This window comes from Arvicanthis niloticus, chromosome 6 (assembly GCF_011762505.2).
Source record: "Arvicanthis niloticus isolate mArvNil1 chromosome 6, mArvNil1.pat.X, whole genome shotgun sequence".
NCBI lineage: Eukaryota > Metazoa > Chordata > Mammalia > Rodentia > Muridae > Arvicanthis > Arvicanthis niloticus.
Window position 1 is genome coordinate 11,255,750 of NC_047663.1, and position 125,999 is coordinate 11,381,748.

At 38.2% G+C, this 125,999-nt stretch overlaps 1 long non-coding RNA gene across 15 annotated transcripts; it reads left to right on the forward strand.

The window, feature by feature from the left end:
- The first annotated feature begins 61,159 nt into the window (after positions 1-61,159).
- On the forward strand, positions 61,160-121,654 carry LOC143442623 (uncharacterized). 15 transcript variants are annotated; one of them, XR_013110940.1, is made up of 11 exons: positions 61,160-61,379; positions 66,798-66,950; positions 67,526-67,788; positions 89,076-89,223; positions 90,534-90,661; positions 91,451-91,676; positions 100,677-100,728; positions 103,318-103,526; positions 103,886-103,954; positions 109,616-109,633; positions 110,817-112,728. It is a non-coding gene; the product is annotated as an uncharacterized LOC143442623 (long non-coding RNA). The 15 variants fall into 15 exon arrangements; XR_013110944.1 differs by having other exon boundaries at positions 103,378-103,526; XR_013110941.1 differs by having other exon boundaries at positions 91,460-91,676.
- Positions 121,655-125,999: the final 4,345 nt, after the last annotated feature.

Below are 125,999 nucleotides of genomic sequence, written 5' to 3' on the forward strand. Positions count from 1 at the left end.
TTTAATGAACTCAATTGAATAGAAAACTCATTGTAGATAATTAGGCAATTAAAATTCTTTTCTTATTTTTTGCATTTCTTTTTAATGTTTATCTTCTTAAAAAAAATAAGCAACTAGTTTAGAAACTATGCACCATAAATAAAATTGTCTCCAAGAATCTGATCCATATCTCACTTCTCTGTCATTAGCAAGTTACTGTGACTTCAGCCACGTGAAATGGATTCTCCCATCCTTCTTTCTTCATGGGAGCTCTCCTTATAAAGTGATTTAATTCTTACTGCTGCACAGAAATGAACTGATGATTTAGTGTCATTGACTGAAAAAGCAAGAAAAATGTTCCCATCAAGGGAAGCTTTAATCTTAGTGCATGAATAAAGATGTGGATAAAAACTGCATTCACCTTTCTGAAAATTAGTTTTAGTTTCTATTCTTTCCAATTCAGTTACGCCAGAAGAGGGTTTAATGGATAAAGATTAGTCAGGGAGACGGCTCAGGCATTAAGGTACTTGTACAAGCATGTGAACCTGAGGTTAGTCCCACAGAACCCAGATAAGTAACTAGGAATAGTAATAGATACCTGTAACACAGCAACTAAGGAGGCAGGAAGAAGTGGAGCTCTCAAGCTTACTAGTCCAATAAATGAACCTCAGTCTCATTGAGCAACCTTGCTTCAAAAAAAATGATTTAGAAAAAAAGGAAGTGTATTTTGTTTCCCTTCTCGGTGAGATTCAAGCATCCTCCCTTAAGTCTTCTGGTTACTTAGCTTCTTTGGGAATATGGATTGTAGCATGGTTATCCTGTACTTTATGGAAAATGTACACTTATAAGTGAGTACATATCGTATGTGTTTCTGGGTCTAGGTTACATTATTAAGATGATATTTTCTGTAGGAAGCCGCGGTTAGCGGTGATACATTCCGCCATAGCAAGATGGCGCTGACATCCCGTGTCTCCCACTAGTAAACAACTGACTGCGCAGGTGCAAAAGGCAAAAAGCGTGCCAAAGTCACTGCCCATCCCGGGGCATATTATGGGTAATGAGTGAACAGCCAATCAGAAGTGAACATGTCACTCTAGGGTGTATTTAAGCAGTGCCTTTTCCGGGCTTTCCGTCTTTCCGCTTCTGCTTATACAAGAAGTAAAGCCTCACTGTAGTAACCACCCGAACACTGCCTCACATGTCTTTTTCACAGGCGAAGGGGACACAGAGGGGCTCGGAACAATTTTCTAGTTCCATCCATTTGCCTGAAATTTTCATAATATCCTTGTTTTTAATACCTGAGTAGTATTCCACTCTACAAATGCACCACATTTTCTTTATCTATCAGGATGGTTCAAGTGTGGGTAGAAGAGGGAGAGAACTGGGATTGGGGGTGGGCATCTCTGCATGAACCAGAAACCTAAGACAATGGAAACTTCCAGGAACCTATGAGGGTGACCCTAGCTAAGACACCTAGCAGTAGGAAATATGGAACCTGAAATGGTTACCTCCTGTAACCAGCTGTGACTTCCAAGGGAGAGATACACACACCAATCCAGCCACAAAACCTTAGACCCACACTCCATCCTGCTAACTTTATTCTGTTCAAGGATAAAGATGGAGCAGAAATTGAGGGAGTAGTCAATCAATGGTTAGTCCAACTTGAGACCATGAGAGCAAACCCACCCCTGACACTATTAATAATATTCCCCTATACTTGCAGACAGGAACCTAGCATAACAGTCCTCTCCTCTGAGAGGCTTCACCCAGCAGCTGATGAAAACAGACACAGAACTTCACAACCAAACATTAGTTAAACCTCAGGAGCTTAGGGAATCTTGTAGATGAAGAGGGATATAGACTAAAGGAGCCATATGGTTCAAGGATAATACAAGAAAACCTTCAGAGTAAACTAACCTAGACCATGGAGGCTTACAGAGACTTGAACCACCAACCAAAGACCTAGGTCCCCTATACATATGTAACAAGTGTGCAGTTTGAACTACATGTAGGATCCATAACAACTAGAGCAGGTGATGTCTCCACTCTATTGCCTGGCTTGGGATCCTTTTCCTATCAATGAGATGCCTTGTCTAGTCTCAATAGGAGACAATGCACCTAGTCCTACTACAACTTGATATGTCAAGGTGGGTGGATATCCATGGAAGCTCTCTCTCTCTCTCTCTCTCTCTCTCTCTCTTTCTCTCTCTGGAGAAAGAGAGGGGTGAGAGGGGAAGAAGAGGGGAAGAAGAGGGGAAGAAGAGGGGAAGAGGGGAGGTCATTATAGAGGAGGGAGGGAAGTTGTGATCAGGATGTAAATTAAATGAATAAATTAGTTTTAAAAGAAAGAAAGAAAACTAAGAAAGACTTCCAAGGTCAACTTCTGGATCTCACCCCCTTTGTCCTCTCTCGCCCTCTCTCTCTTTCTCTTCCTCTCCTTCTTTTTCTCTCCCTCTCCCTCTCTCTCAACACACACGCGCACGCGCGCACGCACACACACACACACACACACACACACACACACACATACACACACACACCAAGGATCTATGAGTACTGAAGAAAGAATGCTAACTAGAAAATAAGGAGCAAAGAAAGAAGTCTGATCTATATACTACTGTGGTTCTTTGAATAAGAATGTCCCCTAGAGGCTCCTGTACTTGAACACTTGTTCCCTAGTTGGTGGTGATCTTTGGGGAGGTTATGGAACTGTTATAAGGTGCAGCCTTACTGGAGGAAATACATCACTGGTGGTGGCCTTTGAGGGCTTAAGCCCTACTATTTTGAATTCACTTTCACTTTCTTCATGCAAATGGAGATATCATCTCTCAGCTTTTTACTTGCTGACTTGATTTATCCACTTTATGGACTCCCCTTCTGGAAACTTCCATCTAAATAAAACATTCTTTCTATATGCTGCTTTTGGTCTCAGCTTTCATCATAGTAACAGAATAATAATTGCTACAACTACCTGGTACCAATGACTCTGAGAACATACTTATAGGATTGTTTTCACAGTTACTCACAATGTATTAAAACCTCAAAGTATATTTCAAGATTTACTTCACATATGGGAAACAGTAGGATGGAAACTACAGTCAGGTGAGTTCTCCACACTTTGTACACAGGCCATGTATGACCAGAGAGAGATGCATGATAGCTTTTGTTTTCTTCCTGTCCCTGTTTTTAGGGAATGCTGCCAGGATCCCATTATTTTTCTGGAGGTGAGCTAATAAAGAGCTGTGTACTCCAGATGACGTGTTATATAGCTTCAGTCTCTTGTGTATGACTAAATACTGTAGTGCCCTGAAAGGGCCAAACAGTCAGGAGTATACAGTGTCTTCCCTGTGCTGTGTGTTCTGACCTCTTAAGAGTGATGTAATAATAATAATAATAATAATAATAATAATAATAATAATAATAATAATAATAACAACAACAACAACAGATGTATAAAAACTTCATCATCACTATGTTAAAATAATTATTGATTCCAGAGTCTGGGTATATTTACTATCCACAAAACAATACCTTTCTGGTATGTATTAAAAAATTAAGATTTTTTTTTTCCAGAAAGAAAAGTATCTGAAATTGGCCAGTTGTTTGAAGCTTACATAAAAGTCAGTCATGGAAAGAGAGAGAGTCATCTAAGCATTCAGTTGTCTTTCTCCCCCTTCTTTTCTTTGTAAATCTTTTCCCAGTGAATGAACTTCCTAGAAAAAGAGAAAGAAAAGCATGGGTTTGCCACTCCAGAGCTCCACTTGGCACACACTCCTCAAAAAGCAGGTCATTTGTCTCAAACTGTTTTCAGCTACCACGGCAGCTGACCTCATGTTCTCACTGTGATATGAACCAGCAGACACCTAGAGCTGTTAGATTTGCATTTTAAATTTTTCTTCTTTATTCTCACATCAAATTGATGGACTCATAAAAATTTTAAGTGATTGTCACTTATTGCATGTGCAGAGCAATGACTCAGAGCAAGACAACACATGAATCAGAGGAACTACCAGGGCAGAGTTCCTCTTCAATTTTATAATTATTTTTAAAAAGGAGTTCTGTACACCTTATTCCATCCCAGATTCTGATGAGTTTCACCAAGTTCATAGACTTAATTTAAACCTAAAAAAGTATGTGATCATTTAACTTTCAAATATTTTTTGCAGATCTGTCAGAAAACTAATTTTCACCCATCTTCATCTAGTTAAAAAAAATACATCTTGATAAGAATATCTATTGTTGCCCTTGCCCTGGGTACTTTGGCACCATGTCAGAGAAAATACAAGTCTTAGAATATTGGCTCAGTGGGTAAAGTAGTTACAGCCCTGCAAGCCTAAGAGACCAAGGTCAGAGTCCACATAGAATCTGATCAGTCATGGCAAATGGTCTGTAATCTCAGCACATAGTAGGCAGTGACATGGGATCCCTGAAGCCAGTTGGAACTATCTGGAATTAGTAAACTTTATGTTCAGTGAGAGATCCAACCTCAATAAGGAAAGACTGTTCAACAAAGACTTCCAATATCAACTATCATATATCAAATCAATATCAAATTCCAATATCAAATATATATATATATATATATATATATATATATATATATATTTGATATATCAATTCCAATATGAAATAGACATGGTAGTGAATGGACATGCCACACATAGAACACGCACCTGGAAACACATAGATGCACATGTCTGTGAACATACACACACATGAAAAATATAAGAAGAGATTTTTTTTTCTATTCTAAATTTAAAATTACAGAATAAGAAGCATGCTATTCTCCAAATTCTCTACCAAAGTAGAGTGAGCTGTACTCTAATGTCCATGACATGGACCAAATGAAAACTGAAGGTGTTTAACTGGAATGATAAATATCCTATCCTCCCCATTTTAGTGTACAAGTCAGATGGTTGGCCACAATTCCAAGCAACTCACTTGCTTATGATACATTTAAATGGACATGACTGATGTTCTTATTGAAATCTGTTTCCAAATAGACTCAGGCACTTCACATGGCATGGCCTGGAACTGTCTTTAGATTTCTGACTACGGACAGTCACTATCCACCTACATACGGAAACCTTAATTTTATACCAGAGTCTTTGTTAGTGTGTCTTTGGCAATTGCACAGAGATATTTTCAAAAGCATGGTGAGCTGATCGTTGAGGACGCAGCCTAATTCTGGCTGTGCTGCCTTGGAAGGGCATTTGAAACTGGCCTCAAAGCAGCAAGCAGAAGTGGCTTGATCAGTCTTCAATTTCATGGACAACATTCATAGCTGAAATCAGAGTCACTTCATTTTTCATGCCGAGGATCAGGTTGAAATAAATATTCTTTGTGGACTTGAACATTTGTATATTGTTCTATCTTACCTCGAGATATTTTTCAAATACTTAACTATATCAATTTTTATTTATTTTGTATGATTGTTGGTTATGCTATTGCTTTTGTGCCAGTCCAGTTCATGTAATATATTTCTCTCTGAAATGCTTTACCTTTGTAACAATAATAGGTAAGAAAAAGTGTCACCGTTCCTATACATACATTATATCTATCCATATATATATATATAATATATATAAATATATATTAGGGAGGGAACAGAAGAGGAAAACTACAACTATATTATAGTCTCAAGAAATAATAAAATATTTTATCACTAATAAATTAAAGTAATTTATTTCAAAGCACAGGATATTAACATATGTAGCTACTTAAGAATGGTTTCCCATAAAATTTAGCTAAAATCACATTGCATTTAGATTATACTTGAAACATACTTGCATCTAGAGTCTCCAATTGATATGAAAACAGAAGGACACTAATACTGACAGGGGTGGCTGTTCCTGGTTGTTAACTTGATTACAACCAGAATTAATTAAAACCCAAACAACTGGTCACAATTGTGAGAGATTTTTCTTAATTGGATCATTTGAGGTAGGGAGACCCACCCTAAATAAGGTCTACACTCTCTGAGGGCAGCCACTTAAAGGATATTTTAAAAGGACATGAAAGAAAGAACTTTAATTTTTTGCCTGCTTGTCTTCCCTCTTGTTGACAAGCTCATTTCTTCACTGGTATGAGAGGCTACCTCTTCATGACTACAATGTATACTGAGGACCAGCGAAGACATCTAGCCTTGTGGACTGAACAACTACTAAAATCTTGGGCTTTCCATTGGGAGACATCCATTGTTGGACTATCTAGACCACAATCTGTAAGTCACAGTAATATATATATATATATATATATATATATATATATATATATATATTCTATCAATTCTGTTTCTCTAGGGAACCCTGACTAACATAATGACTCTCAATATTGCTTACTCCTTTAACAACAGATGAACTTCTTTTATTCAGAAACACACACAGGTGCAATATATTCAACACAATTCAAACACACGTTGTTGATACTCTTGCATAGTTCCAAGTTCTATTGGATGACCCATTGCCTTGTTGGAAGGGGATCATAGCAAGTGGCATGGCAGAGTCTGAGCTGACAAATGAATGGTAGATAGGATCACCATTGTAATACATTTTATAGGCATATGAAATTCTCAACGAATAGATAAAAATATATTGAAAAAAAAAAACCACCATTAAAACCAGTTCTCTTCTGTTGCACATGCTCTAAAAACATGAATTTGAGAATACCTGTTTGCCATTTTGAAGATAATGTACCATGTTTCCAAATGAAGGTGCAAGAGCTGCTTTGTGCCCTCAGATTTATTATCTGCATCCTCAACAAAACAGTCTTTATAAGTACAAGACCTGGTAAAAGGGATTTCCTATTTCCAGTGCCTCTTGCTGCCTGATTGCTTTAGAGAAACATTTGCTCATTCTTACACGATCACGCTAAGATTGTATAGTGTAGCCACGACTCTATTCATCTTGTTCTCTGGATTCCTATAGCCCATTTAAGGAGATAATTGTAATGTTCAATCATCCCACACCTTGTGATGAAACCTTCTCTCACACTAACTAGGTGCAGACAGAATGTTAGAAGACTCTCTCATGCTTTTAAACCCACTTCCACTTGACCCATGCCACAGATGTTACCCTCTGAGTTCCATATCCATAAAGGACATGTTTCCTATATAACTTGAATATTTCCTGTAATCCCCATTCTTTGGTATACATGGAATGAATACAGAAGGTGATCTAAGAAAAGATAGGTCATTCACTTAAAGGATATTTTAATGTCCCCAAGTCATTTAGCATCACACACACACACACACACACACACACACACACACACACACACCTCTTAGTTTTTTTTAAAGAATTGTACACCAGGGTGTGTAGAAGAGATTCTCTTGGGTTTTATACTACTGCTATCACCATCACTTAGGTTTAAAGAAAAATGCAATAGTTGACAATGAGGGAAAAGGCCATGGGTTTAATGCCAAGGTCAGTGGCAAGTTTTGTTCTAGTCATCTGGCACAATGTTCTTACTGCTGCTTCTTACAGATCACACCATCCATTAATTGGAAATGTCTATCCTCTTCCAGGAATCATCTGTACTCAGAAACATTTTCTTTCCTAGTCTTCTGTGGTTTCCCTTAGTGTTATAGATACTGGTACTGTGCTATAATCTACTTTTATTAGGGTCAAAGTCATATACTGAGCATCTTCAACCATTTTAATATTACACAATAGATGTTATTTCATTTTATTAAGATTTTAGATTATAAACTTTGATGCTGGAAAAATGTCTCAGAAGTTTAGAGCACCTGTTGCTCTTGAAGATGTGAGTTTGATTCCAAGCTCCCATATGGTAGTTCACAACCATTAAAAGTTCCAGGGAAAATGACCTCCTCTTCTTCATCCTCAGGTACCAGACATGCACATGCAGTGCATACACACACAGAGAGAAAATACCCACATATTAAATAAACAAGTAATAAATTTGGGGGCAAAAGTGAAACCTTGTTAGACATTAAGTTTGAATAGGAGGTTTGAAAAGTATTCTTGATTTTTTTAAAAAAGAATTTACACAAGGATTAAATACTAGTCAAAATTTTATAAAATATAAAAGAATCAAAAACAATTTATAATGGATAGGATTAAAACATAGCCCCCAAAGGTATATTTTGATCCAAGGCATCTTTGAGTGTACCATACTGCATAGGAATGGAGACTCTGCAGGTTCAATCAAATGGAGGATTATAAAACTTGAAGTTGCCTTTGATTAGAATGAATCCAATGTGATCCCAAGAATCCACATAAGAGGGAGGCAGGAAAGTCAAAAACAGAGGCTCTGAATGGGCTGAGAGGTTGGCCGAGAATCACTGAAGGCAAAGAAAGGACGGCAAGGTCAGGAGTGTAGCTAGATCCATAAGCTGGGCCAAGGAGGGACAGAGACAACAGGTCCTCCCCCTTGACATTTTAGGAAAAAAAAAATAGTCTTTGTGCATACTCCGATGACAGCTCAAAATTCCATTTCTTTCATCAAACTTCTAAACAATAAGATAAGTTGAATTGGTTTAAGCCATGGATTTTATGCTGGTTTAAGACATAAAATAATCAGAGCTGAATACTTATTGTATTGAATTTTCTTTTTTTCTGTTTTCTTTGTGTTACTATTGTTTTCTCATTTTTTTTTTTGTAGTTTAGCTAACCTAGTGATAAGAAAGCACATAAATAAAACCCATGGCATAATATTTGCTGACGTCTTTCTCTTTGGGTTTTTATTTTTATGAAGTAAAACAAATCTCTTTAAAAATATCTTTAAAAATTTATAGGGATCATAACACAAGACTCATAACTGAAGTGACTACATGAAACAGAGACTTCTCCAAGTAAATCATCTCCACTATTAACTTACAGAAGATTAGACACTTGTATAAGAACATGCACAGGCTGTTGGCTACTTATTCTCCTACTGAGTTCCCTTTGAAAATGCTGTAAGGCAAGACAGGGAATGGGCTACACATGGCTTCCTTTAGATGAATGGATCCCTAAATTTTAATTTGTTGGTAGCAGTGGCTTAGTGGTAACATCTTATTCAAGACATACTGGATATAGTCAACTGAAACAGATTTTAAAAATCTAAAATATAATGTACATATCATCTTTACCACAAAAGGGCACTCAGTGTGACAATACGAGTCATTACTGAAGGACTGGAAGGTTTGAAGAGCAGCAGGCATGCAGACATTAAATGCCTATAAACAGGCAATGCAAATGTTCTCCTGTCAGCTATTTTTTCAAGGACACTTACTTGTGGTGTTCTGTTTGCTTGGCCTGTGCTGCATTGGGAAAGTAATTAGAAGCCATGGATCCTTCTTTAAGATTCACTGCGGATTTTATTCTGAGACAGAAGCTGCTGACCCCTGTGGTTAAATTAGGGAAAACCTGAAACTGAGGAGGAGGGCAATCCTGTAGGAGGAGCAGCAGTCTCAATTAATCTGGATCCCTGAGATCTCTCAGACACTGGACCAACTTAGAGTTCTTTAAGTTGTATGCTTGGATTCTCTCTCTCAGCATATAACTCACTTGGTTATTTTAATAGACATACACAAATAGACACCATGGATAAGGCAACTTTTGGAAGAAAATGTTCAATGGGGAGTTACTGTTTTAGATGGTAAGTCCATAACTATTATGTCAGGGATCATGGCACCAGGCGGGGGTGGGGGGGTGGGGAACTGGAGTAGTTGCTGAGGTTTTATCTGTTGAGACAACCATGTAGTAAAGAGACAGAGAGTTATCTTGGAATGGCATGAGCTTTTGAAACCTCAAAGGTCATCCTCCCCAGTTACATATCTTCTCCAAACAAGATCATACTTTCTAATCATTTCCACACAGTTTTACCAAACACAGCATTCAGATATATGACCCAATGGGGGGGGATAATTTTTATTCCAACAACCACAATATTAAAAAGAAAATACATAACTTTAAGAGGGATATGTTCTGGGCTATGTAAAGCTAGATGTGAAGGTTGCCATTTGATACAAGCTAGGTATATTGTATTCAGGTATGAAGTTTCCCAAAAGTAAAACATTCAAAATGAAAAACTTTAATACATTTTAACTTTTGATCTATAGTTATGCACAGTTTTGGGATAACGAATGATACTCTGACATATACACACCGTGAAGAAATATCTGATCACCTATGACACTTGAAATCTCCTCATAAGGATTTTAAGTCCTTGTTACAAGCTAATTTGAGATAAAATCTGTTTAAACCTTAATTAACTGTTTTGCTAAAGGACATTAAGTTTTGTTCAACTGCATTTAGAGCAGTGGTTCTCAACTTTCTGGATGCTGTGACCCTTTGATACAGTTCCACATGTTCTGGTGACTCCCCCAACCATAAAATTATTTTCATTGCTACTTCACAGCTGTAATTTTCCTATTGTTATGAATCATAATGTAAATATTTGGCATGCAAGATACATGATATGGAACCCCTGTGAAAGTGTCATTTGACCTTCAAAAAGGTTGAGAGCCGTGGACTTTTAAAAACAGACAAGACAAATATAACTAAGCTTAATGATGAAAGGGATTTTATGCAGGAAAACTAGAGGAATATCTTAGCCCCATTGAACAAACTAATGTCTCATATTTTTCCCAGACAAGACAGGTCTATAGTTTGGGACATTTTGTAATCATAATTAACTGAAGATAACCCACAGATCAAGGCTGAGAATTCTGTGAACCAATGAGCAAGTTGTCATATCTAAAATTTCTATGAGCCTTTCAGCAGAGCCTCCAAGGATGCTCTAGGGACTGATTTCCTTCAGGTGAGATTGGTAATGGCCAAAAAGAGAGAGGATCGGGTGTCTGGGGATGGATTTCAGAGCCAATGAAGGCAAACACGTATGAGATGCGATTAACAACCTTGGCAGTAACCTAGTGCAATTCTGTTTAAACTTGAGATTTATCTTCCTTTTTCTTTGCTTCAATTGTTGGTATTGGAATAGAGATGAAGGAAATGTAAATTGAGGATCTAGAGGGCAGATAGGAAGATCCAGGATTAATGGTTTCCATGGTTAAAGGGAAGAACCATTTGAAGTAAAATGATTGACTCAGCATCAGCCTTAGAATGACTGACACTGGAGTTAGAAACTAAATTACTCAGGATGTGGTACTGGAATGGCTTGGATCAGAATTATACAGAAGCAATTTTATACACTCAGGTACACAGGAAACACACTGAGGTTTCATGATGATAACCACTAAAAAGTGAGCAAAAAGTGAACACAGGACACACAGTTGGCTGGTTACCAGTGAGCATGAAAAATTAGGAAGACAGACTATTAAAATTATCACACAGAATAACTAAACAGAGCATGGTTTAGGAAACACAAGAATTCATAGGTGTATGAGAATCTGTCTTCTTTGTTTACTTATAATCTGGCTACTAATAAGGATCTCTGAGTTGACTGGGGTTTATGAAACATAATGAATTTCAAGTTATATGCTCTCAGTTCACATTCCAGCTTGCCGTTCCTTGATTATACTGTCTTATCATATCAGTTGGGAAATTCTAGTGACAATTAGTTATTAGTTCAAGCAAATCTTTCCGTGAGGTCTTTGTGAGTTCCCAAAATAAGACATACAAAGGAATAATAATGATATTCATTCTATTCCTGCATTTCTAATTAGTAATACATCATTATGTATAAAATCTGTTTAACCCCACAGAAACATGTATGCCAAAATACAATTTTATTTACCTTTGCTAAAAATTAATCTAACAGAAATTCCAGGAACCACAAGGCAATGAAAATTTTGTACGTGGAAATCTTTGTATATGATTAAGGTGACCCTTACCCCATAGGATAATTGGAGATCATTGGAGGCGTTTTATGCTAAATATGCTAAAAATCTAATAAAGACATTCCCCTTTCTCAGCAGCTCAGATATGAACCCTGTGACTTCTGAAGCTCTATGTAAGAGCTGATGGGCTGGCTGCCTGAGAGTCTCTCTAAATGATTATCTGTGGTGGAGCTTCAGAAATAACAGCTATATTCTCCAGAAAGCCATTGATTTGCCAAGTCTTACCCTCAAGAGCTACCCACTTCACTTAACAAGATTCTCCTAATGGAAAAGGAACAAATATTCTAGTCATTTATCAGCAGCTATTTGCTTAAATGCCATCCCTGGCAAGCATCTACCATTTGCTGTTCTGTGTACTAACTCAAATTGTGATGTTCTTTTCCCCATGTTCTATGTCCCTAGTCATGGGCATTTTGAATAGAACTATAACTCCCTATGTCTTTCCTTTACATCTGCCAGCCAACACATTTTTTTGTGGGTCTTATGTGTGTGTGGGTTTTTTTTTTGTTTTTTTGTTTTTGTTTTTGTTTTTGTTTTGTTTTTTTTTTTTTGATTACTTAATGAAGAAGGAAAGATTGACATTGTAAGTCTACAGTATAAAATCAGAGAATTCAGAAGCTGAGATCACAGACAGAGCATCTTTGGATAAATTATAACGATGCCAACATTAACTCTAATTGACAACAGAGGCTTTATGTGCTTTATTACAGATGATATGTGATACGGTGTATGTGCCTGCTTAAATTAACAGATTCCAAGAATACATTGAAGCAAGAGGAGATAAGAGCACCCACCATGAACAGGTACAGTAACTCACTCAAAAATCTTGGCAGTGAGCAAGCTGTGACTTAAGTGCAGGCATTTGGAGTCCAGAGTAAATATTTAGCTACTTCATGCATTTCCCATTCCTAATTGGAATTACTTAGAATTTATCCAAAAGCCGAATGCTCTCTTCCTTGTTGGTATAATTTGGCAGCTGAGCAGCTGGGTCTCCAGGAGATGATGAGTCTTCTTAATCCAGAAATTAAATCAGGGGCTTTCCAAGCTGAGTAATGTTCTGTGCTGCTAACATAAGCAGCGTGGTCACAGTATGCACATGCTGTTGGTCTATGTCTCATAGCCTAGATTTGTGAAAGAAGGAATGAGAGAGAGGAGAGATGGGGGGGAGAGAAGAGGGAGGAGGAGGGGGAAGTGAGCAGAGAGAGGAGAAGGGAGGGAGGGAGAGAGGGATGGAGGGAGAGAGAGGAAAGAAGGAGAGAATTACAGAGAGAGGAAAGAAGGAGAGAGGGAGAGGGAGAGGGAGAGGGAGAGGGAGAGGGAGAGGGAGAGGGAGAGGGAGAGGGAGAGGGAGAGGGAGAGGGAGAGGGAGAGGGAGAGGGAGAGGGAGAGGGAGAGGGAGAGGGAGAGGGAGAGGGAGAGGGAGAGGGAGAGGGAGAGGGAGAGGGAGAGGGAGAGGGAGAGGGAGAGGGAGAGGGAGGGAGCACTAAGGAAGATTTTTTGTTGTAAGGGTAATACATTACACCAAGAAAATACTACTTGAATTAAGTTCCCCCTGCCCCGAAAAACATGCTCACTAGTGGAAAATGAACTGTTAGTTGGCATGTATTGTTGTATTGTTGTTTTTGCTGTTGTTGTTGTTTTATTCCTGGGGTTGAAGTTAACTCCTCTCATCTAGAATGAAAAGAGAAGTCTGATAAGTCTTAGTCTTGGTCAAAGTAAAGACAAAACTTAGTTGATGAATGTTGACCTGACCCTTCCTCCACCTTCAGTCCACTGGGGTTTGGTGTCATCATTGTTGGGAAAACATTTTTCCAATCTTGGTGGGGTGTTTTTTTGTTTGCTTTTTGTTTTGTTTTTATTTGAATCACTGCCACTGACATAATCATGGTCTTCTTTCTCTTCCTTCCTTCCTTCCTTCCTTCCTTCCTCCCTCCCTCCCTCCCTCCCTCCCTCCCTCCCTTCCTTCCTTCCTTCCTTCCTTCTTTCCTTTGTTTCTTTATCCCTTTGTTTCTTTCTTCTTTCTTTTTTCCTTCTTTCCTTCTTTTTTGTTTGCAAGTATTTTGTTCAGTTGTATACCTTGTTTTAAGGTCATGATAATCCTGCTGGGTCTCAACTTAGAAAGGTGGGGCAGAATTATTAAGAGATTTGTTCAACTTTACATCCTTGCAAAGTAGCAGAACTAGAGTTTGATTTCATTTCTCCTTATTGCCACAGTTCTGGACGTAACATGAGGTAACATGAGGTAACAATGAGGTAGAGACGTTGATTTGGAGTCAAAGGTTCTAGACTTCAGTGTCAAATCTGGTATGCCTTTCTTTAGACAGGAAACATCTTGGAAAGCATCTGACTCCCACATCCACACACAGTGACCTATGCCCCTTTTCTCATAGATTGATTTCTATGCATGATAGAGCTTGCTTACATGGACCCTCTGCTAATTAATAATGATGGTTAGATACTCATAGTTCCAATTTACACCAAATAAAATTTAAAGTTCAGAGTCTCATTGTATCTCATTGAAAAGAATACTGGTTTAGCAAATGAAGATATGTGAAGAAAAATAATCTAGAAAGGAAGTGACTAAGAGTCCAGAATTGCTTTGTATCCTTCATTCAGTGTGACTGAATAAGACATGGATAAGTGTAAATGTTTGATAAGAGACAGAGCAAGCAAGTTGGGTTTTATTTGTAAGTAAAGACATTTACAAAAACAGAATGTTTTACACATGTTATACTCATATGACGATTATTTCCTATTTTTGAGTATGTTATAAAGAATAGCATAGAAGGAAATGTGCATATCAGCAGAACAATAATCAAATTGCTTCTCTATGGGAAGTCTGAACTGATGAGCTAAAGAGATGGTAATGAAACATTGGGCAGATGTGAAAGAGAAAGGAGGTGGCACTATATGTATTCTGTAGGCAGGGTTTCTGGTTTTAAGTAAGTGAAGGGGGAAAAGAGACATCTTGAGCATGTATAACCAAAATGGGAAAGCAGAATACAATGGCAATGTTGATCATCTATTGTAAAGAAATGAGCAGTTGAATATGGAGATCCAATGAGAAGTGGAATCTCTGCTCCCAGAGAAGATGACAAGCCAAAGGGGCCTTTGCCCACCTGACCTTGATGGCATAAGGTAGGGAGGAACTTCCAAGCTCCCAAATGACTGATGAACCAAGACAGACAACTTGGTACATTCTAGTACCTCTGTATTATGGTATTAGAAAAGGATGATTTTGGTAGCGTTTATAGGAAGGGAAGAGGATGTCCCATGGGCTGGCATGATGTCACAGTGGGTAAGAGTGAATGCTTCCAAGCCTCATGACCCGAGTTTGATCCCCAGCATCCATATGACATGAGAAGAACTGACTTGTCCAAAGTGTCCTCACACATTATGCCATGTGTGCACACATATACTCAAATTTATTTAACTAAATATATACAAAACAGAAAAGTCCTGATTATAAAGATTCATTAGGCAAAAGTTATTTGACAAATACACACACACACACAACATATAAAATATACATAAATGCACACAACACTGAAATGAAGATTACAGGCAAGACATAATCAATGACAACATAGCAACTAAACTTTAGTACTGAGGCTACCACTGTCAATATCCTTATATTTCAGTCTTTCTTAATAAAGGCTATTTTGCATGTGCACAGGCTGCCAGAAATGCCTTTCCTGCCTTGATACCTTTGTTTGTCCCCATGAATAATTTTCTTTATAACTGTTTTGGCATTGTTCACCCCATAATTTCTCTCATCATCATCACATTTTGCTTCTAGAAACATATTTTCAAGTGCTTGGCTGTGTAATAATTGCTCCATGTGGACGCTGCCAGCCCTTGCTTGTGAGCAGAGCTGCTGAGCCTGAAAGCTACTGACTCTAATATTTTTAATGCCTCTTGGAATCACACCAGCATTAACCATTTATAAAATACCAACCGCAGTGCGATATGTAGAAATGGGATTGTGTCTCACGTTTGCCAAAACAACAGGCCTTTCTGAGATCATTTTTCTTTATTTGGTTCTGGGAGAATACAATGTGGAGACCTGTGATCAGCTGCCAAAGGCAGGCTAGCATTGTTGTGGTTTTTCCCCCTGAAATGATTTTATTATATTGAACATTTGCCTCTGAACACAGTGTTCTAGCATCTGATACGCGAATCAGTGCGTTTCAAGATTGTGACCCTTTGCTCTGTTCTAGCTTGCAGTGTTAATCATGTAATAGTTACTAATATTTAATGAGGAAACTTAAAAGTTTTTCCCTGAGAAAGCAAAACATGAATCTAGCTTTCATCTGGAAGATGCAAAATAAAAATGAATAAGGTTTAATCCAAAAATCAAGTTACTCCCATCCTGGAAAAAACGTGTTCTACCATAGGGCGTGTCATAATTACGTTAGTCACATTTCTGTTGCTATAATAAAACACCCCAACCTCCTCCCCCAACAAAAAATTTCTGTTAAGAGAGAGAGGGCCTATTTCAGTTTGGAATTTCAGAGGAGGTATAGTCTTTCATGGTAAGAAATGCATGATTGGGAGAGAATGAGGCCAGTTTGGCAGTCAGGAAGCAGGTTGATAACATTTCATTTTTATACAGGAAGGAGATTGTAAAAAAAAAAAAAAAAAAAAAAAAAACCCAGGAAGTAAGGCAAGGCTGTAAACCCTAAAGCCCTCCTCCAGTCACAAACTTCCTCCAAATCTCTTTATTCAAATTCTCCGCAAATGAGCAGAATCAAATAATAGTTCCTTGAAGAAGAACTTGAATCCAATTTCCACAGACAGCTATATGATTTCATGATGAGAAACATAAAAAAAGGAAATTTTAGACACAGGAAAAGTTTGGAAGTGTGAAAATGCAAATTGTTTCTTGTTAAATGTATTTGTTTCATGTATTGTTAAGTGACTTTTCTTGAGGAAGCATAAACAAATAACCCCTTTGCCATAGGTAGATCCTCAACAAAAGACCAAAGGAAGTTCTATATAAGTTGACAATAGTGAAGCAAGAGCTAACGTGGGAAAGTATGGTTGATGGTTATTTACAGAAACATAAATAAATCAAATGCAGGTGCATCATGGAATGGATGGGAACCCAGAAAGGCTGCATCCCTCGACTGCCATACAGGAATTGCAGACGATTCAGCAGGCTGGAGAGTCTCCTCTCCTTAGCAATTATTGCTTCTTACATAATTTGCGGTAAGGTCTTATGAATATTTTTGGTTTCAGTCACTTCCTAGGACTTCTGAGGTGTTGTCATTTTTTTAATTGTGTGTGTGTGTATCTGTGTCTGTGTGTTTTCCTATGTCTGTATCTGCTTCTATGTGTACTCAAACATCTCAACAAATCACACATGTGAAGGTCAGAACACAATTTGCAAGATTCAATGTTCTCTTTCCATCATGTGTGTCTCAGGGACAAAACTCATACAATCAAACTTGGTGGTAAGAGTCTTTTCTTTATCTTCCAGCAAGACTCCTGATTATTATTATTATTTTTTGTACTTCCTAAGTCTTGATAAGAAGCCTCTCTCAAGGTGGAGATGTTTCAATTCCGAGGAAAAAGCTACACAACAAATATTGAACATCACAAAATAGAAATGGAATTTTTGCCAGAAGAGTCATAAGAAACTTGAATTCCTTTATTTTAGTTGATCACTAAGAATGAGATAAGAAATTACAGCAATAATGAACTTATTATGTAAACAAAAGGACATTTAAATATGTTTTGCAGAAGAAATGTCTTTCACAAAAAGGATACTGTCCCCTTTACTAGTGTCACAGTGTGTGACTATAATGAATACTGGGAGGAACTATTTGCTTATTCTAAGCCAGTGAACTCACCCTTGAAATTCAGCTTCAAGTTCATAACACCTGTTACTTATTTCAGTCCAAGCCTGGTCAAGTTCATGGCACCAAACTAAGGGAGGGTTTACCTCAGAAGGATTCTTCAAGATTACCCTTCAGATTAAAAACTAGATAAATTCTTTATAAATATGACTATTGGGGAGACTTAAATACTTTGAGTGTCACATAGCCCCATACTCATCAGCTGGCCTGAGTATATTATTAAGTGACTTGCTTTAAATATTATTGGGATGGGTCGGGTCAGGGCAACACAAGGGAACTATGTGGAAGCTCTCCTGATTCTCTTTACCATGTATAATTCCAACAGGAAAACATGATACTGACACCTTGGAAACTATACATAATTCAGGTATGATTATGTGAGATCACAATCCAAAATGAACAAGGCATCATAAGACTGCTTAGATTGAAGAAATGATGCACTCATCAGATTGGACAGAAAGGGACATCATAGAAGTGACCAATATGACAGGATTTCAACATGAAGATATTATTCTAGATTATTTTGTTGATTCACTTCAATTACAGAAGTTCTCCTAATAAGAAAAGTTGGGGATGGGCAAAAAGTGAGTCTCAGTATGAAAGTATGACAAAGATTGCTCATGCAATCTTCCTCTCAGGTATGTAATGGGAGACTTGCAAGCTTATGAGATTTCTAGGTACCTAAGGGGGACCCAACCCAGCCAAGTGACAAATAGTAAATTCAGACTTCATTCTCAAAACTCCGTGAAAATGAAGCCTACTAAGACCTTAATCAATATGAAAAGGGATTTTCCCTAGACCCCATAGGAAGTTGTGGATCTTAATTGAGTGACTCAAGGTTCTAACATAAAAAACTGTAAGATAAGCTTTGCTGCTTTTAGCCACTGAATGTGTTGTTTGTTGTAATAATCTAGAATAATAATAATCACCAAAATGCATGGCGACAAAAAAAGTCAATTGTGTTTTTGAAAGTTCAGAAAGAGAAAGATGTAATTTTTAGGAAGAGCTTCCCTGGAAGGAAGTTTGAACAGGCTTTCAAGTTCTAGGAAAAGTGAAATATGTTTGGGAGCAGACAACATGGCTCACACTGAGGAGATGCCTTTAACCAAAGCTTGTGCTGGGAAAAAGTTGGAATGAAGTCTGGATTAGGAAAATGATTTGGAGGGCTTTGCAAACAAGATGAGAAATTTGAGCTATGAGGGGAAATTCTTATTTCCAGCCACCCTACCAGAGAAGTTCCTCAAGTTTCTCCACCACTCAACCTGAGGTAACACCATGCATCCGGCCAGCATCCCATCTACTTCTTCAGCCATAGCAAACACAATAACCACAAAAATAAGCAGACACATTTAAGAAGAAATTGCTAAATTCCATACCCTTTACAAAGAACTCCACTTATTATCCACACTTACATACTCGGAAAATTCCCCTTTGTAAGTGAGTGGAGGCTTAGAGAGATCTCAGTTTGTACTGAAACGGAGTACTGTTGACAAACACAGTGTTCAGATCCAGTGACACCCAACAGCCATGAGTCATAGGCATTTAACATACTGTCAGCTTTGACAAGCAGACCTCAATTTCACTCTTCTTTCCCTGGAAATATTTATTTTATTAATGTATATATATTATTCATCATCTATAGATACAAATCATGGCTACGAACAGTGACTTAAGTATAACCAATGCTTCAATTATGAAAATAAAAAATAGATTTTCTTTTATTCAATCAACAGAAAGCTCCATACTGACCAAGCATGATTCATCCAAAAATTGTTGGCATTCTGTAGCCAACTGGATACAAAAACATGATTCAAAGATCAAAAAAAAAAACCAAAACAAAACCCTTATGCTTAGTCGCATCTGAGCTTGAAGTTATGCCTGGAATCTTTGCAGCTATAAAGTCTAGATGCCTACAATCTTGTCTGTAGTGAGAAGCAGCTGGTATGCATAGTATGTATTGCGTTCTTAGAGCTAATTTTGTGTTATCATGTTAATTTTGTTTTATACGTTTCCATGCATCATTATGCATGGCAGAAGATAAACCAGAACATGATGTAATTAACGTAGGTACCATTGAAAGCGAAGAGTGAGTGTGTGAGCGAATGAGCCAATACTGATGTTCAGAAGTAAGGTACATCAACTCTGTGTGAAGGTCTCAAAGAAATGCGGGGGTACACGATTCACTGAATTGAAGACTACCAAGTTAAAAAACTACGTGTCAAAGTGTGAACCATCGCAAGATGTTTAATTCAGCACACATAAGTTAGAATCACACATATGAGTGCATCGAACAAAATTAGACTATTTGTAATGGAGGGCAGAAAATCATAACTCATCTTGGAAGAATTTCAAAAAAGCCATGGATCATTGGGATGAGCTTATTTATCACGACAAAAACTAACTTGCAGAAGATAGAAAGGCCACGCCTAATAATAGTCTCTCTTTGAAGCCTTATGAAAGCTGTTACAAGGCATCGTTAATCATCCTTAAAGCTGTTGCTCTTCAAGAAGAATAAATGGATGTTGGCTTTTGTTGATTTTGTTTGCTTAAATTCTATTTAATCTTAACTGTGATTAGATGTATAGAATGTTGAAAGAGCAACCCGCTACCCTCATCTATTTTATTTATTTATTTTTCCTTTGATGCCTATGACACCTGTATGTCCTTTCAGTTAGCTGGATATATAAACTGGTGTATCTGTATATGTAATTATTCACAGGAAGGGGTTCTTACTGCAAAAGCATCATTAAGAGACGATGCATAAGTAATCTATTAAGTAGCCTATAAACAAATGGATGGAATGTATTTTGAAAACAGTTTCTTTTAAAATGTTTTGTGTAAGTAAATGGCAACATTTTGAAGATATATATATATATACATATGTATGTATATATTCTTTTTACAACTCTTTCCAGGTCTTTTCTAACTCCCTATATACCAAAGTCCATGTTCTTTTCCTCTCTTAAAAAATAAAAAACAAATGGAAAAAAACCCACCACCACAACAAACAAAATCAAATACACACACACACACACACACACACACACACACACTAATTGTGTGTTATCCAACTACTCCTGAGCATGAGGTCTGCCCTGAGATGTGGTTGGTACACTCAGTGGACTCCATTGACGAAAATGATTTTTCCTTTCCCAGCAAAATATCTTCTTGAGAAGAAGTGGGACTTTGTGATCACTTCCCTTTCTCCATGATGGCATTTTTGCCTGTCTTGAACTTGTGCCTGTCGTGAAGGAAGCTTGTGTACTTGTGAAAGTCATAGGGCCTGCAAATCAGGCCCAAGAAGAAGCTATGCCCTCAGTGTCTCCTGCTGGTGTGAGTCACACTAACTGAGAAAGTTCAAGGAAGATGTTCGACATGCTGCTTAACATATTTTCAGAGCTTCAGTTTTAAAGGAGGTGGTGAAAGTGATAGGAAAGAAGAAAGAAGAATAGCAGAGATGGAGTAGTGAGTTTGTGCATGTGTGCATGGATGTATGCGTGTCTGTCTGTCTGTCTGTCTGTCTGTCTCTCTCTCTCTCTCTCTCTCTCTCTCTCTCTCTCTCTCTCTCTCTCTGTGTGTGTGTGTGTGTGTGTGTGAGTGTGTGTGTGTGTGTGTGTGTGTGTGTGTGTGTGTGTGTGTGAGCTTTAGGCTTTAGTGCTTATGTGTGTTTTCCTGAGGTTATAGTTACGTTGGGCATTTGCTTTCAGAAGATAGGAATGCGTAGTTGGTTTTAATCCTAATGCACAAAGCCTTTAAAATCTCATTTGCTCATAGGAAATTTGGGATTTAAGACAACTGAAACGCATTTTCACATAGTATATTACAATAATGGAAAGGGAAATATGCAAGTTTTCTACTTCTAATGACTTAGAAGTAGAAAATCAATCTCTTTTTCCTCATAATTCTCAATTTTGCTAAATAGATTGTGGTACATTGTTATTACTCGTTTCTTTTTAGCATTCCACTATTCTTTCTGCTTTCTTTCTCTCTCTCCTCCCCTTCTCTCCTCCTGTTATCAAGATAAGAGAATATATTCTCTAAAATACTTTGCTTCTTTTTCCTAAATTAAATGATGTCTATGTATCTTATTTATGTATATTTTTAACAGAATTGGACTGGGATATATTTCAGTTTTAGAGTCCTTTTTAACAACATCAAGGCCCGGGGTTCAATTTGAAGGACCACAAAAAGTGAACATCAAAAAACGTTAGTATAAAATGCTTCCTCCGATAAGTAGACTACCTGAGAGTTCAAGAAACTCTCAGAAACGAAAATCAAGCAAAAGTGTATTTAAATAGTCTGGCCAAGTTGTGCAGTTTCTGTCATTCTCTTTCTTTACTTTTTAAATATTTTTTACTGGTTACTTTATTTATTGACATTTCAAATGTTATCCCCCTTCCCAGTTAAAACCCCCTATCCTCTCCCCCATCCCCACTACTCCAGAATGTAAGAAAAAAATTAAATCTGAAGATAATACTTTCTCCTCTATCCAGTACTGAGGGCTGATCCCAGTTCTTCATACACACCAGGCATTGCTCTACTCCCCAGTAATTCCTATTTGCCTCTATACTATTTACTTTGAGAAGGGTCTCAGTTAATTACTCTAGTTGATCATGAATTCACTCTGCACCCTGCAGGGACTTTAAGTTTGCGATTTCTCCTCCCTAGCACCTACAGTAGGAAACCGTAGGAAACCTGGTTTACAGGCCTGTTTTTTTTTTTTTTTTTTTCTAAAGCAACTGGTCCCAGGCACACCTATCTCTCCTGTATCCATTGTCAATATTATCACTACTTGTATCTCAACTCATTGGATATCACTAAATGTACTGCTAGATATAAAAAAAAAAAAATAATAGTGAGGGGGTGCTGAGAGAGACGGGAGAGAAACTTGACCTTCTGGCAAGCAGTGGATAGATATGAAAATAGAACCAAGCAGATATATCCAGTTGCTACTGCCTCTCCTCAAAGGACTTCACTAAAGTCAATATCACCTTGGCTCCCATGACAACCCCCTGACAAAGATAAATAGGTGTCAAATATGCATTTGCTCCTAAGACCTCTGGGCATCTGTACCACTCTCAAATGCAAAATTCAGGCTGAGTTAATCTGACATGCCACTTAAAAGACACAGAGTGTGGTCTTGGCAGCCTCCACGGCTACCCTTGCTTCTGTAAGCCTGTCAGCACCCTCTGAAAAGCAGGCTGATAAAATTAAGCAGTTTCTGTTGGCATTTTTGTACCCTGTGAAGCACATATTCTGTTTATATTGCATACATGACTGCAGGATTATAGAAGATCCAGGGGATGTGTATAGTAAAGGCTTTCTGGTGGCAGAATTAGTCTCAATTGTGAAACTTGATTATGCCAGCTGCTAGTAAATTGGAACTTTATCTTCAAAAGACATTTAGACATCCCTTTACCAAATGTGAGCCGCAATGTCAAACTTGCTTTAAAAAAAATGTTCCATCCCTCGGCCCTACCACAAAAATATTTCAAATAAATTTCAGGGCATGAACCAACCCATGTCTGATGGTTAGATTCTTCTACTGAAAGAGGTAACGTCAGCTGTGCAGAGGTAAGTTATCTGAGGCAGAAGTTTCTTTGGAGAGGGTCACTTTTGCTTTTAAAAAAATTAGTGAAACAAAAATGGGAAAAATACTGTAATTAAAACAAAGCCCCCAAGGAATATATGTAAGTGACATGACACTGTTAGTAACAAGAGTTTGCCTTCAAACCACAGTGGCTTTTATCTGTAGGTCTGGTTTATGTCTGCTTTCAAATATGGGGTAGGGAATTCCGGGTCTAGATATATAAAGTTCAGAGAAAAGCCTAACTGTTGAGTAAAGCTCATATCACGTGTCCAACTCTTATTAAAACGCCATTTATATTAATGGATTTCTAGGTAGCTTTGTGTTTATGTATGCTTCACCCTGTGTTGCATAGCACATATTTATAATATGTATTTTGTATTCTAGATGGCGAGTGTGTTCTCCCAGGAAGCAGAAACACTTGAGAAAGGGCAAAAGACAGACTACAAGAAGATAATAGATTCTGAGGAATACCTAGTATAAGGCAGAGGGATTTCTTAAGGTTAAATATTGAACTTTCCCATGCCTCTGAATGTCAGTATATCTCTCTCCAGAAGAGAAAGAAGCCTGAGGGAAAAGAACACAAACTGTGCTTATATTCGAGTAAAATAGAGGTAAAACTACAGAGTGAGTTTATAACCCCTACGGCTGACAGAGCAGACAGCCTGTAAAGTCTCCTTTCCAGCCCCTGCCTTGCCAGTTTAGAAGCTAATCCAGGGTCCCTATAGAATGATCTGAGTCTCTCCCCAGTTCTGCCCTCTCATAGCAAATGTCACAGCAAGGGTCAGATATTTGGGGCTCGGCCTAGCTATTTGGGTTATTGGCCTTGTATGTGAAGCCTGCTGAATCAGTGTTCAGTTGTGTAGGTAATTGTCTGCCGGAGAACGCTGAGGGTTCCTCTCGCCAGGCTGTGGATTGTTGGCTGGGAACGCTCTGGGTTCCTCCAGGCTGGAAGTTAGGCCCGACTGCTGTGGCTCCACGGTTTCTCATGGTGCAGCCTCAACGACAGGAAAAAGTCCTTGGGTTTCCAAAATGGGTTTACTGGCATGATCTGGCTGCACCCCCGTAAAACCCAGGGCAGTCCCGAGTTAAATAGCAGGGAGAGAAGGGGGAGGGACTGGGGAAGAATGCTTAATTGGCTCCACCCTCTGGCATTCAGGTACCTCATTAGTATGTAAATCTCTCTAGGGCCTGAGGCTTGTTAATCACCGCCTTCTACCAGTGCCCTACCCTGGAGGGTGCAGGTTGAATAGAGATTAGTCAAGAGCCTGGGTTCTGGGGGCATGGCTGAACACCCACAACCCAAGAACCAGGATACCCTTCCACCGACACAGTTGTATGGAGGTTAAGTCATCCAGAGGCTGTTCAAAATACCTAGACACTGGCTGTTCAGAATTGGATTTGTTTTCTCCCTTTCTCCAGAAAGTTCTTGTACAGTTACTGTTGATACTGTGTGATGCCGAGTGAATGACACAAAGGCTCCTAAGCACGGGTGGACTGAAGTCTCTACACACTAGGGGTTTGATTTTCCTGCTAAATTCTGTAGGACCAAAAATCTGATTTTTTTCTTTTTCTAAATCTTTCTTGTGAAATTTTTTTTTTCAAAAAGAGATACTGGAGATAATTAAAGTCTTATTCTTGCCCAACTCTTAATCTCATGTCGAAAAAGGAAAAAAAAAATAGCTAAATTGTGGAGAGACTTAGCACAGCCATATCCTCTGTCAGAATTCTGCTGGTGGCCCTGATTTCAGGTCCTTCTTCAAGGGAGGTAAGCAAGGAAATGAGTCGTACCAGCTATGTCTTGTCAGTTCACCTTCGGTCTGGAACCCTGCCTGGCTCTCCCTTTTAACTTTTCTCGGTTGAACTGGAATGAATGGGGCTTCTCCGAAAGCCCATTTTCTAGTGGGGTTCTATTTGAATCTTATTACATTCAGTGCACCCCACCCCCTGCTTCCAGTAACATGAAAAGCAAATGACCTCAGACTGACAGCTTCTGGCTTAAAAGATTTGGGCTCTAAAGAAGAAACTCCCTTGGAAGGCTCCTTGACTTGAAAGGCTGCAGAGCTTCCTTGGATGTATGTTAAGGGCAGGCATTCTCCTGTGAAAACTCAAAATGTTTATATCTTTGCTGAAATCATAAAAACACCTAGCTAGAAAATTTTCCATTAGAAGCTTGCTCCTGCTGCCTCGTTGCAGGAAGAATAAACAGGACCCGAATGCTGTCTTGAGGACAGGAAGTATCTCCTGATGTCAAACATAATAACTAACCTTCTTCCATCTGCATATCAGGTCCCAGGAGGCCCGTGGAGTGCTTCCTACAGAAACTGCTCTTCTCTTCCCACTTCCAAGTTGACTTCTTTCAACAAAACTGATGTGTGGAACATAGGGACAGGATGTATTCAGACTCTGGCCTCTGGGGTACCCTGGTCTACAGGCTGGGCTAGAGGTGGAGAAAACAATGCCATACATGTGCCAAAGGATGGATCTGTTTCCAGATGGTTACTGCTGACAATTCTCTGACTGGAGTTTTCCCAGACAAGACCACTGTCTCCTTTCAACAGTAGCTGCACTCGGGAGAAGGGAGATAAAATTTACTGAGCCTGTTGGTATTTAGTCTAAGGCTCCGCCCCACAGCCCCACAGTTACCTAGCAACAGCCAGGTGTGCCTACTCACTATAAAAGGGGCCATTTGCCCCCTCTTCACTCTGCGCTCTCTTGCTCCTGCTCCCTTCTCTACTCCTCTTGCTCCAGCTCTTTATCTCTTCCTGTTCCTCTACCCCTTCTCTCTCCAAGTGCTCACGGCCAGCCTCTATTCCTCTACTCTCTCACTCTCTGTCTCTCTCTGCCTTTCTGTCTCTACTCCCTCAACTCTCCTCCCCATGCCCTGAATAAACTCTACTCTATACTATGTGTGGCTGGCATACCACAGGGGAGGCATCCCTTCCCCCCACACTATACTGAGCCTTCACCAAACATCTCCCTTCTTCCTTATCTTTTTTATAAAACACAACAAAGCCTACATTAAAAGCCCCGAGTCTTTCTTACTTGTCCTCTAGTGCTGTGGCAGTCTTTGAAGATTCATATGACTCTAATTAGTTCCATTCACATGACACTTACAGCTTTTAATATATTAAAAAAAAAAAAAACATGGTTGGTTTAAAAATAGTAGGTGCCAGGCTGTGGGACTTGTTCAGTGATTAGAGCACTTGCCACATAAGTATAAGGAACTGAATTAGGATCTCTATGTAGGCAGCCAGTCTGTAATCCTAGTACTTATGAGGCAGAGCCAGGGGATTACCAAAGCAAGCTGGCTATTCGGGGTCAACTGAGAGACTCTGCCTTAATGAATAAAATGAGGTTGGATTGAAAATGACATAGACCTCTACCTAGGACCTTCACCCATGCACGCACATAGGTGCATGTGTGCCTCCTCATGTGTCTGAAGACACATAGTGGCAGGTGCCATGGAACTAAGCTGTTGTATTTTATCACTGTGACGATAGTGTCTGAGACCTGAAGGACGAAGTTTCTTCTTGGATAAGTTAGCTCCTCTTTTCTCTGCTTGTTTAAAGAACAGGTTTGCTCATAAAATTGCCAGGATACCTTTGCAGGAGATGAGAAAAGACCCAAGCCAATCTTGGATGGATCAATGGGTAATAAGGTATAGGATTATGTCCCAAAGAGCAGGATGATAGGTGATGAGCTTCACACAGAAAGGTGATCCTTTGGGACCATTGGTCTCAGCTTTGAAACTACTTCCAAAAAAAAAAAAAAAAAGGAAAGAAAGGAAGGAAGGAAGGAAGAAAAAAAGAAAGAAAGAAAGAAAGAAAGAAAGAAAGAAAGAAAGAAAGAAAGAAAGGGAGAGAGAGAGAGAGAGAGAGAGAGAGAGAGAGAGAGAGAGAGAGAAAGAAAGAAAGAAAGAAAGAAAGAAAGAAAGAAAGAAAGAAAGAAAAGATAATTTTAGGTCCCTTCAAATTCCTGAGGCTGAGACTTGGATTCAGATTTGCAATGACAGAGACACTGGAAAGGCAATGGGCAGATGACATGCTGGCAGGATAGAAGGAGGCTGGGGCACAAAGGGGAAGCACCAATGTGGAAGCCAGCCTTGTCATGGTCTGCTGTGGATTCCATGGTGTGTCACAAATTCTCTAGAGCTGATATGACAAAAGCAAGGCAAAGGGCCTCTCATTTATTCACAAAGAGGCAGTAGTTAACTCTGTCATCTCCAGCACAGCCTACTGAGAGGCAGTCTGGGACAGAATTGGCATGCTAACACTAACTATTCAGCTTTCATTTCTTGATTCATCTATGGTTGGGAGAGGGGCTGTGTTATCAGACTGTCTAACTCTTCACTCCTTGGGTTCTGTACTTCTTCTGTCCTGAAATTGCTTGCGCTCATCCAGTTTATCTGTTCAGTTAATTTTCAGCTCTCAGGTTCAGGTTATGGTTTAATCTTAACAAGGATAGGTTTCTCTTCAAACAGTGAGCATCTTGATTTGCTCACAGATCAAAGTGATTGTGTGTGTGTGTGTGTGTGTGTGTGTGTGTGTGTGAGAGAGAGAGAGAGAGAGAGAGAGAGAGAGAGAGAGAGAGGAGAAAGAAATGGAGAGAGAGACAGAGACAGAGACAGAGAGATGGAGAGATGGAGAGAGAGAGAGAGAATAGTTGAATAATACCTTTCAGTCTTTGGTTTCCTGGGTTTTATGGCAACCATTTTTTTTTTGTCCAAAATTGATTCTTTTTTCAAGAAGTCCCATTTTAAGACTTTCATAGAATTCCCAAAAGCAGTTTCTTCCACCCTCAAACAATCCTTCTTGAGAATAAACTTTATAACCAACATTCTGAAAAGCCACTTAGTAATTATAAAATTAATAGTCTACCACCCCTCTCTCAAGCCATTATTTAAACATTTGCACCCCCACCCTCTGTTTGTCTGTTTAGCTTGTTGATATTCTTAAACTTGGTTTTCAGATAAATCTGTGGAATAAATATTCTGGTTAATTCCACAGACAAAGTATCTGAACTTTCTAGTATATAAAGATTATTTTATTGCTTAGCAAATATGCTTCAGTAACAACTGCCAACGTCATTTTCATCTTACTGAAACCAAGGGTGGATATGTTAGTTTTGATGATGTTTTCCTGCTGTTAGTGGTTATTTTAATGTAACTTTAGCATTTTCAAACAGAGTCCTTGGTCTTGTACAAGTCTCTGTCACTCTTCTTCTTCTGAGCCTCACTATTTCTGAGTGATTCCCTTACATCCTATGGAGATGTTCTAGTGAGTTCCCCTACTGTTAGGAACAAATAATGCCAGTTTGCTTCCAGTGCTAGAGCTGATTTGTCCCTCAGCCAAGGGAATAAAAACATGAAGCCTCATCAGCATTTGTTTTTTCCAAAGGTGGAAGAGAATTAAAGCATAAATGGAAAACGGAAGGTATTGAAAAGAAGTCAGAATTGTTTAGCGGATTGTACTGTGAACAAACAGTAGATATAAAACCCCTCTGTTGGGGCCTCCACTTCAGGAGGACAAATCCATCAGAAAGTGACCCTGTCCCTAATATGTAGAAAAATAAGACCGACTCTCTATAATGCATGGCATGTTTTTTTTTTTTTTTTTTTTTTTCCCAGTCAAGAAATAAACTGGATTCCAAATGGTATTTAGAACTAGCATCCTCTCAAGAACTTCTTTACATCTGGGCTCTCATCCTAGTGGTAAAACAACACCTATGCATGTACAAGGCTTTGTACTCTTATCCCCAGAGTGTGTGTGTGTGTGTGTGTGTGTGTGTGTGTGTGTGTGTTAGTGGGGAACAGAATAGGAGAAAGGAAGGCGAAGAAGTGAAGAGTAGGGAAGGGGCGGAATCTCTGAATAACCTAACACATTATAACACAGCTATGTTTCTGGATTAAAATTCCTTATAGAGACTGAAGTACATAATAAGAAAACATTTTGACAGAAACCATTACAGAAAACTGCAGCCAAACAAAAGGCAGTATTCTGGAGCCCAGTCTCAATGGATTCATTTACAAAACACTCTGATATCCAAGGCTCAGGGAACATTCTAGAAGAAGGGGCAGAACGATTGTAAAACCCGAATGATCAGGCATTTTGAGTTCAGACTGTCTCTTACGGATGTCAGAAGCTATACACATAGATTTCCATTAAAATGATCGCCTTAATATGAGCTAAATTAAGACGACAACAATTGATATAATAAAATTAACTAGGTAAAGACCATAAGGCCTGAACCCCATGCAGAGAACTACACTAGTGAAGGAATGTTAAGACTGGAAGAAATAGTATTCTCCAGGAAGGAAAACACCTTTCATGTCGCATCTCTGATGTTTATCATCTCTCTAACAACAGGCCTTGAGAGAATTTCTTTTAGAACCTGAGTTCAGTCCATCGTGGTGTGTTAGGCATGGCAATAGACCAAGGAAACTGTGAGAATATAAACCTGTATCTGTCCATGCCTTGGATGATCAGGAATCAGAGGATACAGGGAAGTATCAGGAACAAATAAAAACACTGTATCTCCCCTAGTGGACCAGCTAGAAACCACCTCCCAAAGATCTCACCTCCCAAAATCATGTAATTCTCTGAGGTCCATCTGTTCAAATATAGAAGCCTATGGAACATTCATATTCAGATCAAAACATGGGGAAATCTTGAAACTTCATTTCTGCCCAACCTAAAACTTGTGTTTCTCAAAAACAATTTTTCCCAACTTCTCAGAAAATTGGCCGAACTTTTTACTTTCGGCCCGATACTCTTTTTCTCACAGTCTCTAATGTAGTTTTTCTGTTTTTGTTATCCATTGCAGACTTTCTCTTTCCATCTCATTTCTTTATGTCTCGTCATCCCACCCATCCTTTTCGAACATTTCCTACATGTTGAATATGCTCATTCTGACTCATGTTTTTTCTCAAGGTTTCTCTGTCTTCAGCAACAGTCTCACTAACCCCTCTCAAATCCTCAAATCTAGCTCCAAACTTCTGAGTGAGACTGAGTCCATATTTTCACTCTGTCAGAACCTAGAAAATATGGTCGGTTGGCTGTTCTATTTTCTAAGAGTTGTAATGGGCATTAAACTGTACCTATCTGTGACTATTGCAAAGAGGTCCTTAGGATCTAATCTGTTGACTGTCAACATCCTTCGTAGAATAGGTAATGGGAAAGAACAGTAGACCCTCTCTTGGCAGTATGGCTATGGTGTCTTGCACCACACAGCAGATCTGCACAACTCTGCTCCAACTGCATATGATCTATTGCTCCTGTGTTTTGGGGAGGTAATAGAGTAATCAAAGGGGGAAGAATAGCAAACAAAGAGACTCCATCTCTACAGCTATGGGGAAGTTTGTCATGTATCCTAGGGAGAGATTTTTGTTGTACAGCTGCCTTTGAGTCCTGTAAGTAACCTCCCATTTGTGCTCTATAACTAAACCAAATTAATTCATTGATTCCCCAAGTTGGATCTTGGTAGAATCCTATCTGGTGTGTCATGGATGCCCTGTCTGGGGTGAGTTTTTGTTGGGGTCCACACTAGCCCCACGTTGGGGCAGCCAAAATAATGTTGTGGACCGCACTAGCCCCATGTTGGGCGCCAAAATAATGTTGGGGCCCAAGCTCGAGTCCCTGTTCGGGTGCCAAAATAATGTTGGGGTCCACACTAGCCCCACGTTGGGGCGGCCAAAATAATGTTGTGGACCGCACTAGTCCCACGTTGGGGTGGCCAAAAAATGTCTCGGCCTGAGCAAAATGTTGAGGCCCGGGCCGACCTACGTTTGGGTGGCCACTGTATCCCGGCCCAAGCTGCCGCTCCGGTCTTTAGGTCCGGGGTTCAGCAAGAGCGAGGGTGACGGCAGATTCTACCTAATGTCTGAGATTCATCTTTGATGATCCCTCTATAGTCTCTGATCTCCGTCTATATTCTCTGATCTCTGGTTCTGTCTTCTATCGTCTCAATTCTGATCTGTTCTATCTCTGCCTTTTATATGTCTCACTTCTAAGCCACGCCTCTAAGTTACACCTTTAATCATGCCCTTAGGTCTTGTCTCTAACTCTGATCTCTATACTTCTAAGTATACTATTAAGTCACACACCTTTAATCTCACACACCTTTAATCTCAAGGTATCTAAACCAAGATTATCTGAGTGTTCTCAGCTGTTGTAGGCTATTGTAATTTAAATCTCATGTCAGGATATATGGCTTAAGATGGCTGCAAAGCTGATAGCCGCTTTCTGCTAAAAGTCGGCCCCCAACAAGTTTTCACATTTCTCCAGATTATTAGCATATTCACCTTCAAAACACTTATTTTCTCTCATTTGAGTTAATGTTATCATTTTATCTTGGCTAATGAGCCAATAATTTTCTCAGCTTCCAAAGTTAGAAGGCAAACTTCATCTAATTCTTAATCAGGGGTGTGGTAGACCAACCAGAAGGCCTATTTTTTTTTTCTTTAAAAACTGGAATTTTCTTCTCCCATAAGCTATTAAATGCCAATGGCTTCTCAACTAGTGGTGGAGTTTTTTGTCCCTTTTCTCCTACCTTTGCTGAGATTTTTGTCTGTCTTGGCTTTGCATGGGTCTTGTAAAAATTACTGTAAGTTGTAAGTTCAACTGCCCTACTGTACCCTAAACAACAATAATACAAAACAAAAGAAAACAACAAAACAAATGAGCCTCCTTGATGGTAACCATCACTCTAACACTCATGTTTCCTTCTTCTCATCTGTGAAGATGCCTGAGCCTGAAGGGTTGTAAAATATACATCCCAGTGAAAGCTGAGAATTTTATGTGTAAGTACTGTGCTTACATCATCCCTACTCATCTCTCTCCTCTCTCCCTCTACCCTTTCCCATGTTCTCATTCCTCTTAAATTCATGCCCTATTCTTTAGATTGGTAAATACATACCTACATGCATATTTATATATACACACACAAACAAATATGCACCCAACCATACATACACACATACACACATATATGTATGGATATATATATATATATATATATATATATATATATATATATCCATACATATACATATATACCAGTTAGGTCCTGATGTATCTCCCTGCAACAGTATTTACTATATATTTAGAGTTTGGGGCTGACCACTTGGGATTAGGCAACATGTATAATACTTCTCTCTAGAGAAGATGGAGTATCTGTCTCCTAATAGTCTGTAAATCTTCACCCTCAAAGTGTTGCCTTGTGGAATTTCTCCACACAAGTTGGCTTGTCAGCTGATGTTGTCATTATTAGGCCTTATTTACCCAACCATATCATTGATATTTCATGGGTGTAGCATCCTTATTATGTCTAGGAGACAATATCTGGCATATTCTGTGACTTTTAAAATCTTTCCCTGACTTCTGAAAAAAAAATCTTTACTAATCCATTTTGAACATTTATTATCTTTTGATTTTCAGAACAAACCTATGATCTCTTTATACTTGTGCTCATAAAACTCTAATTTCATTCATAATATTCATTTATTATTTGCCACTTTATTCAAGAAGACTCAACACACAAACATTCATTATTCCAGCCCCATTATGTGCATGCATTAATGCCTTTATTTGAAAGTGAGGACACACACACATTTTCCTCTCCTACTTCTAAATTAAATTCAATCCAGAAAGTTAAAGCCTTTAAACAATCTGTTGTGGGTGCATACATCAGGACCTTATTGGAATGCAAAACATACAATGTAGTAAGCTATATAAAAGTACATTTGGCTATATAAATGAAGCACATCTCTCTGTATTGAGGTGGGAAAAATACAAAAAAAGAAGTGACATATAACTTAACCATTAAAGGTTGTGATGTGAGAACGGGAAAGATGGCTCAGCAGTTAGGATTGCTTCCTTCTGAGGACCTGAGTTCAGTTGTATTAACTCATGCTGGATGACTCACAGCCATTGGTAACTCCAGCTCCAGGGAATATGATGCCCTCTTCTGACCTCCACAACACTGTACTCATGTGCATATGCACACCTGGAGACACATATACACATAACTTAACAATAATAAAAATAAATCACATTTTTTTAAAAGCCCATGTAATGGTAAAAAAAAAAAAAAAAAAAAAAAAAAAGTAGTTAAACAGGAAGACTGATATGCAAAGACTCGGAGACATCACCACACCCGAATCACCACAGATTCAGTTCAGTGTTTCCTAAATGTTCTTCTGTTCCAACGAGACTAACCGTTTATTCTCTGCCCTTATACGTCTGCATACAAACATCTTGTATGCTCTTAATTCTATTTTATGTTGGTTTTCATTTCCTTATACAAACTTTCACTAGTGGCTTGCTTTTGTATGTTGATAGATTTGGTTTTCAAGTATTGTGAAGCAAGAATAACCTGGTATTTTGGTAGCAGTATTATGTGCACTTTAAGTTATAAGAATCTATATTTGAGGAATGGTCTTTAGTATCAAACCCCTAGACACCATACGCATACATCCTGCATTCAGTTCTTTATCTACTTCCTTGTCCTATATTCACAAATTCTAACATGTTTATAAAATTGACTTTCTGGCTAAGAATGGGGACAACTTAGATGTTATTAACTTCTTGTATGGAAATACAGTCTGCTGTTCTGCTGATGCGCTCTCTTAATTATTCTGCAGTTATCAGTGGTCTTGCAGCCTTGACTACTGTGTGGAGTACTGCAGGGTATTAGTTGTCCAGGCCAGCTGGATAATCAAGTGGGACCCCCAGACCCTGTGGAGAAGACTGAGATACAGGAGAAAATAAAAAAGGCACAGCAAGTCAAGAAATCTGATCAAGCTAGCAAAGATTTTTATTGTTCACACAGGTCATATACTCTGAAAACAGGATATGGGGAGGGATAGGAGAGAAAAGAGGGCTTTGCAGGTGGAGGAAGCTAGCTGCAGCTGTGGGGTCTAACTAATTATACCTGTTGTTCTCACAAAGCCTTGCCATTACCAGGGGTTCTAAAAACATCTATCTAGCAGGATGTTGGCTAAGTCTAAAGATCAGGAGGAAGGGTTACTAAGGTGAGTTGCTATGAGGCCTTGTTTGAAGTTCTGAGAACTGACAAATGAATCATGGACGGTAAGCACACAGAAGAATAGTAGATAAGAGAGCCAAGGGTGAGTGTTTGCCAAGAGTCTTGCCATGGCTTCCTACAATTAGTTTTGTTTGTTTGCCTTTATTTGTTTTAGCATATAGTGACTTTATATCGTGTGATTCATTATTCAGTTAAGATTCACATTTTAAAGGGAGCTTGGCCATTGGTGAATGCATATTTATGTAAATGTGCACATGCTAGTATGTGCATAGCCACATGTATGTGAGAGGTGTAACATATAGATGGGTCTGCATGAGTCTAGCTGACAACTCAGATTTGATGTCACTGGCACACCCTGTTTCAAAGTGGGAACATAAGGTGAAGGGTCCCTGACATCATAACAACCTGGCCACATGATTTGAGGCAGGGTTGAAGAGTGACCCTCTGGTACCTCACCATAAACCTTTATTTATCACTCCTTCACTGTCTCTAGTGAACCAATTCTATCCTCCTTTGAAACAGGATTATGGAATTCCCTTCACTTCTGTGATCCTTGGAGATAAGGTACTTAAATAAAAGAAGATAACACTATATGACATTTTTCAGTGACTGCAATATCCCTTTTTCTGTTTAATGGAATATTTTGCAAAACCACAGTCTGTGTGCAAAGCCCAGAGTGAAGGTATTCTGAGGTTAAAACTACTTTAAAAAGAAAATTGCAAAGGTAGAAACCTATGGGGAAACTCTACTGGAAGCAGAGACCTTGCTCAAAGTTCTAAATGTTGCATGGCATTGCATACCCTCAGTCAGAACAACTGGGCCATCCTTGATGCCACAGTGGACCGACTCTACTGATAGCAGCTTCGAGCAATGAGAGATGGAAACAGCAGCAACAGACTGAGTTCCCCTCTTTCAAACTGTTCGATTTTACTATCATTATTGCAACTTTAAACTAAAATAGAATTATGAACTGCATGTCTCAGGCCATGAATTTGGAAATGAGAGCATTGCTTCAAGTTGGTTCCCTCCTTCTATCACCTGGGGCTCTGCCATCAAACTCAGGGCATTAGACTTGGTGGCAACTATCTGTATTTACTTACCCTTACAGACCTTCTATCTCTTTAAAACTTTAAAAGGAGATTTATTTGTGTTTATTTGTTGTGGAGGTGTGTGCACAGACATGTGTGCATATCACAGCACAAATGTACAGGCGAGATAATAACTTGTGAGGATTCTGACTCTCCTTTTACCACATAGATTCCCCCAGAATCTGCAGGTCATCAGACTTGGACACAATTGCCTTTTCTTTCCTCTCCCCTCTTCCTCCTCCTCTTCCTTTTCTTCCTTTTCTCCTTCCTCCTTTTCTTTTTATAGTCTGCTTGTTAATTATAAGTACCTTGAATACAAAAGTTCCATGGAACCTCATTGTTTGATTCATGAAAGGTTGGACAAGCCAGATTTATTTTTTCCTCTAAATCTTATTGAATTATACCTGGCGTTCTTGTCCCTTTATCTTTTGGGCACATTTCCTAGCATATCTCAATTCCCAAGGAGTCTTTTTTATATTTTCTCTTGTCTTTTCTTCTGTAGAGGTCATTACTTAAGGCCTCAAAAGCGCACAGTTTCTCAACATTATTTCCTCTCTGGTGCACAGCGGTGACGAATGCTTCTTTTAAGTTCTTCCTTTACAAGAAAAGCTGGAAATTGTAAAATATCCTGTGGTCTTTTTTTTTTCCTCCTTCAACAGAAGAAAATATCCTCTCAGAGTAGTAGGAAGTGAACTGCTACACTTTATACAGACACTTATATAAAGCAAAGAAGGGCCAATCAAGAGAAAAACAGTTGTGGAAAACATATGCACAAGACCTGAATAATTTTTGGCACAAGGATGTTGTAATTATTGTTCTTAAGCATAAATATATCTGTGGAAATTATGTGGCAAGGAATACCTTAAATTAAAATATGCAAGTCAAGTGCAGGACATTTCATCAGTTAGCTACTAAACAGTGCCTGACCACACATAGGAACTCCACTTTTCAAGTAAACGGAAAGGTAAAAATTGAGAATCAATAGCCCTATGATATCTTAACCTAAAGAGAAGAGACCTACAATGTATCAAGGACCACAGTTAGCATGGTATGAATGGTTAGAGTTATGAAATCCTAATAGAATGGGGATTGGATCTAAGTTGAGATGAAATAAAGAATTAACCCCAAAGGGAGGAGAGAGGGTTCTATGGAATGCAAGTTTTCAATTTTCACCAGTTCTAGTTAAGAGCACAGCTGCCACAAATGTGCTGTTAGAAAGAAACATTATCTTCACAAAATGAAGGACTTTGGGTGAATTTTCAAGTTTTATTTTTAACATATTGAATATTTTACTTTATTTTGTGTGTGACCCTATGTATGTGTGTATGTGTGCATAATGCATTCAGAGAGTAGAGGACAATGGATAGAGGCAGTTCTCTCTATTGAGTAATTACATTTATTGTGTGTGTGTGTGTGTGTGTGTGTGAGAGAGAGAGAGAGAGAGAGAGAGAGAGAGAGAGAGAGAACGGAGAACAATCACATAGGTTCAGGAATCAGGCTATTGGGCTTGTCAGCAAGTGCTTTTGTTTTCTGAACCAATAAATTTCTTATAATGATGAAACAACTATCCTAATCTGAAACACACCACCCTGGAATCACGGTGGGTCTATTCTTGTTCCCTTTGCAATCCATTTACTCACAAATAAATAGCGTTCATCTTTCACTCCCACCTGCTCACAATTTAATTTGAGCCCCAGTTCTCCTTTCACGCTCATACTACATGATTTGTTTTTGTTTGAGCTATACTTTTCTTCTCTAAATGTCTTTTTAAAACAATCTATTTTTATTAATGCTTAGAAGAGTTTGTATAATGTTTCTTGGTCACACTCATACACCCACTTCTCCCCTCGACTTCTTTCGGCGCTGTGCTCCCTAACACTTGGAGTCTTCTGTCTCTTGCAATGTCTTCATCACCTCTTCTGTCAGTTCCTGAGCACCATGTGCTAGCTAAGTGTCTGTGTCTGTGAGTAAGCAAGTGGACTTTCCTCTGAAATCTTGTTATACTTTTTCCAAGCATACACACATCATCCTAGCATTTCCCTTTGTGAAATTCTTTCTGTCTGTTATGTAGACATTTGCATCCAAACATTCTGTCTACCACTGAAATCCAGTGGCATTTTATTTTCAAGTCTGCTTCATTCCTTTTCAGTTAATGGCACATTGTCTTTCTTGCTCAGTGGTGTTTAGTCACTTATGTATTCTCACAAATATATTGACCTTTTACAGGTAACTATCTTTGTTTGGAATTACCTTAACTTCCCCTTTCTTAATTTCTCAATTTTTGAAAAATTTAAATAATTCTTTGAAAATTACCCAGAATGTTTTATCTGCACCACCTTTACAACTCCTGCTGCATTCAAGCCCTGTCCCTACTGACCCAACTCCGTGTTCTCTTTCAGAAATACATCAAGAACAATTTAACCTACCAATATACTCTTGGGAGTGTAGACTTCCACTGGGGTATGGTTGACTTACCAGAGCCCCACACTTAAAGAAATCTCTGTCTGTCTGTCTGTCTGTCTGTCTGCTGTCTGTTTATCTGTCTGTCTGTCTGTCCATCTGTGTCTCTTTCCCTTCCTCACTCTCTTGCTCCCTATCCCCTCCCTCTCTCCCAGCACATATCCCTATCAACATATCTCTTATAAGTCTGAAGCTAGATGTGACACTTCATGCCCACTTCCACTTGTATATGCTCTGTGTCGGAATCTTGTATGGCTTGAACTTGCACAGTTCTTAGGCCCCCTGTTGTAACCACTGTGAGTTCAAATGTGTAACTGCCTTGTTGAGTCCGGAAAACAGTTCTCTTCAAGTTACCCACCTCCCTATGAACCTTACGGACTTAATGCTTCCTGGGTCCCTGAACCTTGGGAGGAAGGGTGTGATATAGATGTCCCATTTAGAGCTGAACATTCTGCAGTCTCCCATTCTTTACACCTCAATGAGCTGTGGGATGTTTGTGCTAACTTCAATATGGTATAAAAAGAAGCTTCTCTGATGAGGATTAAGAAATGTACTGTACTATGACCATAACAATAAGTCACAAGAAGTCTGTTTAAGAGCATGCATATTTAGCAGAATGTTGACAGGTCTCCTTCAGGACTTAGGACTCGAGTAGTCATAGGTTCTTGGCCCTAGTAATAGTGTCAGGTATGAGACTCATCTTGTATGGGCAAGCCTTAGTGCTAACTGGAAAGTGGTTGGATAGTTTTGAAGTCATATATATGAGAAATCTGTGGGTCTGTAGCCTATGTAACTTTAACCATGTATCTATATTTTAATCATTCAAGGGATCATATATATATATATATATGATATATATATATATATACACATTCTTTCATATATATGTGTGTGTATATATACATATATCTAAATATATATATATATATATATATTCTCAGAAAATGAGTGAGAATTTTGTAGGTTTGTATTTTGCATTGCCTGAGAGCCTATATTTAGCTATTTGTTAGTAAGAGGTGCATTGGTATATCTGATAAAACTTTAAATAAAATCAATTAATTAAAGATGAAATTGATGTATACAATAATTCAGGTACAGTGATTCATTAAGCTGACTTGAGAAGTTTAATAGAAAAATTTCTACTCTGTAATTCCATAATCACAACCTATAACTCTATTGAGTAATTTTATTCATTTCTTAAATAAGCAAAACAAGACTCAGATATAATTGCATAAAAAATTGCTTCTGAGATGGTCTTTCATATGGTTAGGTTCTAGATAGAAGACTTTCTACATACACTGGATACACTGTCTCACAAGAAGCATGTTTTTGAAAACAGAAGTGAAAACTATACAGATTATTTATATTCCTGATTTTTAGAAGATGGCTAGCAAAATACTATTTTTAATTTAACAAGTGATTCATGTCAGTTGAGTATGGAACCTGCATTTTATAGTGTATGAATTAACCAGCTGGAGAAAGCAAGCTCAGAGAGATTGCTGGTTGGATCCTCCACAGCACGAAGTGTCCTAGCTCTGAAATAACGCAACATTGACTCAGCTGTTCCGAAGCAAATTTCTAGAAAACTCTCTGAATGACACACACCAAATTGATTGCTGTTGGAAAATAGCCTTTTTAGGGCTTTATAATTTTAATTTCCTAAAAGGCACTTTTCCCAACAAATGGGTTTTCTCACCCAAAGCAGTAAAACATGGGATTTGTTGGTTTCCAGGGAAACTGAAGAAAAAAAAAAAAGAGGTAGATTTGTTTTGAAATCAAAGCTCTGTCAGAAATTAATACAAAATAGGAAAGATAAGGAAGTCACCATTTAATTAGATTCATTGCTGCACCTCCATTAGATGTTATAATTATAAATTTGTAAGGTTTTGTATGATAATGGCAAAGTCCTTTCATTTTAAATTATTGCCATCAACTTACTTTATATCATATTATTTGATGAGATCTTATTTTAGACTTTATCTTTGAAAACCCATTTTAGATAGGGATTTTCTTTTTGAAGGGTGCCACTTCAAGATCCAGCAATAAAGGAAAGCACTAAAGTGGAGAAACGGACATGATTACCCATCCTGATTTCTGTTTCCACCTACTTGAACTCCAGTCTCTGCCAGTGATGTAGAATTGTCTGAAGCACACTCTGTCGGAAAGACTCATGAAAAAAATAATTGAAGAATAAACTTTCTGCCTAGGCCAACTGGATAAACTACCTCTGTGCTTTTCCATAGCTTGATATTGCCAGGTTGAATGCTTCTTCCTTAAGACAGTAGCCTTGGACCAGATTCTGGAGCAGCAGGGTTTTTGAAATTGATTTATTTTTTCTCTTCCACAGATAGTCACCCTGGCACAGATGGCTTCTTTGAGTGAAAAGCCCAACCTTTTCCATTGTATTTTGCTGCTATAAAATTCTATCAGCTGTAGTCTTAGAGGGTGTATCTAAGCAATGGGTCAGAAACTTACAGTGAGGTTTAATTTGGGCACCTGACGTCTGTAGGATTAGGACTTTCACGATTGCTCTGTATTTCAGCTGTTGAAAAGTTAAACCAATCCCCTCTCCTTTTTATCTCTGTTTCTACCAAAGACTAATATCTTATTGATGTTAATAAGGAAAACACACAACTTAGGAAAACATGGAAAGTCATACCTGTCTCCCTTCCCTAGGCTTCAAAGAAAGTTTTCATTCAGGTATGTCAATGAGTGATGCATACTATTAACATTCCCAATTAGTAAGGAGATTGGGTAGGAACCCCACATCGATTGGAAAAGAAAATATTTCTAAAATTCACCCATAATAAACACCATACAAGATATGTATCAAGTGCTAAATTTTTGTGGGAAAAGTGTTGATATTTCAGAAAAAGTAACATGTTCTCATAAATAACATTGTCATGTAAACAATTAATTTCTCTCTGGCATCATGGATTTTAAAGCCCTGCTATGCTATGTACAGGCTTCCAAAAGTTTGGTATGTTAAGGGCTTCATTCTCAGGGATGCATGCAGTAATGAGAGTGGTTCCAGCCCTTTAAGAGGTGTTTAGATTGTTGGGTGTATGTTTTCCAAAAAGAATGTGGGACCCTGACCTGTATCCCATGTGAGGTTCCTGGATCACAATGGAAACGGTTTGTTTCCATGGACCTCTTCCTGCCCCTGCCATCTCAGCATTCATTATGGGTCCAAGAACTTTGAGAGCTGCCTACCTAATCTTGGATTTCAACCTCCCATAGGGAAATAGATGAGCCTTGTATCTTTGAGTTAATTGCTTTTGACATTTTGGTTTGGTAACTGAAAGCTGTCCAACACAGCCTCACTTTATAATTGGCAAATTAAGAATTAAGGCGTGGAAGCAACTTGTTGCAAAGAACTCCACTAGTATGTAGGAGAAGATACAGAATCCTTGGGCCAATGGTCTCTATTCCTACTTTACACATTCTCTCCTTACAAATGATATTAAAGGGAAGGGAATGACCCTAGTCTGAAGAGGATGAAAGACGAATTGGTTTGTTGTTTGATACCATTGGCAAAGTAGAAAATATAGGATAATAGGCACTTTTAAAAAGATATGAGAATAGGTAAAATCATAATGATAAAGACCTGATCCCATTCCATGGAACCAAGCAGAACCCCAAGCAATCAGATCAAAGCACAAGAAACTATTCAATTCTGTGAGCCTGTTTTGCAAGAGGAAATAGTGTGACAGTCACCATGACTCAGTATGACACCTCTCGTTGTCCTAACTGTGAGTGCTACAAGTATCTCTACAATTTGAAATCTTTGAGGCATTACAGATGAACCATTGCTTTTCCATATGGGTTGATTTTGTGTAGTGGACATTAAGTTATTATATTCAGGAAAGACTTGAATTTTAAAAGTAGAAAGACTGTGTAACAAGGTAAGGGTACACATGTCCATGTTGTATCTTGCAACTGGACACACCCCCTCCCCCAATGCATGGGGAGCCAGCATATCAAGGTGTTGCAGAGTAATGGCTCAGCTCTACTTGGACTAATCCCTTCTTATTTATTGGAAATTAGTGTCTCCATTAACTCCAAAGAAACATAGATATCTAAGCTAAAGTCTCTACCTGTAATGCTAGTTAAGCAGAAACAAAATAATTATGAACAACAAGCAAGAAACAATGGATGTAGCCCGCCCCTTGGGGCATGCATCCGCAGTCAGGAAGGTGATTTTTGTTATAAATGGATGGGATTATTAAACCAGATCACATGCAAGGTTCATTCTAATTACTGTGCTTGCTTGTTAGTTTTATAGTCTCTTGGTATGTATTTTAAGAATCTCTGTATTTCTTTTTTCTCATCTTATAAGAACAGTAATAAATCTGATTTTTCATTAGTATCTTCCCTCAAGGAACAATACGTGTGTTTCATTTGATTGTTTGTTGAATCTTTTGTAAACTGTATTAGGAGTGTCCTTTTAATCAGTGAGTCATAAAATGTTAAGAATAGGAGAAACTGAAACAATTTGAAAACCTCAAAATCATCACAACTTTCCACTAGGTAAAATAACATTCTTTCCAAATCTTTGTTATGAATAGTAGATCTGGAAACTTCTTTATTTGGAGTATTAATAATTAAAAATGTCACACAGGCCAATGAGATAGCTTAACAGCCACATTGGTGCTTAACAACCAACTCAATGATATGAGTTGATCCTGGAGCCCACATAGTAAAGAAAAGAGCTGACTTCTGTGATTTTTACACACACACACACACACACACACACACACACACACACACAAACACACACTCACACAGAGGCATACATGCGCACACACACAGAGGCACGCACACAGAAAGAGATGCACATATACTAAATAAAATATAAAAATCATATTATAAAATATTTAATAATAATATCAGTTAAAAGCATATGAGGCCCATAGACAATGTTTATCATCGATTAAATAAAAATGTGAGATGACAGTAACTGTGTCATTTATAACTATTTAAATATATATTAAATATTGAAAGAAAATGCGACATGGTATTCTCACCATTGTGTGTGCTTTATCGGCATTCATTTTATTAAAAATTCTATGATATATAACGCGTCCTGATGATAAAATGATAAAATTACAGCAAATAAAATATGTGTTTCTGAGATTTAAGTGGCTTCAAAAGAAATGCACTGAAACGTTCATCTAATTGCTCCTCTGTCCTACCTTGGGGTTTCTCTTCCCTATCTGTACAGAACGTTCCTTATAGATGCTGAGAATATCACCCCACTGATCCACCCAGGCAACAAGGCTGTGCTTTTGCCAGGCTTTTGTAAACATCATTTCATCTTGTTTTTGCAATCTCTATGATGTAATGGGCTGATCCTCAGAAGTTATGTAGGCAGTAGATATGCTCTGAATGCATTTATTCCCTCAAAATTAATATATTAACATCTTGTTTTAAGATTCTGTCTTGTTGCTTTAGTTGATGTATGTGGATATTTTGCCTCCACGTATGCCTGTGTACCAGGAGGGTGCCTGTTTCCCACAGAGGTTAGACGATGCTTTGGATCCTGTGCACCTGCTGTTACAGAGAGCTATGAGCCACCATGGAGATGCTGAGAACTGAAAGCCAGGGTCTTTATAATAGCAGTAACTGTACTTAACCACACAGCAATATCTATAGCCTAATTTATTTATCTTTATTATTTCTGAGTATGTATAAATGTTTGCTTGTATGTGTGGCTGTATGCATGTGAGTGCAGCTGCCAAAGGCTTTGTATCTTCTGAATCTAGAACTACAGGAGGTTGTGGTCTGTCTGATATGGGTGCTGAGAACCAAACTTGAGTCCTTGGCAGAGCAATACTAAAGGCCGACTGCAGAGCCATCTCTCTAGGACTCAATTACTCACTTCTTGACAACCTGTGTCTCCTGTGGACATGCAGTTTCCAAAAGAGCACTGCAAAGACACATTTGGTTTATTCACTGTAACTCCCAGAACCTAACAAATCCAGTACTTTAGGTTAATACAATAACACAACCACAGCCCCTACAGGTTATAATAATCAGTGTCAATAATTTTGTAGCACAGTGCTTCATATAAACAATTAGCAACTTAAAAGAGGAAAGATAATTTAGAGCCTACTATTATTAAGAGGGAACTATAAAACAATTAGCATGCAGTTATCAATCATATTGATGTTTTCCTAATAATTATATTCTATGCTCCAATTAACATAGACATCATCATTTATAGTTGCCTGCCTTTTAGTTTTTAATCTTTTAACCTTTTGCATTAAAACCAAAAATCACTTGCGCGTTTACTCAACACATTTTAAAATAAACCTTATTATGTTTGTTTAATGGATAGAAGTTTTAGGACACAGATAGTCAAGAGCTTGCTGTAGTCAAATAAGCTGACTTGGGGCTGGAGAGATGGTTTAGTGGTTAAGCACGCTGGCTGCTCTTCCAAAAGACTAAAGTTATATTCCCAGCACCCACATTGCATCTCTGAACCAACTGTAAATCTAAGAAAGCAATCACAGGGAGGGAGGGAGGGAGGGAGGGAGGGAGGGAGGGAGGGAGGGAGGGAGGAAGGGAAGGGACCTGGGAGGGAAAGTGGACAGGGTGGGGTTGGTGGGGAGAGGGGAACTTGATCTGGTATTGGGTGAGGGAAAAGGAATGAAACCCCAGGGCCAGCAGAAAGAATGGAAACAGGCAACCTTGGGAGGTAGGAGGTTGAGGGGACCCTCCTGAATGCACCAGAGACCTGGGAGGTGAGAGACTCTCAGGACTCAAAGGGAAGGACCTTCAGTGAAATGCCCAACTGTAGGGAGAGAGAATTTAAGAGAGCCCACCACCAGGAGAAACACAGGACATCAAGTGAAGGAGGAGTTTAACACACCACAGTTAAAACTCTGACCCCTAATTGTTCCTGTCTGAAACAACTGCAGGGATGGAAATAAAGAGAAACCCAAGGAAAAGAAGGGCCAAAGTGGGATCCAGCTCAAGGGGAGGCCCCAAGCTGACAGTATTACTGAGGCTATGGAGAGTTCTCTAAAAGGGATCTATCATGACTGCCCTCTGAAAGACCCAACAAATGGCTGAAAGAGTCAGACGCAGATATTTGCACCCAACCAATGGACAGAAACTGCTTACACCTGTGGTTGAATTAGGGAAAACCTGGAAGAAGCAGAGGAGGAGGGGGACCCTGTAGGAGGACCAGCAGTCTCAATCAATCTGGACCCCAAGATCTCTCAAACACGGTACCACCAACCAGACAGTATACACCAGCTAATATGAGGCCCCCAACACACATACACCAGAAGACTTCTGGGTCTGGGTTCAGTCAGAAAAGATGCACCTAAACCTCAAGAGACTGGAGGCCCCAGAGAGTTTAGAGGTCTGATGGGGTGGGAAGTGGGTGGTAGGGACATCCTCATAGAGACAGAAGCCAGGGAGGAGGTATGGGATGTGGAGCAGTCAGAGGGTAGGCCAAGAGGGGAATAAAATCTAGAGTATAAAAATATAAATAAATACATAAAAGATTAAATTTTTAAAAAGATGTCTTATACCCTCCTCTGGCCTCTGTGGGTATCAGGTACACACATGGAGTACAGACACACAGACAGGCAAAATATTGAATATACATAAAATAAAAATAAATACACACTAGAAAGAAAATTGATTCATCATTCACATTGCTAGATTTTTTTTTTTTTTTTGCTTTGTTCTTTGAAGCAAGAAGTGGTTAAATCTATTCAATGAGCATGAATTCTAAGTATAGTGTAAGTGGATCGTTACTGTCTCTGTGCTGAGTACTAGATCTGTAGACACAGCCATCTCAAATATCTTCTACTTTATGTCTTCTGACCCACTTACCCAGCTCCTTCCTGCCTCTGCCTACTCTGCAACACTTGGCAATTAGCATTTGAAAAGCATTACAGACATGGTTCTGTCTCATGGAATTAAGCAGTGAGAGAGAAAAAGAGAATGAGACAGAGGGGAGAGAGGGAGGGAGGGAGGGAGAGAGAGAGAGAGAGAGAGAGAGAGAGAGAGAGAGAGAGAATGGACTTTCAGCATCTGTCACTCAGCATTAAGAGAAGTCTGTAGTAAGTGCTCATCAGGTGAGAGCACTTGCTGCTTTTGCAGAGGATCCAGGTTCGGTCCCAGCACCCACGTGACAGTTCACAATTGTTCATAACTTCAGTTCCATTGGGTTGTCATCCTCTTCTGGCCTCTGTGGGCATCAGACATAAATGTGGCAGACATACACTAGTGAGAAGAGGAGTGAAAACCAAATATACACAGAGCCCTACACACAGAGGAGATAAAAGCAATGCAAGGCCCTGGATACAGCCTGGAATGTGAGCATCTGAGCATCCGACAGAAATAAAAAGAAGGCTTCACCTACCTTTGCATACATCTCTCCATTCGAATGTTTATTTGTGCACTCAGAAGGAAATATTTAAAATAACTGGGGTAGCATAGACTACCAAAATTTGCCTCTCAAGATAAAATTAGTGTTCAGACACGACACTGATTTTGCATGTTTTAAGCTATATAAAAGATTTTTTTTCTCCTTTTATCTTTAGCTTTTGTAAAGCAGGACAAACTAACTTTGCATAATAGTGACAACATAATCTCTTAAGTTTTCTTTTCTTTTCTTTTTTTTTTTAAAGTATTTGCTTTTTCTGGTCTTTATTTTCTGATCGACCCTTTCCATTTTCAATAGTTTTTATGAGGCATAATTCCCCAATGATTTAAGAAGATTTAAATCTTATGCTTTGCCATTCCTTTAGCAATGCTTAATGTGCATTTTTTTCCAATTAGATTAAAAGCCCCACAAGGGCAGTTTGGTGCAATGCAATTTAACTAATAATTATCAAATTCCTACTTCATAAATGAAATAATTCAATATGCTGACTAAGGAAAAAGGTTAAAAATACGTAGCCTATTCTCAGGGTGGTTCAAAACAAAGTCACATAAATCTGGGCAAAGAAACAATAGTATAAGAAAATCTTTCTACCATCTTTTTTTTTTTTTTTCACACCATGGAAAGGAAATCATAAAATCAAAAAAGTACACATTGGAGAAGGGAAGATTTTTAAATGGCAAAAGAGTTGGGGAAATATATGTATGGATCCGATGGTTGTTGATAAAGTTTGAAAAAAAATGGTAAAAAGAACAAAACAGCAGAAGACAGGTGGGTAGAGGTGGCTTGATGGGAGGGATGCGGAGGCCATGTCCAATGAAAAAGAAACAAAGATGCTCATTAGTGTACGGATGTATTTTATTGACCTTGTGTGCCAACGATTGCATGAATAGTAAAGAGGACATAGCGGTGGCCCAGCAGTTAGGAGCAAGCACAAAGGACCTTTAAATTCCCCAGCACCCACATTGACTGGCTCACAGCTGCCTGTAACACCCACATTGACGACTGGCTCACAGCTACCTGTAACTCCAGCTCCAGGGGTTCCCTCTTCTGGACTTCAAGAACACCTTGCCTCGCACATGCACATATCCACACGCAGGCGCACTTAGAGAATGATTTTATAAAAAGACACTTTAATAAAAATATACAATGGATAGACAATGTAGGGACTCCCCTGAATGCTGAATAGTTGCCCCCAAAAGGTTGGAGAAATGGGAGGGAGACTGTTGCAAGCGATCGAAAGTCAATTACAATTGTAGCAATTGTAATTTTTTTAAACATTTCCAAGAACACAGGTGGATCATCAAGTCCAACTATCATTTCCAAAGGCACATCACATAAGGGCATAGTAAGCCCTCCTCAATGCCCAACTTCCATCATCCTCTTCATAACCTTTGTCCTCAGCCATGAAGTAGATCCTTCAATATTTCTTTCACGTACACTTACTAATGATTAGGATACTAATTATATAGTTACAAGCCTTTCACACAGATTCTCTTGAGAATTGACATGGCTCATATTTAGTTTTTTTTTTTTTTTAATTTATTTTACATGGACAGGTGTTTTGCTTGCATGCATGCATGCATGTCCACACTATGCTTGCCCGTTGCCCAGGGAGACCAGAAGGGAGTATAACATCCTCTGAAATTGGAGTTCCAGGTGGTTGTGAGCCCTTATATGGGATCAAAGAATCAAAACTGTGACCTCTGCAAGAGCAATGATTGCTTTTAACTGCCTAGCCACCTCTCCCTATAGTTCAGCCTATATTTTAATTAGGTTATCTACTATAATACTATCTACTGGGTTGACTTCTCCACATGTATTGCACAGCAAGCCCTTCTCAGATGTCTGAATTGTAAGTATCCTCTCTCATTCTGTGTACTGATTCTCCACTTTGTTAGATATTTCATTGGTTGACCACAAATATTTTGGTTTGATACAATTTTATGTCTCTGTCATTGATTTTGTTGCACGGATTTTATTTTCAAATAGAAAGAAAAGTCCTCTGCTCAGCACAAAGTGCACGAGAACTTTAATCTTATGTTTTTATCGGGGAGTTTACATCCCAGGAATCTCTACTTCAGTCTCCAATCCATTTTGGGCTGATTTTGTTTATATTAGATATGAGGCCTATCCTTGGATGAAATGGTTTGTTGGTACTATTTTATTGAAGAAAATATCTTTTAACCAATGTGTGATCTTTGTGTTGTTTTTCTTTAAATAATTAATTTGTTGTAAAGGTACGGGTGCACCGGTTGCTCTAAGCAGGTCCATTTGTTAAGAGTCTCCTGTTCTTATGCCATTGCTCCACTTTGTCAGTTACAATAACGTTATGGAATATTTTAAACCGAGGCAGTTTGGTGACTCCAAGACTATCCTTTTTATTGAAGTTGATTTAGGCTATTTGAGGTCTATTGTAGTTTTATCTAAACTCAAAAATTTGATGTGAGAAATGGAACACTGGAGTTTTCATAGAGATTATAAAGAATCTATATATAGATTGCTTTGTATAATATAGACATTTACGCAGAAGTTTGCAGTTACTGTATGGATATAAAATACTTTTTTCTTTTGTTCATATCATCACCATTTTTCATCTGTGTTTCTTCATTTTCAATGTATTGCTTTTTCAGTTTCTTAGCTAAATCTTTACCTTAGGGAAAAAACTACCATAAGACACAACAGGAAGGTGGAGTAAAATACAACTGGAACTATCAGATTGGAGGCCTGAGGGGGTCTCTGGAAGTGACTGTAGCTTTGACTCCTAGCAGTGGGGGCTATAGAGCCTGAAGTGGCCACCTCCTGTAGCCAGGCAAGACTCTCAGTGGTGGGATAAGGACACCAACCTACTCATGAAACCTTTTAGCCTGACTGGGTGTTCTCTTTCAGTCTCTGTCTTGTTCTTTTGAGGCAGGATTTCTTCTGGAACCCATAGCTGACATTCTTCAACTAGGCCTGCAGCCATCATCAAATCCCTGTCTCTGTCTCTCACAGCACTAGGGTTACAGGAACCCACAAGGCATACATAGCTTGTAAAGTGTGAGTTGAGATCTGAACTCTGCTCCTGCTTGTTTTCTGCTATTCCTGTCTACATCTCTGAGGCTATGATACTGTGTAACATCTGATCAAGGGAAATCTGGGAAGGAAAGGGTTTATTTGGTCTATACTTCCAGGTAACAATTCATTATTGAGGCTGGTCTCAGCAGGACCTCAAATCAAGAACGGGGAGACAGAAATCATGGAAGCATGCTTCCAGCTGGCTCACTCTCTGACTTGCTACTAGGCTGGTACTCAGCCATCTTTCCTTACAGCCCAGGACCATTTGCCTAGGAATAGTGCCATCCACAGTGGGTGGACCTTCTACATCAGCCAGCAATCAAGGAAATGCCTGACAGCCATGCCCAGAGCTCAGTCTAATGAAAGCTATTCTTCACGTTTGTCTCCCTCTTCCAAGGTGGGATGGTTGTTTCAAATTCACAATAAAAAGTAACTAGGGTATGAACTGAGCATAGTTAACTACGAGGTTACCTCTCCAGCTTTGAAGAGTTACAATTTTAAAAGCCGACCTTGCCAGCAGGTAGGCAGATCGTGTGACAAAAATTAAGCAATGATTCATCTATTTTTGAACTTTCCCACTGTTTGGTGGCACCATTCGCAAAAGGAGGAGGTAGTGTGGTTGCCAACCAGACATCTGCTGCACTGACAGTGCTCTGTTACCTCCAAGGTAGGGCAGGGCAGTGCGATCTGACACTGTACCTGGGGACTAACCAGAAGAGGATTCCTTAGAGAAAGTGGGGATGGAGGTGTGGTTACCTTCAGACCTGTTCCTGTGAAAACTGCCATTGTGTTTGGTCTTTCAGAAATCCATTCAACACACGTTTAAAACCCTAGGACCAAAATAGTACTCCCTGAGATGCTGTCATGAGAAAATGCCAATCATTACCTGATCTGATTTTATGCTCAAATAGAGAAAAACATTAAATCTCTTTTGGAAAGGATGTTAGAAAGACTGATTCACCCTGACTTTTTGATTCTGTCTATGAGGTCACGTAACATAATGACAGACCTGCCCCCTCCCACCATCTATCTCTGTACTCTTAATTGGCTATTTGACCCCAGAGAGTGGAAAAAACAATTGACTTTTTCTATGCCTCCCTGAGCGAATCAGGCTTATCTGGCAGCTGTGGTTTAATTTGCGAATGCACAAATGAAAAATAAAACACATATTGGATTTTATAGCCCCTGACCATGCTAGTAGCACTTTGTCTAAAATGCATGGGGTATCTAGTTTTTAGATATATAATAACACTTGCAGAGAAGGGGGTTCTTATCTCAGCTTGGGGATTTGGGTGTGAGTTGTCTTAAATATACCTAGCAGCTCTTTAAAAGATGAAGTCCAGTGATTAGACTGGACTTTACTTTCTCTCGTATTTTGGTTTCCCTTTATCTGTATGGTGGAGTCACCAAATCCCTTTGTTTGTACAAGCAAATACAAGACAAACTGGAAAGAGAAAGGCTCATCTCTTCCCTATCTGTTTGACAAAGGCCAGTCAATCTATCAGGACACAGAGAAAGTAGATTACAACACGCCTGTGTGACAAAATGTCAAACCCAAGTTTCTAATTTGAAGGATTAATGTCTCCATCAAGATTCAATACAGGAAAGGCACAAAGTGGTATGATTTTAGAAATGTTGACTATTCATCCAGAATATGTTCCTTTCCTCTTTTGTTCCCTCTCTCCCACCCCTCTTCTCCTTCCTCTGCTCCATTTATTTTCCTTCCTCTCCTTCTTCTGTCAGATACCCACACACTGTATTTATAGCTGAGGCTGCATCTCCAAACACAGGAGCATGTGTCTGACATGTGCCCACATTGTTCTTGCTGTGGTTGACCTGCGCATCATGTTCTGCATCCTTCAAGTACATCCATCAATGTTCTGCACCATTACTGTTGGTATGATAACATGTGCATAGAGTTCTGCATCCTTCAGGTACCACATTTGCTGTTGCTATGGATGACCTCTGTGTAATATTCTGCATCCTTCAGGCACCACATTTGTTGTTGCTACGGATGACCTGTGTGTAATGTTCTGCATCCTTCAGGTACCACATTCACTGTTGCTTTCACCCCTCACCCACCTCTGTTCTTACTCTAAACTTCCATGTGTTAAATTACAGTCCTATAAGGTTTGAAGAGCTACAGGAGAATCTTTCCATCATAGACCCCAAAGTCATGTCTTGATCTCACAGCATCTCTATCCTTATGATATTTTTAAAACAGGATTTTGACTATTTTTGTCCTGTTGTTTGTTCTGTTCAACCAAAGGATTCCAAATCACTTACGATAAAGGATTTAGTAGTACTTTAAAATGCATATCAACAGCTTTGACCAAAGTAAGCAGTTATATGATTTAAAAACCCATAAATTTTTAAATATTTTCAAGACACTAAATAAAACTCACATATTGTTCTGCAAGTTTCGTACTATGAAAATCAAAGCACTATTCTGACTGGAATAGTGTTAGACTGTGATGTTGCCCAAAATGGGGAGGGACAATTTTTTAAATGTATTTATTTTGCAAATTGTACTTATGCTTTAAGACGAATAAATTATCATGCATTTCACAAACTCCTGTTTTTAGAGACCCAAGAGAAATGGACTCATTGACAATACTGGCTCTTTCTTTGTTTAGAAAATACACAACAGGGAGAGAGAAAGGAAAAAAAAAAAAAGAAAGAAGGATGGGAGAAAATTAATCTGAAGGTCGAATGACATACCCAGTTTCTGTCACTTATTTTAGCAGCTGATTCATGCTCAATACTGTCGGCTGTTCTCCCACACAGCCGTGAGACGTGAGGCTACAACAGCTCTACAAGCTGGAGGCAAATGAAGAGGGCTCTTAACTAGAGATGGAATGCAATTGGCATAGGTTTATGATTAAGCACTGGCTAGATTCACCGGGAACTGCTTTAGTATCATATTTTCTTTTTACCATTTATCCGTGTGTGTGTGTGTGTGTGTGTGTGTGTGTGTGTGTGTTTATTATGGGAATTGCTTCTAGGAATAATATCCAAAAAAGCTCAAGTTATAGTATAGTAAATTGATATTTATGAACACTCTCCCCCGTTTTGAGATAGGGTCACACTGTGTACCCTAGGCTGACCTTTGAGTTAGGATGCTTCTATCGCAGACTCCTCGGTGCTAGAATTACAGGTTTTCAGCTTCCTGGTAATATTAGCAAAAGCTGTCTCTAGTATCAACGTCTGTGAAAAGAGACAGATTTGGATGTCGTTTCGTTTACTCATTTTCTCTAACCTAATAAGCTCCTGTGGAAAAGGCAATGACAAGCACACATCTCCCAACTGCACTTCAGAGCCACGTTCTGTCTTCATAATCCAAAATGGAATATGGCATTTTAAAAAGTAAACTTGAAGAGAAGCCATGAGTAAGGTACTAAACTAAGTGTTTTGAATTTGATGCAATTGAAAATTAAGGAAACCAAGGTGATTGTAAACTAGACACAGTATTTTTTAAGCATAAATTCATATTGTGTTGGTGCAAGTTAAATGTGCATCATTGACTGCACTAGTTAGACCTTTTGCCTTTGTTGTGTGTCTGTATCTAATCTATTTCCCTATTTGCAAAGGATGTGAAATATGGATCAAGGAAAAGTGGGGGGTCTATAAACAAACTATGGTGTGAAGAGAAGCCAGATCCCAATACTACAAGCTGTGATGGTTTTCTTGATTGTGGACCATATAGGACCTGGTATCAACTGAGAGACACACTTCTGGTCAGTTTTTCAAGGTCATTTTTCAAGGAGGTTTGACAGACCAAAAAGGACCTGGTTCCACAGTAAGCAGCACCTCTCAGAAGGTTTCCCTAATATAAAAAGGAAAATGCAAAATTGCTTGCTCACCTGCCTGGGCTTCTTGCTATTAACTGCTGCCGTTTGTCCTGCTCCTGCTGGGTCTACAGCTGTTCACAACAAGCATCAGACTCCAGTATCTTAGGCCTTCAAAGTGGACTGGAAAAAAAAAAAAAGCAGCTTTCCAGGAATCTTTCCGGCATTTAGTGCTGAAACACTGGAGCATCCAAAGTTGTGGACTGAGTAGTTACCAGGTTTGCAACTTCTCTGTGTGGCAGACAACCATTGTTAGAGTAGCCAGCACCTATCCAGGATTGTCTATCAACATATAGATTCAGTCTATTACCTTTGTTTTTCTATAGAACTTCCCTTCCCCCAGTCTCCTAGCACAATTATAAATTATTTTAATTTTAAATGATGTAGTCTGTAAGAACTGGTTGGTAAGAGAAAGCCTTCTTATCTTCTAAAAGTACATAACTTTCATCTTAATATATTGTGAGGCCCTAAAGAAGTTGATGCAGTAGAAGTAGAGAGTATAATGAATGTTCTTCACTGGAGGCTAGGAGGAAGAGATCAGAGGACACAGAGGCAATAGATAATGGTTCAAAATACAACCAGAGAGGGAGACGTAGTTCTCATTCTGTCTCACAGTAACATTGATGTAGTTGATAACTCAATGTTTTTCAGTACCAGAGGAGATGACATGAAAGTTTTTAAATACACAAAAATGATACTGTTGAAGGAGATAAAATGTTAATTATTCCAGTCTGATCACTGCACATTAAAGTATATATATATATATATATATATATATATATATATATATTCACATATCATGTACCTATAATATTCTATTCCCTTAAATGTACACAGATAGTGCATATTTTTAAATTAATTTAATTGATTTATAGCCTGATTGAAGCCTTGCTTCCTCCTCTCCTCCCAGTACCAGCCTCACACTCCCTCCTCCATTTTCCCATTCACCTATCCTCAGAGAAGGGAAGCTCCACCCCACCCCCATAGGTACCAACCCACCCAAGCACATCTAGTTGCAGCAGGACTTTTTTCACTGGAGCCAGACAAGGCATCCTACCTACAGGAAACGGGTGCAGAGTCAGGCAGCAGAGTGAGGAATAGCCTCCACTCTAATTGTTGGAGGACACACATGAAGAGCAGGCTGAACATCTGCTACATCCATGTAGGGGGCTGAGATCCTGCCCATGCATGCGTTTCGATTGGTGGCTCAGTTTCCGTGAGCCCCTATGGGCCTAGGTCAGTTGACTCTGTAGGTCTTCTTGTGGTGTCCTTAATCAATTCAACTCCCTCAATCTTTCCCCCACTCTTCTACAAGACTCCTCTAAGCTCTACCTATTCTATGGCTATGGATTTCTGCATCTGTTTCAGTCAACAGCTGGATGAAGCCTCACAGGAGACAGTTATGTTAGGCTTCTATCAGCAAGCATAGCAGAGTTTCATTAATAATGTCAAGGGTTGGCTCTCTCCTATGGTGTGGGTTTCAAGTTAGGCCAGCCATTGGTTGGCCATTCCCTTGATCTCTGTTCTGTCTTTTATCCCTGCACTTTTTGTAGACTGGACAATTTTGGGGTTGAATGTTTTGTATGTGGGTTGATGTCTCCCTCCCTCCACTGGAAGTCCTGTCTGACTACAAGAGATGGCCTCTTCAGGATTCATGTCACCTTCTGGTAGAGGACTTAGGTAGAGTCACCCCCATAGACTCCAGGAAGCCTCTGATTCCAGAGATGCCCCATGCCCACTGACTTCCATTCACTCTCCAGTCTTCCCCCTTCCAAATCTTAATCTCCACCCTTGTTCTCCTCCCCCCTCCCAGTTTCCTCCCTACGATTACTTCAGATATCTGTTTTATTTTCCCTTCTGAATGCGATTTAAGCTTCCTCCAGTGTGCCCTTCTTGTTACCTAGCGTCTTCGAGTCTGTGGCTTGTAACCTGCTTATCGTGGATTCTATGGCTAAAATCCACTTATAAGTGAATACATACCATGTGTGCCTTTCTGGGTCGGGGTTCCCTCACTCAGGATGATATTTTCTAGTTCTATTCATTTGCCTGCAAATTTCATAATGTCCTTGTTTTAAAGAGCTGAGTAGTATTTCGTGGACATTTTAACAAGTGAATGTGGCTTATTTGTCTTTAGTTCTCCACCTCCTAGAATAATGTGTGAGTTATAGTACATGTTTCCAGTTCTCCAATTAGGAGCCAACTAGAATACAACTTGGATCATGCGTTGAATTTGTTACCATAACAGATATATAAGCAGATTAGTGAGGCTATTATATAAATGCACTAGTAACTTGGTAAATCAGGGTTACAGGAGCTATCCTAATGAGAGCCTTATTGTTTTTCATCTTCACAGGCTTCTAGATACTAAATAAAAAGGCCTGCGGTGGGCAGATGAAAAGGCAATGCAATAAAGGAGTTTGCTTAATGACTGGGAGTTTGATCCCTGGAACACACATGATAGGAGGAGAGATTTTACTCCTACAAATTATTAACTGGCCTAAACATATGCATCTTGGCATACACATGCACACACACGTGTTAACAAACAAGTGAATGAATGCAAAAGGTAATGCAAGTAAGAGGAGGCTTATAACATGGCAGATTCAACACCACATATACAACCCATGTTCATTACCTTCATGTATTTTCATGTGCCTCGAGCTGTATTTTATTAAAACACTGTTATAACCATGTTACTTATCAATACTCCCATTGCCAGTGTTTTATAAATAACAGCCCACCTTCTGCACTTTATCAACCCTCCTTTAGATGTATATTTTTAATATTATAGAACTTTTTGAAAGTTATCAATCCCAACTGAAAATAAAATTACTAAAGGTCAGATATATATATATATATATATATATATATATATATATATATATATTAATTCCGCTGTTACCCATAGAGCGAGTAAGATTAGGATTTAATATGGGGTTTGTCTTAGCAATGTGTTTGACTCTTTTTTCATGATTTCTCAAGGACAAAATAACTTGGCCAAACCCTGTTGCTAAGTCTGAGCACCAGAATGTGTCACTCCTGTAGTTGGTCAGGTGCCTGCCCCCATGCTGGGAACAGTAGGGGCTTTTAGGCAATGACAGCCTTGGATGCTCACTGTGAGGAGTGATGGATCATCCTTCCTGTGTCCCTGGAGAGGGAAGCATTGCTCGCAGAGACCTTAGCAAGGTCCTAGGAAACTTGTTTTCCTCCCTGAAGTATTCTTGCACACTGCTGTGGCTCGCACTTCCTCAACAGCGTTCATGAGAAGTCTCAATGCAACAAAGACCAGAGTTCCTGTCCACACAGGAGATTAGGATCTATCAGGTTGTGAGGAACAATACAGCTGGCGTGGCATGAACTCGCTGCTTGCTTATAAACACTTTGTTGGCCTTCAGGCACCTGCTATACAAGAGCAAGGCATGTTTATACAGCTCCATCCAAAAATAAAATTGGAGGGGAAAAAAAATCAGTAAATTCATAATGTCGCACTTTCCCAAACTCAAAAACAGGGATATTTTTGTTCAGGCTTTGGAGAGATTTCCCGTTGAGAATTAAAGTCCTAGATATAAGAACAAAGGAGATGTGCTAAAAGACACTGAAACCCAGAAAAGAAAAGCACTCTGAAGATAAACTTAAGTAATAAAAGTTTTTCCACACATTAACTGACCTCTAATCTCCCCTACCCATTAAAGTACGAGGACACATGAAGTATCTCATTTAATCTGACTCCCGCTCACATGGATGTGCACACATATGATTGACCCGATCCTGTCCTCACGCTTGAGAAAGAGTACCATTGATTTGAATTAGTTAAATGTGTGAGTGCTTTCGATAAATTGGTCAATAAGCTGGTGTCCTCTCATCTGTTTTAATGAATCTCGGACAGAAATAGAGTCCTGTGTCCAACGCAATAAATGCCAATAGCTTCCCATGTCACCCGATGAAACTGCTTCAGTCAGCTGTTTCCCACTTCCTGCCTTCTTATACTTAGTTTTCATCACCAGAAAAAATTCTTATAATTTCACATGGAGACAGAAAGGAATGATATAGAGTTTGTCTCTAACACTATATTCTCTCCAGGGAGATTTACTGTTTCCAGCCTCGCTGGTTTAGAATGCATTTTTTCATAGGTTTTCAGAGACACATTTAATATCTCTATGTGGTCTATTATATAATGGCTTTTTTTTGACATCCTTAGCAGCTTAAGTTTAATTTGCTTAAATAGCTGTGTTGTATTCTGAGTATACCGAGGTTCATTTTCATGCCCCATCCTCCCAAATCACCTGTCTTTTAGCTTACACCTAACTTTTTCATTATAATGTGTTTACTGTTTGAGAATTTCGAACATGTCTGGAATGAAATATGAGCATACACAATGCCCATTTGCTCCGAGTTAATACATACAAAGGTCGTCCAACACTTCCAGCTCTCAGGCTCTGACTCTTTGCCTCCTCATCTTCCTCCTCCTCTTTTTTGTTCTCTTCCTTCTCTTCTTCTTATGGATAACTCACTATATCTGATTAGTGTTTCCCATAAATGCATGAGTATAGAGGCATCCGCTGGTACATTCACATCCAACCAGTGGCTACATCCTCAAAGAATAAAGATTTTCCATAACCCAGTGACTGTCAACTGCCAATAACTCCTCATCAATGAATAAGGCCTGGAGTGAATCTCTCCTATCAAAATGTCAGAATTTAGGTTGGCTTGGTCCTCTGTGGGTCTTATCTGGGTAACCAAGGCTACTGTGAATTCATGAGTGTAATATCCACTAGGACATTTCGTGACATTCTTCCTCATTTTCTAGCTCTTAATTCTGCATTCTCTTTCTGTGATGTTCCCCGAATCTTACTGGTAGGGACTGGTGGTGAAAAAGACATTCCATATAGAGCTGAGCGGCCACAGTCTCTTATGGTTTGCATTTTGACCAGCTAAGATTCAGCCTTGATTGCTGCCTAGGGCAAAAAGTAGTTTTGTCACAGCTCAGCTCTATGTACATAAACATAATTGTTTACAAGATAATTTAACCACAAGAACTTTTAGCACAATAACAACAGGAGGTTCTACCTTAGGGCCTGTAATTTCAGCAGCCCTGGGATTTTGAACGGGACTACACTATCAAGCATGATGTATCCTTCAGTAAAACAGGCAAGTCTGTCATCCAATTGGTGGAGCTAGGTACCTCATAACAGCCATGCCACTAATGCAACAGTGAGTGCTTGCTTTCAGTCTAATTTTTACCACCACTGTCAATTTGACAATAGGTAATCTTGTGATATTGTATATGTCATAAACAAACAATCTATTTAAATTTAGAAGCCAGGACTATAAATTCTTAATTTATACTGTATGGTCGGGAGGTCCGGCTATATATAATGATTATGGCCAGCTCTTCTATAGTATCTTTCATGATATAAGATTGATTAGGGTAGGAACAAGGACCAAAACACTATGAAAAAACTCCAGTTCCTGGCTTGTTCCCAGGCTGTTATTCAGTTACGTTCACAATATACTCCAGGCCTACCTGCCTTGGCATAGTATCAGCCACTTTAATTGTGTCCTCTTGTGTCTGTTAGTAATCAAGAAAATGCCCCACATGTGATCAGATCTGATAGATCCAATTGATGGAAACTCTTTCCATTTAAATTTCCTATATCTAAATCTAATGGGCCTGTGAAAGACCAGAAGATAGTTTGTACAGCTAGCTATATTTCACCCATGGAGAAATTGAGTCTTAAGAAGGTTAATTGCTTTTTCAGAAACACATCATAATGTTCAATCTTGGTTGTCAACTTGGAAACCTCACCTGAAAAAAGATTTCATCAATTAAAAACATTATGTCAGATTGGATCATGTCTGTGCAACATTTTCTTGATGAATAATTGATGTAAAAGGACCCATACAAAAGTGGCCAGTACTACTCCTAGGCAGGTAAGTCTGTCCTGTGTCAAGCAGATAGTTGAACACTAGCCTAAGAACAAGTCAGGAAGCAATATTGTTCGATAGTATTTTTTGTCTGAGTATAAGCTGTAAACTGATAATTAAAATCTTTTCCTCTTCAAGTTGTTTTGAGTCATGGTATTTACCAAGGCAACAAAAAGCACACGGGTAATCTCCAGATGAAAACACTGAGCAACTTTGTGTTAAACAAAAAGCACCCTGTAGAGAGAAGTCCTTGAGAGTGTGTGTATCTGTGGTTAGTCCTTTCATGTCTGCTCTAGGAGATTCCCAGGACTTGCTAATTGGTTGAGATATATCATGACTCTGATAGGTAGTTAATATCTTGTGTACACTATCTCTCAATCACCTTGGCCTCCCTTCCTTTCCCTTTTCCTAATACAGCAAGAGTAGCAGGAACAAAGGAAATTTTCTTGTAGAGCAACTGATTTCTCCAGGATCTCACTTAGAGCACCTGCCATACTTCATTCTAAGTTATTTCTCTCTGTACTATACCAGCCACTCTGGGTATTAGTCCTCTGAAAACCATCTGATATCAGCCATGTTCTTTCTCCAGGTTCCTTTCATACCTCTATACACTATCTTATGACATTTCGTTAGGTTTTAGTGTGTGTGTGTGTGTGTGTGTGTGTGTGTGTGTGTGTGTGTGTGTGTTGTGTTTCTCTCTCCTCTTGCCCCCCTCTCTCTCCTACCCACCTTTTCCCCATGAACACCCTCCACAACTTCAGATAGACTTAGATGTTCTCTAAAGGCCCCATTTACTCTGATTTTAAAAATATATTTAAATATTTGTTTCTGTCTATGTGAATGAATGGTTCCGTATGTATGTATTTACACCACGTGTGTGCCCAATACCTGCAGAGATCAAAATAGAGCACTTGATAGCATGGGAGTAGAATTACAGATTGTTATGAGACATCACACGGGTGCAGGGAAGCACGCCTGGTTCCTCTGCAGGAGCCCTGAGTGCCTTCAACCAATGTGCTATCTCTCCAGCTCCATCAGTTTGATTTTTGAGACAGGCTGAGATGACTGGCCAATGAGCTCTAAGAATCTGCTTGCCTTCTTAGTTCTGGGATTGTAAGTGCAGACCCAGCTTGTTCATGTATATTCTGGAAGAACAAACTCATTCAGTCACTTATGCTTACAAGGCATGTATTTTACCATTTGAACTGTCTCCCAAGTCCTAGGTAATGGTTTTACAATGCTAAATTCTGAGTAGATACTGAGGCCAAATCAAAGACTTCTTTCTTGTTCTCTTTCCTTTCTGTCCCTTTTCTTCTCCTTTCTTCCTTTCCTTCTTCCTTTCTTTCTTCTTTTCTTCATTCCTTTCTTTCTTTGTTTGCTTTTGTCTTGAGACAGGGTTTCTCTGCATAGCCCTAATTGTCCTGGAACACTCTCTGTAGTGCAGGCTGGCCTAAAGCTTAGAGATCTGCCTGTGTCTGCCTACAAAGTGCTGGGATTAAAGGTGCGCACCACCTCCACTCAGACATGACTTTTTTTTAAATAGATTTTTTTCATTGCATTGTTCTCCTTTCTATGTCCATTCAGAAGCCTGTAGAATAGTAAAGGCATGTATTTTAATTCTAACAATTCCATCTTTAGCACCATGGAGTCATAAAGAGTGATCTATGCTGCACGAAAGAAGCACACACTGCCATAAACCTTCAGCTATTCCCACTTTAATTTGAAATGTATTGTTAATACTCAAGCCCAGACACAAAGTCAATAGAAACTATGCCAGGAAATACACAGAACATCTTAATGTGCATGACGAGTACCAAACACAACACCATGACGTTTCCCATCTTTATTTACTTTAATCTAGTAATCAGAGAAAAGGGAAGAACAGTGTTGACCTTTGGGTTTCTTCATAGATTCTGTACTAATGATGGTTTTCCTCATTACACTCTTTTCCATACAGGAGGATATGAGGGAAAAAAAAAAAAAAGAGTAGCCCAAGTAGACACCATGACACCATGACCAGAAGCAGCCAGCACAATCCCTTAGGGGTTAATTTGTTCATCTGTCTTTCCTCTAAGGCAGAGAATCTTTTTGTAACTCCTCATAGATAAATATTCCCAGAGAGATCATGGAGGAGAAATGTAACCGGGTACAATGGAGCAAATGTTTTAACCACCTTGCCAATAGGAGTCCTGGAAGTCAAGAACATTTAGGTCACTTTGTCTCTGTCCCTGCGTTGACCAGACCACTACTTAGGGCGTGGAGATGCTTGTTGAAGTGAGGAGAATGTGGAAATAAAGACACGTGAGTGGGACTTTGAGGTAACCTTGCTTTCTTTGTCTTCTAGATGAAAGCTAACCGTTGCAAGTTATAAGTACATTGCTGACACTTAACTGACCATAAATTTCAGTTACTTCGATCTTGTGCTTACAAAGGCATTTTCGTACTCTCTAGCCACCATTTCTTCTTGCCTGAAGGAGTAAAGTAAAGAAATTGAGCACAAACATAAGTACCTAAAGCAGAAATGGTAATACCTGCTGAGCCCCCACCAGGGCCCTGCCCCTCCTACTTCTCTTTTTCTGCTTTCTTGCCCATCATGGGAGAAACTGTCCTTTTTGAAGTTGCCTGTGAATTCTTCCTGAAGCTGCTTAGATGCCCTCTGTGTATCAGAGTTAAGTGTCCTTTCTCCGAGTCCCTCACACTCGCTAACTTGCTCATAAGATCAGCTCTCCTTAATTGCCTTTGCATCATAGCTTCCTGCCGGCAATATCTAGTGCATGTCATGACAGAACAATGGGGATTTAACAGACTCCCAGTTGTTAGCACTTTTGATTTAAATGCATTTGAATTCAAATTGTATACTAATAGGATAGATTTGATAAATTACATAACTTATCCCTTGGTTTGGAAGAGTACAATATAACCATTATTACAGAGTCGGGGGGGGGGGGAGGATGAAGCTAAGTTATTTTAGGCATTGATTCCAGACGAATGAAAGCGCATGGCAATTTCCCATGACATTACCTGGCTATGACTGTCTGATACTTTCCCCCAAACAATAAAAATTACAATAATACTGATATTCTATTCACAACTTAACTTCTCAGTAAGACAAGAGACAACGTAATCAAATATCAAGTTAAAAGGCTGACTGGATTTGACTTTCAAAACAGAAACACTATAGAACAATAGATGGTTTTCAGCTGAAAGATATTACAGATGTCAACTCTTATGTATTTGACATGAAGGGATTTTATCTTGAGTGAACAAAAATAGAGATTCTGACTCCTGAAGTTGTTACATCACCAAAAGGTCAACTAAGGGTCGCCACTAACGGAATGATCTGTAAGGAAGATTATATCCTCTGTAGACATCTTTCACTGCTTCTAAAACTTTGGTTATATATTTTTCTCTAAATTTTATTCTGTGTGATATGTATGCAGGGGGTTGTGGTGTACACATATGCCATAGCCCAAGTGTAGCTGTCAGAGGACACCTTGCAGGAATCAGTTATTTCCTTCCAGGATGTAGTTTCAGGGATGGAACTCAGGTCAGAAGGCTCAGTAGCAAGTGCCTTTATGGACTGTTCCATCTTTCTCTCATATGTGTTACCTTACAGTCACCTGTCCTGCTGAGGTTATGCAGAAAGAAATGAAGTTCATTTTCATCTTAACTAGAAAAAAAACATATCTGGGCAATACAATCAACATCTGTTTCTTTTAAACAGACTTTTATGATACAAGACTTTTAAACTTGAGTTATTTGAAACTTAAATTTTAAGCTTTAAGATTTTTGTTGTTGCTTGGTGGTTTGTTATTTTTCCTCCAGGGTTTGCCTAGAAGAAAATGAACAAACTTACATAATTTCTGAACTAACCAAAGATGACTAGTTTAGCTATTAACAGTAGGTAACAATGTATTTCTTTACAACATACATAAGCACATGTGTAGCATTTTAAATGATAATGGTCCTATAAGCTCGTATATTTGAATGCTTGGTTCCCAGTTGGTGAAATTATGGTGAAAGGATTAGGGGATGTGGCCTTGTTGGTGAGGAGATGAAAGCCCATGCCATTTACAATTAGATCTCTTTCTCTGCTTGGTGTTTGTGGATCAGAAGTAAGCTCTCGGCTACTGCTCCAACACCATGTCTGCCTGCCTATTGCAATACTTCCTGCTATGATAGACAAGCTATAGGCTCTTCTAGCCTCAAGAACAGTAAGCCCCAAATTGAATGACTTTTTTCATAAGTGGCCTTGGACTTGGTGCCTCTTCGCAACAATGAGAAAGTAACTATGACAATATTTGAACATGGGCATGCACAAATTCATACAAATATTTATTTGCACACGCATGCATGTGTAGATGTTTGTGCATACAGTGCTATGATTTCTACACACTTATTTCCCTATCTTCATGTCTTCAAACACATTTATCTACACACACACACACACACACACACACACACACACACACACATATATATATATATATATATATATATATATATATACACTTTGCTATACCTTGCAGACCTGTATACCTGCCTGTAGTCATTATATATCAATTTTGTAAGAGTAGTAAAAATTTGGAACCAAATCTATGGCTCATGTTTATCAATATCAAGAGTATAGTTTCCAGTGTTATGAGTTATTATTACTCTTGAGTGTTTTTCTCAGTTTTGTGCCCTTAGCATCCATGACTTTGCCTAAGTTTGCCGTTTTATTCTTTTGTGGAATGTGATAGAGAAAGAATAAAGACCAGCTGTTAGTATCAACTTTAGCACACACAGTTAGGTTGTGCTTAGCTCTTGAAAACCTTGTCATATCACCTCATGGGTAGCTACAGGTAGCTAAGGATATGTCGCACATTCAATAACATAAAGTTTGGGGTTTCTGGTTTCCGAAAGTTCTTCCATCTGCCACCTACCCTGTTAGTAGAACGTTCTCCTTTGTTCCTTCAAATTGATCATAACCCGTGATACTGAAGTATGAGAAAGGTTACTTGTGGAGGCACTATTTTAAAACAGTTTGTTTTGGAGAAATTCTGTGCTTAATACAGAGTATGATATATTTGAGTACCTATTCGGGATATATTTGTGGTTCACTTTGATTCAAGCAATGCAGATTGAATGCCCTACCTCTCTCCAGAGGAGCTTGGAAGACACCTACCCAACATCAAGCTTCTATATACTCTCCCTGAAACTGCCTGAAAAAAAGAACAAGGCCTAGGCTGGATTCTTACCATGGAGGTCACATCAATCCATTTAATTAGTATCCTTCTATTAACAAGACAAATCTGTATTCAGTTTCAAGGAACCTAGGAAGTTCCAGAAAATTCTTTCCTCTTTCCTCCCTATCAAGGTGTACGTCTACCTTAAAGAAGAGGGACAAGAAGAACTCAGGTCTTTTCTTCTCCACATAATTTTCTTTTTTCTTCTATGGCTTAGTAAAAAAGGGAGGTAGTATTAATCATTTTGTTTTATTCTTAATATGGGAGTCTGTGCCCTACGTACAAAAAAAAGTCCATGTAGCTTAATTGGAATCTGACTGATCTCCTTATGCAATCTTCAAAAAATAAAATAAAATAAAATAAAAAAATCCTCAATCCAATAAACATATCCACTAACTCACTAAATGTTCACCAGAACATTGTAGATTGCCATTTCCAAGATAAGTGATCCCCACTCAAGGTCTTTTAAGTCCGTTCCAGGTCTATTTAAAATTCTGTAACCATATCCTAATATCCTGCCTGCTTCTAAACTAGGCCTTTAGCTCGTAGCTATAGACAAAAAATAATTTCTGTCAAGAGCGTGCCATGTTCAGACATGCTTGCAAGAAAGATGAGGGTTCATGGATCCAGTGTGAAATTTTTGCTGCTGATGTCTATGTATGCCTTTATTGTGGGTACACGCAGTGGGAGAAATTGGACCCCAGAATATCAGGGCCAGTGAGATCTGCCTGTACATTAGAAGACAGTGCTTAAACGAGGCTCTATAAAGATTGTCAAGAAATATGATAACTGATGGGGGATTCTCTCTCCACTGTGATCACTCCATAGTAGTTACTCATTGTTTACCATTGTCTATAAAACATAGCTTTGTTGGAATGAGAAGATGGATCAAATGTAAAACGGTTTATGAAACAAGCAGGAGAATCTGAGCTTGGAGCTTCTGTACTGAATTAGTGTTGGGAAGGCAGAGCAGGCTCATGTACACACACACACACACACACACACACACACACACACACACGTGAAGCAATGTAGTAAAGGGTTAAAAATACCCAGAATTAGCTTCTCCAAACACATTGTACACATGCATGCATCCTTACACTGAACACATCATTGCTTCACTGAATTGTAACTGTTTAGATGGAGACTGGAGTGCTTGTGAAACGGGAGATGTTGTCATTTGAGTGAATTTGGAAGCTATTTAAAATCTTTTGCTCTAGGTGCACCCTTTATTGGCTGGGTACCCAAAGTTAAAGACAATGCAGATGCTTCTTCACAAAAGAAGAATATTCCTATTAAGGAACATTCAGAAAGCACAGCCTGAGCCTTAGGCATGCTGAAAGTGGGAAGACAGCCCTGGAGCTGGCTTATTTAATGGAGAGAGAGATGGCTCCATTTATTGCCACTGAGGGAGCTTGAGGACCAGGCATATCCTTTATTCAAGGATCAGCTTAAGAGCTGCCTCGTTCTTCTGTCCTTCAATTTCTTCTTCTTATGTAAGAGAAAGCCTAAAGCTAAAGAGCTGATTTAGGACAGAGAGAGAGAGAGAGAGAGAGAGAGAGAGAGAGAGAGAGAGACAGAGACAGAGACAGAGACACAGAGAGAGACAGAGAGAGAGAGACAGAGATGAAGGCAGAGACATATGGAAAAAGATAGAGACAGACAGACAGAGACAGAAACAGAGGGAAAAAAAGTACATACAACATAAAATGTTTCCTATGGAGCTAGCAATTTCTCCTTCCTTCCAGTTTCCAAACCTGGCACCCTTCAGATACCAGCGTATCACATCGTGTTCAAAGCTGTGCAGGTGCCGTAGCTGTCTCATACTCTGTCTGATTACAGCAGGTGGAACATGCTAGGAAGAAAAGGCATGGACAAATGCCTACGATCTGGGGCACAGGGCTCCATTTACTTTGTATGATTGTCTAACCTGTGCTTCATTTCCAACCCCTGCTTCAATTCCCAAGGTAGCCAGAAGCATTCACATTTGGAAACATATAAATAAAACTAAAAGGCAGCAGAATAGGTCAAAATGGTATGTTTTATATATGGTCTAATGTGTGTGTGTGTGTGTGCACGCACACACACACACACACACACATGATCTAATGTGTTCATCTTTAATAATGACACAAAATTTGTACATCTTTAAGAGATGTCAATGTCTTATTTGTTGGCTACTGAATGGCATCTTTATCCTGGAGCCCTCCCTTCCCCAGAGTTTGGCTGCCTCCTGAAATCTCAGAGCACATCTTGTTCCTTCTATAATATCTTTTTAATAAAAGTGAATCAGTTTAATTGAATTTTGAAAATACTGTTAACAATAAAAATCACTGGGATTGCGCTATACCAAACCTAGCAATTGCTTTGAGCAGATATCTGTAAACTGTAGTCGTGACTGAACTCAGCCACATTCTGTGCTTGTGGGACTCATGAGCAGAGCTCGGTGTTTTAGTTTTGTTTTAGGTTTGTTTCTGTTTCATTTGGACAAAGTCTTCTGCATTTCAGGCTAGCCTTGAACTTGCTATGCAACTAAATATGGCCTTGAAATTTTCATCCTCCTATCGCTACCTCCCAAGAGTGCTGGAATTACAGGCTACAATAATACCAAGTTTGTTTTATATCATGTGAATACCAAACCCAGGGCCTCCTGCATGCCAGGTAAGCACTCTACCATTGAGCTGTACTCCCAATGTAGTTTTCATATTTTAAGTAATTTTGCTAATGAGATTATTATTGCTTACAATGTGGATATTGTATAAAATTCAGACCTAGCATTATCAAAATGTAGTTTATTGAAATAAAATTTAATTATTCTCTTAGTCCCCATGGCTGTCTCTGTCATGTAAACAAAGTTAAATACTTGAAACACAGACTCTGTGAGCCACAAAGTGCAGAATATATACAGGTGCTATACTAGTTAAGTATTTTAAGAAACAAACACGTAGTAGATATACCAATGATAATGTAAGGAGAAAATAGAGGAAAAGAAAGAGGTGTTAAGGGATTGTATTCTGTGCAAACTGGAGACTCAGGAATGCCAATACAACTGCAAAAGACAGAATAGTTCTAAGTGTTTGCTCCAACTCACAATAACCATGGGAGCTGAAGGGAACAGTCAGTGTCTAGATCACCAAGCTGGTAAATGATACTGATACAGAAAGACATATAAGCATGCATTGTCAGGCTGAACAAAAAGCTTATTTATAGTTCTCTCTACCCTCTACCCTATGTAGGTACCCACTCATGAGACGGCATCACACCCATCGACACCAGAGATTGGGGGAATCATTCTTTTACCCTCATCTAGAAATTTAAATGGCAGTCTTCTCTCACCAACCCATCCAGCCAGCTCTCTGAGTATCACTTTGCTCAACCATAATGGCATGCAAAATTAATAAGTACACTTGTTCTTTACATATCATGTTTGGAAGCCACAGATTCATGATGTCACTTCTGCTTAAGCACTCATGTCTCATATCTCTGAAAAACAAGGAAGGTAAGAACCAGAGTGATTCATGTAATGGGAACACAGCTTCGTCTCTGGGAATCCCTCATATCCCTCCCTCACTGTCTCTGGACAAAAGCTGAATTCTGCATTCAGAAGTGATTTCTGCCTAAGGAGTTTGAGGGAGTCAGGGGGCACTAGTGATCATCTGCTGTTAGCTTGGTATGAAATAAAGAGAAGGTGCAAAACCACAATGTCGTTGCTCTGAAAATTCAAGAAGCACCTTCCCATCTCAAGCAGTAGGGGTCTGCTTCTTCTTTCCATTTCCCTGACAAAGACTATACTGCTTAACACCTGGTACTAACTCAGCCTGCAGTGACTTGAATAATGTCCACTCTGTAGAAATAAGTTTCCTGTATTACTTTATGCTGGGATGTCTCTATACACGCATTTTCTTGTCTCATGCTATATAACCATCATAATTTAGCTACTAAGATGACTTACATTTATAATGTCAGTTTCCATGGATCAGGAATTTGGGTGTAGCATAGCTGGGTACTCTTCTTCTGGATACTACAAGGTACCAGTCATCGTGATGGCTGTGAGCCAGACAGATGGCACAGTTGTTGAAGTGCTCGCTGTGTAAGTATGAGAACCTAAGATGGATTCTCAGAACCAGTGTAAAAAGTTCAGCTTTGTGGTATGTTCATGTAATCCTGATGCTGGAGAAGGAGAAACATGAGGATTCCTGGAGCTGGAACTGGATGGTCACCCAGCTTCACAGACTAAGAGAACTACAAGTCTCATTAACAGGCCCATGAATGCATCTTAAAACACAAGATCGACAACTCCTAAAGAGTAATCTCAGAGATTCACATCTCACTCTCCCTCCATATTTGCACATATATGCACCTCCACGCACCTGAATACCTGCTCATACACACATGTGCAAGTGCACACACATAACTAAAACTTAAATTGCTGTCCAGGGCTCCTATTTAATCTTAAATCTCAGTGGAGAAGAATAAGCTCCCACGCATGCGTCGGCCATTAAGTTCACTTCTCTGTGGCAGGCAGGTGGACTGTCAACCTCAGTTTCTCCCCCAGACTATTGACCAAAGGATACACTTGCTTCTGTGCCATGCAAAGCTCTCCACAGGGCAGGTTACAACAGGCAGCCTGTTTTATCAAAGCTAGACACAGATACTGTCTTACAGTAAGACAAGGTATAATCTCACACACTGTAATCATGGGCGTACTATCTCATCCTTCTCATTTATTCTTCAGGTTAAAAGCAAATCACAGGTTCCACCCACCATCACAGGGTGGGGGGTGGGGGAGTATGCAAGGGGTTCAAGTACCAACGTTAGGAAAAAAAATCAAAGCTGTCTTAGAAACTACCAACTTACACAGAAATTCCTTCTTTTCAGTTTAACCAGAGATTTCCTCCTGCACAGGTAAAAAAAAAAAAAAAAAAAAAAAAAAAAAAAATGTGCACACTAATGGAAAAAAATTCCAAAATGATAAATTTTTATTTCTCCTATAATAAAAATCTATCTTCACTAATTGTCAATAATTAGAGATAAATGACTTCTTATACTATCAGTTTCCCTGCTGCCCCCTACTTGCCCTCTAGTAGCGTTATCTCTTTGTTTGTTTAATCACACCTAAAATATCCATCAATCGAAGCATCAGCACACTGACCAATGAGCACTTACTTCATAGCCCAGTCCCTCACTGCATTCTGCTCTTCCTGCCAGCAGAGATTGCAACCTGAATACCTCATCCAGGCCTGGCATGAAATGTGCTTTATGGATGCTAAAATAAATGAACTAATAAATGGAATTTGACTCTTCACATGCTTTCCATTGGTCATCCAGTTCTTACAACAATGCATTGCGATGTAGTCATTTCTATATGCGTTTATTTTTGTGGACATCATGCAAAACCCATACATGTTTAGTACTTAAAAATTAGAGTGGAAAGATTGCCCAACTATAAAACCAATGCTTTTGATTTAAAGTCTTCATTCTCCCTCTTACAGTCATATCATTTATATTCTGAGTTTTTTACTTTGTCTTTGAAGTGCTGACCAAACTAACCCTTGTTCCAAGGCTATATATGTCAACTATGTGTGCCGTCTATAGCTTATAATAGAAAGAGTAGAAAAGGTTCTCTGGTCTAAGATGGGGGAGAGGTAGGTAGCATTTATGGTCAGTATTTAGGATTTTGTTTGGTTGTTGTTGTTTTATTGTTGTTTTTAACTTAGAATGTTCTCAACTGAACTGAAAATAAATATAGCCTCTGGAGAGCAAGAAATGGTATTTTAAAAAAATAACTAGGGCAGAGAGTGTTTGGGGGAACTTGTATACTATACTGTGCCATAAATGTTTTTGCTAAGATTATAGATCTGTCTGTTTCTTTTCAAAGTGCATCGGGACCAGGGAAGAGGAATGGGTTTTTAATGTGGAAATTTCATGAGCACATTTCAGCTTCTTCCTTTTCTTCCTTGGCTTCGCCACCTCTCATCTTATGTTTAGCTAAGATTGATTTATGGGTGCTTTGCAGACCTACCTGATGTGTTATGGGACTGTTTAGCATATTCAGATACAGCCTCCATGTCAGACCTACTTTAGTTCCCTTTTCTCTGCTTTGCTGAATGATATTTTTTCTTTTGGTCTGGCATAAAGCCTGATATTTCTCTTCCACTTCTTTAAAATTGAGAGAGAGAGAGAGAGAGAGAGAGAGAGAGAGAGAGAGAGAGAGAGAGAGAGAGAGATAGATTTTTCCCTGGGGTGCAAAACAAGTAGGTTCTGAAAAACTCAGATAAGATTAACTGATAGAAATTGCTACTTCAGGTGAAATGAATGGGAAGATTTTGAAGTTTAGGTTTTTCTCCCCCCAGCAAAACAAATTTCAGTACGAGGGAACAAAAGAGAACAAAGCTTAAATGTCTACAGAAGCAAATACTTTTCTGTTTTGAATATACGAAGAGGCTGGGGAGGGAGGCATTAAAAGATTTTACATAGAAGTCACTGTGTGCAGAACCCCAGATCTGGACCCTTATATTATGAAGAGATTTATTATTTGCGTTTGCATCTAGTGACCAGGGCTAGCCATGGATGCTTGGGTAAGTGGCTTAGCATATTCACAATGAGCTCTAACTCAATACAAGAGAGTTTGTTTTGGGTTCTTCAGAATCATACTTTCCCCTGGTCCATCTGGAAGGAGCAGGTCTCCTGCACTCCGCTTCCTGGATATGATCCAACGCACACATCTTTGCCAGCTATCTCTACGTGATCTCTGTGTGTCCGTCTCTATTTCAATAGTACAAGCATGGTGAGTCGGGTGAGCCGTAATGAATGTGAAAATAAAATTTAAAGTCACAGAGTCACACAGATGAACGCAACACCAACAGGAAGATGTGAGGACTGATATGTATCTGCCCACTCACCCACAAGTTCATATAGTAAAGTTTCCAAATTCAGTGCCTATGGAGGTGACTTGATTTGGAAATAGGGTTTTCAAACTGAGGACTTAAGGATTGAATTAGGTCAGTGAGGTGGCACTAATTCAATGCAACTGTTGTTCTTAGAACTGACTGCATGAACACAGGGTAAATAAAAAATGGAAGAAGAAGGAGGAGGAGGAGGAAGAGGAGGAGGAGGAGGAGGAGGAGGAGGAGGATAAGAGAAGAAGGAGAAGGAGAAGGAGAAGGAGAAGGAGAAGGAGAAGGAGAAGGAGAAGGAGAAGGAGAAGGAGAAGGAGAAGGAGAAGAAAACCAAGAGACAATCAGGGAGAGGATTCAGTGAGACTGGTGACCATCTGCAAGAAAAAAGCAGAAGCAGGTTGGCTCAGAAGAAACTATCCCCACTTACATTCTGATCGCTAATCTCTAGTTCAGAGTTATGAAAGAAAAGAAGTATATATTGAAGGTATCTACTGTGAAATTGTTGGCTATGGCACCAGTAGAAACCAAGGTGAGATGTTAGACTTTAATAGAAGTGGTCCTCTTCAAGAAAAGTACCTCCTTATAGAACTGAAGCTTCCCCATGCTGGGGCATATGGCTTCATTTTTTTCCTGTGGATGATGTTTATTTGTTATGATGACTTTATGAATGATATGGTTTTCTTTAGGTTTCGTCTGATTGCCCTGTAATGAAACATGTACACTCAATCCTTTGTTGGCATAAGAAAGCTTGCTCAGAAGTTCTACACAGGGGAACATTCTTTGAAGAGATCATCTTTCTAAGGGTCATTCAGGTGTCAAAGAATTATCTTCATCCCTTTATGTAGAAACTTGGAAAAATTACCTAAAACCACTTTTTAAAAAAGCATTAAATTGGAATTTGGTAGGACACAGACGATTTCTTAAAATAGAGAAAGGTCTGAACACTTGAAATCTGACCTCAGGAATGGCATTGGAGATATTTGTTTTTCATTTTCAGCTATAAACACAGAAGGAACATATCTCAGAGACATGAAAATTAAATTTGAATCTCAGATATAAGTCTGATGACTTGAAAGTGTGCTCATATCCCATGTCTCTACACTGACTCCAACCATCCAGACAGTGGCTTTTGGATAGCAAGCAACACATGCCTTTCACACAGAAGTGGTCAGGAATATAGATCACATTAACACTACCATTATGGTGATACCTTCAATTAACAAGCAAGATATTTCATGAGATTTAGTTCATTTGTACTTAATCAAAACTCTTTATTGGAGTATTAATAAAAATATTAGGAAACTTCATTAGTCTGTTTTATTGAAACGTATGAAGTGGTATGCATAATTTGTATTTTATTACATCTATGGCTTAGGATATTAGAATTCAATTTTAAACTCTGCATAAAATGGTAGAACATTATGGAAAATTATGAGATAGTTAAGGCTCATTCTGACCTGGAGTTGTACCTCAAAGAAGCAATTTGATTTATGAAAATTAGCAAGTACTGTACAGACATTTCATAGTCAGAGGCATTTGAGGGGATTACTCTATGTGTTTAGCTCTGTAATAGAAGTCATAAAGCTCTACAAAGTTAATACTTGAGGAAGATAATTTATGGGGAGTATGTATAAAAAGAGGCGATAAGGAGACATCATTGTAAGACCCCATATAACTCAGGGCTGACATAGTCCAGTCATTAGAATTCTTAACACTTTAGTTACTGCCTAAAGCTTTCCCAAAAGTTCAAATCATTATGAAAAGTTATCCAAAATCCTAACATAAGGAATAAAAGGTCACATACTCAAATGAGAAGGGGCGGCTTGGTGACACTTGCTTATAATCCCAGAACATAAGAAGCAACCAGGAGTTCAAAGCCAACCTCAGTTACTTGAACAGTTCATGGTCAGGTAGGGCTACATGAGACCCTATCTGAAAATACTGAAAGATAAGCCAAAGCAAGTTAAAGAGAGCAACACCAGCCAGCTTCCATATAAGATATGCTTGTATTTTATATATTCTTTATTGCTTATGGTAGAGATTCTGTAAAGCTAAATACTAATTTGCAAAGGTCAGTAAGATGTATTATTTCTTTTCATTCCTTTTTTAAAGTTTTGAGTATACAGGTGTGGTGTGTGGAGGGAAGGGAGGCATGCCTGTATCATACACACCACAAGTTGGGAGATAAGAGGACAGCTTTGGGAACTTTCCTTCCCCCAGTATGTCTCAGGGATAGAACTCGGGTCTTCAGTTTTGGCCAAAGGCTTCTTTTTACAACGAACCATCTTGCCAGTCAAAGGTGCAGTGTTTTTTAGAAAACAGCTTCAAATGCTCCTATATTCCTCCCCTTGTATTTCCTGCATGTGCATCTAATTTTTAACTATCAGTTCACTCTTTCTTTTACACTAAGTGCACTTATCAGTCTCTCCTAGATTCATGTCTATGCAGTGTTTTCCTCATTGATGAGTTAAGCAGTTACAGAGCAATATTCCCATATGTTTGCATGAGCCATGTTAATGACCTTGAAGAATATGCTTCCTAATACCATTTTTTTTCAGAACTGTCTCTACCAGTAAGTAAAATTGCTTTGTTTCTGATGGAGTTAGTAAATTTAAACCAAATTGGCCACTGTTAGAAAACTAGAGGCTACCTACTGAAATAATACGGTGGATACCTTTTGCAATTCTGATAAAAATTCTGATTTTCCCTTCTAGTAACACAACCTTGATTTTCCTATAGAGAAGCTCACTCTGTTTTCAGTTTGTTCTCTCTGAAACCTACTTGAGGTCTGAGATATGAGCTCTTGGTTGTTCTCTCTTTTCTGTCTGTGGCCTGCTGACACAATTCCCCACCAGGATGGACACACCTGAGCACCTCTAACTCGTTCTTTTATAAGTGGCCTCAGTTACAGGGTTCTACCACAGCAACAGACTAGTAACTAAAATGTCTAAGCAAATGCATCTATGTGCACGAAGGATTCTTTTCTGTTGACTTAAAATTCCATGTTAAAATATCCAATTCCATCTTCTAAAATGCTAATTTCACCTAACTAAATTGGCAGATTGTATCCCACAGTTTGAAGACATTTGGATGAAGTGTTGACCTTAGATCACAAGACTAGAAAATTGGGTGTTTGTGGTTTAAATTCTGGTCTCCGCTCTTTCCAAATTCTAAGGTTCTTTACATATGATTGACGTCTCAAAATATTTTTCACCACTCCAACATAACTTGATCATCTTGAATGTGTTCATCTTAAGATACAAAAACTCATTTCAACATTTTAAAATAAAAAATAATAGGCAACAACAACAACAACAACAACAACAACAATAATAATAATAATAATAAATAATAATAATAAACAAAATAATGAGAGACAGATTTTGGGTGAACTCTAAGGGGCATTGGAAAGAGGCAATTGGGGTGGTTAACATCAAAATTTATTATACTTTCTATTTTCTAAAAATAATATTAAAATTTTAAAATATTGATGGATCCCTGGGTGCCCTCTGGATATAGTCATACAGCTCTTTCTGCTCATGGTTAATGGAAGACATATCTTTAGGAGTAAAAAGCTTTCTTTTCTTTACTTGCAATCCTTAGGTTACTATGTAGATCTATGGTATTATAATTAAATTATAACAGTGCCTATGCATTTTTGCTAAATTTTGTGACTAATCTAGCTACTTTGGCAACTTGATACAAGAAAGAAATAGTCATTTTGGAAGAGGGGACCTCCAGTTGAGACCTGGATAAGCCTGTGGTACATTTTCTTGTTTGACAGTTGATGTGGGTGGGTGCAGCTCATTGTGCATGATACCACCCCTGGGCTGGTTGTCTTGGGTGCTATAAGAAGGTAGTCTGAGTGAGCCACAAGGAGCAAGCGAATAAACAGTGTTTCTCCATGGCCTTTGCATCACTTCCTGCTCTCAGGTTCCTGCCTTGAGTTCCTACGCTGACATTTCTGGAATGATGGACTGCAGTTGTAAGATGAAACACTTACTTCCCCAGGTTAATTTTAGCTGTTGTGTTTATCACAGCAATAGAAATCCTAAACTAAGGCAATGACTGCTTTTCTCAAATCTCCCCTCTATATATTTTCTAGTTTCTGTGAAACATTTTTTGCCATTGCCTGAAAACACCAAACATGTTTTTATTAGCCTATCATTCCTAGTGTTTTTGTTGTCAAGAAAGCCTCAGCACCAAACATCACCTCAGACTACTTAAACAGAAGAGAGTCAGTAGAAACCATCTACCTCAATTTCTTCTGGGAAAGAAAAGTTAGTTACTGTGGTTGAACATTACAATTAATAAGTTATAAAACATGAAACTGTCCTGAGTCCATGGCAACAGAGAACAGTGAACATACCACATTCTGATTGTATGGATTTTAGTTTATTAATTTGTGACCTATAAGTGTTTTTATCACTCTCTTTAAATATTTGCTTGATCTAGAACGTGAAAGACAGAGAGTCGAAAAATAGGAATTAGCATTGGGTATGAAGTTTGCAGATGAATAATTTTTCCTTACCAGATTTTATGACATCTGTAACCATTGAGAATGAAAAAAGAGAATAAAATGTGTTAATTTTTGCAAAAAATGGTTGATTGTAATTTAATTATAATCTAATTACAATTAGATCATTTAACAGTAGTTGTTTAATAATTTACTGCCAAATTCTGCACTGTAGCATAGTTGAATTATTGTACCCAGTTATAAAGAGAAATATCCCTATGCTATTTTAACTGTGGATTATGAAAAATCAGCTGTTTATTTTCGTGTAATCTGCCAGGCAGTAGAGATTCTTTATCTGAGCATAATAACTTCCTCTGGTTTGTATTAACGTCATTGTCTTTGATTGTTGAATTTATTCACAAATAAGAGAATAAGTATCTACTTTGAAAAGGGGGAAAATTTCTTACAATCATATTTTTGCTAGATAGTCTTTAAATTTTTCATTTTATTTTGATGAGACAGATAACTTATTCTTCCTTTACGGAACTCGGCAGCCAATCATACCCAAATACCTAGATCTCAATGCACAGATTTAACATTGTCTTCTCGTGATATGCATTGGACAATGAGACATGGCATCTTCTGCCCCTAAAATCATGCTTTCATGGGGATGAAGGGTGGCCACCACGTCATAGTGACTGCCTGTTGTATTAATATTGTATAAAATGTTATTGCATGCTGAGAGGGTACAGTCCTATAATTCCAGCATGTGGAAAACAGAGGCTGTACTGTAGGCTTGCAAGACTATATAGGAAGTTTGATATGCTATATAGTGAAACCCCACTGACCAAAAAAAGAAAAAAAAAAAAGGTAGTAGAAGATTTAAATCATTATGATTTTTTTATATGCTTTGTCTGGTTAACCCTAACATTAAAACAAGATGGGAAAAGCTGTCATATCCAAATAAGTATTGGATTAGTTGAATGTCAGTGAAATTTGACTGCTATTTTTAAGATGCTGTTCACTTGATGGAAAATCCATCGGTAGTCAATATCTCCTCTCTTCCTGAAGAACAAGCTCTAAGCCACAGTTTGGATTTGTATCAACAATGAAGGTGAATTTCAAGTCCTGTGGGAAAGCTACCTGTATGTTTGCTGCTTCTGAAAGGAGGCTTATGGTACAGATTTTTGAGCGCTCAGGTTATTGTCACGATGCTTTGTGAGCTATGTCACAGTTTCTAGGACCTCTTTTAGTATCAAAGCAGATGTGCTTCGAGAACACCTATAGGTTAGAATGATTATGCTCAGTATTCAGCAGAAAATGAATAGATTACAGATTACATGGGACATCATGAGGTAATAAAGACAATCATAACAATGATCTCTTGCTTAAGTAAATACAGTTAGCACTATATAATATGCAAGGATATATGGGATTTTTAAATGTGTCTAAACTACCTAGGGTAAGTATAAATTGCTAAAAAAATATTTTCTGGGTTACTATATAATTGGTTGTAGCATTTAGAAATTAATATATGGGCCAAGGTTCCTATGATGTTTCTTCCTTTGCAAAACTATAATTACACAAAGAAGCTGTGTGAACTATCTGTATCAAGTGATCTTATGTGACAATCATTCTCGGGTAGAGAAATCTGGCCAGCAAATCAGTAACAATGAGGAAGACTGAATGTACAGTGTCCACTCCTACATAATTCCCTCAGGATCATGAACCTAGGCTCAATCCCAGGTCATTAAGCAGTTACTTCTTGTACTCTAGCAAAATTTGTAAACTGAATAAATTTACCCAAGTACAGCAGATGAACTAATTTTTTTCTTTTTTAGATTATGTGCTGTGGACTAGGCATTGTAGCTTCAGGGAAGAAAAGTGAATGAGAACCGCTTTCAAAAGTCTCGTCGAGATTCTTTAAGAAGCTTTTTATGGACTGAAGTGGGGAACTATTTGTTCAATACTTGTAGCATTAAAGTTTTCAGAGACAATGCAAAGGGGCACACATGACAGTTCTGTGGCCACAGGTAATAAGGACAACCTGTCTCAGACACAAGCTCAAGCTTGGGAGAAGTTTTATAATCACTAAAGTGGACAAGAAACTCAAAGAAACATTAGAAAAATAATCAAAACAAACCTAAACTTTAAAACAGGCAGTTAATAAGGCCTTTCGGAAAATGGCTGGGTTCTCTGTTGTCTAGTTATTTCATGGCTTCATAGGAGACTACTAAGCCATCTCACCAGATTGTGAATTTTAAAAATTGAATTCTGAATGTCTGTGTGTTCAAATGTATATTTTATATTCATATTCATATTTATATTTATATATACATATGCCTCAGGTGCATTGATGGTAGCCATCAGTTAATGAATGAAAAATTGATAATGACATAAGATTAAGCAAAATCTCCAATATTTATATTTGTATGGATAACATTTTTTTAATTTAAAAAAGCATTTTTTATTTATTATTCTTTTTGTGAGGTAGACATAGAAACTGGGTCAGTGTCAAGGCTCTTACAAGTTTCTGGACCCTTACAGCTAAGTACAGCTGGCCACAGGACCATAAATTGAACCAGACATGATTTACTAAGAATATACTTTTCAGGGCCTTAAGAGCAGTTGTCTGTAGATCTCAGAGAACAAAAAATTTCTCTTCACAAATGTCTGTCTTCACAAATATCTGGGTATTCTATACTCCGCTGACTACTTTGAGATGAAGAAGGGCTTTTATTTTTAATGATGATGATAAATTTTCTTTCTATTCCAGGTTTAATGACTCCCCCATGCCAAGTCATAACTAAAATACATTTTCAAATGGATCTCTATGTCCCTCCAATAATCTTGTAACTAATGTCTCTGTCTCTTGGCATCTCTGTTCTATTTCTACACAACAGTTGTTTTAAAGCAAATATTATCAAGTGTATGGTTTCCTCATACACTTAAAATAAAGTTGTAGCTTATCAAAACATAGAATGTTGTGATTTCTGTTTAGAATTTTTGTTTTCCCTTCAACAACAATGCCCTTCATTCTTTTAAAAAGGCATTTTAACATTTATTTTAATTTTGAGCACTTTCATTCATATACTTGGTATACTTTTTTTTTTAACTTGGTAAACATTTTCACTTCAATTATTCTCTCTCTGCCTCCCACTCTCATAATCTCCTTCTTTCTCTTACCCATCCCCCTCTTACTTTCATGTCTTCTTGTCCATGCAGGGCTTGTACAGTCGCTCATCGCTGCTCTGTGTTCATGATGACATCAGCTATGTCATATCCAGAAGACAGTGTTTCCTAATACTCTTTGACCTGTCACAAGTCTCTGTACTAACCATAGCTCACTGCAAAAAGAAAAGTCTCTGGCCAAAATTGACAGAAAATCTAGTCTCAGAGCATTAGCATAAGTACCTAGAAGATAATTTGGTTAAATATCCACTTAGTGTATTATCAGTAGTAAATCCCCTACACTAGACCCTGGAATCTCATCTAGCCACAGGTTTTTAACCTGGTTCAGAGCACCAGGGATATATTTCTTCTGAAAAACCAGGCTTCAAATCCAATCACAAAGCAGTTGGTTACTTCCCAAACAATCATGCCATTATTGCCCAGAGGCACATCTGACTAATTTCATTTCTATCTTAATACCCTATACAGTTATTTTGATTTGTCTCTGGCTATTCCCACTGCAAAGACTGTGCTTTTAAATTTTGTTAATTTTTGTTCTTATCATTTCTGCCTCAGTGTGGCCTACTGTATGTGTAACAAACCAAAATCAGCATTTTAAAATTACACAAATTTATTATACTCTGTTTGTATAGGCTAAAAATCTTAACATCGTTTCCTGGGACAAAATCTAGCCCTTGAGGTTAGAGTCCTTTCTGGAAGCTCTGGAATAGACCCCACTTCCTTAATTTTTACAGCTTCAAAAAAGCTGTTCACACACCTATCTCCAATGTCATTTATGTTGTTTCCTTCTGTCACCAAGGGAGCAAGGAAGGCCAATGATTTTAAGAAGGCATGTGATTATATTGAGACCATCCAGACACAGAATAATCTTCCCGATCTGTGCGTGCAGTTGATCTTATCTGCAAACGCATTTGGTCTTCTGAAGCCAGATTCCAGAGTGAGATTTTCATATTCTAACAAATAGGGTGTAGCCATCTTAGGATGGGGCATAGAGTTACTATTCTACCAACCACATGACCACATAAAAGTGGCCCTACTATTCACTTCCTCAAAGAGGAATGTCCTAACAAAGTAATGTCACACGTGTAATGCCATACTGAATAGCTCTTTACTGAATTACCTTGATAGATGCTTTATTACTTTAAAGTCTGTTTCCCTTGGTCAAAAAATTAACTCTCTTGGAATTCAGATCTCTCTGTGTTTGATTCATCACGATGTCTCCAGAGCCTACAGTGTCACTTGCACAATTGTACAATTGACAAGTGTACAATGTGTTTCTCTTTTAGTGGTATGTTTATGAGACTTATGCCAAACAGAATAAAAACAAAGCTACAACAGCAATACTAGAATTCTATTCCTGTAGTCTGTCTGACTTCAACACAGAAACCTCTATTCAGTAGGCAGACACGGAGCAGTTTTCGCCAAAAATAGAATCCTTTGACAAATAATGATTTTAATACACTTTAAGAAGTGACGTGTATTTTCCAAGACTTCAGAGTCAGTAAATGAAGTACTTAGGATTCAAATCTAATCAACAACCTCTAAGACAATTCAAACTGAGAATCATGGTACAAGAAAATCTAAGACTGAAGGGGACCATGTTTTTGTAAACATCAGATCATATTATCTAGCCCAGTTGATAAATGGTGATTTTGTGTCTCCATAGTCAGTCCACTTCTCTGAATATGAACTTCCATTTGGGGGAGGATGTATTTTTAAAGTATATGTTGAGGCAATCATTTGAAGAGTAGAAATCACTTGTCCAATGTTTTAGGTTACCCATAGTGAAGATCAACTATGATTATATGTATTTAAGTGTAATTTCCATTATTAACAGTCTCATTATTGATTTTAAGTATAAATGATAATGACTATTATATTTTGTCTTCTTGAAAAGTAATGTGTTTAATTTTTGAGATTATAATGTGAATATATAATATCCTCACTCCAATTTTTCTCCCCAACCCCTCCGTGTATCCGGCTTTGTTTATGCTTTCAAATGCATAAACTCTTGAGTGGGTAACCATGCCTGATTTCTTTTTGAACATGCCATTTCTTCTGTAAGTGCTATTTTCTGATTGAAAATCTGATCATTAATAATTTTCCATGCAGAAATTATGGAAATATTTAATGAGATATAGAATAAAGTTTTTATGACACTCTTTGAGCAATTTGCCCTCAAGAGGAAACAAATAAGAAACACGCTCATTAGTATAAGCAGGATCCAATAAAGATTAAAGATTGTTTGTTAAATTGTTTTGAAGGATGAAAAAGTGGGTACCTTGATTAATATGCTGCTGGAGTCTTTGAAGACCTGAAGACAAAAGAGACAAGAAAATTGATGTGCATGTTTAGAAATAGAATAGCAAATAATATGCCGTGACAACCTGAATGGCTGACTATAACTACATAGAAACACTAAACAGAAGACTTATGAATTGATCAAAAGAATTAATAAATAAAGTGACACTCACTATTTGAAATCATGGCAACAAGTTTGAATGTTCATTTTATGCAACCACGATATCTCATAATACAAAATTATGTTTAAAAATCAGGAATCATTTCTTTACAGAAAAGTAGAAACATGTTCAGTAGCTCATGGATCCTAAAGTCACAGTAAATTTGAAGGTCACATGTAGGAATGCTGATGGAATAGAGAATTGAAGAAGCTATGATCTGAACTATCAGGGTAAGATGTGAATGTCTCAAATTCAAACTCAATTACACTTTAAAAGGTAAAGGTAATGTAATCGATCCTGTAAACTTACAGAATTACAATATTGGTGCCCTGAATATAGAATACACAAGTATATGGACATTATCTGGTAAATGTTGGGAAGCAGGCTTGTTGCCAGTTGGAGTAGACTGAGGAACTTATTTATAAAGACAGATAAATGTTCAGAAAGAAGAATTGCTTGGAGTATATGTGAATAGTTTGAATTAAAAGATAGTTGATTTCTTTGTTTTTAAACATATGTAAATATAGAACAGAAATTGTAGGATGGTGATTCTGAGAAATTTACCTTATTTTGTGAATACATACATATACATATGTATATATGTACATATATATAGATACATATATGTCTTTTGTACCTATAGACATATATATTCACATATACACACATATAGATTATAGATAGATGATAGATAGGCATTTAGATAGATAAATGGATAGATAGATATAAAACATAATATTTTATGTTGTGAAAATAAACAAGGACAAAAAAAATAAAAAATGGTGTCTTCAGAAGGATATGTATTTTTAATTAAGATCAGCAGTAGTTGACATCAGGTATGGGAGAAATCTCACAACATTCCATCCTGAGATGAAGTATAATAAGCAATCAATGGCTGCTGACAAAGGCACAAGGCAAGCCCCCTGGTAGATTATAAAATCCTAAACAAACCTCCCTAAACACTCTACATAATAGTAATACAAAATTTGAACAAATTGTAAACAATGAAATATATTGTATTTATTTGCATAAATCTAAGTCTTCAGATTTAGTACATAACACAAATGACATAGATTAATGCCTTATTTTTTATTTGACAGCCATTGAAAGTTACTTTATCCCAGAATCTTGAGCATCTACTCACAAACAAACAAACAAACAAACAAGCCAAAGGGTTGATGATGACGTTCTTTTCATGACTAACACGCATCCTGGTGCTTAGCATTTAATTAGTGTTCTGGGATTCTGGAATTATCAGGTAATATTTCCCAGTACAATGGAGGTCAGTAAAGAGCCAATGAGAAAAGCAGAGGTATATAGAGCAAAGAGCATAACAGAAAAACAGTGGCCATGGCTGAGTAATGTCACTGAAACATGCATGAGTAGGTGCTTACAATAAATATTTTGGAGATAGAAGCAACAGGAGCTGGCAAAGATTTTAATGTGTGCATGTGAGCAAGCAGAGGTGTTGGACGATACCTAGGCTCTGAGTCTCTGCTGCTGAGATGGGACTGCAACGCCTAACATTTATCCAATTTAAGAAGTTTGTCAGTCTTAGAAAGAGGCATGGAAAGCAGACATGAGTCATGCTTCTAAAAATTCCTTGCACTTGAGAATGGGTGTAGATAATAGAACGGTCATTAAAATGTATAGATCATTGCACATTTACCTTCCATGACAAGTAAACTGTAGGGAGTCAGTACAGCCAGGCAAGTGAAGAAGGTTATGTCTCTGGTTTGCATTGCAGTACAGTTACAGTCTAGTGTAATGAAAGAAAATGTAAAGTTTTATTTTTTCAAGTAATTTTTTAAAATGTCATATCAAATAAATGGATGCCAACTGCATCTAACATACCTGGATAGAGTGGGAGGTGGTACTTTTGAAAATAAATAGTTCTTGGCTCCAAACTAGCTGTGCTTAGCTATATTCAGTGATGGATCCTAGAGGTTTGTTTTTTTGAAGAAAGAAATCTAAATGATTATTTTCTAAGAAAAATTGTGGAGTAGAATATTGAGTGATGATTATGTAGATAGGGAGTTAAGGGGGTGTAAAAGAAGTTTAATCCAACAACATGGTTGCTCTACCTGGAATACAGACACACCCTTAGTACACAACTCTAATCCCAAACAATGTAGGTAAAATTAGTTTGTGGAGGGAAACATCCATGTCTGAAAGTAACATCTAATTGAGGGGCAGACAAAGTGATGAATCAGATAATGATATAACAGAATGAGTCAGAGATGGGATGCATCTAACTCTCATGAGAACAGCACGGGGAAAAGGAAGCTATTTAAGAGCAGTGCAGAGAAAAAGAGAGTCAGTCTGTTCTGTTCCATTGAGTTCAGGCAGTGCAGTAGAGTTCTGTTCAGTCAGTCAGTTTGGATGAGTCAGCAAGTAGAGCAGATTTTGTGGTAGTTCAGTTAGTGGAGTTCAGAGACAGTTTTTTTCTGGGACAATTTTACAGACATGTTGCAGGGAGAACAATCTAGAGACAGTTGAGAACAGAATGAGCCAGAGAATGAGAAGGAGGCAGAAAATCAGAACAGATTTCTAGAGTTAGTTTGAGGCCAAGCAGATCAATTCAGACAAAAGCTGAGAGAAGCCAGTTTGAATCAGTCAGCTTGGAGAGGAGTTTGAGCCAGAACAGCTGAGTTGAATATGCCATCCAGAATTCAGAAATATCTTGTAAGTGTAAGCTTATTCAGCAGTAAGCCTCTGAAATGACGATTATTTCAAGCAAATAAAAGAGAAAAGAAAATATTGACCACATTTGTGTGTCTAACAATGCTAGATGTTTTCTTTTGTAGATTTGTTTATTTATTTGATGTATATGAGTATTTCATCTTTGTGTATGTATGTTATGAGCTGCTCTGTTGGTGTTGAGAACCGAACCTGGTTCCCCTGCAAAAGCAGCAAAGATATGTAACCACTGATCAATTTCTCCAGTCCCAGTTCCAAAAATTTACATTGATCTTGTGGTGATTATAGAAAGTTGTATTTTTAAAATGCTACCCTTTAAAATGTATTTGCTTATTTTCTTGCCTAAATCTATGTAAATGCATAATGTATGTACCCGGGGCTCACAAAAGTCAGAAGAAGGTATCAGATCCCATGAAACTGGATGCTACATGTACTTTTGATATACTATATGCATGTCAAAACAAGGTCCTCTGAAACAGCAGCCCCCAGCCATACCACCTTAAAAGAACATGCTACCTTAAAAAGTGATATGAAAGAGTACAAAAGCAAAAGAACAGATGCATAGCAAGGACTCTAAGGATCTTATCTGGAAAATTCTCTAATGACAACAGCATTGTAGGATTGAGTATATTAATTATCACTAAACATTAAAAGAAATGCATGTACATTTACTTTCTATGATACACATAGAACCAATTTTTTCTTTTCTAAAAATAAAACTACCTCAGCATTATAAATACCTAAAAGATTTAGCTTTCGGTGTTTTAGAAATTGACTCTTCCATATTCCTATCAATATTCTGTATCATCTATTTTTCAGCATTTGGTTTCAACATTTGACTCTCTCCAAACCTCTCCCTATTTCTCCTCACTTATCAGCCAGTCCAAACTGTCCTCGAATTTCCTATGTAGCTCAGGATAACCCTGAACTTCTGAATTTTTGATTCTCTTGCCGCCACTTCACAAGTGTATGGCTTTTAATAGTACCATACTCAGCTTCACAGTCATCAGTACCGAATGTTATGTGCGCTAGGCAAGTACTCTTCTAACAACTGAGCTACAGACTCAGCTCTTTCCACTGCTTTCTTTAGCCTATCAAATTAGTTGCTTTTTAGCAGCATTTGATATGGACATTTATTTAAAGTTCTCAGACTTTAACATCTTCATTGCTCAACATGACCTTTTCTTAGTTAATTCTGCTCAGGGACACAGTTTCTTCTTCCTAATTAGTCTTTCTTCTCAAAATGTGGTGGTTGTTTTAACAGCTTGGAGCTTGCGCGAACTGTTAAATCTTCGACACCTATTAAATTAGAATCTGCACATTTATGAGATCACTACGTGACTTAGAAATGCACTAAAGCCCACGCAGTTCTCAGCATGACATGAGATGCTGTGTCCCCAACACTAACCAAATAATCTCTTTGTTGCTGGTTCTGGCCCAAGTGAAACAATTTGCAGTAAGGTTTGAAGCTCATCCAGTTTAACATGCAGACAGTAAAAAGTGTCAAGCTGTTACATTTGAAATGAATATTATATTTATTTTGAAGTGATCATTGAGTGGGTGGGTGTTCTGCTTCACATTAGCTGTCTCTCTAATACAAGCCAGAATCATCTGAGGAGCTATCAATTGAGAGACCACCCAGATGGAATGGACCAATGATAATGACAGTGGCTGATAGGAGAGAGAGCACATATGACTATGGTTAACACCACTTCTAGGTAGGCAGGCCTCAGGTGTATAAGAAAGTTAGTTGAACATGAGCCAGAGAACCAATAAACACCATTCCTTCAACGTTTCTGCTTCTGTTCTCGTTTGAGTCCTTGTCCTGACTTCCCTCAGTGATGGACTGTGTGACCTGGAAGTATAAGCCATATAAATCTTTTCCTCCTGTAAGTTGCTCTTGGTCAGAGTGTTTTATCACTAGCACCAGAACAAAACTAGAACAAGTGACTATGATAATTTGAGGGCATTGGTACTCTCTTGATTACTTTTTTCATTCATTTGAGAGTCTCCTTTCTTCTCTCAGTTACTTTTCTATTGAGGATATTTTGTATACAGTTTGTGGTTCTCTTTAAGTAAGCTGCTTATCTTTACTTGGTGTTTGAAAGGTATTCTCTTCGACTCCTAATTTTTATAGGTTCTTTTTGGCTCAATCAGCGTTTATAATACTTATTATCTACGGTGACTTCAGAATCTATGGATTGAGGTTGAAAACAGTGAACTGGGATTCTCATCTGCATATTCACTCATACACATAATGTTTGAATTATTGATTTCTAAGACTACAAAATAGCATGAAGTGGCGTGTGGAATCTTATTAGGGTTGGAATACTGTTACAAACTCTCTAAGGCACTTTCTCTTTGCTTCCAAACCAGGCTCACTATGAAACCTCCAAGGTACTGTCATCCTTCCTCACTGGTGTGCAGGTTTTGTCTGATAACTTCTATTATTAGAGTTGTAAATCTTCAAAGATCCTTATTTTGTCTGATGTTGTTGGATACAAATGTTTACCTTGCAGGTGCCTAAAGCATTGTCTCCCTTCCAATATATTCACTACATCCAAGTTCTCAGGCCAATCCAAAAGTGTCAAACCTACTCTATGTTTTCCAGGATTCATTGATTGATCTTTGGGGATATTGCTTTTAGTTTACCTAGTATATCTAGATGTTTCATAACAAAATATACTTAATGACATCTCATGTGTAGTGACATTCAAATTTAAATTTGTTAAACATTCATGAAGGATTTCTAAGGATAGTTAGAATTTTTGAGGTAGTAATGGCTAATGTTAAAGTAAAAAAAAAAAAAAAAAAAAAAAAAAAAAACCGAAGAATTTGTAATGACTTAAAGTCCTAGAAAGTCCTAAATAGATGGGATTTTACTTTATTTAGAATATTGCCAACTAAACTCCACCATTATTCTACCAAGCGTCTCTCCTCTTCCCCATTTTAGGGAGTTGTGTTATCATAGTATAGACACAGCAGCCTAAATCTTTGTGAAGTTCGAAAACTCAGTTTGAAATTTTTCAAAAGGAAAAACAGGGAGAGGGGAGTGTCAGGGGTCGGGTAGAAGATGTGATACCATAGATACCTCGGACTCCCCTCTCTTAGAGGAAGATTCAAAAAACAAACTGCTGGACTAAGGCCAAATACAGATATGTCAACTATGGAAGTTTGCTAATACATGTGGCTCCTGCAGCCTATAGGCTTTCAAGGAAGAGATTGTTCTCTCAGATGAGCTGTGCAGAGACTCAATGGCACAGTTACAATCTCTCATCTCTCAGGAATTTTTGTGCTTTAAATTGTTCTGAAAAATAATGGCTATGTAAGAAAATGGTTGTGAACTAACCATGATGAGGGAATGTATTGATATCTAATGATTATATAAAAGAAGAAAGGTGGTTCCAAATGGTTTAGAAGCTTGTAGGAAAATATTAATTGTAGATATTCATGCATGGCATTGCTTGTAGAACACCCACTACCATACTTCAAATAGACCTTTAAATCAAGGATGATTTAGCCAATCTTTGGCGATGGAACAAGGTTCAGAGTTAGGAAGAGCAACACTGTGAGATCAAGCTGATGATGATAGTCTGATGTAGAACAAGTGATCATGAATTCTCACTGAGTTATTTACTCACAGTGGAGCTTCAGGAGAGAAGAAGAGGAGAGAGAATTTGGGTTTATAGTTGAATATTCTCGCTCGAGATCAGTGGCTGTCAACCTTTCTGATTCTGTGACCATTTAATACAGTTCCTCATGTGGGAACCACTAACAGTTTAATTACTATTATATTAATACAGATTCATAAAATTAGCATGGCAGCAGTTATTCTTTATGTAAGTAATTCCCCAATAACCAAAAGGAGAGACTAAGAGTTATTAAAACAGCCTTGAGCCAAATATTGAGCAATTATCACTCTATTCTAAATCTCCCAGCTAATCAGGCTTCCTCCCAGACAGTATTGTCACACATGTATTTTTCATTCTTTCCTGATCTCCTCTCCTGTTGCTTTCCTTGACCTCTCCTCATGGCTCCCTTCTCCACCTCCAATCTCTTTCTTCACTCTTCCTAGAATGGAAAGTCCCACCTATTTTCTCTAAAGCTTTGCATTGGCTTATTGGCTTTTACTGGCAAGGCAGAGAACGAATAAGCAATGTTTATACAAACTTTAGACAGGAGCTTCTAAGAATAAACATGACAAAGTCATGTTTGCACTGAAACAAAATATGAAGGCAGAGAAATCAACATTTGAACAACACAAGGATAACCTTTACACCATGCACAAAAATATTATGCCTACAACCAACCATAAAATTATTTTGTTGCTTCTTCATCACTGTGATTTTGATTGTTACTAATTGTAATATGAATGTCAGACATGCAAGGCACCTGATATGGACCCCCAAAAGGGGTCACGGCCCACAGGTTGAGAGCGAAGAAGCTTAACAAGCTTCAGATTCTACTTTTACAATTTATTGGGTATGTTAATTATGTTTTTGTCATTTTGACACAATTTTGCTTCACCTAGGAAAAGAGGATTACGGTTAAGGAACTGTCCAAATCAGATTGTCCTCTGACCATATCTATGAGAAATAGTCTTGTCATTGTGGGAATGGCCAGTCCACCATGGGCAGCAGCATCCTTCAGACAGTGGGCCTGGGATGTACAGGAAAGGTAGCTCATCAAAGACCGTTGAGTGAGACAGTAAGCCACATGCCTTGGTGATTCCTACTTCAGTTCTTGCTCCAGTTTGTGTTCTGTCTTCCTTCAATGATGAACTGTGGCCTGGAAGTAAAAGACAAATACACCCTTTCCTCCACAGAGTTGCTTTGGGGTCAGAGCATTATAATAGCAGCAATAGAAAGCAAACTAGGCCACCAGGTATGTGATATTATATCATTTATTTTACACTTTCAGGAGTTGAAGTGATCTTTTATTATAGTTCCTAACAACACCGCCATTTTTGTAATAATCCCTTTATGAAACCCAGACCCAAATTTCCAAATTATCTGTGAGTCACTCTTCTTTCTTCCTGTGTCTGTAACCAGATATATGCACTGTCATTCCATCCTAGATTCATTCCTCTCATGTCGCTTCCTTGCCATGTGAACTTAGACAAATGAAGCATTTTTGCCTGCTTCAGTCTCCCATCTGTGCTTTTGAAGTCAAGACTATTGTGATGAACATGTGGAGCAAAGGAATTCAACACGTAATTATTATCAGTAAGTATAAAATATATCGATATACTTCAATATTTGTGCATATAAAGATTGGGTTTTTGCAATGATTTTGTTTCTTAAACTGGAACCTCATTAAGTCTTATGAGGATCTAATAAATATTTTACAAAATAAACTAATTTGGGTTTTAAATAAATTGAAAAATGTATAGACTTTTTGGTATAAATATTTATTTAATTTTTAAATATTATAGTCCAGATTCAAAGATGATCTTTGACAAATGCCCCCCCCCGCGCGCTTAGATTCACACTGTTGCAACAGTTTTTGCCCTCATTCAATTGGACTCACCTTTAAAATGTGTGAACATCTAATGCATAAATTATGAATCTCTTCATAAAAGGGATTCTTGCTTTGGAGTATACGAACCACTACACCACGAAAACACTTGCGTGGCTCTCTGAAAATTGTGTTGTGATGTCAGGGCCTGTAGCAAGCAGGCCCTGACACCCAGGTGACCAGAGACACAGGGATAGCTTGACTACAACCTCATGAGAGACCCTCAGACAATCATCCAAATCAATTCCTGCTTCATCCAGCCTGTAGGAGATCACAAACAACCCTGACATTTTAAGCCACCGGATCTTTGTTAATTGTCTTGCCATCCTCATTCCCAGCATGTGTACTGGAAAGCTCAATTCAAAAAGTGAATCTCTGAATCTCGATAATTAGATTTTGAGTCTTAGCAGAGTCAAGACATCATGCTACCCTCTCTTAGTAAGAAAGGTCAATACTATTTTTCTTCCTGGATCATGGGATATTTCTCATTTATTTGAACATTCTCAAGTTCTAAATATAGAGAACTTAATACTGCTATTTGAATATCACAGGAAAGCCTCTAGATGAGTCTACTTATTTATTTAAGATGCATTCTGTTGTGTTTTAGTTATAGGTACAGATATAATTCTGAGTGGGAGTACATGCACATGAGTGTAGGTGACTACAGATGCCAGAGAAATCAGAATGCCCCTCAATCTGCAGTTATAGACAATTATAAACCTGCCAGTGTCTGTGCTGGGAACTGAACTCTTCTCTGTGGGAACAGCAGACACATAACCACTGAACTCTATCTCTAGCCCATGACAGTTAACAGTTCTCTTTCTTACCTTATTCTCCTAAGCACTTTGTGTCCTTTATATTACATGTTTATGTTCATTTTCATTAATTAAAGATGTGTATTTTGCATCCAATGTCATTCTTCCTTACAGCACAAACATCTATTTCTTTGGCTTCTGTAATCTATTCTTTTATCTTGACATATAGGTCAGTTGATTCATCTCTTTTCTTGCTTACTTAGGTCCTCTGCTTTTGAACCAGTGGCATTTGAAGACAGAGTTCTCTCTCCAGCAACATGGCTTGAAAACATTTTCTCAGCAAGGGACAAATACCTGCTTGTTGTACAGTTTGTTCACCGTTTAAGGCAAGGTACTGCTTAAGAATTAGAAATATTTGTTGGTTGCTTTTAAATCTGTTACACAATGTAGACTGTGTTGCAGTAAAATTTGTGGGGCAATTAGAGGTCCAAATTCTTGAAGAAATTAATCTGAAAGTTGGGGTATTACTTTTGGCAAACAAAAGGTAAAGAAAAAATAACCCATTTCCTATGATTGCAAGTTAATAGTAAGTCCATTCCTTATTATTATAAGTCAGTACTAGTTTTGCAGCCTAAAATCAAACTCTAGTATCATATCAATGGACTAATTAAGTAGTCTAAAGTCTCTCATAGTCTTGTCATAATTCCATGTAACAAGAGGAACAGGATATCCATGAAGAAGGAGGTCATCCCACTTTCTAGCCATGATTTGAATTGCTTGGGAGGGCCTTGTTTCTTAAATAAGAAATTTCTCACTACTACCCAGTGATTATAACCAGAAACACTGTTTTCGGGGTGATGCATGGGATATGTTAAATTTAAAGATTATACCTGTCAGTGGTGATGGATCACAAGATGTGTACATGTGTCATCTTTTTTGGACTAAGTGTCTTCTATTAAGAGGAATAAATCAAGATATAGGCATGGTAAGCTTTTCTTTGTATGCTACTTTTATTTAATCTGTTATTTGACAATTTTATACATAAATAAAATATATGTTGATTATAGTATCACCTTATATGCTCTCTAATATGGCTCCCACCCTTACCCCCAGAGTCCATTTCTCATTGTGTTAGTCAGGGTTTTCTATAGGAATAGAATTGATAGAAATAATTTAATAGATTCAACAGGGTTTCATACAGGATAATCCAAGAATGATTGATTCACAATGAAGAGTTCCAGAATCCACAGAGATGGATGTCTCAGTATTTCAAGTCTGGTGCTAAAAGCATGGAAGATACCAGTAGAGCTGCAGGTCTTCAATCTATACTGAAAGCCCAAAGAAATGCATTATATTATCAGCAAAGAGAAGTCATAGCAACAGGATACCTGAGCTTGCCAGTGAAGGTAAGCCTAAACAGGCTGTCTGCATTGTTTCTTTCTTCCATTTCCTTAGACATAGGCTGTATGATGCTCCTACCCACATTTAGGGTTAGTCTCCCTGCTTCAAATAATGTACTCAAGAAAGTTCCTCACAAGAGAGTCCAGCAACCTGTGTTTTTGTTCGTTCCAGACCCAGATAAGTTGACAACCAAGATTAGCGATCATAGCTAGAGTCAAGTCTTTTTGTTTTTGAGTCCCACTCAAAGCATCATGATAATAATAACAGTTAGAAGTATCATTTTAACAGGACCAATGTGCATGTCCTACCTGTCCAACCCATCTACCCTTAAAACTCACTTGTCAACTTCAGGTCCACGTTTTTTCCTCTTGTTTTCTTCTTTGTTGAGAAAAAGCATACGTGTGCATAGTATTACTGTACAGCCATATTCTGCACATGTTCAATTTACTTATTCAAAGAGTCAGCACAGGATAGTGACAGAAGAAACAGACTAAGCAAATGGGAGGAGAGAGCTTGTCTTGGGAAATAGGTAAGCCTGTGCCTTAGAGGCGGCAAAAAAGGAAACCTGATGGACACATTGTACCTTTCCTTTGATCTCACTGGGTGGAGTAGAAAATTTAAATCATTTCCTTAGCGTCATTCCCTAATCTTTGCCACCTTCCACTAAAATGTTAGATTGCCTCTGGCTTTGTGGCTATCTCCTCCATATAACCTTTGATGTAGATAAACATATGCCTCCGTGACCCAGCGCTAACACGAACCCTTGAAAGAAGCTTGGATAAATATTTTCAGGATATGTCTGGAAGTCTTACTCTTCCTAAATCATCAGCAGACAGAGAGTGTGTGAGAGAGAGAGGGAGAGCAAGCTTCCTATGCAAACATATTGCTTAAGAGCTAATGGGTGTATTATTATGATGGATAGGCCTGGGTTTTTGTCTTCAGAGAAAAGAATAAGAACACTTAATGGGATAGGAACTGACCAATATTTACATTGGACAGGAAGCCACATTTTACTTCTTTGGAGGTCAAAAAAAAAATCAGAGTGTGAAATCCATTCTTCAGATGGCTGCAGCCCTTCCTTCACCCCAGCACGTATGTCTGCGATTTCCATGTACTCTTATAGTCGGTCTACATTTATAACGCCACTCAGCTTCAACATTTAGCAGTCAACAAAGATCACTGGGCTACTTCTTCCTTGAGTGAGAGAATACCAGGGCAAAAGTAAATCTTTGTTATCACACAAGTTCTGAACAACTGCCAATGCTGGTCTGGTTTTCCACAGGGAGAGTGTATGCTTTGTGATACGGTATCTGCATGAATTAAGATGTCAGCTGAATAATTCACACTCACTGCACTAATAGCAACGTGTTTCTGGCAATAATGCTTGCGACTAGAGAAACGAGGTGTCATTTTGTGTGTCATCCATAGTGGATATGGGGAGGGTGAGTTTCTTATTTTACTTTGAAGCTCTGACATTAAAGGCAGAGTTGGGGATCTATAAACAGCCAGTGTCTCTTCCCTCTCTCTTTTGTGACAACTTTATCAAATTAAAATGGAAAGAAGCAGGCAACCTCTGAGATTAAACAGAAGGAACAGTCTAGGCGTGGCTTTGGAAGACCCTTTGGGGCTAAACCTCTGCTTTCATCTATGTAATTCATCTCAAGTGAATGTGAATAGACCTTAGTCAGGCCTGATGGGCCTGTCACATTGGAAGACTGACATTCCAGAATTTTGTCTCAAATTCATCACTTCCAAACTGTATTAGTTAGGGTACTCTAGAAGAGCAGAACATAGAAAATAAACATATACATGTCCATAAATTTGCACGTATATATGTATGTGTATGTATATGTGTATAAAGAGTTGATTAGATCATCTTACAAAACATGGTGGAAATAGTCCACAATTCCTGTCATTCAGATCTACAAGACTAAGAACCCAATAGTTTCTCAATCCTAGAGGCATCATGCCTCAGCAGTCAGAGTAGCCCAGCCATGGCCCACTCACAGGGAAAACCAGAGACACCTTATAATTGCTTAGCCCACAAGGCTGTGTGCCTCAGTAGTCTCAATCTGATATTGAATGCCTTGAGGGTTCCTGGAGAGGCATTGGTCTTAAGTCCATAATGGGAGACAAGAAAAACTGGTTATAATAGCAGCACAGGAATCGCCAACAGCAGAAATTAACTGAGTTGTGTAAGGGAAGGCCATGTGAACAAAACCAAAAACAACCTTCATTCTTCTGTGCACTTTCTTATGTGGGCTGCTACAGGACAACACTGTTCACATCTGGAGTGGCTTTCTTTTTTTCCCCCACATCAATTAGGTTTCACACAGACAGGCTCACAAGGTTAACCTGATGTAGACAATTGCTCAACCGAGGGGGCCCTGATCAGGCGATTTTAAGTTGACAGACAAGTCAACCCTGGAAGTCAACCATTCCAGCTCCCTCATCAAATATTGTCTAGCGCCCTCCTCTTTCGGTACTTCTAGGGTATTATGTTCACATCATTCTCTTCATAGTTTTGGACATTCTCCAATGACCATTTCCTTCCCAATCAATAATCAAAAAGGACCTCCTTTCTATATTTACTCCAGATATACAGAGAGCCAATAAAACTTGTGCCTGGGACAGCAAAGTCTTTTCATTGATATCTAAAATGATACTTCCAACTGGTTCTCTGAACTCTCCACTGGGACACAGTATAGACATCCTAAACTAAGCATGTCTAGAACGCAAACTGCAGATTTTATATTGAACATCTCTTCCACCTTAATTACATTTCACTACGTACTTATCAAATGCCTTGGGTTTCTCTTTGACATCTTGCTTCCTCCTGTAGCTTACATTGTACAGCAACTCCTATTGACTCTAACTACAAAATGCTCTACTAACTCTGATCACATCTGGCCATTTTCATACCAAACATCCTGGTAATCTACCCCATTTTCTGCACTTCCACAACAGACTCCACTTCTTAATCTTTTCTAAGCAGTAGAAAAACAGTTTGGTAAAAGTAATATACCCCATTAGGATTCTACAAAATGGTGTGAGTCTTTCTATATGTCTGAATAAAAGCTAAACTATATCCAAACATATACCTTCTCCCATCTCTTCTCATTTATCCCAACTCACATGGTAACCCTGGCCAACTAACTATTCCTCAAATATGTCAGGTACACTTATGTGTCTCTTGGGGCCCTGCCACCTCTATTTCTTCTGCTGAGGACAGGAATCTTTCAACTATTTACACATCTTCGTCTACCACTTGTTCTGTGTTCTAGCTCCTGTGTCCCCACTTTCAATAAGACCTTTCTTCAAATGTCATTTTAGAATTTTTTCTTGAACCTGTTAATCACCATTCTTCTTTTTAAAATTCATTTATTTTTATGTGTATGAGATTTTTATCTACATGTATCTCTCTATACCGTGTATAGGAAGGAGTGCCACGGGAGCTCAGATAGGGAGTATTTGATCCCTTGGGCCTGGAATTACAGGTGGTTGTGTGAGCTTCCAGATGGATGCAGAAAAGCAAACCTGAGAGTCCCAGAAGAGCAGCTAGTGCTATGAATTGCTGTGTCATCTCGCTGGCCCTTAAGGTGACATTTTGTATTTTATTTCCTTTATGGAAATCAGACTACAGCACTGACTTTAAGGTTAATAGAGATGAAAATTTGATGATTTGTTTTACATTGCATTAACTCTACCCCATCAGAATCAATGCTGCACAAGCAAGGGATGAGTGACTTGGCCATTTTCCTTACACATAGATGTCCAGTGCTTTTTGTTGAGTCAACAAATACAAGCAAAATTAAGTTATGGTTTTATAGGGTTCTCATCCAATTTTTATTCATAATTTTTTTCTGTTGTAAATGAGAATTTAGCACCCTCTCTGAAGGCATCTGCTACTTTTATATTTAAATCTGGGTGCTTCAACATTAAATTTAACTGTAGAAATTTTTATCTATTATTTCTATTAAAAAAACTTAGTCTATAAATACTGTCTCTTTTCCCACGGATAAAGAATACAACACATATTCACATTTATTTATTGATGATGTGTGTCCAATCTTTCTATGAAAACTGAAATATTTTTAAAAATATTTCTGGATATTTAATGCCATTCAATATAAAGTATCTGAGATGATATGAATATTGCTCTTATGCAGGAAAAAAAATGGATAACACTAACCCCATGGGTGGATGTTCACCAGAACTCCTTGGCATTATTTATATAATTAAAAATAAGCAGCCAAATATTTAACTCAAGTTTTGTAATCAAATCCTAGCTTTTAGTATACACAAATCCAAACCACTACCAGATAATTGCTTCACAGAAGCAGGGTGAGGTTTGATATCTGTCACTGAGAAGCATATGCCCAGGAATGGTTTAAGACTCTGTTCCATTCAGGCTGTTCACCCTTAAGCATTCCACATAATTTAAGGGTTATGTCCTCCATCAGGAGGGGAGACTCAGCTCTTGCTTTTGTCCTCGGGTATGGTTCCATGAGCATTACACTGAAAGGTCTTGCCAATGGAAAGACTGATAACCAACCTGAGATATATGAGGAACCACACAGCTTCTCACCGGGATGAGGGTGAAGCTCTGCTTTTTGTCTGCGGACTTTGCTTTAGAGATTGTGATGGTTGTAATTACTTGTTACACTGAGCTTGCGGTCTTCAAGGTTCATCTGCACATGTACTATGATCTTCCCTTTCAGTGCACTAACATCTCTATATACACATTCCACTTTTCCATGATTTATTCAGCCACTGATGGACTTGTAAGCTCTTTCTGCTCTGATATTCTTTGAATTAGTGCTGCAGCAAACCCAGGGGTATATACACTTGTTTCACTCTCTATGTAACATTTCTGAGGAACCAAGGTTACCAAGCTTTTAGGCTGTGATACATAGCCAGCCATGTAATCCACCTAGTAGAATTGTACCACGTGACTGTGTGATTTTAAATTTTTTATTTTTTAATCATTTTTATTTTAATATCCAAACTTAGTTAGCTCACTGCTCAGCTTCATAGTCAGTTTTAATTCTTTAGCATATCTGCATTACTTTTGTAAATATGTTCTTTTCTAACTATTGTTTAATTTCAGAATCCAACTATATACCAGTTTGTTAGGGTCGTTCCCACGTGTTTCTTGGCAGGCACAATTATTTTGATTACGGTGTCACATTGCTTTGCTTTCTTTGTTTTTTCACCTGGGTTTTATTGGATTTTATTGGAATTCTAGAATCATCATTTTATATTTTTCAGCAAGTTTACAACAAAACTTTACCTGATAATAAATCCTGGACAGAAAGGAATACTCCTGGTATTGAGTCTGGGGTTTTTATTCCTCCTTTTCTATTTGTGTTCTTGTGAAGGGGTGATTATCTGACCTGTCAGTTTAATTATTTTTAAAAAGGAGGACTGAGATTTTTGAAGGAAAGTCTAGATATGCTTTTCTCCACCTGGGTGGACTTCCTGACAGAGCTACTGTCGGCTCGAGACGTTCTACAAGGCTTTTTGTCTTCCCTACTTGTTAGAGACTTGAAAGTTCGTAGACATGTCCAAGATGTCATAGATATGTCCAAGATGTCATAGATATGTCCAAGACTTAATAGTCACAGCCCCCTACTCACCTTTGTCACTTTGCCTTTGCATATCTCCTACATTTTTAGAGTTACATCTTGCACGTGAACTTACTAACCCATCAACTTCAGGAGCTGCCTCCCTGCATGCTTTATCCTTCTGTGAGTGTGCATGGTGTTCATGCATGTGTATATGGACATCTGCATGTGTTGGGATAGGTGCATATGCACAAGTGTCTGCATATGTATAGATGTCAGAGGTGTCTGCCTCATTCACTCTCCATTCTATACATTGAGCCAGGATTTCACTGACACCATTGGTCAGAGCTTAAGGATTACAGATGAGCTGCCACCGCTGCCCACCATGTGCTCTAGATTCTGGTGCTCTAAGCTATGGACTTCCAAGTTTACCTGATGAGGCAGCTTCCTAACCCCTCATGCTTTCTGTTTCACTGGTCTACAAAATAACAGCTGCATTGTTATACATGAAGTCCACCACTTTGTACCACAGTAAGACCACTTACTGGTTTTCGCCTTTTGTCATCTCATTTTAGAAAACACATCCAGGAAGAAAGTCAAGGCAATTGTGGTATCCACCATTTCCTGTTTAAGACCTCCCAAATCTAACATCTTAAAGGAGTGATTCCATATATTTTGTCTGCTTTTAGGTTGCATACAATGGGCAGATCCTCCCAGTAAAGCACTGTCAAAGGCTGAACTCACCCCTTCCTGTTTTCATTCTTGGTTTCTGGTGTGGACTTTATAGACTTCCACCCTCGTTCTCAATCTTCCCTATGCTTTCTTTGGCCTTCCCACTAGGTTGACTCCCCAGGATGAGCTTCTTCATTCCCATGGTCTCACCATTAAAGTAGTACAGGATTATGAAATCTAGGTACTCGGCCAAGATTTTCTTTAGTGTTACTCCAAACATGATATTCAATCACCTATTGAATATTTCTTCTGAGGAATGCTATGATATCTCCAAGCCAGTGTCCAGAGCTTTCCTCCTTAATGGACATTTTTCTTGTGTTCCGTAAAGCAAAGGACATGACCATACCACAAGGTGTCTCAGCAAGTAAAGCTTGGGGATTTTTGTTTGTTTGTTTGTTTTGAGCGTCATATTCCTCTTTAATTCTTTGCATCCAATAGCTAAACCAGGCTAGTGGGGTCCCCTGAAATATTTCTCAAAAGCATCTCCTTTTTGTCTATCCCACCTCATCTTAACTTGTATCATTCTAACTGATCCCCTGCCCATTGTGAAGTAATTTTGTATGCAATAACTCTTAATCCATGTAACATGCCTATAGACTAAATATCATGTGGCATGCCTATAGCATTAGTTTCATGGTTGTAATAAAAGAAAAAGCCGGGGTATACAACTTCTCCCTGTGTTTCATAGGGGTTAAATAGAAGAGCCAGGAATTAAAGCCAAAATGTCTGGCTCCGGAGTCTTTGATTGACCACTAACTAAGACTGGGTGTTTCTCAGTTTTTTTTATCCAGTTTCTCATACCCAACTCAAGTGTGGAGGTGATCACACATCTCTTCCTACTCTGTCTCAGTATACTTTCATTTTCAAGTTAAAACCCCAAAGTAAAAGTTTGATATTTATCTCAAAATGAGAATTTCACTTTTGTAGTTGTTTCTTCTCTATATTTGTCCCTTCTATACTTAATGTCACAGTTGAAGTGGCCTCTTTTGACTAATATATCATATTTTCTCCTTTACCCTTGTCTGAGTTTCAATCTCGTTCTGTGTTACATTAAACTAAAGGCTTGTCAATCCTGCCTAAGGTCAGGGGCAAAGGCTTTCTGCCTGCTTTCTGTCCCAGTGCTAGCAGGATGTCTGAAATGTTGAAATACATCCAATGATTGAGTCAACAGAGGCAAAGAAAATCATGAAAGCAATTACATTCGTCTTAACTTGTACTTTGGGAAGCCATTTGTTACAACTCAGTCCTAGAAACAGTGTGCAGGAAAGCTCTTTCCATGAAATTTTTTTTATTGTATTTTATGTACTTATTTATGTATTAATTTATTTAAACTCCAAATTTTATTCCCTTCCCAGTCTACCCTCCAACTGCTCCACATCCCATACCTCCTCTCTGCCCCCTGTCTCCACGAGGATGTCCCCACCCCCACCCCCACCCCCACCCCACCAGACCTCTAAACTTCGTGGGGCCTTCTGTCTCTTGAGGGTTAGGTGCATCTTCTCTGACTAAACCCAGACCAGACAGTCCTCTGCTGTGTATGTGTCTCGGGCCTCATATCAGCTAGTTTGGGCTACCTGGTTGGTGTTCCAGTTTCTGAGAGATCTCTGGGATCCAGGTTAATTGCGACTCCTGGTCCTCCTACAGGGTCACCCTCATCGTCACCGTCTTAAATGCTAAATCACTACCACTGCATTGATTTTAAGATTTAAAATGTCAGTGTCCTAACCCTCTAGGTGCCTCAGTGGTATTGAATAATTGATTTTTATAAGAAAAGCATTTATAACACCTTAAAGTTTCAGTTGTATCAGTAGGTTTTGTTTATTTATTTATTTATTTTTTGAGAAGTTAAATCCTCAGTGAAACTGGAGAAAGAGTTCATGGCATAGATAGTGGAAATAAACCACATATTGGTTTTGCTTTGTTTATAGTGGAGTCTGAAAGGCAGACACTAAGTGTGTTCAGTTACATGTCCATTTTATATTTCATATTTCAGGAAGAAAAGGAGAGCAGGGGAAGAAAGAACTGAAGGGAGGGAAGGAAGGAGGGGAGAAGGGAATAAAATGGGAGATTATAGTCTAGTACACAACCCCTTTAAATCACATGCTAGAGTCTACCCTTAGGATAAAGCAAAATATTATAACTTAATTATTCGACTTCACTTTTCTATAACATCTCCTTTGTAGATAATATCTCTTCCACTTGGTACTATAGCATTCCTTTTTACTCTTTCTATGTGCATATATCTAGACAATTCAGAGACTTGTCTACCTAAAGAGAAAAATAGGCCAAGAGCTCACTCCCCCCTCTTTTTGTGTGTGTGTGTGTGTGTGTGTTCAATAAAAATGAAGACTGTAAATGCCATGAGTGTGTAATGTCTCTTTGGGGAAAATAGCCAGTATAGAGGTTTAAAAAGAAAAGGTTCCGTTCTACATTCCTCAATTCCTGTGTCACATCTTCTTTGTGGCCTTAAGGAGAATGAAAGACTAAAACTATCTGCTAGAAAATTGCCTTGATGAACTTTCTCTTTTTTCCCAATGATTGTATCCTATCCCATTTAATCACATTTATAATAATGTGTTATTAATTCTAATGTTGTGAGTTCTGGGCTATGATACTAGGTAAATGAGGGAGATAAGTAGATGAATTATTTCTGAAGTAGTACAGTTAAATACAATTTATTTATGAAATGTGTTCTTTTTCTGCAAGCCATGAAATTTGAAGGACTAAAGAGATGGCTCAGTGGGAGAGTACTTGCCATGTAAGTATGAGGACTTAGGTTCTGATCCCAGGAGTGCATATAAAATAATGCAGACATGAAGTATAGGTCTACAACACAGAAATTAGGGATAAAGGCCAAAGGATGCTGGGTTTTTACTGACCACAGTCTGGACAAAAGAGTGAGCTGCAGGTTCAGTGGAAGTACCTGATTGACAATAATAATAATAATAATAATAATAATAATAATAATAATAATGATAATGTGATTGAAGAAGACATTCTAATCTCATACTGTGACTTCTACATGAGCTCACATAAGACATATCACTAAGCACTACACATACACACATACACACACACACATACACACACACACATTTTTCTTTTAAGCACTTGAACTCTTTGTCTCTGGCTTACTTCTACTCATTGGCCTTTGTTCTTCCCCATGTTTTATAGAGATGATGAAATATATGATAGTTTCATGATGGTGGATTCATACAGATAATTTTTTTAAAGGTTAGGCCAGACGCACACCAAACCAAACAGCTATAACATTAATTACCATCTTACAATAGTCTTTACTGCTAACCTGTCAAGAAAGAAGAGTTCAGTATGAATGCTATACTTTTACTCAACCTTAGTGGAATCCATGTTCCCTGTATGTCTGTGGCTTTCTGTCTTTTCTTTCCCTTCCCTCTCTCATGTACATGCAAACACACATATACACAGATATGTTAACAGCAGAATACATAGCCCTGCCTGTTTTCCTTCCTAATACAAAATGATTAATGCTGGATTTCATATACTGTAATATTCTAAATCAAGTCTCTTTGTCTCCTTTTCTGTGCATGTTTAAAGATGATTACAGAAGAGAAGGCATGAGATGATGACAGACATGAAACTTGAAATAGTAACCATAAACCTCATTCAAAAATCAGTGAAACACTGACATGATACCACTCCTCCTTCCATGATGCCATAAACATCACTTTGACTAATTTAATAGATATCATTTCTACCTTTAAAATGAAAATATTTTTCACTAAAAGTTTTCCTCAGTTACCTTCCACTTTATTGTTTGAGCTGGGGTCTCTGACTAAACCTAAAACTCCCCAATTTTGCTAGACAACAAGTCACAGAGATCTTCTGTCTTGGATTTCCCAGAGTTTGTATTGAAGGGGCACACTTGAAGCTGGCTTATAGATGAGTAACTAGGATCCAGATTGAGGCCTTCATGGTTTGCTGAGTAAGTCACCTTCCCCTTTCCAGCACCCTGTGAAGATTATATTTTTAGATGATGGGTGCTGTCCAACCACCATGAAAGTTCAAGATCAGTTGTCTTCTTATCTTGATATATGTCCATCAGGCTGAAAGAACCAAGTACTCCCAGTCGACTTGTGAGATTCTTGACCTTTTGGTTGTGATCCTGGACTTTGAAGGAGAACCATCTTTCCAGACCCTTGTAACATTCTAATGTAGCATAGAAAATCTCTTCAATTTCACTGGATTCATTATCCTGTCTGTATAGAGAGGGCTTTGGTGTTAAACTCCTGATTCACTGTCTGGGATCGAGTCCTTCTGTGCACAGTCCATCCACACTGTACCAATTGTCAGCATATGACATGTTAAATCATAGCTGTCACATGGTCAACCTTAAGGTTCACAATGAAGAAATACAATATGTCCTTGGTCACACTCAGTAGTCTATATTAAATCCTTAAAACAAATCTTTTCTAGTCTCACCTTACTCCTTCTACTTAAACACATAATTATGGGATTCTGAGGTGGTGGGTATAATTTACTTCCAACAGGCATTTGGGTCACAAGATGGAATCAAAGTGTTCAGGATTGTTAAACACAGAAGCGTGTTTTTAACAGATTCAAATACAGTAAAAACAAAATAAGATGTTTTCTGTAGGAAGGGAGCCTACTAACAGCCAGTTCAGCAAAGCCTTATGCATTGTCTCGTCCATATGGAGAGGGCCTTGCCGTGAGTTTGTGTTTTCTTTCTCACCTGCACTTTGGCTACCCGGTGGTATCACTTTGCTCAACTAAGTAGCTTCAGACAGTGTTTACTGTGGGGCATGGCCATCAGTTCTGGGAGTTTGGGGGAGATTGTATTCTTATTTTTCCTCCAAAGAGGTCTTAACTGATTTCTCTTAGATGGTGCAGCCAGCATGCAGCCTGTTGTTCTGAGAAGCATGCTTCATTTCTCTAAGATCAAATGCCTGGTCAGAGAGAATAGCAACATGGTTTATTTTATTCCTTGGTTCACTGCTGAGTCAAACTGCTGAATGAACTAAAAGTAATCCTGCTTCTGTACGAGGTTGCATATGCAACAGGATTCAGTCTGGCCATTTTCCATTTGCTTCTATAATTGCAGACCACATAACTGTATTCTGGGTGTTTACTATCCATATTTTTTTAAACCTTTTGAGAAATTCTCTCTCTCTCCCTTTCTCCTTCCATCCCTCCGTCTCTCTCTGTCTGTCTCTGTCTCTGTGTCTCTCTGTCTCTCTGTCCTCTCTCTCTCTCTCTCTCTCTCTCTCTCTCTCTCTCTCTCTCTCTCTCTCTCTCTGTGTGTGTGTCTGTGTGTCTGTGTGTGTGCGCGTGTGTGTGCCTGTTATAGGCCAGAGTTCAAATTTCAGTGCCTTCCTTCCTCTGTCACTCTCCACTTGTTTGAGGCAAGCTCTCCCACTGAACCTGGAGCTCACTGATTTGCTGACTGGCTGCCTCATGAACTTCAAGGATCCTTCTTTCTCCAACTCTGTGGAGTGGACTGCCACAAACCTATGCTGAAGGTCCAAACTTACATCCTCACATCCTCATGTATACACGGTAGGCACTTTGCTGACTAAACTCTCTTTCCAGCTTGAAAAAAAAATGATCTAAGAACAATAAAATTGAATCAAAACACAAATACATAGTTATTACAGAAAATCAGAAATGAATCTTTGAGTCTGTGATTTATTTATTCTGTGGGCAACTCAGAGTATAGTTTTCAAAGGCTACTTTGCCTCTGTCTATTTCTGTAATCCTTGCAAGTCTTCCTTTGCTTCCTAGATCTGCCTCTCCTCTATCTTACTACCTGGCAAGTGTTTACTTAGAGCATGCAAATTCATCTGAGCGTTGTTAGCCTAATTTGGAAGGCAAACTGGAACAACAACAATAACAAAAAGAACCTCTGTGCTTTTTAGGGATGTACACCTTTTGAATTGTCTTCTGTTCGAAATATTCCACACCCGTGTGCTTCTCCATTCACACAGGTAAATAATAACCAGATACATATGTTTGTGTACACACATGTATATGCCTGCATGTTTGTAAAGATGGATTACATCGTTAAGTAAGCTGATACCAAAAAGCATGCATTTGATATTGAGGAAATATGGGGACTTAGGAAAGATAGAGATAACGGATTATTTCTTTCAATCATTATCTTTCCCAACTGCTCCACATAAAGGGAACTTTAGATGACATTGCATAGAAAATTGCCTCACTGAGTCAAAGATTATCCAGCAAAGGGTTGAGTGACTGAATTCTGCAGACCCTGGGTAGGAACATGGTGATATTCACCTTTGCAATGTGAGGACCCAAGGGCCATTCCATTGGGAAAGCTGATATTCTGTTGAGAGTCATAGGATTCAACTCATAGGCAACTTGGCTTGTCCTTTTTGTTTGAGAGACAGAATTTAAGGAAAGTAAGATCATCTATGGTGCTTCCTTTGTAAGGAAAAAAAAAAGGTGCAGAGAAGATGTGGGAATTTTATTGAACAGACACAAGACAAATAAATATGGGAGAAGTGGGGAACTGATGGGCCTAGATTGTTCATTCTGAATGTGATATGCCCACAAGCAAGATGCAGTTTTGTTATTCATTTATGTTTCAATTTTAATTATGTGAGCTTATGGGAGGGTGTGTGTGTGTGTGCACACACACGTGTGATGCAAAGTGTGCACACAGGTGCCTGTAAAAGTCATGCAAAAGGCAATTGTAAGCTACCCAATACAAATACTCGGAGTCAAATTCAGGCCTGCCTCAAGAGTTCATATACATACATATTTAGCCACTGCACTACCTCACCATCATGATACACTTATGTGTAAGTATTGTAGCCTAGAGAGTGTAGTTGAAAGTAGTGCACAGGCCTTGGGTTTAAATTTCTCTTGATTTCTGAATATAACCAATCAGGAAACCACTCAGCCCCAAGCAGAGATCCTAAACCACCTAAGCGTGTATTTTGTCACTTCAGAATGTTAACACTATATTGGTACACTCGTTAGACACATCTATCAATACTTCATACGTTTTCCTGTCTACGTTACTGTAATTTCAACACAGTAAATCAACACACACTGTACTTGCCAAATCAGAAGTTACTGAATCAGAAATGGGCACTCTTATTTGCAGCAGAATAACCTATTCAAGCCCAAGCCCCATAAACTGGCCCAGCAGGCTTTATCCTGGCAGAGAACCAGAAATGTAAGTGTTCTTCTCATGCAGCTCTCTCAGAAGGTCTTAGTCCCAGGAAAAGAATAACCACATCTTTGCAAATGATTAAGATGTTCATTTGACTATTTAAAACATGCTTGCCCTGCTCTCACAATCCCTACTGGGGCCGGCATGTGCTAAGTATTCTCATTGCTTCTTTGTCCTATGAATTGAGCTTTTGATTGTGTGTGTGTGTGTGTGTGTGTGTGTGTGTATGAGAAGACTGAGGTCTTTGATAAGAGAGATAAAATGATGTTTATATTTACAAGAGAGAGGTTTGTTTTATTTTGATTTGGTTTGTTTTACTTTTGTTCGTTAAACTTCTCAGGAGGAAATAAGCAACCTTCCACTTAAAAATTAAATGTCATGACATTTACAGTCTATTAGTTTCTGGTAAACTACTTGTAGCTGAGGGCAGGGGTTGCTAAAGATTTAGAATCAGTTCTGTTTGAGCCAAGAGTTAGTCCTGTTGCTGGGGTAGTTTCAAGTTATGGTCTGTGGCTAATTGTTTTCTCTGCCCCTTTAAAATATTCTATTCCTCAAGGGAGATGGATATCACTTTTAGTGCTTAAAACTGGAGCTTAAAACAAGTGATTGAAGACTGGAAGGTGGATAAATATTTCCTGGGCTGGCAGGAAGGAAGAGATGGATGCACTCTGCACAAATGATTAAAAAAAAGATTGGGATTATTCTCTATATCACCAAGCACAACTGCCCACAGCCTGTTGCCAGAAATAAATGATAGTGTGTCTATTGGTGCATTACATGTTTATATCACTGAAGTTTGGTGTGAATTTTGGATACTCTTTGTGAATCAGGATGCTGGAAAGCCTTACATCTTACTGTTCACGAACAGCATCTAAAATGTTGGGGCAGAAAAGGGAGGATAAGTCCATGCACAGTGTACACAATGTGCAGAAGCCCTGAGAAAACTGGTTGCAAAAGTCATTTAAGGAAAATCATCCTGTTTTCTCATATCAAGTCATGACCTTCACATACAGCATCTAAACTATCAAGCAGTGCCCTACTCAAGGGCAAATCTTTACTCATAAGTACAGTGTCAGCAATCTCAATGGAAGAAATACGATACAGAGATTGAATCTCTGATAAAAAAAATATTAGCTTTAGAAAACAAATTCTTCCTATTTAACCCTCCTCAACTCTAGCCAGTGGTACACTTCTCAGAGTAGTATATATAATGTTTCAGACAATAAAAGGGACCACATAGAGATAAACAAGTAAATCAAAACAAGATTGCTTCTCATTAAAAAAAAATAAGATAACATTGAAACATGATAGGTGATAGTATTTCAAATAGATGAATAATGTAATCATCTGATTTAAGAGTTATACATTTATTTCCTAGTTTAAAATTAATATTCCCTAGTATAAAATTACTTTCTATGGTAACCATACTGAATAATTAGATGTGGTTCATCAGATAGTCAGAAGGATATACTGGTTCCTTTGTGAAAAGTTATGTACCTTTATTTTTGTGATTCTAATGCTTAGACAAACGCCCAATTCAATATGGAGCAGGTAGGTATACTCATATAAAATTCTTAACCACATAAAGTTTTAAAATGCAAAAGCACCAACAACAGGCCAGTCTAGACAATCAAATACAGAGATAAGGTAAGAACAAACCAGAAGACACTAAAATAGTGGAGGTGCAGTAACTTTACCAAGAATTAGCTTTAATTAATGGGATTGTGCTGTCACGAGAATAAAAGCCAACAAAAAGCTAGAACACTAGCTATTAAGTTCATAAATCTCTTCAACAGACAATTAATTGAGACCTTATGAGTGGGGTTTACTCCCTATCATACTCAAAAAAATATACTCAGACTCTACTGTTCAGGTTGTTAAGTATCTGCAGATGCTCAGCCTGTGTGCTTGGAAGCTGTTACAAGAGATAAATGAATGACTGTAATCCTACACTCTTAGAGTAGACAAGGAAGGCAGAAAACCAGTGCTGTTTGGGGTAGTGGGTTGTTCATAAATTGGTGCCACATTTTGGTGAACCACAGAAGAGAACAGCATGACCCTGTACTATGAAAACCACAGTAGCTTTAACAATCAAGTCTAGACAATTCCTAGAAAAAGCCTCAGACTTTGTATCATACTGAATGTGGTTGTCATTCAATGCTCAGCAAAAATCCTGCTTAATGATACCAGAACTAAATTCTAGTAAAATATGCTGGATAATTTTATGTCAACTTGATACAAGTCAAGGTCATCTTAGAGTAGGGTACCTCAACAAAGAAAGTACTCTATAAGATATGGCTATAGCCAGTTCTATTACTTTACTAATTAGTGATGGATGGAGAGGATCCTGCTCATTGTGTGCTGTGCCAGCCCTGGGCTCATGGACATGGGTTCTATAAGAAAGAACGAGCCTCCCCCCTTCCTATATTTACAAGATACAAGAAGATTGAAATTATTCCTTGCATTCTATCAGATCACCACAGGCTACAGCTGGACTTCAATAACAACGAAAACAACAGAAAACTCACATGCTCATGGAAACCGAAAAGCTCTCTATTCAATGATAACTTGGTCAGGGCTGAAATAGAGAAAAAAATTAAAGACTATTTAGAATTAAATAAAGATGAAGGTGCAGCATACCCAAACTTATGGGATACAATGAAAGCAGTACAGAGGAAAGTTCATAGCACTGAGGGCATTCATAAAGAAATTGGAGAGATCCTATATTAGAAACTTATCAGCACATCTGGAAGTCCTAAAACAAAAAGAAGCAAACACACTGAAGAGGAGTAGAAGAAAGGAAATAGTCAAACTCATGGCTGAAATCAACAAATTAAAAACAAAGAAAATGATACAGAGAATCAACAAAACAAGGAGCTGGATCTTTGAGAAAAACCAACAAGATAAATAAACCTTTGGCCAAACTAATTAAAAGGCACAGAGATAGGATCCAAATTAACAAAATCAGAAATGAAAATCACAACATAACAGAAATTGAGGAAATTCAAAAAAATCATCAAATCTTACTACAAAATCCTATACTTGACAAATAAAACTGGAAAATCTAGTAGATACCATGTACCAAAGTTAAATTAAGATTAGGTAAACAATTTAAATAGTCCTATATCCCTAAGGAAATAGAAGCTGTCATTAAAAATCTTTAAAAAAAAAAAAAAAAAAAAAAAAAAAAAAAAAAAAAGCCTGGGGCCAATGGTTTTAGCATTGAATTCTACTACACTTTCAAAATAGAACTCATACCAGTATACCTCAAACTATTTCACAAAATTGAAACAGAAGGAACATCGCCAAACTCATTCTATGAGGCCACAGTTACTCTGGTACCTAAATAACACAGACTCAACAAATAAAGAGAATTTCAAACCAACTTCTCTCGTATAAACATTGATACAAAACTTCCCAATACAATACTGGCAAACCAAATCCAAGAGCAAATAAAAATTAATCATCTTTCATGATCAAGTAGACATCACCATAGGAATGCATGGATGGTTCACTATATGAAAATTTATCAATGTAAATTCACCATATAAACAAACTGAAAGAAAAAAAATCTACATGATCGTCTCATTAGATGCTACAAAAGCCTTTGAGGTACAAGGCACATACCTAAACACAATAAAGGTAATATACAGCAAGCAAATACCCAATATTAAATTAAATGTATAGAAACTTAAAGCAAATCTTAAAACTGAAACTTAAAACCAAAATTAGGGACAAGATAAAGCTGTCCAAACTCTCCATATGTATCCCAATATAGTGCTTGAAGTTTTAGCTAAAGCAACAAGACAACTAAAGGAGATCAAAAGAAACAAAAGGGAAAAGAAGTCAAAGTATCGCTATTCACAGATAGGCTAGTACATATAAACAACCCCCAAAATTCTACCAGAGAACATCTAGAGCTGAAAAGCACCTTTAACAAAATAACCGGATACAAAATTAACTAAAAACAAATCATTAGTCCTCCTTTATACATACAATAAACAACACCCTTAGCAATAACCACAAATAATATAAAATATCTTGGTCTAACTCAATCCAAGCAAGTGGAAGTCCTGTATGACAAGAACTGCAAGTCTCTGAAGAAAGAAACTGAAGAAGATATCAGAAGATGGATGCCTATGCTCACGGATCATCAGGATTAACACAGTAAAAATGTCCACCTTACCAAAAGCAATCTACAGATCCAATGCAATTCCCATCAAAATTTCAACACAATTCTATAAGAGCTTGAAAGAATAATTCTCACCAAAGAGCCTGAAAATTCAAACTCAAATTTGAATATCCTGGTCTTATAAAATATGTATGTATGTATGTATGTATGTATGTATGTATGTATTTGTGTATGTTTGTGTATATGTGTGTGTATATTGTGGTAGTTCAATATTATATTTAACCATATTTAAACCTACTTTGTTCCTTACTCTAGCCCTGGATTCTACAGGAGGTAGGTACTGGCTTGCTTGGATTTCTCTTTGATCTCAGATAATAGGATGGTTGTCTTCATAGAGCCATTAGATCAGGTTAATGGTTTTAAGGGGATAATGCAAGCTCAATACTTAGCCATGTCTCTCAAAGAGAATAGAATAGAATGGCTGGTTTATTCTTTGCGTAGTGATATTGTAGATTCTTCACTTGATAACTCAGATTGAATGAAGCCTATCTAGAGATGCTAGGAATTCAAATGAAGATGCATGTTCTCAGTGATTTTGTTTTCATTTGATCTCTGAGGACCATAGAGTGATATATTCATTGGCATGGCTCTCACAGATTTACAGCCTGACCCCAATAGTGCTTAGTTTCATGTTCTCAAACTTCCTTTCCATGATTAAAAAGGCTTTAAGGAGTCTGAGAGTCATTCCCTGCTTTTCAACACCATACCCTAACATTTGCAAAGGCTTCTTTGTACTTGAGACTTGATGTTAATATGGCTTTCTTCCATAAGACTATTGAAATCTGCATGACCGATGGTAATTATTCTTGATGTCATCTTCTCAAATGAAGCAATGGAGAGGAGAGACATGTTATGACTAAACTGATTAATGATTTTTCCTGGGAATACTAAAGCTTTTCTTCATATGTTCTCTGGTAGGGGGTGATTTAACTAGATATCTCACATCTCTGTGAGCTGAGTTTTTCTTGAAAAAGGGTGCCACAAACTTTTTCTATATATGCATTAATATTTACACAGCACAGGTCATCCAGTCTTGCTTTATAAAAACTAACCTTATCAGTGCACAGTATATTGTAGCTTGATATTTTTTTCTACCCTACAGTTGTGGGGCCCTCAGAATAGTGAGTATTGATATTGTAGTGTGAAAGACAAAGTCAACAATAGTCCTATCAACCTGCTTGCATTGGATTCAATAAATAATTTAATTGTTCATAAAAAGCACAGTCCAGGCTTATCCTGACTCCTTATATCTATGTGATTTAATTAAAACATTATAAAGATATATACAGCTGTTCCGCATTGAAACAATAATGTTTATAATGGAAAATTAATATTTGCCTCATGAAGTCAAATATGGATTTCATAGTTGTCAGTTTGTCAGATGTGAGCTTATTGCTTGCTCTTTGTCGATGTGGATAGAAATTCTTATTTTGATTCTTCTGTTTGCACTCCCAAGGACACATGACAGTTCAAAGAAACTGTGGCAATGTGTTGTCTCATATGTGAGCTGAATTTGAAAACATCTTTCAGATGCCTTCTTGAAGAGAATCGTTGAAATATTTAAGCGCTTTCTTCAAAAACTATAAATTAATCTGTTTGCTGTTTCGGCCAGTCTTAACTTGACTATAGGATTTATTAGAAAAAAATATTTGCCTGTCTTACATGTCTGAAGCTTTGGAAATTCTTTCTAATTATTTGATGAATAAATATTTTCACATTCAGCTAAATCAGTAGAAGCTAATTTCCTATAGTAGATAATTGTTGACTGCTTCCTCTAAAAGAGACTCACAGTTGATATTTTAGGTCTTGTGGGATGCATGTGACCTCTGACACAGTTGTGTCATCAGAGTACCAGAGCTCATAGAAGCAACTAGCAATATGTAAGATTTTTTAATAAAACACTTATTATCAAAACAGGCCATTTACTCTGTACTTTTTAGTTCACAAACTCTCATCTACATCATCTTGAAGTTGAAAAGATTTAATACTTTTGGTTCTTTGACAAATACACTCATAAATTTGGGAAGGTTTTACCTCTGTATCATGGCTAAGAAAATAAGTATGTATTTTAGCAGATTAAGCTGAAATAACACAAGCCATAAAGTAATGGCTGTCCAGAAAGAAAGAAACATGTATTTTTCTGTAAAATGTTAATTATAATTAATGTCCAATTCTAGTTGTTTGATAAGGACTATGTAGTTTTTGATCTATGGCAACAGCAACCAAATACAGTTTCTCCCAAGTGGATTTGCTGGTATTATATTTGTTGATATATAACCTAGAAACATCCCCTCAACAGCTGTGATTCTTTTGATTCTAAAGCCAAAGGAAGTCCATTGAAAACAGAGCAAGTTAGGTGGAAATAAGAAGCTTTATTTTTCACTATATTACTAAATCTATTTGAGAACATATTTAAAGGGGACATTAAAGACAACATGGACTAGAGAGGGGAGGAAGGGAAGGAGAAGTCAGGGCAGAAGAGAAGAGAAGAAGTGAGGAAAGGAGAGAAAATTAATTTTTTGGTCTTATTTTAAAGGAGCTAGCTTGAAGGAATAAAATACTTTAGATAAATACCTCTTTGTATTCAAGCCACTCCCCCACAACACACACTATCAAACAAGTGAGCTTTCATTTGTTATAGGAAACCTGAGTCCTTGCTGGACGTGACTGAGGAAAACTTCGATAGAACGTAGTCACATCCCTGTGATGTGATTCCCAGGGATAGAGTGTCAAATGAAGCAACACCAGAGTGAACATGGAGAGACGATTGTCATTCAAAACAACTCTGTACGTTCTGAAGTCAGGACAAACTGTCCAGAAATATTGAGGACATAACCTAACACATGTTAGCTGATGGATTCACACATTAGGAGGACACTACCAACTGGAGAAAGTGACGCAACCAAACATGCAGAGCCCAAGAAACAGTTTTCCAGGTGAACCTTGGAATCAGTTAAAGCAATTACCATTTTAAATCTCTGATGATCTCAAGGAATTAAGAGACTTATACTGGTGTGGCACTTAAATCACATTTATTGTAAGTGAGTAATCAAATAAAGCACATCTATTTGTATTACTCCTTTTTTTTGCTATAAAATTCGTTTTTAATTAATTTAAGCATTTACTTTACATCCGGCCACAGTTTCCCCTCCCTCCTGTCCTCCCAGTCTGTCCCCTTCCCCCACCATCCCCATCCACTCCTCCTTCATTTCTCTTTAGAAAAAGAGAGGCTTCCCAAGGATAACAACCAGCCTTGGTGGATCAAGTTTCAGTAAAGCTAGGCACACCTTCCCCTATTGAGGCTAGATGAGACAGCCCAGTTAGAGGGAAGGGTATCAAAAGCAGGAAACAGAGTCAGAGACAGCCCCTGCTCCTGCTATTAGGAGTTCTTTTTAAGGACTTCCAGTTTTAACTTTCTTTCTTTCTTGTTTATTGGATATTATATTTACATTTCAGATTTTATCCCCTTACCCCATTTTCCCCACCACCCAGTAACCTCCTATCCCATCTCCCCTCCTCCTGCTTCTATGAGGATGTGCCCATACCTACCCCCCCCACTCCCACCTCCCCACCCTCGAATTCCCCCCCACTCAGTGTTCAGCCTTCATAGGGCCAAGGATCTCCTCTCCCACCTATGCCCAACAAGGCCATCCTCCCCTACATATACAGATGGACTTCCATTTTTAAAAATGCTGTATGTGTGTGCACACACACACATATGTAAGCTTATGTGCTTTTCAAGTGTCAGACTGAGATCTGTCTTTATTCAATAAATCTTTTTTTTTTAAATTTTGCAGACATATTCTATAGCTTGGCCAGATCCATCCCTTCCAACCTCCTTCCAGCTCCTCCCATAACATCTTAATACAACTTCTGTCTCCCTCCCAACTTCATGTCTTCACAACCTACTAAGTCCAGTTGGTACTGCCCATATGAGAACATCTGTGATGTCATCCATTGGGACATGAGCACCTCAAATACTAGTTTGCTCAAACTCAGCAAGTCACATCTTGACATTCCTTTTAAATCCAATAAGAAGATCTCAATGCTAACTTAAAATAACCAACGATTAATAATCATGCATAAAATATGTTAGGAACTCAGCTATCATTTTTGCGAATGTGTTCATTTTAATGAATCTCCTAAAATATGGAACTCTCCTAGGTAAGACATTTATCCGGTGTGTTACAAATCATCTACCATTAGTAACACTGAGATTTCTTTATGCCAGACCAATGAGAAAGTCTGGAGAGCTGAGGAACCTCTGATTTCTTCCCTGTAAAGTCCTAAAATAAAGCTCCATTCTAAGTATGTTTCCATTGTTAAACCAGGGATATGTTATCAGCAACTATGATCTGAACAGCCTAAGAGCCTTTTAGTCCTTAGCCAGACACTGAAAGAGACACTAATATGTCCATTCTCTCCCTTACCCGAATCATAAAGGATGACTTTGTAGATATGGGGAACTATAGATAATGTGAGGAAACACGGGAAAACGTGAATGGTGTCTGAGTGAGGAAGGCATGTCTAAAAACAGTGTCACCATAGAAAGAAAACACGATGCTTTTTGATAGGCATCCCAGTTTGCAGAAGATGCTGTGCGGTTCCGTGTGAGGAAAGCTCTTCCGGCCACGTGAAGTTAGTCACAATGGAAATCATTGTCATTGAATGGCATAGAAAATGACCTCATGCTACCCGGCCAGAGCCGTAGACACACGTTATTAGAACAGCATTCTGGTCAACTTATCTACAGTGCAGAAGCATCTCGCCACATTACGAAATTATCCTCAGAAATTAACAACAACAAAAAATCAACCCACTGTAATGAAAATGCACTAGCCATAGAATAGGTCAGGTATCCCCCCAATGCTGTAGTATAAAGACGTTTCTTGCCACGTTCCTTTTAAGCAGCCATTACCCAGGGACCACTATAAATGGGTTCATAGAAAATGAAGCTGCACAAATGGGACCAGTGGGATAAGTGTGTATTTAAATTACACTTGCAAGAAGGATGAGACTTTTGAAAATTTGAAATAACAGTTGGATCTGATACTTAAATATAAATGAAGTACATACTTAAATATTAATACTTAAATATTAATGAATTTTGCTGATTTTAATTCTAATTTTTCATGTATTGTGGAAGTTCTGGGAACTTACTTGTGTAGAGCTATATCCTAGCTTGTGTGAGGAGCTGTATATCCAAATAGTGAGTTCTTCCACTAGAAAGCTTCTGTGTCAGTCAAGGGAACAGGGCATACATACATCATTTAACGTGCACATAGAGGGGCTGGAGACATGCCTTATGGGTAAAATGCTTACCTTGCAAGCGTGAGGGCCCAAGTTCTGATCTCAAAAATCAAGTTTAAAAATATTGGATGTAATAAGCTTGTAATTCCCATTCTGGAAAAAGAAGGAGATCTGGACCATTTGAGCTCACTAGCCAGACACCCCAGCCTCCTTAAATGGCAATTAAAAACAGCATCTTGAAAAGCAGGTGGAAGACACCTGGGGAAGAAAGTTGAAGTTATCCTCTGCATCCCCATGCATGTGCACATGCACTAGATACACTTGTGCACCCTATACACATATGAACACTCGTACAAGATCATCTACATGCATACAAAAATGAAAGGAACATCAATAATAAATAAAGCAAATACACACATTCACAGCAATACGAACACTAGAGCACACTCAAGAAGGTACGGGCAATTTAAATAAAGCCCTGTGAAGAGAAAATGGTCACACGTTTGGAGTAGCCACACGTCTTCAGAAACCTTGATATTATCAAATGTTCTCTGTGGTTATTGCTGCAATGGGGACATGTTACAGTTGTCAGGGTCTGGGGTCAATCTGAGGCAGCGATAACATCAACTGTAACAGTGTCAAAGCCAAGATGAAACTTCTTTCTTTCCTAGGAATAGCCCGAGCCAGGGTAGCAGTTAAGCACGAACTTTTTAGTGGGATTTTGGTCAGTCAAACATTTGAACTGGAATTATGAGTTCACAGATGCAGAGATCCTGGAGGGTCCAGTGGACACAATTTTACCAGAGCCTTTTATAATGTGGTCAAAGTACACTGTGTGCATGTATGAAATTCTCAAAAAAAAGTGATTCTGTATTGGCTTCATGTATTGGATCTACCGCCATAATGAATTTGTTCACACTGTTTTGTGTCTTAGCTTACTATTGACACACAATGGTTTCATTCATCTGCATCATGTATTTGACCACATTCACTCCCACGACTTCCCTCCTCATGCCTTCACAATATTATTTTCCTATTTCTGACAGTCTTAAAATCTTACTTCTACTTACATTTTACACACTTGCTTCTACACACAATCATATGTAATACAGATTATAAAACCTAGTATCTACACATGTGACAGAACATTGTCTACCTGTATCTGAGATGATTTGTTTCTACAGTGATCTACAGTTATATTTATTGTTCTGCAAATGGCATATTTATTCCTGAAGGTTGCATAAAATACAACTACCCACAAACACGTAGGTGTGTGTATGTTGGTGGACACTGAGGCAGATTCTATAATGACATTTGTGACAAGTTCTATAATAAATGTAGATGTTTAAGTGTGTCTGTTTTATGTTGACTTGTGTGTTCTTCGGTTACATACTCTGCCATGATATAAATAGGTCATTCAGTAGTTCTATTTTTAGTTTTCTTGTGAACATCTATACTGATTTCCACAATGGAGGTACTTACAAACAGGGCCTCTATAATATGAGTTGGAATCTGGCATTGTATTTAATAATTATGAGGAAGGGTATCCATAGCAATCATGTAAACATTGAAAGAAAACTAATTAGATTGACAACATAAACATTGTGACCTAAATCACTTTTTTGTTTTTTGCTTTTTGTTTTTTTGGCTAAAACAAAACGTAGAAAGTGTGACCTGAGTGTTTGATCAGAAAACACAAATCCAACACCAGTGAACCACAACAGAACCATTTATCAGTTGCTGGGTGAACAATCACCACACTGCTGCTATCCCATTTATATTATCGTAAGTGTTTTTACCGTGTGCTCCAGAGTTTGCTACACATTGACTCAAACAATGAAATGGGTAACATAGTAAGAGATGATTGACAGCCATCCATTAGCAAAGTGTTTACAAAGGCAGTCTGTGCAGCGATGTGCACCTTGTAATGTTCTGCTTTATCTTGCTAGGAAGCAAAGCCTTCAACCTGATCAACTCTAAGACTTGTTTAATGCCACCTTCTCTTTATCTGCAAAATTAAAACTGGAGGTCTCTCGTCGATGAATTTATTGTAAGGATGAAATGTGATAGCGTGTATCATGTACTTGAAAGGGATTGAAGGATGTTTCACATTCCTGCCTGTGACCTAGTTTCATTCATCATCAACACCATCCATTGCAAGAAACATATCACTTATTTGTTTCTCTGAACTAAAATTTCCTTGTCTTAAAAGTTAACTCAAGAGCACTCACTGCTCCAAGAGAACCTAGGACTGGCTCCCAGCACCCATGTGGCAGCACACAACCATCTGCAACTCCAGTTCCAGAGGATCTGAAACACACTTCTGGCTTCTGTGCAACCAGCACACATGTGCTCCACATACGTACATGCAAACAGTCACTCATAGACATAAAATGCAAATAAACAGGTCCTCAATAGAAGACAAAGCCCAGAGTTTAACTTCTGCATTCAGGTTGAAGCTCAGTGCATGCCTAGCTTACACTCAGCCTTTAATTAGATCCCCTACAACACAAAGGCAAATGAAACAATTTCCTGAGATTTCTTCCCATGATTTTAATTTGACCCTTTGCCCACTAAAACTAAGTAAGTAAATCTTCTATCACTGCAAAGAAGGTTCAGTATGGCCATGTACTTCCAATCTTCAATTATCCTTCAAGGGAAAAAAATTCCCCATAAGTGTAACCTATTGAGAAGGTAATAGTGGAGGGCGGTAGACACTCCCATAACAGAATAACCCATCCAAACAGTCATTGTTGCTTTCATTGTTCCAGCTATTCTCTTTGTTGTAACTTTTTCAAGCTTAAATTATCTAACCTCTTTACTATAAAATTTTAATGGGAGATTATATAAAAGTTTTTTTTCTGGGTGTTTGTTCAGATGGTTTTTTTTTTTTATTGTTTTGTCTTGTTTTGATGATAGAGATAAAAGTTCCCGAGGCAAAAAGAAAGAACAAACATTAATCTATAGATGGGAAGAATCTTCTGTCTATATGGATGGATCTTGTAAACATGTAGCTTGGTTGGCTGACTCCAGCACTGTATTTAAAATCAAGTCAAAGCTGAGTACTTTCAAAATGTATTACGTCCGTACACAACTCACCAACACACCAGGAATGGGGTAGACGTCCATTTAAAGAAATGGCAATTTCTCTTACTTAAAAAAGCAGCATCTGTTACGCCAAAGCTTGATTCTTTTTCATTTATGAGAATATGTAATATTTCAGAAACACAAAGCTGTATATTAAATTATGAGATTGACAAGTCCAATATAAAGTACCTGACTTAGGCCTCTTTAAGTGCGTTGTCTTTATGATTGGTTCTTGGTTAATACATATTTATGGTATATTTTCATTTTTTAAAAAAAATGGTTATTCAGAGCTATATGCTAAAATTCTTGCTTGGATGCAGATTAACAATGACAGGAGAGCATCCCCTGATAGTAGTTGCAGTTTGGTTCAAAAACTGCTTCCATGTATCTTCCTAGTCTCTTTTCCTGTAATTCTTGAAATATATATATATATCAGATTTAAAAGAACAGAATAGAAATAAAAGTGTGAACCAGATGATTAGCCTAGATTTGGAAAACAGTGATTATTTAGCATGTTGAACTCAGTGTGCATCAAATTCTGATTCTGACCCTCAGGCCAAGCTTCTCAACCATCAATCCACACACACCAATCGTAAAGTGGCACATCTCCTCAGGGGAAAAAAAAAAAAAAAGCTAAAAGGACCAGGTTTTATGGACTGCCTGTGTATTTCAGAACCTGCTTGACCACTTCTCATGACCACTTCTCAATCAATTTCCCAGGAAGAGAAAAGTCACCCCCAAGCTGTGGACTTTCAACTTCTGAGCTCTGTCCCAGGAAATATCCTGGGCAACGGAAAGATATAAGGATACCCTGTCTCCAAGCAACCTGGCTCCCATTTAGCACACAGCTTCATAAAGCTTAACGAGGACTGGCTATCTCCTCCAATTGGGGAACGAACGACCAGGCTCAGTGGGAACAGGGTGTTCTGGGTTTTGTACCATGTGGATGAAGAGAACATAAACCTGTGTGACTCTTACAATCTGCCAGAAGCGTGCACCGTGGCTCAACGGAAACTTCTGGCTACTGTACTCAGCTTCTACAGAACTAAAAGCATAAGGTGTCTAATGCCTCGGGAAGTGCTCTGAAGTAACCTCCCTAGCCAGAAGGTCTTTGAATACAGATGCCCCAAAGCCTCTCATTCAGGGAGGACTACACAGTGCTGATGTCAGCAAGAATATAACCTTGGGAGCTACCCTGTCTAGGTTCAACTCCTGGCCTGCATATGACCTTTACCAAGCTACTGTAGCTCTGTGTATATGCACATTCTCTTCTTTTAAATGGAGAGAGCATCATTAACTAGCTCACAAGCTGCTACAAACTTAAAAAGAGTCGATATGAGCAAAGTACTAAAGGTGGAGCTTGGAGTACTGTGTATGTAGTCCTTTAGTAAGTGGTCCATCCAGTCCGCTTCAGGAACTTTCTGGATTTTAAATAATAGGTCCATAATTTACTTGATTTCAAATAGTATTGCCTAAAAGGTAACTAAAAGCCCCACAGGCTGTCCATGTCCATGAAAAGTCAGTTTACTATCCTCATGAAAGTGAAAAAATTCAGGCCAATAGAGTTAGCATGGGTTTTCTCTAACAAATGTATTAAAGATAAGTATTCAAGTTAGGACAAACAGGATGCTTAGTGGGGCCAGGAGAAAGGACCACTATACTAGAGGAAAGTAGAAGGCATTAATATATTTAAGGTGAACAGAAATGGATTTGTATTAACAGGGGGAATTATCTAGAGACAATGAACAGCCCCTAAAGGTTATCTTATTAGGAGGATAGCAAACCCTTGTGTGTTCTGAACAAGTAAATCCGGCAGCTGTAGAAAAGTAAATCCAGCTGGAACAGGTCAGGAGGGGCCATGAAGATGGAGTGTTCTGCTCAGTTGAGAAGTGAGAACTTGAACTAAGGAAACATGAGAGGAGTGAGCGAAGCAAGCAGCTTCCAGAGACAGAAGGATGAAGCTGGGAACATGTGGTGACTGATGTCAAAGAAGGAGCATGCTTCTCATCCAAAACCAGGAACTGCCACAAACATTTGAACCTTACTCCAGCAACTAGATTTTCTGCAAAATGGCTAACTGTATACAAGGCTACCGGCATACTTTTTGACACATGCTTAAAGACATTAAGCCAAACTTTAAAATAGTATATTAGGGGCTACTTTCTCAAAATCAGTGGGCTACAGGTTTAGTAAGATACTCTGTCTCACAAAATAGAGGAAAGAGTGATGAATGAAGACACCCAACATTGACTATGGGCTTCTGGACTATACACCCAAACACACACATACATGCATGCATGTATGGACATGCACAGGCCCACACATTCATACACACATGGGTACACACGCGTGGACGCACACACATACATGTACACACAAAGACTACTCCTCACCTAGATTTTTCAAGCAAATTTCAAATTATAATTTGTAGTGTAATTCATTTTGTTTCAAAGTACTAGTAATAGGAGTTTGAGAGATGAATCTGTAGCTATAGGACTTGTTGCTCTGACAGAGGAACTTAGTCCAGTTCCCTGTGTACACATAGCTGCTCACAATCATATATGAGCCCCATACCAGTATATGAGCTATCCACTTCTGACCTCTGTAATCACCAGACATGCATGATATATATGTATATATATATATATATATATATATATATATATATATGTGTGTGTGTGTGTGTGTGTGTGTATACACATATATATGTACATACATATGTATGTATATATTCAGATAAAATATAAAATAAAATATTCAAGTGGTAGATGCATACAGAAGGAGAAGGAGAGACTCATGCACTGTTAACCTGCATAGACAATTGATGAGTATATCTTTCCCTGTTCTGGAGCTTTAGCTCTTTCCAGACCATGTCCTGTGTTTCTTCTTACACTTTTCTTCAATGCTGCCTTCCACGTTGTCTCCTGGCACATCCCTCCTTACTTTCATGTGTAGATCCACACCTTGAGCAAACACTTTAGTACTCTGATTGTGAAGTTAAGATTTTCTTTTTTCTCCCCCAGTTTTTACTAGTTTGTTAGGGTGCACAATCTACTTTGATGGTATTAACCCAAGCATCCCCCAACTCCCTTGAGATACACTCTCTGCATCCCAACTTTGTGTCTTCATTATAGTTTTGATTTGTGATTTGAACCCATCAAGTACCCCTGGTGCTGCATATATACATGAGGATATGTGGCCTTCCATTGGCAGGTAGTTGACCAACCAGGAGTCATGCCTGTAAAGCAAATGGACTCTCCTTTTGATCTCTTGCCTTCTTGCTACTGCGCTGTCCCCTTGCCCCTTCCTGCCACCCTCTCTCCCCATTCTCTTCCCCTTCTCTCTTCATGTGCTCATGGCCGACCTCTACTCCTCTACTTTCTCTCTCTCTCTCTCTCTCTCTCTCTCTCTCTCTCTCTCTCTCTCTCTCTCTCTCCTTTCTTTCTGCCTCTACTACCCTCTTAACTCCCCCCATGCCCTCAATAAACTCTATTCTATACTAAAAAGAAAAGCAAGAAAAAACCCTGACTGTCTCCCAGCAGCTAACAAATGTCAAAAGCTCCTCTTCTAGATGGGCTCTGTGCCTCGTTCCCCTTTACACAGTAGAATTTGTCCAGCATGAGTTTGCATTGGTCTTATGCATGAGGTTACAACTGCTATAAATTCATATATAAAACTACCCTGCTGTATCAAGAAGACACTTTTTTGTACACACCCACTGTCTTTGGCTCTTGTGATATTTCTGCCCCCTCTTCCAAAATAATACCAAGCCTTGGGAGAAGTGGGTGTAAGATAGATGTTCCATTTAGGGCTATGTATTCTGAAATTGCTTGTTCTCTGCACCTTGGATCTCTGTGTTAAACAATGTCTACTACAGAAAGAAACTTGTGTGATAAGGTTGAGAGACACACTAATTTATGTGTATCATGAGAGTAAATGTCCATTTCATTTTACTAAGTTTTTGTTTTCTTCTGACTGCACTAGCATATTAAACCTTATAAAATCTTGCACAATCATACAGAGTTCAGATTAACATCAAAGTATTTATAACGTTGTCAGCAAGCAATTAACAATATAAATATTTTGATGTGTTTTCAGACTAATGTTATAAAAACATAAATACAGTCATAAATATGATATAGTATTTACTATTTCAATTATAATTCTAACCTAGTGTGCCCTGCTTCTGCTTACATAGAAATCTGGAAGACATATGAATTACATATATGTATCAAATTACAGCCTCAGTTTGCTAAACTCATACTCCCAGTATTGGCATTTTTAAGAGGCACTAACAGAGAAGAATCACAAGCATTGTCCTTCCAGTTCTGCCCTGTGACTTTCCTTGATAGGTTATGTGTATGTTTAAAGGTCAAGACTGCGAGACAAATTGATGGTGTCCACGCCATCTAATAGTGACTGACAAGATGAATTATTATATTATAACACACTGTTATAGTTTGTTTTCTATTGCTATTATAAACACTGTGACTAAAAGCTTCTTGAAAAACAAAAGAGGAAAGATGGACTGGATAACAGTCCATCACCAAGAGCAATCAAGGCTGGAACTTGGTGTTAAAAACTGAAACAGAGGCCATGGAAGAATGTTGCTTGCTGGTTGACTCTCTATAGCTTGTTCAGCTTGCTTTCTTATACCACTCAGGACCACCACTAATGACCATTAATCAAGAAAATGCTCCATAATCCACAGTCAATTAATACGTAATTTAAGGTTCTCACCCTCATCCCCAAAACTCTAATTGTAGCTAGTTGTTCAAAATCTAACCAGCATATCCTATCAAGATAATCATGCTTTGAAAAATGCAAATTTTGTTCTTTATGGAACTGTCAACCAAATAGAACCAGGTCTTCTGATTACATTTGACTTTTTATAAAACCCTATTACTTAGTTAATCTCTTCTTTGAGAAAACTGATAACTTTTCCATATATTTGTCATTAGAGATTGGAATTTCCAAAGAATGAGAAAAAAAATAGAGCCATACCTTCCATTCAAATACTATTGCAGTCAGAATGCAGGGATAACATTCCTGAGCAGAACAGGATCTTCTAAAGAGGAGAGGAAAGGGACAAATTGCTGCAATTAAGAGAAGTGCTGATGTGCTGGTTCATGCTGGGTGAGAAGATAAAAATGTGATTGATCATTGTGCTTTAAATTGAAAATGCTTTATTCCCAGATAATAGCACTTTCTCTTCCAGGAATGCCAGCCTAATTAAGTACAAAAAAAATATGCTGGGTCTTTTTTATTTTAGTAAATATTTAGGCCCAGAGTGCAAGGAGGTTCTGGTAGTCCTTTGAGTACTATGTGAACATGATTAGCTTTGTAAGTTATTCATGATCTACATTTTTAAGTATAGATAGATGATAGATAGATAGATAGATAGATAGATAGATAGATAGATAGACAGAGATAAATGGAGAGGGAGAGATAGAGATAGAAATAAAGAGATAAATATAATGGTCCAAGGGAAAGAGTTGGTTGGTTTTATGGTATGTTTGATCACCTGACAGAAATAAGTCACAGGAACTAAATCATCCAAGAACACTAGTCCTCTCCTGAGAGGTATGAGATTGACAAAGGGACCTGTAGAAACCATTGAGATGTAGCCAGTCCTCTTTTTGGTGTTAAGGTCTGAAGAATCCTGCCCCCACACATCTTTTCATTAAATGAAACAAAAACGTTGATTGTTTCCCACTGTAGATTACAGCAGAGTGCATTGGTAAGCTTAAACTGGAAGTGTTTTGGTTTTTTTGTTTTTTTTTTCTATAGCCCTGACTAAACTCAAAATCATGGCAATTCACCTGCCTCAAGAGCATTGCATCTATTCAACTGGAAACCCACAGATTGCACAACTGGATTAGAAATTTCACAATGGCCTTATTTTTTTTCTTGCAGGAACTTTTAAAAATGTTTCCTGTAAGGCTAGAACTTGCTTTTTTTGCCTCATTTTAACACTTCCAGTATGCAACAGAACCAGGAAGTGTCAATGAATATGAAAGTAACATAGAAGGGAAAGGAGAAAATAAACAAAATGGGACTTCAGGTCACTGACGTAAATTTTTCCAGATGACCCATGAACTCAATATAAACATTGACATTCTGTAAGAAGTCTGATGTAATCCTACTGCTATGACAGACATATATTTGTTGTTTTAAAGCAATGCCCTCTCTTAAAGGTAGATGCTTCTAGAAATATTCATAGCATTTTGATTTTTTTCCTTTGAGAAGTAAATTAGCAATATGGGCATGTGTTGGATAAGCTAATAGGCTCTAAAGATATGTGTGGCTTGGGGGACCCAACATAGACTGGGAAAGAGACAAACACTTCAATAAGTGCAAATAGATGTTCTGACAAGAAGCAAAAGCTTGTCCCTGTCACATTCTACCTCCCCTTCTTCAACTTATTGCTTTCAACAGAAACATTATTTGCAGTGGGAATATAACATTTTTTTCTTAAATATTATAACACTTGGCTGTAAAGAATCATGTCTGGCTATAATACTGTTAAGGATAACTAGAACTTGCTGGACCCTGAGACTCCAGAAGGTCATGGCCAAAAGACCCAGAACCATATCACCTTCAAAACAGCAATATCCTCTTCCTTCCAAAGAATTTTGAAAGTCTGTTTTTAAAGGATTTGGTTTCCTTCAGGTCTTTCTGAAGTTAGGAAGAACATGATGTGTCCCCACCACCACCACAAAAAATAATTTAGTGTTGTTACAACATCTCCTTAAGACAGTGTCCAAAAATAAGAAGTAGCTCTACTTCAGTAAAGGACAAAGAGAAATATATATCTTTCCATGAGTTTGGCTTTCTTAAAGTGCGACTAAATGAAAGAATGTGGGGGAGGACTCCAGTAGAAAGCAACAGTGGATAAAAAAGAACCACCTACAAAACTGTTCCTTTAAAAAGCAACATGTTTCACATGTAGGTTCACATAAACGTTACTACTTTCCCCAGATGGCCTTCTGACTGTCTCATCTTCTCAAGGGAGATTCTTTAACCCTCTAGGTTTTCTTGTTTGTTTATTTCTTTTGGTTATTTTAAAATGCAACTTACATGAGTTTTAAATATCTCATGCCATGCTAAATTTATAATAGGAGTTGGTTGGTGGGGCTGTATAGCACTGTTTGTCTATTTTGTATTTATCTTGTTTGGGATAAGGTGAGATTCATCTCTAAGAAAGGCAACCATGAGGAAACATGTCAGTCTTCCTACGTGCTTATGCTAACAGTATCAATAACATCGATAGTGCTTGTGCTGCCAAGATAGAAAGCATTTTGATGTTCATGTACATATTAAATTCACACAGTTTCTAGACAAACATGCATGCAAATCTATGAGCATATAGCAGTGCTTTAAAATGCATTCATATGCAAATTGGCTGTAAGATATTTCTATTGGCAGGCTTCTTAGCATCCTTGGTTCCTTGGCATCGAGTATTAGAGTTACTCTCTCATCATGGCAGTACTCAAAGCTGCAAAAACACATCCCCAAAGCTTGATGATTAGTACTCTCTCATACAATATGATTGAAGTTACTTTATCCTGAAGGGCTGCTTAGCAAGATGGCAGGCTCTCTTTTGCAGCTCTGTAGCCTGGATTAGTGACATTGGATGCCCCATCTCTCTGCCCAAGGGATCTTTGAAAAGATTTCTTTCCACCTTGGTGAATGTGCTCTCTAAGAATCCATTTTCCAATTTCCCTAACTTAGAGGGTCTGATTTAGCCACTGATTGAAATAGACCATGAGTCCGACATCTTCACCCTTAACAAATGAGTAGAAAGCACACGGGGGAAGTGAAAGAGAACATAAGTCTTTCAACTTTGAATTTTGTTGAAACAACAAATAAAAGAGCAAAGCAAAACAAAAATTACCGAAATATATACCATATCTTCAAATTATAAGATAAAGATGGCCCTTACTTATACAATATTGAGGATGATACTGATGATGTTGATGGTGACAACAGTGACAGTTATGATGATAACTCATATATGAGATATGGAGTCATACAAACCAGGCCAGCTTCAAACTTACTAGCTATCTGAGAGTGACTTTCAAGTTCTAACCCTCCTACCTCGACCTCCTGATGACTGGGAACACAGCAATGTGCCACTAGGCCAATTTTTTGGTTTGTTCATTCATTTAATTTTAATTTTATGCAGGGCTGACCATTTGTATTGGGACATTAGTCTGTGCGCTCTTCCCTGGACAAGACTCTTTGTCTCACTCACAGCATTGCATAGCTGCCATGGTTCTTTGTGGACAGTTGCGGCTTT